The 144,179-nt window shown below is 41.1% G+C and overlaps 1 pseudogene; it reads right to left on the bottom strand.

Moving 5' to 3' along the window:
- Window positions 1–123,247: 123,247 nt before the first annotated feature.
- On the bottom strand, window positions 123,248–123,687 carry LOC134375896 (small ribosomal subunit protein eS24-like; annotated as a pseudogene).
- Window positions 123,688–144,179: the final 20,492 nt, after the last annotated feature.

Here is a 144,179-nt window from a genome sequence, read left to right as displayed (position 1 = left end):
TTCAGCAAACTGTACCCCCTGCAGTTCTATATTTCTGACCAGTCTCCACTGAGTGGTCCTGTGCTGATTGGAGGGCAGATCAGCTGTCCATGCTGTGCCCCAGTGTTTGCCCAGTGGGCCAGTTTCCTCCACCTATTGTACTCCAAATACTTCCCATGGGACAGGCCTTGTGCTGGTCCCTTGCAATGACTCACCAGCCTCTGAGTGGCTCCTTTTTTCAGTTGCCTATTGCCCCTTGCTCCTATGTGGGTCCATGAGAATGCTGTTAGTAGTCTTGCTGGCCTGAGCGCCATGAAGGCCCTCTTTTCCCCTGCAGCCTCCAAGCAACTTCATACGAAGGTCACAGCAGCAGGCTTTGCCAGATCTTGCTCTGTGTGCTCACCAGAGCCAGGCTTGAAGTGGTCAGGGCTTGAAATGGTCAGAGCAGTACTGTCTTTCTCTCATTGTGGCTTCTCCTGCCTTCAAGCACTCTGTAGGTCTCTTCTCTTCCCCTGAGCTCTAGTGACCCCAGCTTGGCAGTTCTTGCTTTTTCATAGTTGTAAACTGGTTGATTGTGCGAGAGGGTGACACTGGGTACTGTCTACTCCACCATCTTGATCCCCTCTGCTTTGGGATTAAAAGAAATATCTGTAGATAAGGCAATGATCAGTTCACTTGTGCGTCTGAGCCCCTAGTCTTGGCCCAGCCCTTCCTAGGCACTCTGGAGAACATTTGTGAATATAAGCGACATGCTCAGAGGTGCTTAGTTGAGAAATGAGGCTATAGGGAGGAAATGTTCTAAATGTCAAAAGAGTTTTCAGTAACAGCAACCCTGATTTTTAACCATATTTCAAATAATTGACAGAAAAGTATTACAGAAGTAGGGGGTTGGAGGCCCATATTCATTTAGTGCAAAAACTTAGCTGAGGTGAAGGGGAGGGTGGGGGAAGGAAGAGGAGGAATATTCAGGAAAGACAAGGTACATCCAAAGCATGACTGGATGCCGCAATTCTCCAACTCAAGGATACGGATTTATTTCATTTCTTAGAGAAATCATTTACTATATAAAATTCTAAAAATAAATGGGCAATTTGATTTTTTCTAAATAACCACTTAAGTAAGTTCCCTGCTAACTAGTTTTCCTTCAGTGGAGAAGCAGAAAAAAGAGCACAGGCCTCAATAGGCCAGACCGACATGAACGGAATCCAGCTTCCCACACAGACTATTTTGCCTCTCTGAGCCTTAGTTTTCACCTGCAAAAGCAGAATTATAATACCTACATCATAAAGTTGATATGGGAATCAAATACTTTTAAAACATTTGGGCCGAGCCCGTGGCGCACTCGGTAGAGTGCTGCGCTGGGAGCGCGGCGATGCTCCCGCCGCGGGTTCGGATCCTATATAGGAATGACCGGTGCACTCACTGGCTGAGTGCCGGTCACGAAAAAACGACAAAAAACAAAACAAAACAAAAAAAAACATAATGTCCACATATATAATTAATATGCACACAGAAAATTACACCAACCAGAAACACGACACAAGTATAAACTACAGGATTGCTGAGGAAAATTAGGCAAACTTCCAATATTATTTTAAAAATTGAACTATGAGAAAAAAGAGACAATGGTATCTTAGTGTAGAGGGGATAAGAAATGGTGGAACTTGGGGAAATATTTTGAAGTTAGAGCCAACAGGACTTGCTTATAGATTGAATTGGGAGGAGATAATAAGGGAAGAAAAAAGAGGATCTATGATAACCCCTACTTTTTAGCCTGTGCAACTAGGTGAATGGTGCAGGTATTTGCTGAGATGAAAAAGACTGAGAGAAGTAGAGGGGTAGGGGGATGGGGTGGGGTGGGGTGTAGAGGGCACAACGTAGGACTGAGATGAGATATGAACTCAATAGTTTGATTTTGCACATGTTAAGTTTGAAATGCCCATTCAAATGGAGATTAAAAAAAGACAGTCTGGATCTCAGTAGAGAGTTTAGGGAGGAAATGAAAGACTTGTGGGTCATCAGTGTGTAGAGGGCATTTACAGCTATGAGATGAGGTGAGGAGGAGACAACAGGACAAGAAGCCCAAGGATGGAGCAAGTCACGTATGTAACAGCCTCAGGTTTGGGGCGCTAAACAGAAAATTTAAAACCTGAAACTCAAGCTGCCAGGCATTATTCTTATTAACAGTGCTGTTATTATTGTTGATTGTGCACCTGCCTGCATAGAGGCTGTACCAAATAGGTGCATTTTTTTCTGTCTGGCTTTCAAACTGTAGCCTAAGTTTTGACTGAGCTGCTTGCTAAGAATTTTCAAGAATGAGTGGAGTTGATTTGTGCCTGCTAATTCTCCTCTGAGGAGCAACCGAGAAGAATAGAGGGCATTAGAATGATGGAAGTGCCCAAAAGAGAGCCCCCATCCCAACACTCCATAAAGCCAGAATGGTGGCATTGAGTGGGGAGATTCGGGATAGGAAACAGAATGGTAAACAGAATGGCAAATAGTGAGAGTAAATAATAACTTGATAATTTAAAAAAAATACAAAAATATATTGTGGCTCAAATTATGCGCCATTATATTTGTGATACTAGCATTTTGGCTATTACATCAATTTAGAAATTATGGAGATCTAGGTGCTTCAGTGGCACCCAAGCAGAGAGTCCTTATGAGAGTGCCTTTGGACGTGCATTCTAAATCTCTATTTAGGAGAGAAGATTTTCTGGGATGGGGAGGGTGGTGTGGAGGTGCTACAGGAATCTCACTTAGAGCATGAGCATGCATCCACAGGAAATTTCTAAGGCTTAGAGAAAAGGCTGTGTTCTTTTCCAATTTTGGATGTTCATCATTTTGGCACATGTTTAAGTCTTTGAAATTATAAGAATTGTTTTTTCCTTGATTATGTTTATGTCTTCTGAATGTACTAACGCCTTCCTTCTCCTTCCACACCCACCTCTGAATGCTGCCAAGAGTTCCAGTGCTGTCTTGTTTAGGTGCTGCTTGTTCCCTTGTCTCACCTGACTGAGCTTTTTACCTCTCATCTGCTGCCCACCGGTGCACTTTAATGATCAAAAACAACCTCAGCTGAGGGCCCCGAGAAGATGATGTTCTATTTCTCTAACCCCATCCGTTGGATCCTGGGCTGTTCCTGGCACAATGGTCCCAGGCTTATCAAGATTGCACGCTACTGTACTACTGTCTCCACAACCCACCTCCCACCCTGCCTGGTGCTTCTTGAAACTCCCAGAAATGCCCCCTGCATTCTTGCCCTTCCTGGAGAACAGGGATTCAATCTGACTTCCCTGGCACTTTAGGTAGTAATCAGGGGCCACATTTCTCTCTGGACCTCTTCTTCTTGGCTTTAGTAAAATAACATTTCCTTCTACAGTTTCATCGTTTTCTTCCTTCCTCTGAACCTTTTCCCAAGTTGAAGTACTTAAAAAGTTTCTCTTTCTTGCTCTCAGAGCCTTCTTCCTTCATTCCTCCGAGTAGCTCCAGCACCTCGCTTCTCCTTCCTGCACTCAGAGGAGCAGAGGCAAAGAGTTCTTCTTAGCCTTTTGCCCTGCCCAAACCCAGTGCTCACAGGATGCTTACATACTGCACAAAGAATGGGCTCAAGGGAGCAACACAGAGGCCATAAAAAAGCAGCAAAGGTGGGGATGAACAGGAGAGTGATAGTAGTGACGTGATGAGGCAAACTAATCAATGGCAAGCATAAGTAAGGACAGGATAATGATTAGAACTAAATTAGAACTAAATATATATATATATGTCTATATGTGTGTGTGTATATATGTGTATATAATTAAATAATAAAACAATAGGAAGTATCAATAAAATTAAAAGTTGGTTCTTGGAATATATCAACAAAACTGACAAACTTTTAGCTAGGCTAACTCACAAAAAGAGAGATAGAAAAATGTAAAATTAATGAAAAATTAGAAATGAAATAGAGTATATTACTACTGGTCTTACAAAAATAGAAAGAACCATGGGGGAATATTAGAAATAAATGCACGCAAACCAATTAGATAACCTAGGTGAAATGGACATGTTCCTAGAAAGACAAAAACTACCTGACTCACTCAAGAAGAAACAGAAAATCTGAGTAGACCTATAACAAGTAAAGACTGAATTAGTAATCAAAAAACTTCCTCAGGTAAAAGTCCAAGCGCAGATGGCTTCATTGCTGAATTTTACCAAACAACTAAAGAAAAATAATCACCAATATTTCAAAAATGTTTTCAAAAACTAGAAGAGGAAAAAACACTTCTCAGCTCATTCTAGGAAGATAGTATTACCCTGATACTAAAACTAGAAAAAAATTCAGAAGGAAACTACAAATCTGTATCATTAATAAATACTGACATAAAAATCATCAACAAAATACTAACAGGTCCAGATTTAGTAAAATACATTAAAAATGGATTATACAACATGACCAAAGAGTATTGATCATAAGAAGTTTAATTTAACATACAAAATTAATAAACATTAATAGATATAATAATAGAATAGTACATGAATAAAATATGTGAATAGAATAATAATATTGGAGACTTGAATATCTCAATACTTAAAGTATTTGAGAAAATTCAGCACCCTTTCATAATAAAAACATTTAACAAACTAGTAATATAAAAAAAGTTTTTCAATCTGATATCTAAGAAAACCCACATTGTAAATAAAGGGAAAGATTGAAAGCTGTTCTCCTAAGATCTGGAACAAGATATGGATGTTCACTCTTTCCATTTTTATCCAGTATTATACTGGAGGTTCTGGCCAGGGCAATTAGGCAAGAAAAAGAAATAAAAGGTATCCAAATTAAAAAGGGAAACGTAAAACTACCTGTATTTGGAAACAGAATAATCTTTTGCATAGGAAATCCTCAACTGTTGCACATTGAGTGCCAGCTCTTTATTTTTCATGCCTCCAATTTGTCCCAGCTGTGGACTGAATGTGTAGTTTCCAGTTCCATTCTTATCAGACATACTGAGACTCTGAGGTGAGCTAGTCCTCACCTTCACCTGAACGGTCTCCTCCTTCATCAGCCCAATGCTAGATGACATGGCTGAATCAGAAAATCCAAAATCAATACACAAAAACTAGTAGCATTTTTATACACCACCAACAAATTAGCAGAAAAACAAATTGAGAAAGCAAGTCTATTGACAAGCTACCCAAAGAATAAAATACCTAGGAATAAATTTAACAAAGGACATGAAAGTTCCCTACAATGACAAGTACAAAACACTGCTGAAAGAAATTAAAGAGGACACAAAAAGATGGAAAGGCATTCCATGTTCATGGACTGGAAGAATTAACATTGTGCAAATGTCCATACTACCCAAGGCAATCTACAGGTTCCATGCAATCCCCATCAAATGACGTTGACAAAAATGTCAATGACAGAAATTTTAAATTTTTTTCACAGAAATTTAAAAAACAAACAAAAAATAATTTTAACATCCATATAGAACAACAAAACATCCTGAATATCCTAAGCAATCCTGAGCAAAAAAAGTAAAGCTAGAGGCATTACACCACCTAACTTTAAGTTATACTACAAAGCTATAGTAACCAAAACAGCATGGTCCTGACATAAAAACAGACATATGGACCAATGTGAGAATAGAGAACCAGAAATCAATCCACATACTTACAGCCAACTGATCTTTGACAAAGGAACCAAGAACATACATTGGGGAAAGGACAGCTTCTTCAATAAAAGATGCTGGGAAAAGTGAATATCCTTGTGTAGAAAATGAAGCAAGGCCCTCACTTCTCACCATATACCAAATCAACTAAAAATGGATTAAAGATGTAAATATAAGACCTGAAACTATAAAACTCCTAGAAGGAAACACAGGGGAAACACTTCAGGATGTAGCACTGGGCAAAGACTTTATGAATAAGACCTTGAAATTACAGGCAAAAAAGAAAAAACAAACAAATGGGAATATACAAAATGAAAAAGTTTCTGCACAGCAAAGGAAACAACAGAGTGCAAAGACAACCTACAGAGTGGGAGAAAATATTTGCAAACTATACATCTGACAAGGGATTAATATCCAGAATATACAAGGACCCCAAACAACTTAACAGTTAAATAAACAAACAAACGAATAAAATAATTCAATTAAAAATGGGCAAAGAAGCTGAATGGATATTTCTCAAAAGAAGACATATACACGGCCAACAAATATATTTTTAAAATGCTCAATATCACCAATCACCAGGGAAATGCAAATGAAAAACAAATTGAGATACCATCTCATCCCAGCTAGAATGGCTATTATCAAAAAGACAGAGAGTAACAAATGCTTGTGCGGATGTGGAGAAAGAGGACCCCCCTTACACTGCTGGTGGGACTGTAAATTAGTGCAGCCATTATGGAAAACAGTATGGAGGTTTCTCAGATAACTACAGATAGAACTACCATATGATTCAGCAATCCCACTACTGAGTACATACCCAAAGAAATGGAAATTATCATGTCGAAGGGATGCCTATACTCCTATATTTATCACAGTTCAATGTACAATAGCCAAGATGTGGAACCAACCTAAACATCCATCAATGGATGACTAGATAAGGAAAATGTGGTATCTATGCACAATGGAATACTACTCTGCCATAAAAAAGGATGCAATTCTGCTATTGGTGGCAACATGGATGAGCTAGGAGAAAATTATGTTGAGTGAAATAAGCCAGACACAGAAAGATAAATACTGCATGGCTCACTCATAAGTGGGAGCTAAAAAATAGATAGATAAATAAAGAAAGAGAAAGAAAAAAGAAAACAACAATGACTATAATATGTAGAACTTCCAGAAGGAGAGAACAGAACTGGGGTTATGAGAAGTGGGTAAAGCGGTGGGGTAGTGGGAGGGGGGTCAACAAGAAATTGGTTAATGGACACAAGGAATGATTATGTATTGAAATGATGAATAAGCTAGTTATCCTGATTTGACCATCACATGTTACATACAAGTATTGATAGTCAACTCTATACCTCCCAAATATGTATAATCAATTATGTTTCAATAAAAAACAGAAAGAAAAGAAAATCCAACAGAACACATAAGTGTGCCATGCACTTAAATGCCTGTGAGGTAAAGCTGTCTTGTCTTCCCTTGATACTGGGCTTTCCTCTTTCCTATAAAAATTCCTTGACTGAGTCTGCGGATTGGCTGTGGAATAGGGAGAGGAAGCGGAACACCCACTCTCCTAGAGTCAGGACGTCCTGACACAAGTAAATGAACTGCTGCTTTTATAGCCCAGGACATAAATCACAGGGCAGAAGACTAGGGAGGAAACCTCAGCTTCATCTCCATCCCACATCCTTTCTGGTGCACCATTACCGGGCCCTTCCTGGAACTGGACTGCCCGCCTCATCATTCTTTCCCTCTACTGCTTTCCACAGGGTGTATGGACTGGCTCCTGTTCCTCCTCCTCCCAGGGGCCCTCCTAGTTTTGTGCTTGTCTGCCACAGAGGGTGAGTCTCACGGCAGGGAGGCAAAGGGAGCAGGGTGATGGGGTCAGGGAGTAGTGTCCTGAAAGTCCCGATCGGGAGGAGCAGGAGATACAGGGACGGTGCTTGTTGGGACCAGGTCCCTGAGCCTCTGGCTGTTGCAAATTCCCTGTTCCACCTGGGAGCGCTTCCTGGGGACTCCGTTGTTGCTGCTGTCCAGTAGTTTCTCCACACTCTAACTCCAGGAAAGGTGTAAGGAGCACAGCTTGAGGGGAAGGGGTGATAAAGAATTGTTGAGGGTCAAGAGATGGACAAAGTAGAGAGCAATAGTGCTGTTTCTCTTAACTAAGTCCCAGGTCTTGTGAGTAATTCAGAAGAGAGATCCTCCTTCTTCTTTTTCCCCACTGGAAAAGGGTCTTCTCTCTCAACCAACCTTGTCCAGTGCTACCAGCAATGAGATTCCATCTCAGTGTCCCCATGAGAAACCACAGCTGCAGGCTGAGCCAGAAAGGAGGGAGGGGAAGGGTTTCCTGGTAGACCCATGACTCCTCAACCTAGACTCCCTGATAGACCTGGGCTCTGTAGAGAAAGATGCACTTAGAAGGCAGGGTTCCCAGAGGTCCCCCAAAGTCTGGCTAGGAAAACTTGCAAAGTCCAGTGTCTCCGCCTCAAGTCAGTCACCTGCATCAGAGGTCCTCTTCTCTTCCTCCCATTTCACATCTTCTGGTCTCACCCTATGGTTTTGACATAATATCCAGGTCCTATAAGAAGATCTATAACTTGTACTTCCTGCGATGAATTTGATGGCAATACATGCAGAAAGAATTCAGGTTTCTGTCAATCCAAATATCCTGACTTTGCATGCCAGACCAAAGAAGTCTATACTCAATATTATACCGGAGGTAAGCTGGGGGCCAGAGAAAGGAGAGGGATAGGAGATTGACTTTTATGACTTGGCCTGGAAAAAAAGAGCACTAGATCTGGAGTCAGAATTCTCTAGTCCCACTAAGTCTGGCATTAACTCAGCTCATGGTCTTCAACATGTCACTTTCCTTCTCTGAATTCAAATTTCTCAGCCATACAATGATTGGGTTTTAATAGATGACCTCCAAATTCCCATCCATCTTCTCTATACAGTGAATTAATCTGTAATAGAGTGTGCTTTTTACAGCTCCTTTGCTGTAAGTGTATGTGTGGGTTGGGGGCAGGGGTGAATTGTCCTGAGAGGAATCTGTTCCCTTTGTGAATAGTCTTGAAGTCTCAGGCTCTACCTGAGGGGATGGGAGGGAAAGGAGGAACTACTTACTCAGCCAGATTCCCTGTCACTTCCCAGGTCTAACCTGGGCCTCTGTTATTTTTCTATCCTCTTCAGAATACCTGTACCAGTATTCCATCCTGGGTTGCCCAAAAAGATGTGTGGAGTATGTACGCATCACCAAATGGGAGAAAAATGTATTGTCCTGTTGTAATAAAAGCTACTGCAACAGCTCGTAAGGTAAAAGACAAAGTTGCATTCAATTCCATCCCAACGTAGAATGTTGCCCGAGATTCTGAATTGATGTAAAGGGACCTCCTCCCAGCAGCCTCCTGCACATTCCTTCCTGAAGAAACGTCAAGATCTGGAGATGCCTTCACTTCCAGTCCCCACCCCTGCTGCCTTCTGAGAGCCAAGAGGCCCAAGAGAAATGAGCTGTGGATAAAGAAGGAAGGTGGGGGAACTTTGAAATGCTATCTGGGCCTGCATTACAGCCACCAGGCCTAGCATCTGGTTCTGCTGTTCTGGCTGGAGGCCAAACACCAACCCCTGGTGGGGGTGGAAAAGGAGATCAGGCTGTGCAGGGACATCTGTAACACCCCAAATGAGTTACAATAACAATTCTAATGAATAACATAACCACATTCAGCAGAGAATGGTCTGGCAAAGGTCCCAAGTTATTTCATCCCTCAATTGTCTAGGATCCTAAGTCCTTGATCAGGCCCTTGACACTCTCTGTCTGGGGTGAGGGGAGGTCTCAGACACAGGATGTGAGGAAAAGAGAAGCACAGGTAAGGAATTACATAAATCAATGACAGAGGGAAAAGGTCTGGCTGTCCCATTGGTCAGGTGCCTTGTCCCTCAACTTATGCCACTTTTACACATTCATCTGATTCACTCTTCTGACTCTCTCTGATCAGAAACTCTGTGCCTACACTTTTTATTTTTATTACTAAAAAATTAAACCGAGCACTAGGTTTGAAGACACCACCGGACCAATTTATAAAATGAAGAAAAAAGTTTATATGTAGGCCCCATGATCATGAATGTCTAATATTTGGGGAAACCACTTAACAAAATGGGAAGCCCCTTGACAAGGCCCTGACTCTGCAAGAGAGATACAGGGGCCAGCTTAAAGGAGGAGAGAGAGCCGGGGTGAAACCACCTTTTTGCTGTCATTATTGCTGGGAAATATTGTTGCAGAAATAGAAAACACAGCAGATAGCCATATTCTATGTCCAAATAGCATCACACAATCTGTAGTATTTTAGCGCTGGCTTTCAAATTCTCCAGTTAGTCACTGGAGAGGAAGGAATGGGGTTTTAATGGAGTGAATAAGAGAAAGAGACAGAGAAAAAAAGAGAGAGAGGGAGGGAGGGAGAGAGAGAGAGAGAGATGAGATGAGATCACTGAAGTATGAGAGAGAGAAAGATGAGACCAAGGCCAAAAACCAGTTTTGGGTTGAGCCCTATACGACCTCCCAGGAGCTTTGGAGGATAAAAAATACTTCTGGGGGAGCTGACAGCCCCCTAAATGCAACCCCACTTTTGACCCATGGGAGGCCACATCCTACATGATTTCTTCTTCCAGAATGTTTTCCTACAAGAAAAGCCAGTCCTGTGGAGCAATGAGTTAGTAGGATGCAGTGGGCCTGGGAAAAGTATCTAATAACACAAAAGAAGTGATAGGCAATTAGAATACAGTGTGATGAATGTTGAGAAAGCAAATTTACAGGGTGCTGTGGGAACATAGAACAGAGCGAATGCAGAAAGGTTGAAAGGTCAAAGAAGGCTTCCAGGGGAAGTGACATTTAAGGTGAGATGTGCAGAATGAGTCAGCATTAGTCAGGTAAAGGAAAGAAAGGCTGCAAGAAAGTATTAGGCAGAGGAACCAAGAAATGGAAAGGTCTAAGGCAAAAGAACCCACAGCCCTCTCTCTGTTGGGGCTTTCAGGAGAAACAGGGAGGGATTAAACCTAAGATGGATATATTAGTTTCCTGCAGCTGTTGTAACAAATTACTACAAACATGGTAGCTTAAATCAACACTTTCTTTCCCCTCATGGTTCTGTTGGACAGAAGCCGAAAAACAGTCTCACTGAATGTTTATTTGAGTTTTACTTATGAGTACCCTATACCAGAAGCACCCAAAATGTCTTTCAGTAGGCGAAGGAAGAAGCAAATGGCACATTTATATGATGGAATCTTATTCACTGATGAAAAGGAATTAGCTATTAATTTATATAACACATGGATGAAAAATGCACTTTGCTAAGAAAGAAAGCCAAAACAAAATAACTATGTATTTTATGATTCCATTCATATGACATTCTGGAAAAGGCAAAATGATAAGGATGAAAAGTAGGTCTTTGGTTGCCAGGGGTGGGGATAGGGGGAATAATTTAGTACAAAGGCAGTACATGGAGGAAACTTGAAGGGAATCAAACTGTTCTGTATGGCAGTGGATGCGTGAATCTATGCATTTTTCGAATCACATAAAACTTTACATTACAAAGAGTGACGTTTTAATATACACAAATTTTAAGAATAAAAATATGATCGGTTGTCAGGGGATTCCAAAATGTAATGCAGACAGTGAATGAACCTAACTTTGTTGCAAATGCATGAGCAAACTTCATTGAAGGGCAGAAAGAAAGTATATAGCCTAAGTAACTTTGGTAAGTGGTGTTTTGACTAGAAAGTATAAAACTAAAGACAAAAAGAACTATACATAAATGCTGTACTGAAGTTGCTAAATTTGTTTCTCATGGGATATAGGTTGACAATTATGAAAGTACTTTCCATGTATACTAAGGATGAACAACACTGCAAGAAAAAGGAATTACCCTTGCAAATAAGCTAGGGAAAGGCCAGAACAGATATTTGTGCATATTTAGGTTGTATACTTTTCACTATATATCTTACATCTGTGCATTGTGAGGGCACAGAAGCCATGACATCCCAGTAGTAATGAGCACATCTAATGACCAGATCAAGGTTTTTAAATAACTTTTCCAACCACAACAACAACCAAAAACATGTTTCCATGGGGTAACTGTTTGAGTCTAGGGCTGGGACAGGAAAAATACAAAGCTGTGGCAGCACAGAGTGGTAGAAAGTAAGGAAGTGAACAGAAAGCAAAGAATGGGGGCTGTTCCAGGGTGACAGGAAACAATGGCCACGGGTGGAACACTTTGATAAAAATAAATACATATGTGATGTGGTATTAGAGTATAATCCAAAGTACAAAATAAATATACACGTGTTTATATTGATATATAAATAATACCACAAATAAATTAATGACTGCGGAGAAGGCCCACGTCTTTCTTACAGGTGAGTTCCAAGTGACATGTGCATGTACACCCCTCTTCCGGAGGTGAACATTAGTCCCATCCCCCTTCACCTTGGGAGTGAGCTGGATTTAGAGACTCATTTCCAAAGAACAGACTATCAGCAGAGGGAAAACACTAACTTTACAGTGGAGAAACACGGCAAACACTACCTTAACTGAGTGATCAAGGTTCGCTTTACCAGTGATAGGTCATGTCGGTAGCACATTCCCACTAATATGAAGAGGTGAGAAGGTCACTTTCCCATGTGCTATTCTTTCCCAGACTCTGTAAGCCAAGTCTAATCATGGGAAAAACGTGAGACAAACTCAAAGTGAAGGATTCTACAAAATAATCTAACCCCTAAACTGTCAAGGTCATGAAAAACAAGAAAAGACACAAGAAACTGTCACAGACCAGAGAAAACTAAGGAGGCATAATAACCAAATACAGTTTGCTACTCTGGATTGGACCTTGAAACAGAAAAGAAAATTAGTGGAAAATCTGGTGAAATCAGAATAAAGTCTGGAGTATATGTTATTCTTATTGTACCAATGTTCACTTCTTAGTTTTGACAAATGTACCATAATTATATAATACATTAACATTAGGGGAAACTGGGTAAAGGGTACACAGAGCTCTCTTTAGTATCTTTGCAACTTTTCTGTACAACTAAAATTATTCTATAATAAATAGCTTATTGTTAAAAATTGCAGAACATAATATCAAAAGAAAAGTAAAAAGACAAAGGGCAAAATTGAAAACAGTCTTTTCTCTGGATCTGAGTACTCCATGTCTCTTCCACGTGTAAAACACATTCGCTGCTCTTTAAGGCTTCTCAATCCCATCCCATTACAGCACCAAATTAAAGTCCAGAATCCCATGATCTAAATCGGGTTCTGTTGTGAATGAGGCTTCTCAACTGAGGTTCCTTGGGACTTATGAACTAAAGAGACAACCTATCTGCTCTCCACACACATAACATAAAATAGAAGGAAAGAAATAGAATAACTGCAACAAGTACTTCCATTCAAAAGGAGAGAATGCAAGGCACATAACAGTAACCAGTCCATAAGAATTTTGAAGTCTGGCCTTTCACATATTGTCAGTCCTGCTCCTTGGGAATGATTCTCTGTGGATCTTTGCTCTGCCTTCTGGGCTCTTGTTTTTGCCCTCTTCTGAATCACCCTTTTTTCTCCACAAGAAATGGTCCATGTTCCCGCCTCCACCTGCTTCCTGCCCATGGAAGATTGAAGGTTGAAAGGACGCTTCAGTTTTACTTTCTCTGTGCCTTTTAGCCTATCGTGATATATTTCTTTAAAACCTCTGGTGGAGTGATCTAGGTGAATGCTCTCAATAGCAGCCATCTGAGACCTCCTCATAGTCTCTCTTCATTCAATGTCCAGCAGCTGCAGAGGGTTCTTACCCCATGAAAGGGTTAATTTTTTAGAACTGTTTTTCAGGTGAAGGAAAACCAGTGCTCTCAGGACATCAGGTGTGGGCAGCATGTTCCAGTGTAGTCTGTCCAGTTTCTCTTACATGAGTGATCAGCACACAATGTACCAGAAGAGCTGAAGGAAAAAAAGGACTGTCTGCATACCTCAGAGAAGCTTCTGGGAACGTTCTGGAACAAAACTGCTGTGCAAAATCTTTTACATTTGCCTCGTACACCTTTGAAATCACTCAATCATCGTTCTTTCAGCAGAATAAGATAGGATTGGGATAGAGATATGTCCCTATGTCCCACAGTGGATCTGAGAGTAGAAATAAACTGATCTGATTCCAGAAGCTCCTGGATATAAGATGCACACTTTTCCAGGAGGCTTCAAGGTACACCCCAGCTGGCATCATCTCCAGGCCTCTGCAGTCTCTGGGGGAGTCAGTCCTCCAATGGAATATTCTTTCCATCTGCTCTTTTCAATGCTCTGCTCACTCCCAGCTCACTAAGATCCCACTCTTTGTTTGTTCTGGGAGATCTCAGACTGTGCAGAGCTCTGATTGTTTTCTCTATGATGATTTTCCTTCTGGCTAAGGGGAGAGATGCATTTGTATAGAGATTTCTAACCTCTCTCTCAGTGCCCAACTCAACCCTTTTCCAGTGACCTAGGCACAAAATCTCTCAATAGCAAATTAACTGATGAAGAGATTACTGTTGGAACAATCTGCAACAATCTAGGCTAGATATGGGAGAGGACGGGAATGATCATGAAGAAGGAAGCTGGAAACGTTAGCAACCAGGGTCAGACCAAGACAATGTCTTCTCAGATGGTGATTGGCCCAGAAATTAGACTGCTCCCGGAGTAGTAAAAGAAATTGCTCCAGGGTTTCTCTGAGTCGAAGAAGAGAGGGGATTGAAGATGAAATTTGAGACTATCAGCCCATCTCAGGGAACAGTCTTGGAATTTCCCATTTGAGCATGTCCTCTGCCTTCTCCTGTCACCAGTGGCCAGTGTTATTGGCTGAGATCACCCTAAAGGGGCTGAGAGGTTGGAATGGATGATGTTCCAGCATCAGCTACCTCAGATGACACCTGGACTGTAACCAGCCTAGGAAAAATGGAAAAGCTGCTGCTGCTGAGCCTTCTTCTCTGATCTGTACTAAGGGTGGTGAATCCTGGAAGCAGTGTGAGGATGCTGCCTTTCCCTCATCCCATTTTTTACCCTGGGCTACCTTTAGCACAAGGACGCACCTGTTTCCTGTTTTTCTGGGCCACAGCAGTGATGACTGAGACCTTCTGAGGAAAGAATCAGAGTTTTCCCAAACGGAAGCTTCACTGGCCACATTGCCTCTTCTAGCCTTGGGACCTTCCCTAAACTTGACCTTCTTTTGGCACTGAGTTTACCACCTTGGCTCCTACAACCGTGCTGCAGAGTGAAACAGCACAGCCACCCAGTTGGATTGAGGGGCAGTCAGTTTTCTTCATGGGGCTATAGGCATGACCTTGGACAAAAACACTTTCTGCTGCCCTGAGTGATGGGACTTCCCACTAGTATGTAGGTCATATTCATGGCTGTGTAGACATAGCAGGACGAATGTTATTGACAGTGTGGACCCCCTGGAGAGTAGGTCAGACATGGGACAATTTTTCGGCCCACCCTTCACGTTTTCCTTTTATGTAGAAGAAAGTCAGATTATCTCAAAATGTCCCTCCAGCTTATTATGTGGTTCTAAAGCTTGTCCAATTTTTAAATCAGGTCCCAAGGACAGAAAAGCAGCTAGACAGAGTTCTTTGTATCTCTGGAGTTAAGCTACCTTTATCCTTAGTGCAAGAGGAGATAGTCTTTCTTCCTCAGCTTTTGGCGTTCTGTGCAAACAGTATTTCTTCTATGTAAACTGGAAATGTGAAAATGAGCTGCAGACCTGTGGTCCTACAATAGTGGTTCCTGTTTGATTTGCATGATTTATTCTTCAGATCATCTTATATAGGGTACAGGATCTTCAGTTGTAGAGATGGAAGAATTCAACTTTCCCACCCGTGTTGAAGTCAGTTTCTTATAAGGCATGATGTTTGAACACCCTGAGAACTTTTCGAGAAGGGGAAGCAAGGATTTAAGCCCTGGGGAAGGGATGATCTTGATCCAGCACCTAATATTGAAGGGTCAGTGGGGATAGAAGTGAGATCTGCAGCTGTCCTCCCATCATGGGTCTCCTGAAAGCCCAAGACCACCAGCAGTCCTCCTAATTTTCTTATTATTAATCACATGGTATTCTAATAGCCTGAAATTTCACCCAGTAGATTTAAAGATCCTGAAGATTAAGGGATTCACTCTTCATCCGGTGCTCAGCACAAAACGTAGAACCCAGCAGGATTCCAGAAAGTGCTTGTTATATGAATGGTTTTGAGGGAGAAGCTAATCTAGTCCACTGACATTTTGCTACCACTGTTTGAAAGCAAGGATGAGTCTTTCTTCCCAGAGAACATCCTGGATGTTATGTCTTTCACATGGAGTGAATTCCTAGATGTAGAGCAGGACTTGCTTTATGGTGCATGTAGCCTCGATAGAATATTTCCTCCTTAAATGCAAATGTAAAGAGGAGTGAATGGCCCATGTTACAATTGGCTGAGGGCCTGCCTTTCATTGTGACACCTTGTATCTGCTTTTCTCTTTCAAAGTGGATGAGCCAAACTCCATGAAGATCAGCTGTGAGAGAAACTATTCCAATCATGAGGAAAATTCTGGGTTTTGCAGTGTGCTGAGCACATGCTGTAAGCACCTTGATTTCTGCAATAACCTCCGAGTCATTTAGGATGCCCTAAGATGAGGCTAGAATCATGTTTCCCTAAAACCAAACTGCCTTCTCATTTGGGTTTATCCCTGTGCACTCCCAGAATTATCATTTCCCCTGGAGGAAGAGTTTCCCCTTAAAATATGTCCACTGCTTGTTCAAAATATGCCCCCTGCTTATTCAGTCCACGTCTTTATTTCTGGTGTTTTTTCCTATTAAACATAGACAGAGATGCCTCTGGCTGTTAGTTCATATCCTTATGTCTCAGAAGAGAGATGGTGGCACAAGTGGAACAGGCAAACACATCACAGATGGAGGACGGGAGGAGGGAAACTGACCATGACTATGGTCACATTGTTTTGCACTGATTGACATTTCTTTTTTTCCTTTGTTTCTTCTCACTTTCTTCCTTCTTTTATCTCTCTCACTCTTCTTCATCCTCTCTATCACCATTACAAGTTTTGAATATTTATTTTAATTTAGAATTGGGGCAATTGAAAGTCAGGGGTGTTGGAAATTTTGGAAGACAGTCATACAGAAAAAGAATGTGTGTTAACATCCATTTAATGCATAATTTGAGGTATGTTCATGGGGAATGTGCAGTAACAGGTGATATAGCAGGACATAGATTTGGATTTACCATAGTGTAGAGTTTAAAAGCCTAGGCTCTGTCCTCACATAGCCTTGACTTAAATCCTCAGTGAAATTTGTGGTAATGGGCATGCTGCCAGTACGAATCTGGCCATCACATCTTGGGCATGAGTGGTGACAATCAGCTTGTACCCCATGAATATTCATAGCCAATAAAAAAAATAAATAAAACAGCACCCAAATAAATAAGTAAGTAAATAAATAAATCCTCAGTGTAGCATTTATTTTAAATTCACTCACGTGCCTTGGGTCCAGACCTTCTTGCCCTCGATCTTCGCACCTTACTCCTGCTAGTCCCTTGGCCTACCAGTTGAGTGTCTCACCACTTCCCATTATACTCTGTTTATCTTTCCTTTAGGACACTTCTTTCTCCATACAAAGTGTCCCAGTTTGCTGTGGTGGAATAAGCCCACTGCAATCTTATCTCTCCAACTGAATGCAAGTGAAAACTCTGGGCAAAATGCAAAACGCAGCTCTGACAGGTGAATCTAAGCAGCTGGCTATGGAGGCTTATGGCATATTAGAGGAGATCAGGACTTAGGGGAGGTCCCAAAAAGAATAAGGACTTGACAGAAGCAAGATAACAAGTACTGCAGCCTCTGTGTAGGAATATTGTGTTCATTTTTCAGGGGACTTAGGCATTGTTCATGCAAGCAAGGGGAATGAAGAAAGAGAGCCTCTGCTGAAGGGTGACTAAGATATGATATGAGAAGAAGATGAGTGGGTCATGATTTGCTAACTTTATTCCAAGACTCGTAACTCCTCATGCAGAGGAGAGAAAGGCTCAGTGGCCATAGACGTCTGTTGTGTCTCAGCTTATTCTGGGAGGTGAGGCAGATGAAATCAGGTAGCTCCTGGACAAACTGGTGCCTGGGCATTAAACCTCACACAACCCTCAGCCCTACAACGGCCAGAAAGAACACTTCTAGGTACAGTAAATATATGGATAAACACGAAAGATTATTAACATTTTAAAACAAAAATAAGAACAATAACTCTTCAGATTTACAGTACATGTAATAGTTTCCAATTTCAAAATCTGCTCTAAGCCAACAGTCATCAAAACAGCGCGGTACTAGCATAATGATAGATACATAAATCCATGGAATAAAACTGAATTCAAAGGTAAATATCTGTGGTCATCTGACTTTCTACAAAGATGTGACGGTCATTCAATAGTGAAAGATCTCCTCAACAAGTGGTACAGAAACTACTGGATAACCATATGCAAAGAAATGAATTACCTCACTCCCTTTACGAAAACTACCTACAAATGGATCAATAACCTAAACATATATGCTAACATTATAAAACTATTAGAAGAAATATGACCTTGAATTTGGCAATAGATTCTTAGATTTGGTACCTAAAGCATTAGCAACAACAATAACAAAAAGATAAGTTAGACTTCTCGAGTCAGTTTTGGTTGTTTGTGAGTTTCTGGGACTTTGCCCATTTAACCTAGGTTATCTAATTTGTTGGTATGGTGTTATTCAGAGTATTTTCTTATAAGCATTTTTATCTCTGTAAGGTTGGTAATAGGTCCCCTATTTCATTCCTGGTTTTACTAATTAGGGTCTTCTCCCTTTTTATTTGTCAGTCTAACAAGTTTGTCAATTTTGTTAATCTTTTCAAAATACCTACTTTTGGTTTCATTGATTTTCTTATTTTTCTATTCTCTATTTCATTTATCTCAACCCTAATCTTTATTATTTCCTCCCTTCTGCTGACTTTGATTTAGTTTGCTCTTCTTTTTCTACTTCCTTAAGGTGAGAGAATAGGTTATTAATTTATTTCTCTTTTTAAAGCAAGTGTTTATAGCTATAAATTTCTTTCTGGGCAGTACTTTCACTGCGCCCCTAGGTTTTTAATATATTTTTGTCATGATTTATCTCAAAGTATTTTCTAATTTCCCCTATGATTTCTCCTTTGTCACTTTGGTTGTTTAAGAGTATGTTATTTAATTTACTCATTTGTGAATTTTCCAGATTTCCTTCTGTTATTGATTTCTAATTTGATTTCATTGTGATCAGATAAGATACTAGTATGATTTCGGTCTTTCTAAACTTATTGAGAATTGTTTTGTATTCAACATACAATCTATTGTGGGGAATGGTCATGTGCACTTGAGAAGAATCCACATTCTGCTGTCATTAGGTGATGTGTTTCATATATGTCTATTAGGTCTAGTTACTTTATAGTGTTGCTAATGTTTTATTTTTCCCTTGCATATCTTTTGTCCAGTTTTTCTATACATACTTAAGGGTGGTGTATGGAAGTTTTCAACTCTTATTTTGCACTTCAATTCTGTCACTTTTGCTTCATGTATTTTGGGGTTCTATTGTTACATTCATATATGTTGATAATTGTTATACATTCTCAAGGAGTTGAAAGTTTTATCAATGTGCTTTTTTAACTCTTGTAACAATTATTGTCACGAAATCTATTTCGTCTCATCTTAGCATAGTCTCTCCAGCTCTGTTTGCATAAAATGTATTTTTCCATCCTTTTACTTTCACCCCATTTGTCACTTTGGATCTAAAGTAAGTTTCTGGCACTTTTAGGTTCTTGCAAAATTCTAACACTAGTAATCAATTGGTATACTAAGGTCATTGCAGTCATGGCACTCAGTCCCCTTTAGGTACAGTTATTGATCCAGTATCCAGCATCCAGCATAAAAATACTATTTTAATTTTTTTTCTTTCAAAATTTTTAATTTTGATGTAGCATAAATAAAGAACACAAATATTTATTGTAAACTCAAAAGAATATTGTACATACATACAGTCTACTATCCTGTCCAGTATATACAGATGATTACCCAAACCCCAGATAACTCCTCCTCCCCATTTTCCAGTCAATACCCCTCCAGATGTTACCACGATTCTGACTTCTATTACCAGAGCTTAGTTTGCCAGGTTTTGAATAATATTAATAGTATATACTATTTTGTGCCAGGCTTGTTTCACTCAATATTATGTTGGTCAGATGCAATTGTGTTGTTGTGTTATAGTAGTTCTTTTCTTCAATTTCCATTCATTGTATCATTATAGTACAATTTATTTATAAATTGTAAATTGCATTTCAATTGGCATGTATGTTGTTGCCAGTCATGGCTTTCATGAGGAAGGCTCCTGTGAACACACTTGTGTATGTTTGGTGCACAAATGCACTCTTTCTTCTCGTTATATACCTAGGAGTAAAATTTCTGGGTCATAAGGTATTTTGACGTAGGGAAATGACCATTATCTTTTCAATTGCTGTATTGGTTTTATAAATTTCTAAGTCACGCTTTAATTTCCACTAATATTTTGAGATCTGATAATTTCTAAAGAATACTCATAACTTTAAAAAATGATATTCTTCTATACCCTTCGTTAGTTCTCTCTCCTTAATATTCACCTATGTTACTTATGAAGTTGGTTCCTCTTCCTCCAAGATCTTCTGTCTCCTTAAAAGTCCTTGGTCTTTTCCGGTCAGCTCATGGCAATGCGTGTAGCATCCTTTATGAACTAAGGTCAGCTGCTGAGGTCTCTAAGTCAATGGAGGTTTGACAAACAGTGAAGGTAGGGTAGACAAAACTTTTCTAGGAATCTAGCTACAATTAGATGGGTAGCTTATGTGGAGGAGTCCTCATCATGTGATGAAAGGTCACTCTAGTCTCAGATGTAAGTAGGACTCAGGTATTTAATTTCCCTCTGGAACTGTTCTTATCAGGCCATGGTTGCTAAACTTGCCATTTAGTTAAAACTGGACATAGGAGTACCAAGAGGCACTGTAGTGTATCTCCTAATGTCAAAATTTTTTCCTTGCCCATGTTACGTAGCAGCAGTCCTAACTTCTCATTATTATCAGGGTTAACTTGCACTGTTAGGATGCTAACCCCTTTCTTTTGGGCTACTCTATCGGCACAAGGAAAACAAAATGACCAGGTAGCAGATGGACCTTTACATTTCATGGGATTTTCTTGCATTCCCTAGTGGAAGTATTCCTCTTTGGAGAACTAGTTTTTCCAATCCTGAAAATCCCAGACCTGCAGTTCAAATTCCCCATGTGGGTCACTGAAAGTCAGGTGAGAAATGTCATTTCAGCTTCCACTTCTTGACTCCAATAACCACGCATTCTACCTACTGGAGACATAACATCATATAAAGGCCATGAAAGCAACTCTCCACCTGGCCAGAAAGAAAAATGATCATCGAAAAAATGGTAAGAGGTCAATGAAGTGTCAAGCCATGGAACCCAGTGACTCCCAGCACAAACAGGGAGGGCTCTCTTGGTGAATTGGAACTGGGTCTTGTAAAAAGGAGAAGGGAGAGGAGTGGAAGAGAATATTTCATCTGGGTATATTATGGTAGAGGTAACAGAAGGCTAGAAATTCTGCTCACTGGGCCACAAAATGAAACATGACATGTCTGCAGAGTGCCGTCTTGTTGAGGAACATGAGGCAACTACACAGCCTAAACCAACACCATCACCCACCCTCAGGCCCTTGTGGTATCCCTGACCTTTCCATGATTTTTCTCTGCTAAGTTAACATAGTGCAGTTAACTTGAAATGATAAACTTGTCATATGTGGAGCACATCAATTCACACAGCGTGGAAGGGCACAATGAATCTGATACTCAAAGTAATAAGGACCTAGGTTTCAATCCTTGCTTGTCCATCATCAGAGTGTCCATCCAATATACTTTTATTGAAAAATACCCTTGTATTTGCAAAAGACTATATATGCATTTTCAAAATATAGAATATTCAAAAAAGTGGTATTAAAATGTTATAATTCAACCACTAAGAGAATAAATACCATTGCAAAATTCTTCTTACGTAAATGGAGAGATAGATACAGAGATGTTAGTGGAAATGAACTAAATAAGATCATTCTATATATGTTCTGTTGTAAAATATATTTTTAAGTTAAAATTTTTACATTCTTCTATATCAAATTTTCATCCATCAAAACTCTTGGCTTATATTCAAATTTCCTCAATTATTCAAAATTATTCTTAGAGCTGGTTTGTCCAAATCATGAACTAATAACATTCTTGATCCCTGAACATGGTTGTAATGCTCTTTTTATTTATTTATTTATTGAATCATAATTGATATACATATTTTTGGGATTCAATGCAGACATACATTGATCAAATCAATATTACTAGTATGTATATTGTTACAAATTGTACTTATTCTTTGTGCCCCTTGTCCAATCTCTCTCCATCCCCCTCAGCCTCCCCCGCTCCCACCACTGATAACCCTAGATTTCTTCTCTCCTTCTGAAAGAGCAATGGTTACTCTGTTGATTTGTTGCCTAGATGATCTGTCCAATGCTGAGAGGTGTGTTCAGGTTCCCCAATATTATCATAAGTCAGATACTTCTTCTGTCGCTCTGGAATGGGCTTTGTGAAGAGAGACATCCTCTTCTTTTCTTTGGTCTCTGTTGGTGACTCTCCTTGTGTCAATGTACTCCAGTAGCTGGTAGACCATCTTTGTGGTGGTTGTGACATCTAGCCACTTTCACAGCAGCCTTGGTTACTGTGGTGTCTGTGGTGGGCTGCCCACGTGGAGGTGATATTTTTGGCATGTTCCTTGGTGCTGGTGGTGTGCCTGGTTGGGGAGCGGGATCTGGTCCCAGGGTGTAATGTTCTTTAACTATCTTTAATTTAGCAAAATTCTGTTTTCTCCTTGACACCGTCTTGTCGACAGTGTCCATGACATTATATTCTTGAGCTGTTTAGATGCTTGCTGATGGTGTTCTTCTGACCTTGTTCTTCTAATCATACTCTTTAGCTAACTGGAAGATAGTTCTAAAGCCTTAGCTAATTCAAGTTAAATAACTGCCCTAGTTGATTTATGCTGCTATCTTTAAAAGAAATACAACAGATTGGGAAATTTATAAACAATAAAAATTTATTTCTCATAGTTCTGGAGGCTGGGAAGTCCAGAATCACAGCACCAACAGGATTGTTGTTTTGTGATGGTTGCTCTCTGCTTCCAAGATAATGCCTTTTTAGCTGTATCCTCCAGAGGGGAGGAATGCTCCGTCCTCACACAGCAGAAGGGACAGAAGGGCAAGCAGACCTAAGCTACTTCCCTTCAGCTCCTTTATAAGGCATATAAAAGGCAGAGCCCTCATGACTTAATTACTTCCCCAAAGGACCCCCCTCTCAAAAGCACTACAATGGGGATTAAGTTTCAACAAGAATTTTAGAAGGGACTCATTCAAACCATAGTAGGAATCTTGGCTGAAGCTGATGATGTATGTTTTATACTGCATTAAAGTATGATAGTCTGAATCCTCATGGTTGGAAATGATCATTAAAGTCATATATTAGCATATATGAATGCCCAATTTTTTTTTATCAATCACTTATCTCAAGATTTTTATACCAACTAAGAACACTGCTCTTACTTTAATTTCCTTAGATACTGAGAACTAATTATTTCTATTTTTCTTTATATATATATATTGAAGATACAATCTAAAAATTAAAATTAAAATATAGATTTTAGGATTGTCATAATATATATTTTACTACTTTTTTGGCTTAAATTTAAAATTTATTAGATCAAAAATGTTTTCAAGAGGTTATTTCAGGCCCTATCCCCATGCCCTGAATTGGCAGTGCACAGGTGAGCCCGCAAGTACCAGCCAGCAGAACCACATGGCTCCACATTGCCCCCTCACCCCGCTGCCTTGGACCCAGGCGGGGGGGGAGCTCCAGGCCCTGCCCCCATGCCCTGAACCAGCATTGTACGGGTAGGCACGCTGGTGCCAGCCAGCAGAACTGTAGCTCCATGTGGCTCTTTCACCCGCCGCCTTGGACCCAGGCAGGTGGGGAGCTCCAGACCTCACCCCACTCCCTGAACCAACACTGCACAGGTGAGCCCACTGGTACCAGCCAGCAGAACTGCACGGCTCCACATGGCCCCCTCACCCTGCCGCCTTGGACCGAGGCAGGCTGGAACTCCAGACCCTACTGCATGCCCTGAACCAGCACCACACAGGTGATCCCACTGGGGACAGCTGGAAGCAACACCAGCCAGCAGAACCATGCAGCTCCACATAGCCCCTCATCCTACCTCAGACCTAGGGGGGAGCACTAGCCTATGGTTCGATCCACTGAGTTTGGCCCAGCACAACTCCATGTGCTAGGGGCTCATTCTATGACCACAGAGACTAGAATAGGAACCAAGATGTTTTAACATAACTACCACCACACCTACTGTCAAGCAAGGACAATTCACCCCGCATGGTAGCAACCAAAGCCACTCTACAGCTGACTTCAGTATAATAGAAGAAGCAAACCCCCTACCAAATGACCAAGCATCAGCAAAAAAACACTAGAAGCACAAACAATCAAGAAGAAATGACACCACCAAAAGGATATAGTAATGCCCCAAAGTCAGACTCCATGAAACAGGGAATCCTTGAAATGTCTGAAAAAGAATTTCAAGCAATGATCTTAAGAAAACATGAAGAAATAAAGGAACACTCTATTAGAGAACACAATGAAACAAGAAAGAACATCCAGAATATGAATGAGGAAATCTACAAAGAGATTAATACCATAAAAAGAGTGTAGCAGAACTTCTAGCAATGAAAGTCTCACTCAATGAAATAAAAAATGTGACTGAGAGCTTGAGCAGCAAGATAGAGCAAGCAGAAGAAAGAATTTCAGAGCTTGAAGATGGTTTTTTGAAATAAGTCAGGCAGACAAAAAAAAGGAAAAAGGAACTAAAAATAATGAGGAAAACCTACGAGAGGTATCAGGCAACCTCAAGCACTCTAACATCTGAATTGTGGGTATTCCTGAAGGGCAGGAGAAAGGAAAAGGTATTGAAAACCTACTCAAGAAAATAGTAACAGAAAGCTTCCCAGATGTAGAGTGAGATACAGACCTTCAGATCCAGGAAGCGCAAAGGTCCCCAAACAGATTCAACCCAAAAAGATCCTCCCCAAGACACATTATAGATAAATTTGCAAAGCTCAAAGACAAAGAGAGAATTCTACAAAGAGCAAGAGAAAAGCATCACGTCACTTGTAGGGGAAAACCCATCAAACTAACAGCAGACTTCTCAACCAAAACCCTACAGGCCAGAAGAAAGTAGAATGATAAATTCAAAATACTAAAAGAAAAAAAAACTGCCAGCAAGGCTCTCCTTCAGAAATGAGAGAGAAATAGTGTATTTTCCAGATAAACAAAAGTTATGGGAGTTCACCACCACATGACCAGCCCTGCAAGAAATTCTCAAGGGAGTTATTCATCTGGAATCTGAATAATGGTGACCATCATCACGAATACACAAGAAAGAGCAAAACCCACATTTAAAACAAAAATGCCAGCAATAAAGAGAAAGAAGTGAAATTATTCCACCTTAAATTCCAACTCATATTGAAGAAGAGAAGTAAAAGGGGAAATAATGATCAAAAGATATTTAAACCACCTAAACAAGTAGCAATTAAATGACAGGAATTAAACAACACTTGTCAATAACTACTCTGAATGTGAATGGACTAAACTCCCCATTCAAAAGACACAGACTAACTGATGGGATTAAAAAGCTAGACCCAAGTATATGCTGTCTTCAAGAGACCCACCTCACCTGTAAAGACACTCATAGACTAAAAGTGAAGGGATGGAAAAAGATATACCATGCAAATGGAAACTAAAAACGAGCAGGAGTAGCTATTTTTATATTAGACAAAATAGACTTTAAACCAAAAAACCTTAAAAAATACAAAGAAGGCATTATATAATGATAAAGGGAATTATCCAGCTATAAGACATAGCAATCATAAACATGTATGCACCCAATACCAGAACACCCAGATATATTAAGCAAATACTCTTAGACATAAAGAAAGAGATAGGACCAAATACATTAATAGTGGGTGATCTGAACACCCGCTCTCAGTATGGGACAGGACTTCCAGGCAACAAGTCAACAAAGAGACACAAAATTTAATCTACACCCTAGACCAACTGGATTTGGCAGATATATACAGAACATTTCACCCAACAGATAAAGAATATACTTTCTTCTCATCAGCTCACAGTACATTCTCCAGGAGAGACCACATATTAGTTCACAAATCTAGTCTCAGGGAATTTTTAAAAATTGAAATCATTCCAACAATCTTTTCAGACCACAATGGACTAAAACTGGAGATAAACAATAAGCAAAATTCTGGAAGCTATACAAATACATGGAAAATAAATAATAGGCTCCTGAATGACCTATGGGTCTGTTTTAGTCCATTTTGTGTTGCTATAACAGAAATACCTGAGACTGGGTTATTTATAAAGAGAAGGGGTTTATTTGGCTTAGGACTCTGAGACAGCTGCATCTGGCATGGGCCTCATGCTGATTTTACTCATGGTGGAAAATTTCAGGCAGCTGGTGGGTACAAGCAGATCACATGGCAAGAGGAAGCAAGAGAGAGAGAGCAGGTGCCAGGGTCCTATAAACAGCAAGCTCTCATGGGAACTAACAGAGCGAGAGCTCACTCATTACTCCCCCCTCCCCCAGGGAGAGCATTAATCCATTCATAAGGGATCCACCCCCATGACTCAATCAGTTTCCAACACTGCCATGTTGGAGATCAAATATCCACATGAGTTTTGGAGGGGCAACACATCCAAACTCCATCAGGGTCCAAGAAGAAATTAAACAGGAAAACAAAAATTTTCTAGAAACTAATGAAAATAAAGATACATCATACAAAAACTTGTGGGATACAGCAAAAGCAGTAGTAAGAGGAAAATTTATTGCAGTAAATGCTTATATCAAAAAAATGAAAATACTCCAAAAAATGACCTAATGCTACACCTCAAAGAACTTGAAAAACAACAATCCAAACCTAAAGTCAGTAGACAGAAATAAATAATTAAGATCAGAGAAGAACTAAATGAGAGACCCAAAAAACAATTGAAAAGATCAAGAAAGCTACAAGTTGGTTTTTCAAGAAGGTAAACAAAATAGACACACCATTAGATAGATTAACAAAAAAAGGAGAAAGAAGACCCAAATAACAAAAATCAGAAATGAAAAGGGAGACATTACAACTGACACCACAGAAATACAAAGAATCATTAGAGACTATTATAAACAACTGTATGACAACAAATTTGAAAATCTGTAAGATATGGGTAAGTTTCTAGACACATATAAATTACCAAGACTGAACCAAGAAGAGATAGAAAACCTGAACAGAACAATAACAAGCAAGGAGATTGAAGGGGTAATTAGCAATCTTCCAACAAAATAGTCCGGGTCTGGATGGATTTATAGCTGAATTCTATCAAGCTTTTAAAGAGGAGTTAATACCAATTCTCATGAAACTCTTCCAGACAATTGAAACAGAAGCTACTCTCCCAAAATCATTCTGTGAGGCCAACATAACTCTGATACCAAAACCAGATAAAGACACAACCAGACAAGAAAATTAGAGGCCAATATCCTTAATGAACCTAGATGCTAAAGTTCTCAACAAAATATTAGTTATTAGAGTACAGCAACATATTAAAAAATTATACACTAAGATCAAGCAGGATTCATCCCAGGGATGCAAGGATGGTTCAACATAGGAAAGTCAATAAATGTGATACATCACATCAACAAGGTCAAGGACAAAGACCATATGATCATCTCAATAGATGCTGAAAAAGCACTTGACAAAATTCAACATTCCTTCATGATAAAGACTCTCAACAAATTAGGTATAGAAGGAAAATACCTTAACAAAATAAAAGCCATTTATGACAAGCCCACCACCAGTATTACTCTGAATGGGGAAAAATTGAAGGCCTTCCCCTTAAGGACAGGAACAAGACAAGGATGTCCACTCTTCCACTTCTATTCAACATAGTACTGGATGTACTATCTAGAACAATCAGGCAAGGGAAAGAAATAAAGGGAATCCAGATTGGAAAAGATGAAGTCAAACTTTCCCTATTTGTAGATGACATGATACTATATATAGAAAAACCTAAAGATTCTATCACAAAACTCCTAGATCTGGTTAATAATTTCAGTAAAGTTGCAGGATACAAAATAAATGCCCCCAAATCGGTAGCATTTATATACTCAAATAATGAATTAACAGAAAGGGAAATAAAGAAAGTAAGCCCATTTACAATTGTCACCAAAAAAATACGACACCTAGGGATCAATTGAACCAAGAAGGTGAAAGACCTCTACAATGAGAATTACAAACCACTTTTGAAAGAAATTAAGGAAGATGCAAAAAGATGGAAAGATATTCCATGCTCTTGGATTGGAAGATTTAACATTGTAAAAATGTCTGTACTACCCAAAGCGATCTACAGATTCAATGCAATCCCCATCAAAATACCAATGACATTCTTCAGAGAAATGGAAAAAACAATCTTACCTTTCATATGGAAAAATAAAAGACCCTGAATAGCCAAAGCAATCCTGAGCAAAAAGTAAATAAATAAATAAATAAAAAACAAAGCTGGAGGCATAACTCTGCCTGACTTTAAATTACACTACAAAGCTGTTGTAACCAAAACAACATGGTACTGGTATAAAAATAGATATTCAGACCACTGGAGTGGAATAGAGAACCCAGAAATCACTCCTCAGGCTTATAGCCATCTGATATTAGACAAAGGCAACAAAAATCTACATTGGGGAAAAGATTGCCTCTTCAACAAGTGGTGCTGGGAAAACTGGATGTCCATATGCAGAAGAATGAAACTAGGTATGCATCTCTCACCATACACTAAAATCAACACAAAATGGATTAAAGACCTTGGTATAAGACCCAAAACTGTAAAATTACTAAGGGAAAATATAGGTGAAACACTTCATTATTTTGGGCTGGGCACAGGCTTCATGAACATGAGCCCAAAAGAACAAGCAGCAAAAAAAAAAAATAAACAAACGGGACTATATCAAACTAAAAAGTTTCTGCACAGCAAAAGAAACAATCAACAGATTAAAAAGACAACCTATAGAGTGGGAGAAAATTTTTTTGAACTATGCATCTGACAAGGGACTAATATCCAGAATATACATAGAACTCAAGCAATTATACAGTAAAAAAATAAATGACCCAATTAAAAAATGGATAAAGGATCTGAGTAGACATTTTTCAAAGGAAGACATACAAATGGCCAACAGATACATGAAAAAATGCTTAGCATCAATACTCATCAGGGAAATGCAAATTAAAACCACATTGAGATACCACCTCACTCCAGTTAGACTGACTATAATCAAAAGGACAGTGAATAACAAATGCTGGCAAGGGTGTGGAGAGAAGGGAACACTACTGCACTGTTGGTGGGACTGTAAATTAGTACAACCACTTTGGAAAACATTTTGGGGGTTTCTCAAACAACTACAGATAGATCTTCCATATGATCCAGCAATCCCTCTTCTGGGTATATATCCAGAGGAAAGGAAATCATCATGTCGAAGAGATACCTGCACTCCCATGTTTATTTCAGCTCTGTTTACAATAGCCAAGATATGGAACTCACCTAAGTGTCCATCAATAGATGATTGGATAAGGAAACTGTGGTATATATACAGCATGGAATACTACTCTGCCATAAAAAAGAATGAAATACTCCCATTTGTGACAACATGGATGAAACTGGAGAAACTTACATTGAGTGAAACAAGCAAAGCACAGAGGGATAAATACTGCATGTGCTCACTCATATGTGGGAGCTAAGAGAGAAAGAAGGCAGGAAAGAAAGACCACAGTAGTGCCATGATCCAACAGAGGGAGGGACTATTCCTAGGGCTACAAATTGGAGTTGAGGGGAGAGGGGGAAGGGGAGAGAAGTTGGGGGACAATTGGGAGGGGACAAAGGTACAAAAGTAATTTCTGGTGATGGATATTCCCCCATTATGAATCTGGCCCCCACATCATGGGCAGGAGGGGGGACAACCTGCTTTTTATCTCATGAATATTTGTAGTAAATAAATAAATAAATAAGACAAGTTATTTCAAAATTGTATCTATAAAATTTGATTTAAAGAAGATATTCACAGTATGATCTTTATTTTTCTTTGTCATTTGCTTTCAAAAACAGGAAAACTTCTTTCTTATTTTTATTGGGGTAAAATAGAAATACATAAAATTTACCATTTTATTCATTTTTAGGTGTAGAGTTTAGTGGGACCAAGAACACTGACACTGTTGTACAACCATTACTACCATCCATCCCCAGATCTTTCCATCTTCCCAAAATGAAATTTTGTAAATGTTAAACAATAACTCCTGTAACATAATAAACACGTATTTGCTCTCTGCCCGTTTCCTAACACAGAGCTCCTAAAACCCTCACCATTTCCTGAGTGATATGGGTGACAGAAGCATCTTTTGTTGTAATATTTGGTCTTAGTCCCAGGTTCTGGACACAAGAACTTCTAAGGCCCTCAGAATCTCATCTTTTTGTATGTTAAGGAGACTACTAACAGCTAAAAGTCCCTAAATATCTTCAAGTTGGGGACTGGTTGCCAGAGAAAACAAACACATGATTACAGTATTAGAACTTGGGTTGGACCTTTCAGCCCTCTGCACCCCCCAATCTTCAAGGAGGGGAGATGGGCTGGAGATTAAGTTCAATCACCCATGATTAGTAATTTAATCAATCATGTCTACGTAATGAAACCTCCCCCAAACTCTTAAACAGCAGAGTTCGGAGATTTTCCTGTTGGTGAACTCATCCATGTGCCAGGAGGGTGGTGCAACCCAACACCAGGGGGACAGGAGCTCCTGTGGTCAGGACCTTTTGGACTTCACCTTATGTACCTCTTCATCTGGCTATTCATTTGCATCCTTTGTAATACATTTCAGTAAATAAGTTAAACATAAATAAAGTGTTTCCCTGAGTTCTGTGAGCTATTCTAGCAAATTATCAAACCTGAGGAGGAAGACATGGGAACCTTCAATTTATAGCTATGCAGATGGAAACCTGGGATTTATGGTTGGCATATGAAGTGGGGGCAGTGTTATTGGAATGAGACTTTTAACTGGTGGGATTTGACACTAACTCCAGGTAGATAGTGTCAGAATTTATTTGAATTGTAGGACACCTGATTGGTATCCACAGTGAATGTGAGAATTGCTGGGTGTGAAAAAGATCCACACATTTGGTGTCAGAAGTTTTGTGTGAGAAGTGAAAACATTTTTCATTTACTTTTTATCACCCTTCCTTCTATCCCCTAAAATCACTTTATTCTCTCTTTTAAAATTTGACTACTCATATAAGTGGAATTACACAATATTTGTTCTTTTTTTTTTGGTCTGGTTTATTTCATTCAGCATAATGTTTCCAATGTTCATCCATATTGGAGAATATCTCAGAAATTTATTGCTTTTTAAGGCTAAATAATATTTATTGTGTGTATACACCACATTTTATTTAATCATTCATTGATTGATAGTGAACATTCTGGTTGTTTCCACCTTTTGGCTATCATGACTAATACTACTGTAAACAGACCTGGGTGTAAAAATATTTGTTAAAATACCTGCTTTAAAGTTTTTGAATGTATACTCAGAAGTAGGAATGCTGTATGATGTAGTACTTCTATGTTTAATTTTTTGATAAAACAAAACAAAACAATATTTTTGCCCAAGCAATACACAAGGGTTCCAATTTTGCCACATTCTTGCTTATTGTTTTCTGTTTTTTGGTTTTTTTGTTTATTTGTTTTTGGTAATAACCATTCTAAAGGGTATGAAGTGGTTTCTCATGGTTATTTTTTTGTTTTATTTTTTTCTATTGAGTTAAATGCATGTAACGTAAAATCTATCACTTTAACTTAATTTTTAAATACAAGAACCTTATCTTGAGTTCCTAACATAGGCAAATCAATCATCACTCCATCATTGTCCCAAGTGACTTTTAATTTAGTAAAGAAGAAAGTCATGCTTTCAAAAATAGCCAGTGCTTACTGTGTGCCAAAAACTTGGTTAGATTTCTTATTTGTATTCCTTTAATCCTTAAGATGCTGGAAAAGTCTGTGCACTCTCACCACAGAAAAATGTAAATATACATCATTTTTACATATGATTCTAGGAAACCCATGAAACAAATTTAAAAATACTCTTCAAGATGATGGAAAGACAAGAGTGTATTTTAAACTTTTAATTGTGGCTTAAAAACATAGGATTGATCATTTTGACCATGTTGAAGTATATAGTTCAAAGTATTGTTACCTATATTCAGATTGTTTTGCAGCAGATCTGTAGAACTTTTTCATTTTGCAAAAACTGAAACTCTATAACCATTGAACAAAAACTCTCTGTTTCTCCCTAACTCAGATGCTGGCAAGTCTCATTTTACTTTCTTTTCCTATGAATTTGGCTGTGTAAGATACTTCGTATAAGTGGAATCATACAGTATTTGTGTGTGTGTGTGTGTGTGTGTGTGTGTGAATGACTTATTTAACATAGCATAATGACCTCTAGGTTTATCCATGCTGTACCATATGGTAGGATTTCCTTCTTTAAAAACTGAATAACATTGTGTTGTAAGTATATACTACATTTTATTTACCTATTCATATGTCAATGAACATTTGAATTCTTTACACTTCTTAACTATTGTGAGTAATGCTACAATGAGCATATCATTTTCCATAGTGACTATTCCTTTTGCATTCCCACCAATGGTGTAACAAAGAACTAGTGTTCAAAGACTGGGAAAGGCAGCTGCTTTTTCAAATGTCCAATTTTCAACAAAAAGTCACAGGGCATACAAACAAACAGAAAACATGGCCTATTCAATGGAAGAAAAGAAAGTGGCAGAAATCATCCCTGAAGAAACACATGCATTGGGTGTATTAGACAAAGACTTTAAATCAATCGTCTTAAATATTCCCAAAAAGCTAAAGGAAAACTTGGACAAATAACTAGAGGAACTCAGGAAAACAATATATGAACAAAATGAGACTATCAACAAAGAGATAAAATTTATAAACAGGAACTATGCAGGGATTCTGGAGCTGACAAATACAATATCTGAATTAAAAATTCACCTAAAGGGTTCAAGAGCAGACTTGAACATATAGAAGAAAGAATCAATGAATGTAAAGACAAGTCCTTTGAAATTATTGAGTCTGAGGATCAAAAAGCAAAAATAACAAAGAAAAGTGGGCAGACTCTAAGAGACTTATGGAAATCATCAAGCCAAGCAACATATTCATTATGAGATTCCCAAAAAAAGAGGAGAGAGAAAAAGGATCAGAAAGATTATTTGAAGAAGTAATGGCTGAAAACTTCCCAAATTGGAATAAGTGGATCTAGAAATCAAGAAGCTCAAGGAACTCCAAGTAGGATAAACCCACACTAAGATACATTATAATAAAACTGTCAAAAGACAAAGACAAAAGAAATTTGAAACAGCAAAAGAAAAACAACTCATTATGTACAAGAGATCTTCAATAAGTTCATCAGTGGATTTCTTGGCATAAACCTTGCGAACCAGAAGGCACTAAGATGATATATTAAAGTGCTGAAAGGAAACAAACAAACAAACAAACAAACCCCCCAATCTATTGAAAATCTTATGTCTGGCAAAACTGCCTTTCAAAAATGAGGGACAGGGGCTGGCCAGATAGCTCAGTTGGTTAGAGCACAGCCTTATAACACCAAGGTCATGGGTTCTGATCCCATTACCAGCCAGCTACAAAAACAAGAAAAAAAGAGAGAGAGAAGTTAAGACATTTCAAGATAAACAGAAACTGAGGAGCAAGCATCAGAGTTCTAAAAAATACAAAGAAATTATTGACAGATTTAATAATATACCACCTTCAATACTAGATGTAACAGATGGAAAAACAAGTAAATAGTGGACTTGAACAGCATTGTAGACCAATTGGACCTAACACATGATATATACTGAACACTCCAACCAGCATGCGTGGAATAGATATTTTTCTCAAGTGCACATTGAACATTCTTCAGGATTGACCATATTTAAGGCTACAGAATTAGACTTAATAAGTTTGAGAAGATTGAAATTAGGCCAAATATCTTTTCTGATCATAAAGGGTGAAACTAGAAATCAATAGCAGAAAGAAAACTGACAAAATTCATAAATATATGAAAATTAAACAGCACACTCTTAAACAACCAACAGGTCAAATGAAAAATCACCAGGAAAATTAGAAAATAACTTGAGAAAAATGAAAATAAAAGCATGCACAACACAGCAAATTTTATGGGATGCAACAAGATCCATGCAAAGTGCAAAATTTATAGGTATAAATGCTTACATTAAAATGGAAGAAAAGACTTAATTCAACAATATATCTTTATGCCTTCAGGAACTATGTTTTTCACTTATATGAGGCACCTATTATAGTCAAATTCATAGTGACAGAAAGTGTAATAGTGGTTGGCAAGGGCTGGGGGAAGGAAAGAGAGGGAGTTACTGTTTAATGGGTGTGGATTTCAATTTGGGAAGATAAAACAGTTCTGTAGATGGATGGATGTAGTTGCAGAACAGTGTGAATTTTCTTAATTCTACTGAACTGTACACCTAAAAATAGTTAAACTGGTAAATTTCATGTTGTGTATTCCTTACCAAAATTTTATGAAGCACATGAAAATGTGTTCAGCAACATTAATATTTATGAAAATTAGATACAACTTCAACGGCCACTAAAATGGCTATAATTTTAAACTGGGAAAAACAAAACATTGGGAACATAGACCAAATGGTACATTTAAAAATTGCTGATGGAAGTCTAAAATGCTACAGCCATTAGGAAAATTAGTCTATAGTTTTGCATAAGCAACAACAACCCAATGGTCAAATAATTTTAGTCCTGGGTGTTTACCCAAGAAACCAAAAGCATGTGTTTATAAAAAGACAATTACAAAACTTTTCATAGCAGCTTTATTCATAATATTCAAAATGAAAACATTCTAAATTTCAGTCAACAGGAGAATGAATAAACAAAATACAGTATATTCAGTCAAAGAAATACTACTCAAAAATAAACACATTACTGACGTCAACTACTATATGGATCACCTCAAAACTATATATCAATCAAATAAGCCCAATGAAAAAGAAGGCATATTGAAAATTTCCTATAAGGTGACATTCAAGAACAGGCAACGGTAATTTACATTTTTGTAACAAGAACACACATTGTCTACTAAGATAGGTTTAAAGAGAGGTTTATTGACTAGAAAGGAAGTATAAGGAAACGTTCTGTGGTGATAACCTGATCCTATTACCTGATTCATTTGTGGGCTACAGAAGTGTATACACTTCTCAAAACACAACAAACTCTACATTTAATATTATTAAGATTTTACTGCATTTAAATAAAACCTCAGTAGTAAGAATTTAAAAGAATAGTCAAATGAAATTAATTATTTTTATGAATGTCACTACTAATAGTTTGATAGAGTTGAATTTTTCTCAAAGCTATGACTGTTTAGTGTCCTTTTTTTTAAAAGGGGGTGCGGTAATTTATTTATTTTTTAGTACAGATCAAAAATCCATAGAGAATAACACAATTAAGAATAAAACCTATGGATACTATGAATTTTTTGTGACAATACATTGAGGGCATAACATTAGGTCTGTGGTATTCTTGCCCCCAAATTGCTTAATTTCATTGTAATGATGAGAAAACTTTAGACAACCCAACTGTCAAGTTTATGAAAAACAAGGAGAGATTGAGGAACTGTAACAGACTGAGACAATACAGAAATGACCAGTAAATGCAATGTGGGTGCCTGGTAGAATCATAGGACAGAAAAAGCAGTTAATGGAAATATGGATGAAATTAGAATAACATTCGAAGATAGGTTAATTTGTTGGTTTTGAAAATTGTAACATGGCAGATCCTAAGATGGCGGTGGCTGCGGCGGTTGGCACGGAGTAGCTGAGGTGGAAAAGGCGGCCACTGGGCCTCAGGCAGCCGGGAAACTTGTGGACCTTCCTCTCGCCGACTCTTAAGGGAGGACCGCTGCTGGTGGGCGGTCGTGGGGGCTGACCGCCACTTTGCCCCTGGCAGGAGAGGCTGCCTCATTTACAGGCAACAGCTTTGAAGTGTGGAGCAGGAAAAGAACTGTTTCTTAGCTGAAAAGCGAGTCTCTAAACAGGGAACACGGCACCGGGGCTGCTGTTGACGCTGCAAGGATCCCAGAGGCCGGGACCGCACTGAAGGTGGCCAGCTGCCCTATTCAGGATTCGAGGTTTCAGGCCAGCATAAAAGAAGATTCCTGGGAGAGCCCAAGCTGCGCCGCGGGACCAAGTGAGCAGCCTGAGGCCGCAGCGGCCGAGAACGGGGACGGTGACGACACAGAGGCAGAGAGGGAGCTGCCTGACCCGGCACAACCCCATGAGTGACTCCCGGCCAGGCCCTGCTCGGGGGGCAGATGCCTGCCTGGCTTCCACCTGCCCCACCAGGCCACTCACCGGCCCTGGGGCTGCCTCCATTTTCTCAGGTGGTGGCGGCTCCAGCCTGGTTCGGCCAAGCCTGTCCTCCTCGCCCGGCTCGGCTCCTAACTGAGCCTTCCCACTTGCTTGCCAAGGCGTGGGGCCAGCGGGCCGTCCTCCCCTCCCACTCCCTCCATGGTTCTCTGGCGGGGCTGGTGGCATGGGGCGTCCTCGGCCAGCGTCAGGAGGGCAAGGAAGTACGGGCTGGGCCGACTGTGACTCCACCGCACCCTGGGCTCCGGCCCCCGGTAAACTTCCTGTTACCAGGAGGCAGATACCATCTCTGCAGCCACCAGTTCGGAAAAATGCCTAACTGATTTCTGGTTAGGAATAGTGTGGTCAGAGAGTTCCCAAGTTCACTTGAACCTGGCGGAGAGCTGACTGCGGATGGGTACCGGAGTCAGTCCACGCCGGGGGGATTCAAAGGTGAACCGTGTGCTGCAGGCTCCTCCCCCGAGGAGCTCACGCTCTGGTGTGGGAGATAAGACAAGTACACAAATAACTGCAATACCAGGAGGAAGGTGATAAGTCCTGAGAAAGATCTACACAGTGCTACAAAGGCACCCAGAGCGACTGGTCGTCTGCGCCTAGCAGAAATCTGGTAGACTTCCTGGGTGAGGTGGTGCCGAGCAGGGTCTTGAAGGCCCAGCTGAGAGATGAGGGCTGCAGAAGACACGTCCCAGCCCAGCCCAGTGCGCACAGAGTGGGGAGACATCCAGCTAGGGAGGCGGAGACTCGACAGAAACCACAAACCCTGTAGGGCTGCCACTGCATGATCCAATAGCCCGGGCCAGAGCGCACAGAACGGGGAGAAGTCCAACACGGGAAGTGGAAGCTCAGCAGAGACCACACACCCTGCGGTACTGCCCGATGATCCAGCAGCCCAGCAGAGTCCAAGCTGACCAGAGAGGTGGCTCCCCGGAGAGGCCCAAGACCTGAGGCAACCACACACACAAGGCACTAGAGGCCAACTGAGCAGTCATAGAGGTAGCCATACCAAATTGGCAACCACAGCAACATCTTAGTTAGTCAATAGTCTCAAACAGGTGGACTGTGAAACCCCCTGCCACAATGAATAAACATCAAAGAAAAGATACCAGAAATACAAAAAATCAAGAAAGTACACCACCAAAAGTTAATAAATCTCAAACTCTAGATCCTATAGAACAAGAAGCCCTTGAAATGACTGACAAGGAATTTCAAGTGATAATTCTAAGGAAACTGAATGAGATACAAGAAAACTCAGCTAGACATCATGAGAAAACGAGGAAAAGTATACAGGACCTGAAAGAGGAAATGTACAAGGAAATCAGTGTCCTGAAAAAAAATGTACCAGAACTTGCTGAACTGAAGAAGTTATTCAGCGAAAAAAAAAAACACAACGGAGAGTTTAACCAGCAGGCTTGTCGAAGTTGAAGAGAGAACCTCTGAACTTAAAGATGGGCTGTTTGAAATAACAGAAGCAGACAAAAAGAAAGAAAAAAGAATCAAAGACACTGAAGATAATCTGAGACAGATATCAGACACCCTTAAGGGCTCAAATATCCGAGTCATGGGTATTCCAGAAGGGGAGGAAAATGGAGATTCCATTGAAAACATATTCAACAAAATAGTGGCAGAAAACTTCCCAGGTATAGAAAAATCACAGATCTTCAGATCCAGGAAGCTCAACGATCTCCAAACGTATTCAACCCAAGAAGGCCTTCTCCAAGACATGTCATAGTCAAATTGACAAAACTCAGAGACAAGCAGAGAATCTTAAAAGCTGCAGGAGAGAAGCGTCAAATCACCTATAAGGGAGCCCCAATCAGGCTAACATCAGACTTTTCATCACAAACCCTAAAAGCTAGAAAGGAATGGGATGATATTTTCAAAATACTAAAAGACAAAGATTGCCAGCCAAGAATACTCTACCCTGCAAGGCTATCCTTCCAAAATGAAGGGCAAATAGTATATTTCTCAGACAAACAAAAACTGCGGGAGTTCACTACCACACGACCACCCTTACAAGAAATCCTCAAGGGAGTACTGGGTTTGGTTCCTGAAAAATAACTACCACTGCCATAAAAACCCAAGAAAAATCAAAACCCACTAGTATAATAAAAATGGCATTCATGAAGAGAAAACAAGCAAACAAAAACGCTATCTACAACCTAAGGAACCAACAAACACAGAAACCAAACAGTAAATCAGAAAGCAAGGAACAAAAGACACCTAAGACAACCAAACAACCAATAAAATGCTAGGAATAAATCAACACCTTTCAATAACAACTCTTAATGTAAAAGGCTTAAATTCCCCAATCAAAAGACACAGACTGGCTGACTGGATCAAAAAGGAGGACCCAACTATATGCTGCCTACAAGAGACCCACCTCAGCCATAAAGATTCACACAGACTAAGAGTGAAAGGATGGAAAAAGATTTACCATGTAAACAGAAAAGAAAAACAAGCTGGAGTAGCTATTCTTATATCTGACAAAATAGACTTTAAACTAAAAACCATAAAAAGAGACAATGAGGGACACTACTTAATGATAAAAGGACTGATCCATCAAGAAGACATAACAATCATAAATATGTATGCACCCAATGTTGGAGCAGCCAGATTTATAAAACAAACTCTATTAGACCTAAAGAAGGAAATAGACACTAATACCGTAATAGCAGGGGACCTGAACACCCCACTGTCAATATTAGACAGATCATCTAGGCAAAGAATCAGTAAAGAAACACAAGATCTAAACAATACTCTAGACCAATTGGAATTGGCAGATATCTACAGAACATTCCATCCAACGACCTCAGAATATTCATTCTTCTCATCAGCACATGGATCATTATCCAGGATAGATCACATATTAGGTCACAAATCAAGTCTCAATAAATTCAAAAAAATTGGAATTATCCCATGTATCTTCTCAGAACACAATGGATTAAAACTAGAAATGAACAACAAACAAAACTCTGGAAACTATACAAACACATGGAAATTAAACAGCATTCTACTTAATGACATATGGGTCCAAGAAGAAATCAAGCAGGAAATAAAAAAATTTATTGAAACTAATGAAAACAATGATACATCATACCAAAACCTGTGGGATACTGCAAAAGCAGTATTAAGGGGAAAATTTATCGCGTTAAACGCTCACTTCAGAAGAATGGAAAGATGGCAAGTGAACAACCTAACACTTCACCTTAAAGAACTAGAAAAACAAGAACAATCCAAACCTAAAGTTAGCAGACGGAAAGAAATCATTAAGATCAGAGCAGAACTGAATGAAATTGAAAACCAAAAAACAATTCAAAAGATCAACAAATCAAAAAGTTGGTTTTTTGAAAAGATAAATAAAATTGACAAACCATTAGCATGGCTAACACAAAAAAGAAGACAGAAGACTCAAATAACAAAAATTAGAAATGAAAAAGGCAATATTACAACTGATTCATCTGAAATACAAGGAATCATTCGAGACTATTATAAACAACTATAAGCCAACAAATTTGAAAATCTGGAGGAAATGGATAAATTTCTGGATACACACAAACTCCCAAAACTGAACCATGAAGATGTAGAAAATTTGAACAGGCCAATAACAATAAAGGAGATTGAAGCTGTTATCAGAAGGCTCCCAACAAAGAAAAGCCCAGGACCAGATGGATTCACAGCAGAATTTTACCAAACATTCAAAGAGGAATTGACACCGATTCTTTACAAACTATTCCAAAAGATTGAAACGGACGCAAATCTCCCAAACTCATTCTATGAAGCAAACATCATCCTCATACCAAAACCAGGTAAAGATATAACCAAAAAAGAAAACTACAGGCCAATATCCTTGATGAATATAGATGCAAAAATCCTCACTAAAATACTAGCAAACAGAGTACAGCAACATATACGTAAAATTATTCATCACGATCAAGTGGGATTCATCCCAGGCATGCAAGGTTGGTTCAACATACGCAAATCAATAAATGTGATACACCTTATTAATAAACTCAAACACAAGGACCATATGATCATCTCTATAGATGCTGAAAAAGCATTTGATAAAGTTCAGCACTCATTCATGACAAAGACCCTCTATAAGTTAGGTATAGAGGGAAAATATCTCAACCTAATTAAAGCCATATATGCCAAACCCACTGCCAATATCATCCTGAATGGGGAAAAGCTGAAAGCTTTTCCTTTAAGAACAGGAACTAGACAAGGATGCCCACTCTCACCACTCCTATTCAACATAGTGTTGGAAGTACTAGCCAGAGCAATCAGAGAAGAGAAGGCAATAAAGGGCATCCAGATTGGAAAAGATGAAGTCAAACTGTCCCTGTTTGCAGATGACATGATCCTACATATCGAACAGCCTAAAACCTCTACAAAAAAACTCTTGGATTTGATAAATGATTTCAGCACAGTAGCAGGATACAAAATCAACACACAAAAATCAGTAGCATTTCTTTTCTCCAATAGTGAACATGCAGAACGAGAAATCAAGAAAGCCTCCCCATTTACAATATCCACCAAAAAAATAAAATACCTAGGAATTGAGTTAACCAGGATGTGAAAAATCTCTATAATGAGAACTACAAACCACTGCTGAGAGAAATTAGAGAGGATACAAGAAGATGGAAAGATATCCCATGCTCTTGGATTGGAAGAATCAACATAGTGAAAATGTCCATACTACCCAAAGTGATATACAAATTCAATGCAATCCCCATCAAAACTCCAAAGACATTTTTCTCAGAAATGGAAGAAACTATCCAGACATTTATATGGAACAATAAAAGACCACGCATAGCCAAAGCAATGCTGAGCAAAAAAAATAAAGCTGGAGGCATAAAACTACCTGACTTTAAACTATACTACAAAGCTATAATAACCAAAACAGTATGGTACTGGCATAAAAACAGACACACTGACCAATGGAATAGAATAGAGAATCCAGAAATCAACCCACACACTTACTGCCATCTGATCTTTGACAAAGGCACCAAGCCTATTCACTGGCGAAGGGACTGCCTCTTCAGCAAATGGTGCTGGGACAACTGGATATCCATATGCAGGAGAATGAAACTAGATCCATACCTCTCACCGTATACTAAAATCAACTCAAAACGGATTAAGGATTTAAATATACACCCTGAAACAATAAAACTTCTTAAAGAAAACATAGGGGAAACACTTCAGGAAATAGGACTGGGCACAGACTTCATGAATACAACCCCAAAAGCACGGGCAACCAAAGGAAAGATAAACAAATGGGATTATATCAAACTAAAAAGCTTCTGCACAGCAAAAGAAACAATTAACAGAGTTAAAAGACAACCAACAAAGTGGGAGAAAATATTTGCAAAATATACATCTGACAAAGGATTAATATCCAGAATATATTAGGAACTCAACTTTACTAGAAGAAAACAAGCAACCCAATTAAAAAATGGGCAAAAGAGCTAAGTAGGCATTTCTCTAAGGAAGATATACAAATGGTCAACAGACATATGAAAAAATGCTCAACATCACTCAGCATCCGGGAAATGCAAATCAAAACCACACTGAGAAACCATCTAACCCCAGTTAGGATGGCTAAAATCCAAAAGACTCTGAACGATAAATGCTGGCGAGGTTGCGGAGAAAAAGGAACTCTCGTACATTGTTGGTGGGACTGCAAAATGGTGTAGCCTCTATGGAAAATGGTATGGAGGTTCCTCAGACAATTGCAGATAGATCTACCATACGACCCAGCTATCCCACTGTTGGGAATATACCCAGAGGATTGGAAATCATCAAGTTGAAGGTGTACCTGTTCCCCAATGTTCATCGCAGCACTCTTTACAATAGCCAAGAGTTGGAACCAGCCCAAATGTCCATCATCAGATGAGTGGATACAGAAAATGTGGTACATCTACACAATGGAATACTACTCAGGTATAAAAACGAATGAAATACTGCCATTTGCAACAACATGGATGGACCTTGAGAGAATTATATTAAGTGAAACAAGTCAGGCACAGAAAGAGAAATACCACATGTTCTCACTTATTGGTGGGAGCTAAAAATTAATATATAAATTCACACAAACACACACACACACATACACACACACACACACACACACACACACACACACACACACAAAACCGGGGGGTGGGAAGAAGTTATAACAACCACAATTACTTGAAGTTGATACGACAAGCAAACAGAAAGGACATTGTTGGGGGGGAGGGGGGAGGGAGATGGGAGGGAGGTTTTAGTGATGGGGAGCAATAATCAGCCACAATGTATATCGACAAAATAAAATTTAAAAAAAAAAAAAAAGAAATGCGACTGATTTTTGTATGTTGGTTTTGTATTCTGCAATTTTACTGAATTTGTTTATTTTACTAGTTTTGGGGGGTGGAGTCTTTAGGGTTTTCTATATATCAGATTATGTCATCAGGAAACAGAGACAATTTAACTTTTTCCTTTTTAATTTGGGTGCCTTTTATTTCTTTCTCTTGCCTAATTGCTCTAGTTAGGACTTGCAGTACTATGTTTAATAGAAGTGGCAAGAGTGAGCATTATTGTCTTGTTCCTGATATTACAGGAAAAGTTTTCAATTTTCTCCTTTGAGCATGGATTAGCTGTGGGCTTGCCATATAGAGGCTTTATTATGTTGAGGTACATTCCTTCTACACCTAATTTGTTGAGAGTTTTAATTATGAAAAAATATTAAATTTTGTCAAATACTTTTTCTGCATCTGTTGAGATGATCAAGTGGCTTTTGTTCTTCATTCTGTTAATGTAATATATCTCATTTACTGACTTGCGTATGTTGAAACATCCTTGCACTCCAAGAATAAAACCCACTTGATTATGGTGAATGATCCTTCTAATGTGCTGTTAAATTTGGTTTGCTACTATTTTGTCGGGGATTTTTCCATATAAGTTCATCAGGTATATTGGCCTATAGTTTTCTTTTCTTCTAGTGTGCCATTGTCTGGCTCTGGTATCAGGGTAATGCTTGCCTCATAAAATTAGTTTTTAAGTGTTCCCTCCTCTGCAGGTTTTGGAGTAGTTAGAGAAGAATTTACATTCATTCTTTTTTAAATGTTTGGTAGATTTCACTAGAAAATCCATCAGGTTTTGGACTTTTCTTTGATGAAAGACTTTTTTATTATTGATCTAATCTCCTTATTACTGGTCTGTTAAAATTTTCTATGTCTTCATGATTCAGTTTTGGTAGGTTTTATGTTTCTAGGAATTTATTCATTTTTTTCTGTAGTATAATATGTGGTGCCTCTATCATTTTTTATTTTATTTACTTGTCTTCTCTTTTTTTCTCTTTTGTTTAGCTAAAGGTTTGTGAATTCATTTATCTCTTCAAAAAACTAACTCTTATTTTATTGATCTTTTTCTAGTATTTATTTTATATTTTTCTTCTCTGATCTTTATTATTTCTTTCTTCTACTAACTTCGGGCTTAGTGTGTTCTTTTTTTCTAGGTCCTTGAGGTTTAATGTTAGATTACAAAGGTTTGGTAGAATTCAGCAGTAAAGCCGTCCGGTCCTGGACTTTTCTTTGTTGTGAGACTGCTGATTACTGCTTCAATCTCATTGCTTGCTATTGGTCTGTTCAGGTTTTCCATTTCTTCTTGGTTCAGTCTATCAAGCTTGTCCACTTCCTCCAGCTTTTCAAATTTGTTGACATATAGTTGCTTACAATAATCTATTGTTCTTTGTATTTCTATGGTATCAGTTGTAATGTTTCCCTTTTCATTTCTGATTTTTGTTATTTTGGTCTTTTCTTTTTAGTTAGTATAGCTAATGGTTGTTTTGTTGTTGTTGTTTTTGTTTTTTTGTCTTCTCGAGAAACCGACTTTTTGTTTCATTGATCTTTTGTGTCATTTGGGGGTTTCTATTTTATTTAGTTCTCTTCTGATCTTACTTATTTCTTTCCATCTACTCATTTCGGGATTGGATTGTTCTTGTTTTTCTAGCTCTTTGAGGTGTGACATTAAATTATTTGTTTGAAATCTTTGTATTCTTTTGATATAAGCATTTATTGTGATAAACCTCTCTCTTAGTACAACCTTTGCAGCACCCCACACGTTTTGGTATGAAGTGTCTTTATTTTTGTTAGTTTTGAGAAATTTTTTGATTTTCTGCTAATTTATTCTTGGGCCCATAGGTTATTCAGGACTCTGTTCTTTAGTTTCCATGTATTTACTTAGTTTCAAGAGTTTTGCTTGATGTTGATTTCCAGTTTTAATCTGTTGTGATCTGAAAAGATACTTGAAATGATTTCATTTTGTGCTTTTTGGGTTTTTTTTTACATTTTCTGAGACTTGATTTGTGACCTAACATGGTCTATCCTGGAGAATTTTCCATGTGCTGATGAGAACAATGTATATTCTGTAGTTGTTGGGTGAAATATTCTGTAGATATCTTCTGGGTCCAATTTGTCTAAGGGGCAGTTAAAATCTTATTTTCCTCTATGTATTTGTTGCCTAGATGATCTGTCCAATGCTGAGAGAGGGGTGTTTAAGTCTCCACTATTTTGTATTGGGGTCTATCTTTTCTTCAGGTCTAATAGTGTTTGATTTATATATCTGGGTACATACATGTTTATGATTGTTATGTCTTCTTGCTAGATCAATCCTTTATCATTATATAGTGGCCTTCTTTTCTCTTTTTGTGGTTTTTGGTTTAAACTTTATTTTATCTGATATATGAATAGCTATTTCTGCTCCTTTTTGCTTTCTGTTTGTATGGTATACCTTTTCCATCCTTTCACTTTTAGTCTGTATGTGTCTCTACAGATGAGGTGACTCTTGAAGACAGCATTTAACTGGGTTTAATTTTTAATCCAGTCATTCTGTGTCTTTTGAATGGAAAATTTAATACATTTATAATTCAGGTTGTTATTGAAAGGTATTGTCTTACTCCTGGAATTTTATCACTTTTTGTTTGGATGTTTTAAATATCTTTTTTTCCTTTCTTCCACTTTTATTATTTATCTTCAATGTCTGTTGTGTTTTTTTTAAAGGCAGTAACATTTAGTTTCTCTTTTCTCATTTGCATTGTGTTTTACCAGTTTTTTTCTTTCTTGTGTATTCACGGTAGAGTCTATGTTGAGAAGTCTCCTTTAGTCTGATGCCGGCTCCCTTATAAGTGACTTTACCCCTTTCTCTTGATGCTTTAAGGATTCTCAGTTAGTCTGTGAGCTTTGCCAGTGTGACTATAATGTGTCTTGGACAAGATCTTTTTGAATTGGATCTCTGGGGATCTTTGAGTTTCCTGGATCTGAAAGTCTGCACTGTGGTCATGGCTGCTGCTGTGGTGGCAAGCCATCATTGTGGAGTTAGAAACTGTGGAGATTGCTGTATGAACCACCTCCACAGAAGCAGTTTGGGGACTTCCTGTCCCTGAGGCAGAGCTCCTCCTGCCTCCTGTGTAGTTGGGGAGTGAGTTGGGGCTACCCAGGGCGCTTTCCTGCCTTGGGCCTCCCTGTCACTGTGGCAGTGCTCTTCCTACTTCCTATGCAGGTGAGAGGGAGGTGGGTTGGGGCCAGGTGGGGTAGTTCCCTGCCTTGGCCCTCCCTGTTAAAGTGGCAGTGGCAGTGGTGACCATATTTAAGCTTTGGCTAAATAACTTTTTCATTACTATTGGAACTTGACAGAAAAAAGAAAGGAGTCTTTCCTAGTTATTGGATAAGAATTCTAAAATGATTGGTTGTGTTTTGTGGGATTTGTTTTGCTTTATTTTGTTTTCTTTTGTTCTACTACAAGCATTGAAAAAAATTCTAACAAATTTGAGCAGAAACAAAATTTATTGAGAGAAATGATAAAAAAAAAAAAGTCCAAAGTAAATCTACAATTCAACCTGAGTTGTCAGGTAGTTGGCCTAGGATCCACACCACGGAAAAAGCTGCTTCCAAAATCACCTTCCAATGGGACCACAGACCTCTTAACCAAGCATCGTAGCTCTATGGCTCTTAAAGTGCCTAAGTGCTGACCAGCTGGCTTTCCCAGAAAAATGCTGGAAATGGATGAAAGCGCATATTCAGACAGCAAGGATACTGTGTGTTTTCCCACTAAAAGCGTGACTTCTAATATTTTTTCTACTTAAATGAATACCCACACGGAGAAAGGATTTTTCCACTGCAACATGCACCACACTGTGACCCAGAAGAGCCCTGACTTTGGCATCTCTTTATGGGGTAATGGGAAAGCCAAGGAAATATATATATTCTCTTTTATTGCTGAACTGGCCTCGCAAGACTCCTCTTCCAACATAAAACCTAATCCTTAACCCATGATTAGAAATGCTCAGGAATGTGTTGTAAATCATAGTGCAGGATGACAATTTACATGGAACCCTTTCTGCATAAGCTCAGCAACAGTGAAGAAATTGTCTTGCATTACAGGGAGCACATGTAAATGGTACCTAATTGGCATGACAGAGTGAATTACGTAAGATTGCCAATATAAAATGTGGTGGAACAATATTGCAAACAAAGTTTCTGACGATCTGCCTGTGAGGAGGTCAAGTCTACTTCCCTTCCTTTTGTCTGTTGAATGGCACTGTGACTGACTTTGACCATAACCACTGAAGTTTACATTATATAAATCCAGAGACTTCGTAGGTCTGCAGGTTCTGCTTCTGCTTGCTTGAAATGTTGTTCTTTAGGAGCAGACTGTCATGCCATGAGAATGCCAACCAATGTAGAGAAGACATCTAGAGGAAAATGGAGGCACTGCAGTTGACCTCCTCAGCTGACCTACCAGAAGACAGCAAAAATAGCCATGTGAGTGAAGCATTGTGGAGGTTACAGACCAGTCAAGGCTCTAGGTGACCAAAGTCACATCATGCCACAAAAAAAGCGTGAAATTGAACTCATTTGACACACAGTAGTGTGGGAAATTAAAAGAAAGAGAGAGATGTTTTTAGTTTACAGTAACTTGCTATACAATTATAGATAACTAATATGCCATGTTGTGTTGTCAGTGCCCTGGATTTTTATCTTTGCCCCCGGATTTGAATATATTGAGGGAATATCTTACTTACTGAATAGATTTTATTATTTTCTCTATATGTACTTTAATTTTTGCTTATAAACTAAATTCCCCTCTTGGTTAATCTCATATTTCTGTATTTTATTTTTGGGTAGCGTGTTACACAGCAATAGACAAACATTAAGTGACATGAGAAGTGGGGAACCAATTTTAAAAAGAAGTAAAATATATAGATAGCATTGGCCTACATTCAGGTGGTGGACACTAGCTTGAAGGCTTAGTGGGCAGAATCTTAAAGGGTGGAGACTGGAAAACAGTGAGATAATTGCTATTGGGTATTGAAGAAAAAAGTGTCCAAATACATATCAGTAGAACAATTAGTAAAATTGTCGTGCATGGTTACATGGAAGAAAAAAGAAATCTACCTAGTAAAGTTGTGAGTGTAGCTAAGGATAGTTCTATGGAAAATGCTGAATGTGACAAAGGTTTTTATTTTGCTGATTATAATATTCCCTGAACAAATTCCACTTGATAATGATGTACCATCAGACATGGTAGATATACAGATGGATTTGGATTCAATTTGCTAATATCTTATTAAGGGTTTTTGTTTGTCTTTGTCTCCTTATGATCATAAAGAAAATGTTTCTGTTTTTCTCTTTGTTTATAATGTATTTGTCTGGTTTTGGTGTCAGGGCTTTGCTGCCCTCATAAAATTAGTTGAAAAGCTCTTCCCATGTCTTTTATATTTTGGGAGAATTTACATAGAATTAGTATTATGTCTTCATTAATTGGTAAAGATCATCAGTTAAGCCATTTGGCCTGAAGTTTTCTTCATTGAAAAGGCTTTAAGCACACATCACCTTTCTTTTATATATGTAGAACACTTTCGGTTATCTAATTGATAAAATTTAGTAGTTTTTATCTATCAAACAATTTTTCCATGTGTTCTACATTGTCAAATTTGGTGGCACAAAATTATTTATAACGTTCTCTTGTTACGTTTTTAATATCTGTAATATTTGTAATAATGTCCTTTCTTCTATCTCTACTATTAGAAATTTTTATTTCCTTTCTTATTTTCTTTTGCAGTCTGCCTAGATTATAGATTTTGTTTATCTTTTCAAAGAAACAGGCTTTTGTTTGTTTTATTTATTTTTTGAGTTATTGTTTGTTTTCAGTTTCATCAACCTCTGGGTCTTTTTTTCTCTATTATTTATTTTATTTCACTTTTATTTTAATTTGTTGTTCATTTTTCTAGTTTCTAAAGTTCAAAGTGTGCTCACTGTCTTGAGACATTTCATTCATTTCATTATAAGCATTTAATGGTATAAATTTACTTCAAGCCTGGCTTTAGATTAATCTCACAAATTTTGATGTGTATGAAAACACACACATGTTCATTAAATTCAAAATATTTTTTGATTGTTCTTTTGAATTTTTCTTGATCTAAGTAGTTTTAGAAATGTGTTGTTTGTTTAATTTTGAAATAAAGGTCAATATTTATCAATCAACACGAAAAATCCTCAACAAAATGCAACCAAACTGACAATAGTAATGTATAAAAAGGATTATATACCATGGCCAAGTGAGATTTGTTCCTGGAATACAAGATTGGGTTAACATTCAAAAAGCAATTACTTTAATACATTATATTAGTAGAAAAAAGGAAAAATCTACATTGATATTTCAATAGATGCAGAAAGAACATTTGACAAAATCTGGCACCCTTTCATGAAAAAAAAAAAAAAAACACTCAACAAACTAGGTCTAAAAGGGATCTCGGCCAGTTAAGAAGCATTTCTGAAACGCCCCCATCTAACGTAACACTTAATGTTAATATACTGAATTCCTTATCACTACAATCAAGAGCAAGACAAAGATGTCTCTTGCTTTTTTTATTCACTATTGTACTGGGAGTTCTAGACAGGGCTACTGTGAAAAAAGAGAGAGAGAGAGAGAATTCTGAAAGAAAAGGAAGAAATAGAACTAATTCTTTGTAGATAGCATTATCTTGTATAAATAAGCCGTAAGGAAAGCACTAAAAAAGGATTAGTACTAAACACAAGGTAAGCAGTATTGCAGAATACAAGATGGATATTCAAAGACTAACTTTATTTCTATACACTCGCAGTGAACAATCTGGAAATAAAAATAAGAAAATAATTCCATTTACAATAGCATCAAAAAATAAAGAAATTATGCATACATTTAATTAAAGAAGTGCAAAACTTATACTCTGAAAAACTTCAAACATTGTTGAAGGAAATTACATAAGGCCTAAATAAAAGGAAAGACGCCCATGCTCATGAATCAAAGAACTTAATATAGTTAAGATATCAGTATTTCCCAAATTGATCTGCAAATTGAAAGTATTACCTGTCAAAATCTTCTTTGTCAAAATTATAAGAAAAAGCTACAAAAAAATTCCTTGTCAAGGTAGATGCTAAATTTCAGAACAAATATTAGCAAATCAAATCAGCAAAATATAAAAAATGATAATACATTATTTTCATGTGGGGCTTATCAAGGGAATACAAGATGAGTTTTACAATAAAAAATGAAGAGTTATACTATGTGTCTTTGTCCTGCTTCCCATTAGAATGGGAGTGTTGATGACTGACCTTGGGCTTGGCAAAGTGACCTGACAAGAAGCAATGAAAGAGAAGGCGAAAGTGGCAGTGTGCAGTGAGATGGCACTTTAAGTGGAAGGTGCATTTCCACCAGCTCTCTTGAGCTTCTGCCTTTCTCCATGAGCCCAGTAAGCCCACAAAGCCCTTGTTTCTTTATCCTTGGGCCTTGGTTAAAAATAAATGGTAAAAGCTGTATATTACCTTAATCTGAACTGCAGCCTGGAGTCTACCCTGGCCTGTAATATGATTCCAACCTAGATCAACCAACTTGCAGCAGTTTTCAATTTGCTGACCCATGAGCTTGAAAAAAATTTGTTTTTGCAGACCATTTTATTTGGATATTGATTGGTATGCCACTTATATGACATCACACTGTCCTGGCTGGAGCTTCCAGAAAGTATGAGTAAGAACTGTTCAGGATCTTCTCTTTAGTGACCATGTTAGTGATGCACTTTCAGAAATCTTTTTCCTATGAAGTTCATCAGGGACAGGATTAAATTATTTCAAGTGAAATTTTACAAAGAAACAACAACAATAAAAAAGCAAAACAAACAAATGAAAAAAAGAGTGCCCAGTTAATTCATTTCTATTGTGTATGGGGTACAGGTGTCCTTGCTTAAATCAATACTTTTCTCTCGCTACTCTTCTTAATGGTAAGATGGTTTCATCAGATTCCTTCCTAAAACTCCAATTATATTCAGTAAGAGCTTTTTAAATATCTACAGTATGCAAGTCTGGATATAATTGTGGTGGAAGGGAAGAGGGCAGGAAGAAGGAAAGATGGGTAAGTTATGTCCATTACTTCTCAAATGAATTTTATCTATTTACATTCTTAGATTACATTCTTATCCATGCATCTAAACATTTTGAATTGTTCCACTGTTGTCACAATTGTACAATACGCCATGTGCAAAATATAGTGACTTACACTAACAAGCATTTATTTTTCTTACTCATAGGTTTACTGGTTAGCTGAGGTGGCTCTACTTCAAACTGCAGGTTAGTTTAGCTTGGCTCAAGATTCCTGGTTGAGTTCACGTATATTCCGTATGTCTGCCTTTTATTGTAGATGTTATTGTTATAAATTGTTTGTCCCACTTATAAGTAAGGATAAAGGTTCAACTGTTGTTTGGTCAGAGCAGGGTGCTGATAACACCAAGGTCCAGGGTTTAATCCCTGTACGAGGCACAGCCAGCTGCCCCCTCAACTCCACAAAAAGTTCAACTGTTGCAAGATAGAAACTCAAAATAACAGTGACATTTAACAGATAGAAAATCATTTATCTTTCACATAAAGGTCAACCTGGTAAGGGCAACTAAGATTCTGCTAAGGTTTCAGAATAAGACAGTTCTGCTACCTATGATAATAAGCCAATGTCCTGGATTCTTTTTGTCTTGTTGATCTAAGAATCTGAGGTACATCTTGTGGACCAAGATGGCTGCAATAGCTCCCACCATCATATCTGCATTTCTTCCAGCAATAAAAAAGAAAAGACAAAGTGGGGGGGAAGTTCTTTCCCTTCGAGAACTTGGCCAAGAAATGATGTACATAACTTACACTCATATCCCATTAGTCAGACCTTCATTGAACGACTGTACCTGGGTATCAAACTAGCTCTCCTATCACAAACAACTAGAAAACTGGACAACATGTACAAAATAATTGTTTTCAAGTACAGAACAACAGGCAGAACAGAACTGTATTCCATGAGAGAAAGACAACAAATAATATAAGTTCTCTGATCATCCTTGATTTCTTCTCAGAAGCTCTTTTCAGTCAGAGGTGCAGAGAAGAGGAACCCAAGCAGAGCACAGAGACTTTCTGAGGTGAGGAAACAGAGAGGAGAGTTTGGGAAGGCTGCAGTGCTAGAAATTATGGGGCAGACTACTGAAAAGGAGGAAGGTGTGCAAAGAAAAATTTTAAGAAATCTACATACATAGTGGATATTTGGCTAAATAGTAACGGTGCGTACATAGCATGAGGCTGAGCAAAGACCTGCTAGTGAAAGATCAACTACCAGAGAACTATAAACTGGAAATCTACAACAGCTTTTACAGGGATAGGATATATGCAAGTTCTAGCCAGCCAGAATGAAGAGGAGGGGGAGAAAAAGAGTTACGAAAGTGGGGAGGATTTTGTTGTTGTTGAGGTAAAAATGTCCAAAAATTTCAGATTTTATTTAAAGTATCAACAGGTATTTTTTATGTGGATACCAATGAATACAAATTCAAGAAGCTCAACTAACTCTTAAACAAGTTAAACATAAAAGGTTACATACACATCACTACAATATAGGCTAAGAGATGTTTTTCTTGCCCTTCTAACCATATTCTCCCTCCCCCATAAGCAACTGTATTACTGTGTTTAATGTTTATGTTTTTATTCTAATGCGGTCTTGTGAAAGTGTATTGTTATTTTGTATGTCTATTTTACTTTTCATAAATAGCATTAAATAATGTATCTCATTTTACTTTCTACTCGAAAAGAGTGTAAAGCTAAGTGTTTTCGAGATCTATTCATGTTGCTATGAGTATATATAAACCCCTTTTTCTACCTGCTACACAATACTCCATAGTGTTCCCCTATCAAATTATATTTAAGCACTCTTAAAGTTGTAATCATCCTCACGCATATCATCTTGTGGATGTGTAGGAGAATTGGCTTGACTACACACACTGGAATGTGCGCACACACACACAGAAGATGGGAATTCCTGGTATACAGATTATATATGTATAGTTCGTTTGACTACATGAACTATAGTCTACATCCCCACTAAAGTCACATCATGATTCCTATGATTGCCACATTTTTTCCAACACTTAGAATTGTCCAGCTTTCTAATTCTTAACACAATAAAGTAATATTTCTTTATTGACCTTTTAAACGGATTTCAGTACAGTGATTTTTAGATTCTTTTTTGAAGCTTATTAGCTTTTTGGGTTTCTTCCATAAATTGCCTGTTCATAACAACTTTTCATTTTTCTGTTGGGATTATGGTCTTTTTCTTATGTATTTTTCAAGGATGTCTTAAATACTCAATAGTTTTACATTTTTTCTTTGGTTAGTCTTAATGTTGTCTTCCCACTAAAGAGAATGGGCTGTTTCCTCATTTATTCAGATATTTGATTACTTATCATGTGCACTATATTTATTAGACTCACATGGCCCACCAAGAATAACTTACCTACATAATTGCATCAATTTTATACCCTTTCCTAGAGTTTCATATTTTTCTTCATACAGTTTTTACACATACTGGTTAATTTTCGTTATGTATGATTTTTGTTGTTGCTAATGTAAATGGTATATTTTATTATATTTTCTAGACCTTCATTCTGATGAAGAGAAATGCTGTTGATTTTGTAGGATGATCATGTATTCAACAACCACACTGAACTCTCTTAATATTTCTAATAGTTTATCTGTTCATGCTTTTGATTTTCACACAGAGAGGATTATATCATCTGTTATGGTATAAACGTTTGTGTCCCTCCAAAATTCATATTTGATTCAAAGTAGAAGCCCTGACCCCCAGTGTAGCTGTATTTGCAGATAAGACCTCTAAGGAAGTAATTAAGGTTAAATGAGGTCATAAGGGTGGGGTCCTTATCTGATAGGATTAGTGTTCTTATAAGAAGAGACATGAGAGCAACCTCTCAATCTCTCTTTCTCTCTTTCCTTCTCTCTCTCTTTCTCTCTGTAAGCACATAGTGAGGTGGCCATATGCAAACCAGGAAGAAAGTCCTCACCAGGAACTGAATTGTCAGAACCTTGATCTTGGACAACTCATCCTCCAGAACTGTGAGAAATACATTTATTTTGTTCAAGCTACCTAGTCTATGATATTTTGTTATGGCAGCTAGAGTTAAGACAACATCTGTGAACAATAACAATTTTATCCCCTTTCTTTCAGTGCTATGCCAGTCTTTTTCCTTACAGTTTTGACCAGAACATCTAATAAAAGAAAAAGTTAACAAATAAATTGTGGGTCCTTTAATCAGTCTGAATAGTTAACCCTTAGCCAAACTTCTTGTCAAGATCATTCCTGAAAACAGAAGAAGGTCTTATAATACCTACAGTCCTGCATTACTGATCTAAGAATGGTTCTTGGTCTGCTATACTTGCCTGTCTGGATTGTTCTTGCAAAACTTGTAATAAATAAACTGCAACTACACTGAAAAGTGGAAGCTAGTCACTTATCCTTATAGAGGCTACATGGCTTGCAGGGTAGTCCAGCTGAGGGACACGAGACCTGGAAACATCTCTGTGCAGATGTAACTCTGATGTGTGTCAAATTCTTATCCATATCATCACCAAATTGTATACAATGTATTGTGACCAGGAATATTTAAAGCTGAGGCTGAGTTTCTGAGTCTCTGTACTGCTGCTGTTATACTGTTCTGTATTTTATCTAGGTAAATTGGTGCTAGAAAAGCCTTGTATTAGTCCATTTTATGTTGCTTTTAACAGAATACCTGAAACTGGGTAATTTATAAGAAAATAAAATTTATTTCTTACAGTCCAACTCCAGTGGGCACATTTGGTGACGACCTTCTTCTTGGTGGTGACTTCCTATAGATTTCCATGGTGGTACAAAATATCACATGGTGAGAATGGGGAACAGTGCTGCAATGTGCTCATCTGATCTCCTTGTAAGGCATCAGTCTACTCCCTGATAACCCATGAAACCATTAACCAATTATTCCATGAATGGATTAATCCATTCATGAGGTCATAGTCCTTATGATATAATCACCTCTTAAAGAGCCTACCTTTCAAATATCATAATCATATTTCCCACCCTCAACACTGTTACAATGGGGATCAAGTTTCAAACACATGAACTTTTGAGGGACATATTCAACCCATAGCAAGCCTAATTGTGTATTGTGATTTCAATGACACCTTAATCTGAAATTCACTCCAATGACCTTTCAGAAAGGTATTAGAAGAGGGATTATCTTTCAGACACTTGGCCCAATATGGCAGAGAAACTTTTGGGAAACAAAAAAAATGGAAAGAGAAGATCTGATGAGTCTTTGGTGCCAGGATTGAACCCAATTTATTCTGATTTGAGGTAGCAAAACTTTATTGCAAAGTACAAGAAGCAGATATAATCAGTGGAATTTAGATGACATAGCTTTGTCCCCTAATTAGCAAAATGCATTGATAAAGGGAGGCAAATGGGGAAATGGCTAGAAATACAATTCTTTGGTTGCTAATATTCAGCAAAACTTAATCCAATAGAGGAACAAAAATCAAACGAACAGACTAATTTAATACATCAGAGATAAATATGTAAAATGTAAGATGGAAACAACTACTTGTTGTTGTAAACAACTACTTGTTGTTTACTGTGGACCTGAGCAGAAATAATGCTTACCCAGAAGATTAACTACCCCTGAGATCATTGGTAACAATATGAACCATCCATTTGCCTGGTAGACAGGATCAGGTTGCCATGAAAACAAGAAGGTACAGTGTTAGGAATCCAAATCACTAGGTCAACAAATATCAGCAGTAATTTGATGAATTCTTGCCAGCTTGGATTCTCAGAAGAAAAAATCAAGACAATAATTAAAGTTAAATGTAACTGAATGGAAGAGGTTATTTGGTCTGGATACTAATCCACAGTTCCGCACCTCAAAAATAACTCATCCTTCGGCCGGCCTTGTGGCTCACTTGGGAGAGTGCGGTGCTGGGAGAGCCAAGGCTGTGGGTTCAGATCCAATATCAAGATGGCCAGTGGGCTCACTGGCTGAGCGTGGTGCTGACAACATCGTGCCAAGGGTTGAGATCCCCTTACCAGTCAGAAAAAAAATAAAAATAAAAAAATAAAATAAAGTAAAATAACTCATCCTGTTTGCACTAGGAAAGGAAGGGGTCAAACAAAAGTATTCCATAAATGGTAATTGCCTGACTCTTGTGCATAAGGATAAATAGGACACTCCCAAGAAGCTGCTGAAATATTACAAACACAAGGAATGGCAATCTTACATTGGTTATATTAAAACTTGAGAATTATCCCAGTGAAATTCTTTTAACATAAAATCTGAAAGCTACATTGAAAAGGGGGTCTTCTCAAACTGGAGCTTCCTAAAAAATCCTCCTTCAAGACAGAAAAGACAAATTTTCTGGAATCGGTGACAGGCTTGCTAATGGAGTTGCCATGCGAGGGTCTTAAGGATGGGAGAAACATGCATGCCATTTAAAAGAAAGGAAAAGGTCAAGGAAAAAAGAAAACAATAAGGGGATGGAAATAAAAGACTCTTCCATATGGAACTATTTAGGTATGTAATAAAAAATGTGAAATAAAAAGGGGGAAATTGACAGTTTCTAACCAAGAACTGGTGGTGCACTGCTGCTAGCTGAGAATTGAAAAGCCTAAGCTCAAGCAGCTGTGCCTACCAAACTGAAAGTGCTCTGTCAAGTTTGTGCTATTTGCCTCAGCTTGCCTTTCAGTCCAATGTGCTGAAAAAGATTCAGAAAATAAAACGTTGGACCTACATATGGCTTACTGTGTTTTTTAAGACAATATAACAAAACCAGATTGACTTAAATGTTATGATATATTCACCTGACCCATGGAAGGAGATCCAACATGATAGCTATGCTTGAGGTTGAACGACCTGAAGTGATGAAGAGAGCTCTCCAGGATTACTAGGTACTGGTGTGGAATGTGCAACAACATCTGCAGAAACAGAGAGGACAATGTTACAGCTCCAGTGGTATAGCTCTGAGGAGACAGTGATCATGTTTTAGGAGACTTAAGGGTTATGGTTACGTACATATTGCAAAATGTGAAATTAAAACACATCCTGGGGAGCACAAAGTTACCCTGAGGTAAACACCTCCACCTGAATGTACAATTGGAATGGATATTGTGTGTAAATGAATAATTTTTGCCTCTATTAATTTCTAATCAGATGTCAGTCAACTACCCTTCACCCAGTTTTATTTGGACATGCATCATGGGAAATTCTAGAATTTCTAAGCCATTTCTATGTAGTTTACAGTAAGCAATACCTAATGCCCACAGGGTGATTTCTGTTTTGATTGAAAAGATGATAAGAGAAAGAGTATCAAACATCATTGATAATGATCAAACATCACATGATAATTGTGACTGACTTGTATGAAAAGTAGATCATAGCAGCAACAAACAATCAGAAAATAAAATTAAAAACAATAATATTTACATTATCACCAAAAAGTTCCATATTTAGGTATAAATCTACTAAAACATATACAATTCCTATGTGAGAAAACTCGGATGAAAGGAATCAAAGAACTAAACACATGAAGAGATAGTCCATGTATGTGGCTCGGAAGATTCAATATTGTGAAGATGTAAGTTCTTTCCAACCTGATTTCTAGATTCAAAACAAGCCCAATTTAAATTCCAAGAAGTCCTTTTGTTGATACCAGCAAACTGATCCTAAAGTTTATATGGAAATGCAAACACACAGAATAGCCAACAAAATATTGAAGAACGAAAATGGAGAACTGACACCACCTGAAATGAAGACTTCCTATATGGTTACAGTCATTGAAACAGTGTGGTATTGTGAAAAAATAGACAAGTGGATCAATGTGACCAATAGAGAGCCCAGAAATAGACCCACACAAATATAGTCCACTGATCTTTGACAACGGAGCAAAGGCAATCCAATGGAGAAAGGGTAGTCTTTCCAACAAATATTGCAGGAACAACTGGGCATCCATGTGAAAAAAGAAATCTAAATCCAAACACAGCCCTCACACCCTTAACAAAATGGATCATGGACATAAATATAAAGTGCAAAATTACGAAACTCCTAGAAGATAATACATAAGAAAATATAAGTGACTTTTTATATACAACACCAAAAGCATGATCCATGGAAGAAAAAATGGATAAGTTGGGGTTCTTTAAAATTAAAAAATTCTGCTTTGTGATATACACTGTTAAGGGAATGAAAAGACAAGCTGCAGACTGAGGGAAAATCTTTGCCAAACACATATCTGATAAAGGAGTGGTATCTGAAATACACAAAGAACTCCTAGAAATTAACAATAAGAAAACAACCCAATTAAAAAATGGGTAAAAGGTCTGAACAGATACCTCATCAAAGATTATATGCAGATAGCAAATAAGCATATGAAAAGATTTTCATCATATGTCATTAGGAAATGGTAACTTAAAACAAGAACATACCATTACACATCAAATTCCAAAACACTGACAACATCAAATGCTGGCATGGTTGTGGAACAACAGAAACTCATTCATTCCTGGTGGGAATGCAAAATAGTACAGCCACTTTGGAAGACAGTTTGGTAGATTTTTATTAAACTATACATACTCTTACCATATGTTACATCAATCACACTCTTTGGTATTCACCCAAATGAGCTGAAAATTTATATCCTCACAATAGCCTGCAAACAAATGGTTATAGCAGCTTTATTCATAATTACCAAAACCTGAAAGCAACCAAGATGTCCTTCAATAGGTGAATGGATAAACAAACTATGCTACCTCCAGGCAATGGAATATTATTCAGCGCTAAGAAAAATGATCTCTCAGGCCATGAAAAGACATGGGAAAATCTTAAATGTACATCACTAAGTGCAAGAATCCAGGGGAGGGAGCTGAGCGAGATGGCTGACTGGAAGGCTACATGGCTTGACTCTCCCACAAAGACAGAGCACACATCAAATACACAGCTACACTTGGGTGAAAAAGGTGAAGGGAGAGAGCTGGAACACATAAAAGGAGCAGCAGAGATGCTGGTGTGTGCAGAAACTCAGGATAGCCAAATAGAGAATGGAAGAAAATTTCCGGCCACCATCACTCCATCCCCAGTCCGAGAGCACCAAGGACCTAGGGAGGGATTTCCGCCTTCACGAAAGAGGTGAGTGAGCAAAACCCCACAGTCCAGTGGCTCAACCCACAGGGGAATTTGCAATGCCTCTGTGGCCAAGCACACGGAGAACTACTTGGAGCCCACATAACTGGATTGACCCTGGGAGGGACAATGGCCGAGCCACCCCCACCATTTGGTTCCCAGGCTGTTGCAGCAATGGCAGCTTGGGATCAGTCCCAACCCCCGAGGGCATTTTGGTTCAGCCCCCTGCAGTGGTCCACACCCCTGAGGCCACATCATTGCACCCGGTTGCCTACACCACATGGTGTCCCGCACCCTGGGAACAGGCAGTCCAATACAGTGAAGGTGCCACCCCCAGGACGGAGGGGTCAGCACGTACACTTCACAGAGACAAACAGCCTGCTAATCTGGGCCTCTGGACATGTCAGCAACCCGCCTTCTTTATCACTGATGACAATAACCTTGGTCACCTGTACTGTTCTTGTAAAGTTACTTTTTTCCCCCTTTTTAATAACATTCATTGGAGCAAGTCATTAAGTGCAGCATCTTTACGAGAGTTTTTAACTTTTCTGTTAACACATTTATATTTTCCAAATGTCATACAGTGACCAGAAATTTAATTGGTCATGAGTGGAAAGGGGATAATAAAAGACAAGGGTTTTTTATGCTCGATTTTTGCTTCTGTTTTTTGTTTATTGAGAAGAATAGAAATGTGTCTTTTGACTGGTGATCAGTCAGAATAAAGAAATGGATGACAGAAGGAGTTAAATATAAAGGAAAAAAGAAAGAAAAAGAGGATGAAAGAGCAGGAAAAATGGGTATAGAGGGGAGGTAAGAGATTTTAAAATATATATTGAGAGAGAATGTAAGCTGGTGGCAGAGATTCCTACAGTCACAATAGGAGAAGCATTTAATGCTAAAGAGAAGACATAAACCTTTCTTTGCCTGAAAACACATTATACTCACTCTTCTTTTTAAAAAAATGCCTTCCCTCTCTCAAATCCCCCCAAACATGTTGGAAGAGTTGTCCACACTCACTGTCTCTTCCTGTCACCGTCCATTCATTTCTCAACCCACTGTGCTGTGACTTCTACCCATTACGCCACTGGACCTGATCTACCAATAACCTCCCAAGTTACCAAAGAAAACAGTGACACAGCTCGAGCTGGTTCCCCTCTGATCTCTCTGGTCATCACCCATCAACCTTTTGGAGCGTGACCTTTATCACTCTTTATTTTGTATGATTCATCTGTTCTGTTCTCACTCAACTCATTGAATCACCTCCTTACATCTCATCATGTGAACTATCAGTATGTTCTGGGTATGTAGGTAGCATCTAAAGCCGATGATCCCAACTTGTCTGAGGAGGCCTTGATATCTTCCTGGACTTTAAGACCTCTCTGTCCATCTGCCAATTGCACAGGTTTTCCCCAGTCTTCCAAGGACCCTTCTGACTACTGATTTGTGAAATGGAACCTCTCTGGGCACTCTACAGTCACTTCTAAGTTGGAGGGATGAAAAGCCAGGCCATGAGTCATCCAGAGCAATATAGTTACTGCAAAGGATGAAGAAATGCAGGGCAAGGAGGGCTGATGGTGATTTTCAGATGTGAATAAAAGAGCAAACAAGGGTGAACTGAGAGTGCTTGGTGTCAGGAAGGAGCCAGTGGCCAGGACAGAAGTGAAGATGCGTGGAGGTGATGCGAGGATGCTGCATGCTCAACAGGAGCACACGTGGAGGGAGCCTGTGCAGAGAGAGGCAGGGACATGAAACGGGTGAAGGGACAAACACCACTGCCGAGGGAACTAGCACTTAGTGTGCATACTACTTCACTATTTTTCCTTGATCTCTATTACAGAAATCTTGGCCTTTACAGCAGTAGGTAGATATCTTCAGGGACAGATAATACATATGTGTAGCCGTACAATAATGTGAACAGTCCAACTCGGTGTGATTGTACGACCAGCCATCTGGAAGAGAAGAGCATTCATACTCGATGTCAGAAACAACACTTGGAGTTCAAATTGAGATGACCTTCCCCACCCACTCCAAGTCTGGTCTCCAGAGCAGGAACACATGCATCTCCCAGGAAGGGCCCCTCAGGCTGGCCCAACAGCATTACCTCTCTCAGTGAAAATGAAGAAATTCCTGGTTCTGCATCCAGGTCCCTGCTTCATAGTGCAGTTACCCTTGCCTGTTAAACAATAGCCTCTCTTAAAAAGGTTGCAGACCATGCACACCGTGGCTTGAGCTGGGGAAAAAAGACATAAAAGTTGAACCCAGGTTTGAATGGGCTGGGAGGAAGGTGGGTTAGGACACCATTAGGGACCAGGAGTTCAAGGGCGAAGAAAGACTCTAAGTACACCTCCCAACATAATAATAGGAGCTAGAAATGTTACCATCAGGTTGTATCCATTGATTCCTTAAGCACATGGGATTTAAGGCAGGTGTTTTCATTCCATTGTAAATAAAATGAAAGATACACTTCAGCTATGGTGCCACTCCCAGAACACAATCAGACCATCTACATACGGCCACCCTGAGCGCAGTACTCTCTTGGAAAGTGTGAGAGGCATAAAGACTGTGCTGGCTCCCAGGTGAGGAAGCAGTCTCACAAGACTTCCAACCACACACACACCTCCAAAAGGCCCCTTATGTGAAAACAATCTAAGTGAAAACCCTGTACTTGCTGTGGAATGTTGATTCAAGATATCCCTTCAGCGCCTCTTCCGGCTAGATTACCGTATAGCCACCAAACATTGGCTCTGTCACTTAGGGCCAACCAGACTGCCTCAAAGCCCTGAATTGAAAGACCACCCCAGTTCCACTCTTCCTTAACAGAGTGACAGACACCATTCTGAAGAGACCCAAACTCTTGCCCTGGTAGGACTCCCAGTGGGGACAGCAGAGAGCGACCTCCAATTCTCACTGGTTACATCATCTCAGAATCGTGACCTGGTCCTCATCACCTCCCCGTACACTGACTGCCCAGGCTGCTCACATCATCATCCTGGGTCTGCTCCCCAGATACCTCTGCCCTTCATCTGCAACCAATGCCCTGGCCATCCCAGGACCTCACCCACACCTCGGAAGATCACAAGAGGGAAAACCCCCAGCAGCAGGAGCAACAGCAGGAACTTGTCCATCTCATCCAGGATGGCAGGAAGATGCAGCAGGGAGGCTGGAACCAGCAGCAAAGTACCCAGGAAGGGCGAGGGCGGGCTGCTCTAGTGTGCTGATGAGAGCAGGCTGGAGAGTCTAGTCATAGCTGCTCCCAGGCGGTGGGCAGTGGCTTCCTTTTACACACTTGCCAGCAGGTGACTCACCTCCGCCCAGGCTCAGGAAAGGCTCCCACGAGCCAGCCTCTTTGGAGCTTCCAAAGACAAAGGATGTCCCTGGTGCCTCCTCCCATTCTCTTCTAGATGAAGCCCATGACTTTCACTTCCCCTTTCCTCCCTCCTGGCTGAGAGCTCATAGTAAGAAAACAGACATCCTAGTACTGACTTGGTGTTGGCAAGAGTGGCAGTAGTCATACTAGCAAAACTTATTCAGTATTTCTATAAACCAGGATATATGTCTGCTGCTACCATGCAATACCTCATTTAACATCTCAGCTGATCCAAAACACATCAAATATGTGCACTACAAATACTATGCAAACAGCCAAAGTGACAGAGGCCTTGCAGTTGTCTAAGTTTTTATGCAAAGTATAAAACAATTCCTGCTACATTCAACTCTATTATTTCAAGAGGCACCCAAAGATGCAGAATAATTTTTCTGGATAATTTTTAAATTTCTACTTTTCCTTCAGAGGAATTTTCCCTACCACAATTAGTCTGGCAATACAATCCTACGGTGTCCTGAGCTCATTCATCATATTTAATAAAAATAACCAAGCTCCCAGACACTCAGCATGCTTGGAGATCCAGACAAAGAGAGGGAATAGATCATGGAGCTAGATCACGACAGGGCAGGCTGATGCTAGAAAATATTCCAGGTCACAAAGGCAGCCTCGTTTTCCCTCTCTCCTCCTCTATCCTGAAACCCCAACATGGCAGAGATCATGACAGTCAGGTTCAGTGGTGATCCAGAGCCCTCCGCACAATGCACTATATCTCTGACTCAACAAAGAAGGATACAACACATGAAAGAATGCATGTCATTGTGCTGGGCCAGAAAGCAACTACTGGAGAAGAAGGACCTAGAACTCCCCTGCACCCACAGACTGAGAGCCTGGCTGCATTCCATACCTTGAGAGCAGGAACATAATGCACGGCAGTTCCACTTCTCTGCTTTCAAAAGACAAAGACCATGCACAGCAGACACTGCAGGAGTGTGGGGTGCATAAAAATAGGATTCCGTGTTGTTCCCTGACCCAGACCAACTCATGAGTGTCCCTCTTGTACAGTGGCAGCGGAATTCCAGGGATGCTCACAGTTTCTGGTGCTATGTCACCGGGAAAGGGGCTGTGGACGAAATAGAAAATAAAGGAAATGGAATAAAATCAAATTGTTGAATCTTCCCAAGAACAAAATTGTTCTTTTGTAGCATCATTTTACTGAAAATGCCCTGTTCACTGCAAAGTAGAATAATCTAACAATAATAATAATAATATATTGGAAGGAGAAGTGTTACCAACTGTGGAACCTGGGAAATGAAAACTTAAAAAACAAAGAAGAGAACGACCTACTTAAATTTTCTTGTAGAAATTTATGCTCATTGAACACCCTGAGGATGTTGCCTAAGGAAAAGATAGCAGTGAGTCCATTACCTTGGAAAACTTTTAGAATGATATATATGTTCTGTCCAGGTTGCTTACAATAAACAAACCTTATTTCAAGAAATTGTGAGACATGGTCCCACTAGAAAATATCTGGGACAGCTGTCTAACTAGAGCAACAAAACACGGAGATGTAATAGCACTGAAAAAGCTCCACTTGTGTTTCTCCTAATGTGCATGAATAATTTAGAAACTTCCTAAGTTAAATCTTTGCCAGCAAAGGCCATGAGTAAGTCACAGCCGAATATACTGCCCCAGCTTCCTGGCTGGCCTTCCTTCATGCATCCTTCTCCATAAGGCTTCCTGAACATGTCTCCACATCGGGTTGTACAAAAGAATGATGAACATTTTAAAAGGCGGAGTTGTACTGGATGGTACATGGCCGCAAATGAGATGGAGGTTTTGTGGCTATTCAGAAGTAGAGGAGAGCTGGGGGGTCTCTGAGGATTTGGGAGTTTCATGGATGCCATATGTTAAATTTATCCTGAGCCCATGAAGGCCCCCTTCCCGGTGCCTACATTTGAAAGAGTCTAAGAGTTATTCCTAATTCATGCCTCTAGTCCAGACTTAGTCACTAAAGTATTTCTTTTATTCCCCAAAGTATCTCAGTCCACAGGACGCATCATAGGAGCAGCCCACTCAGAGGTCATCAGGCACATTCTCTCCCTACTGGAGAAACCTCCTCCTGCAGACACCCCAGACAGTGGGTGTCCAGAGCCACCGCAAGCTTCCAGGCCCACGCCAATCCCCATTGGATCTTCCAGTGATGTGTCCATGCTGAGATCCAATGAGGGAAAGTGCGCTGGCTAGACCACAGACAATCAAATAAAAAACTCATGGGTGTGTAGCCTGGTTCCTGCACTGACTGGTTAGGAGACCCGGCACTTAATATGTATCACTCAATTTCCTCATCAATGAAACAGGGAATATAATAGCTCTGAAGTCATTAGTTTACTGGTGCAATTCTTTGATTTTCTGTTCAATCATTAACCAGGAAATTCAGTTTAGAAAAGTTGGATTCAAAATGTGGACTGAATGCTGGCAAGGTTAACTCAGTTGGTTAGAGCATGGTGCTGATAACCAAGGTCCAGGGTTGAAGCCCTGTGGCCAGCCAAAAAAAATATATTATTTTAAATTTTAAAATAAAATAAACAAAAATAACTAAAAATGACTAAATAAATGTAGTGTGTACTAGAAAGTACCACAGTTTATATTTAGTGGCATAAAATCTCCGCCTGTGCAATTTGGCCCAACCAGCAGTCCTGACCTTACCTCAACACACACATGACAAATACTTCCTTCCACAGAGGCATCTGTTCCCCTCCCCCAACACCACACAAGGAGCATTGCTACCTTTGTCTAAAGGAATGCCAAGTCCCAGAACTGCCATCTCCCTCCACCTACTCTTCTCTGTCACTCATTTCTACCTTGGAATCTGCTGTCACCATACAGGCCAAGGATAAATTATATCACCTGAAAAAAAAAATTCAACTCTACGAGGGGATGAACAGCCTTCCCCCTTCACTGACCCTTCTCCAGTTTGAAAACTGCTCCAGTGTATATGCATCCTCTACAATATGTTCTCACGTGTATTTTGCATAATTTCATTAATTATGCACATAGTATATTCTAATGGAACAGCTGCTCATTCTGGAACTCTGAATATGAAACCCACAGGTGCAGACCACCTGGGCCACATGACTCTCAGCCTGGTACTCTCTGCCCACCCCACCAGCACAGGCCACCTCCCACTACCACCACCACTGCCTCGGCCCCACCCACACTGACCACCACTGTCACACGCTACACATTTTTCACCTGTGTCCTTTCATCTGTCACTGCTCAGAAGTGGGATGTGGGTTTGGGGCAAGAATGAATGATGTATCTAGGTGGAAGGATGTGAATCGAGGGCAGAAAGTACTGGAGAAATCAACTCTGAGTCTTTGTGTCAGTTTCTCAGATGACATCAGTGTAGGATTTGTTCCCGATGTGTCAGGGCCCAGCACAGAGTCCTGCAGAGCATCCCTTTTCTTCACCATCTCTTTGGCTTCAATCTCCACATAACATCACCACCCCACGGACAGGAAGGAAGGACCTCAGTGAGGACACACTTAAGGGCCCAGTTGAGAAGAGCAGTTGCCACACAGCCCCACACCCTCCCGGAGGCAGAGTCAGTGTCCGAGGGTTCTCACTTATCCCAGAACTGGGAGTTGAGCTGCTCTGCCAGCTCTTGGTCACTTCGCCCACGAGTGAGGGATGAAGCCAAAGTCAGAGGAACGCGGGGCCATGGAGCTGTGTCGTGCTGGGAGGACCTCCCTTCCTGAGGGTGACGCTCCTGTTGCTGGTGCTGCGGGCTCCGCTGTGGACGGTGAGTGCCTGGGGTAACTAGGCGATGTCTTACTGTCTGTGAGAAGCAGACTCAGTGTGGTCTCACGATCTTCATTCACCACCTGGTGTTACTCCATGATTACTTTAAGTAACACGGCAAAGGGGATTTTGCTAATGTGATGGAGGTCCTACTCACTGAACTGTAAATTCTGGAAACTACCTTGATGGACTTCACTTATTCGTGTGAGCCTTTTATACAGAGAGAGTTTCCTGTAGCTGGTCAGAGGACAGAAATGCAGAGTGTGAGGAGGATTCCACATGACAGTGGTATTTTGTTGCTGTCTTTAAGCATGGAAGGGGCCACCGGAAAGGACCTGAGAGCCAACTTCAAGTGCAAGCAGTGACCCATGGACCCATGGACAGCCAGCATTAAAATACGACCTCAATCCTACATTCAAAACTAAGTGAATTCCCTCTTCTCAGTCAAGTCCTGCTTGTCCTTACAGTCATGTTATATTTATGAAGAAACTATCTGGCACAGATAAGTAGAATATATAGCAAGGAAATGTCCACAAGGGTCCAGTGTCAGAGTGGAAGGCAAAGCTTCATAGATGGACTGTAAATCCCTCCTGTGACCTAAAAGAACTGACCCTGAGTCAAAGTTCTTGCAGCATCAATCCTGAAGATAGGGAAGGGTCTTGTGGGGCCTACCATGCACTGATTACTGATCCAAGGATGTTTCAGAGTCCACTGTCCTTGACTGTCATGATGGTTCCTGTGAAACTTGTAATTTATGGAAAGCAACTACACTAAAAGACACAAGATAGACACTCTCTCTCACAGGGACTGTAATCCCTGGTAGCAGGGATTTGAGCTGTGGGATCCCAGGCAAGTTGACTTCCCTGCACTATCAGGCCCCATGCTCATGTCACTGTTACATTATCTTCAGGACCTAATTGCGATTCTGTGTGGTGACGGGCGTCATGAGATGCTGTGCCTGAGTTTCAGGGCTGCTGTGAAGTGGCTGGTGGGCATGCTGCCATGCTCTGGTCTGTATGGTTTCTAACTAATTATTGCTCGAATAGCCAATTGTGTTTTGTGAGTTTGATTGACAACCCAAGCCTGAAATGCATTCTGGTAGTTTTTCATTAGGATTCTCTTTTTGTTTCTTGACTTTAATGAAATAGATTAAAATTTCCTGTGTTAAATCCAAAGTTTGCTGTAGAAATTGGTTTTGGGCTACAGGTCCTGGGGGATCTTTACCAATAAGAGAAATTTCTTTTCATTTATTCCTTTCCAAGAGGCTTTTCTTGCTATTTTGTGATCACTGATGATGTTCACCTCGACCACCTGGTTGGGGTACTGTTTTCAGGTTACTGTAGAGGTCCATTTTTTTCCTTGCTTTTATACTGTACTCTTTGGAAACAAGTCACTAAGTGTAGCCCAGTGTATCTGATTTCAATATTTCTATTAACTCGTTTGCGTTTCTCAAATATTTTACAATGCCCAGAATTTACAGTGGTCATGAGGGTGTGGGCTGGTAATAATAAAGTACACATTGTGCACATGTATTGAAATATCGGACCGGATCCCATAATATGTACAATTACTATGGGTTAATTAAAAACTTTAAAAAATACTAGAAAAAATAAAAATAATAAAGAGCTGTCTCACTGGTCCTGCCTTCATCACTGTGACCCGTCTCTGGTTCTTTTTGGTGGGAGCAGACATGAGCACACCCAGATCAATTAGGCTGAAGTATTTGGGTTTGGCTTATCATCACTGATGTTATCGCTGTTGCTGATTTTTTAGCCTTTAATAACAAAGCTCTATGGCAGGCTAAACTCCACAAAGATTAATTCAATGAGCCTTCACTTTCATCTCCTATCTCCAGCTCAACTTTAGAAGAAAAACTTTATGAAAAATACTTAAATTTGACATTCTGAAATAGAAAAGTAGATGTTTAGATGATTTCTTATGAGGCCAAAAAAAATTAAGCTGAATAAAAGTGATACAAAAATGAATTTATTTTTGTCAGTGTTTACAAGAGAAATATAAAATATTCCTATTACTTATGAGAAATTTATAATTCCTAATGAGAAATGTAAAATTATGTTCAACAAGTAATATTGCATGCTAATAATATTCTCCGTGTTTGCATCACCACTGGTGAGTAAAAGAGAAGGAAGAAAGGGATGAGGACAGAGGGAGTTAAATATAAAGGAAAAAAAAAAGAAAAAGAGGATGAAAGAACAGGAAAAAATGCATATAGAGGGGAGATAAGAGATTTTAAAATATATATTGAGAGAGAATGTAAGCTGGTGGCAGAGATTCCTATAGTCACAATAGGAGAAGCATTTTACACAAAAGCTAAAACATAAACCTTTCTGCCTGAAAACATATTATACTCACTCTTCTTTTAAAACCATGCCTTCCCTCTTTCAAATCCCCCCAAACATCTTGGAAGAGTTGTCCACACTCACTATCTCTTCCTGTCACCGTGCATTCATTTCTCAACCCACTGTGCTGTGACTTCTACCCACTACCCCACTGAACCTGCTCTGTCAATAACCTCCAAGTTATCAAAGAAAACAGTGACGCAGCTCGAGTCTGGTTCCCCTCTGACCTCTCTGGTCATCACGCATCAACCTTTTGGAGAGTGACCTTCATTCACTCTTTATTCTGCATGATTCACCTGCCCCATTCTCACTCAACTTATTGAACAACCTCCTTACATCTCATCACGTGAACTATCAGTAGGTTCTGGCTACGTAGGTAGCATCTAAAGCTGACGATCCCAACTTGTCTGAGGAGGCCTTGATATCTTCCTGGACTTTAAGACCTCTCTGTCCATCTGCCCATTGGATAGCTTATCTCCAGTCTTCCACAGACCCTTCCAACTCCTGATTTGTGAAATGGAACCTCTCTGGGCACTCTACAGTCACTTCTAAGTTGGAGGGATGAAAAGCCAGGCCGTGAGTCATCTGGAGCAATACAGTGACTGCAAGGGATGAAGAAATGCAGGGCAAGGAGGGCTGATGGTGATTTTCAGACACGAATAAAGAAGAGAGAGCAAACAAAGGTGAACTGAGAGTGCTTGGTGTCAGGGAGGAAGGAGCCAGTGTCCAGGACAGTAGTGAAGATGCGTGGAGGTGATGTGAGGATGCTGCATGCTCAACAGGAGCACACGTGGAGGGAGCCCGTGCAGAGATGTAGGGACATGAAACAGGTGAAGGGACAAACACCACTGCCGAGGGAACTAGCACTTAGTGTGCATACTTGTTCACTATTTTTCCTTGATACCTATTACAGAAATCTTGGCCTTCACAGCAATAGCTAGAAACCTTCAGTATCCCACGAAACAACTTCCAAGCCTTACACGAATCAGAGCAGTCCAATATGGTGTGGTTGTAGACCCAGTCATCTGGAAGAAAAAGGCATTTATACTTAGTTTCAGAGAATAATATACACAGCTCAAAAAAGGGGGACTTCACCCACCCAAACCTAGCCTGTCTCTGAAGCAGGAACACATCTACCTCCTGCCAAGAGCTTCCTTGGACTCCCCAACAGCATTACCTCTTGTACTGAAATAATATATATCCCTGGTTCTGCATCCACGGCCTTGCTCCACGGTGCAGTTGCCATTGCCTTCCACACAACGGCCCTTCATAAACTTGTCGCAGACCATACACAACGTGGCTTCAGCTGGGAAAATAGACATGAAAGCTGATCCCAGGGCTCAATAGGCTGAGGCCAATGTGGCCTAGGACACCACTGGGTCCCAGGAACTCAGAAACAAAGCATGACTCTATGTACTCAAGCACATAACTTAGAGCTGGAAACATCTCTTTACATTGTTTCCATTGGACCTTTAAAGATATAAGTGTCTACAATGTGGGGATATCAAATTCCATAAAGAATAAATAAATTTGAGTACACTTTCAATGGGTAGATTTTGTGGTATGTGAATTATTTATCATTAAAGCTATTTATTTACAAAAGAATAAATAAGCTTGAATAAGAAGGTGAAGTGTTACTTGCCAGCTGATATGGGAAATACTGAAAGGTAAGACATAAGGAATAATGGTTTGGGTTTTGACAAAGCAAGTCCAGGTTCAGATCTTGCGTTTGAACAAAGCTGAGAGATTATACGTCCTTAAATTTCATTTCCTAGAGCCTGGTTAAACACCCTAGCCCAGTACCAGCTCTGTGCTTATACTTTCATAAAGTTTAGGAGAGGTTTACAACATGAAAGATATCCCCTTGCTATGGTGCCATTGTGCAGAGCAGAATCTGAGTATCTACGTACAGCCGCCCTGAGGCCAGGGTCCTTGGAGAACAAATAAGGCATAAAGACTGTGTGGGCTTCAATATCGGAGGCAGACACTTTAGTGATCAAAAATCTCCTAGCACAACATCCAGAGAACACACATATCTAAGGAAACCAGAGGTGTGAATAGTTGGTTCAAAACAAGACCTTCAGTGACCTCTTCCTGCTGGATCACTGCCCCTAGGCTGCTTCTATAGACAAAGTCTTGAGCAACCATTGGCTCTGCCATCAGACAGTCCGAAAGCCCTAAATTGAGAAAAGCACCCCAGCTCCAACAGGAGTGATGTCAGTCTTCCCCAACAGAGTGATGACACCACTCTAAAAAGACCCTAATTCTTGCCCTGTTAGGAATCCCAGTGGGGACAGCAGAGAGCGACCTCCAATTCTCACTGGTTACATCATCTCAGAATCGTGACCTGGTCCTCATCACCTCCCCCTGCACTGACTGCCCAGGCTGCTCAGATCTTCATCCCGGGTCTGCTCCCCAGATACCTCAGCCCCTCTTCTGCACCCCCTGCCTTTGCCATCCCAGGACCTCACCCTCACCTCGGAAGATCACAAGAGGGAAAACCCCCAGCAGCAGGAGCAACAGCAGGAACTTTTCCATCTCGTCCAGGATGGCAGGAAGATGCAGCAGGGAGGCTGGAACTGGCACAAATTGCCCAGGAAGGGTGAAGATGGGATGTTTTGGTGTATGGATGAGAGCAGGCTGGAGAATCTGGTCAGAGCTGCTCCCAGTCGGTGGGCAGTGGCTTCCTTTACACACTTGCCAGCAGGTGACTCACCTCCGCCCAGGCTCAGGAAAGGCTCCCACGAGCCAGCCTCTTTGGAGCTTCCAAAGACAAAGGATGTCCCTGGTGCCTCCTCCCGTTCTCTTCCAGATGAAGCCCATGACTTTCACTTCCCCTTTCCTCCCTCCTGGCTGAGAGCTCATAGTAAGAAAACAGACATCCTAGTACTGACTTGGTGTTGGCAAGACTGGCAGTAGTCATACTAGCAAAACTTATTCAGTATTTCTATAAACCAGGATATATGTCTGCTGCTACCATGCAATACCTCATTTAACATCTCAGCTGATCCAAAACACATCAAATATGTGCACCACAAATACTATGCAAACAGCCAAAGTGACAGAGGCCTTGCAGTTGTCTAGGTTTTTATGCAAAGTATGAAACAATTCCTGCTACATTCAACTCTATTATTTCAAGAGGCACCCAAAGATGCAGAATAATTTTTCTGGATACTTTTTAAATTTCTTATTTTTCCCTACCACAATTAGTCTGACACTACAATCCTATGGTGTCCTGAGCTCATTCATCATGTTTAATAAAAATAACCAAGCCCTCAGACACTCAGCATGCTTGGAGATCCAGACAAAGAGAGGGAATAGATCATGGAGCAAGATCACGACAGGGCAGGCTGATGCTAGCAAACATTCCAGGTCACAAAGGCAGCCTCGTTTTCCCTCTCTCCTCCTCTAGCTAGAAACCCCAACATGGCAGAGATCATGACAGGTTCAATGGTGATCCAGAGCCCTTTGCATAACTCATGCTGAGTGGACACAGCAGGCACTCAGGAAATATTTCTGACTCAACAAAGAAGGATACAACACATGAAAGAATGCATGACAGTGTGCTGGGCCAGAAAGCAACTACTGGAAAATAAGGATCTAGAACTCCTCTGCACCCACAGACTGAGAGCATGGCTGCATTCCACACCTTGAGAGCAGGACCATAATGCATGGCAGTTCCTCATCCCTGCTTTCAAAAGACAAAGACCATGCACGGCAGACACTGCAGGAGTGTGGGGTGCATAAAAACATGATTCTGTGTTGTTCCCTGACCTAAACCAACTCACGAGTGTGCCTCTTGAATAGTGGCAGTGGAATTCCAGGGATGCTCACAGTTTCCAATATTATATCACCAAGAAAGGGGCTGTGGAAGAAACAGAAAATAAAGGAAATGGAATAAAATCAAGTTGTCGAAACTTCCAAAGGACAAAGTCGTTCTTTTGTAGCATTGTTTTTACAGAAAATATCCTGTTCTCTGCAAATTAGAAGAATGCAACAATAATAATAATAATATATTGGAAGGAGAAATGTTACCAACTGTGGAAACTGGGAAATCAAAATTAGAAAAAAAAAAAAAAAGGAGCGAATGACCTACTCAAATTTTCTTGCTTTCTTGCAGAAAATTGCGCTCATTGAACACCCTGAGGATGTTGCCTAAGGAAAAGATAGCAGTGAGTCCATTACCTCGGAGAACTTTTAGAATAATATATATGTTCTGTCCAGGTTGCTTACGATAAACAAACCTTATTTCAAGAAATTGTGACATGGTCCCACTAGAAAATATCTGGGACAGCTGTCTAACTAGAGCAACAAAACACAGAGATGTAATAGCACTGAAAAAGCTCCACTTGTGTTTCTCCTAATGTGCATGAATAATTTAGAAACTTCCTAAGTTAAATCTTTGCCAGCAAAGGCCATGAGTAAGTCACAGCTGAATATACTGCCCCAGCTTCCTGGCTGGCCTTCCTTCATGCATCCTTCTCCATAAGGCTTCCTGAACATGTCTCCACATCAGCTTATACAGGAGAATAATGATCATTTATTTATTTGTTTGTTTATTTTAACTTTAACTTCTCAATATAAATTGCAGTTGATTTTCATGACCCTTTACCCCTTCGAATAATGGTCATATTAATAGGTGAAGCTGTGCTCGGTGGTATGTGGCCCCAAATGAGATGGGGGTTTGGTGGGGTATTCAGAAGTAGAAGAGGCCTGGGGGGTCTCTGAGGATTTGGGAGCTTCATGGATGCCATATGCTAAATTTATCCTGAGCCCATGAAGGCACCCCTCCAGGTGCCTACATCTGAAGGAGTCTAAGAGTTATTCCTAACTCATGCCTCTAGGCCAGACTTAATTACTGAATTTTTTCTTTTATTCCCCAAAGTATCTCCGTCCTCAGGATGTATCATAGGACCAGCCCACTCAGAGGTCATCAGGGACAATCTCTCTCCCATGGAGAAACCTCCTCCTGCAGACACCCCAGACAGTGGGTGTCCAGAGCCACCGCAAGCTTCCAGGCCCACGCCAATCCCCATTGGATCTTCCAATGATGTGTCCAGGCTGAGACCCAATGAGGGAAGTGCCCTGGCCAGACCACAGACTGCAAAATCAGAAACACGTGGGTGTGGAGCCTGGTTCCTGCACTTACTGGTTAGGAGACCCGGCACTTAATATGTATCACTCAATTTCCTCATCAATAAAACAGAGAATATAATAGCACTGAAGTCATTATTTTACCGGTGTGATTCTTTGATTTTCTGTTCAATTTTTAACTAGGAAATTCAGTTTAGAAAAGTTGGATTTAAAATGTGGACTGGAGGCTGGCAGGTTAACTCAGTTGCTTAGAGCATGGTGCTGATAGCCAAGGTCCAGGGTTGAAGCCCTGTGGCCAGCCATAAAAACATGTTTTTTAAACATTTCAAAATAAAATAAGTAAAAATAACTAAAAATGACTAAATAAATGAAATGTGGACTTGATAGGACCACAGTTTATATTTAGTGGCATCAATTTTCCACCTGTTCAATTAGGTCAAGCCATCAGTCCTGACTTCACCCCAACACACACATGACAAATACTTCCTTCCACAGAGGCATCTGTTCCCCTCCCCCCAACACCATACAAAGAGCATTGTTACCTTTGTCTAAAGGAATGCCAAGTCCCAGAACTGCCATCTCCCTCCACCTACTCTCCTCTCACTCATTTCTACCTTGGATCCTGCTGCCACTGTCCAGACCAAGGACAAATTGCATCAATTGGTTAAAAAAATGCAAATCTACAAGGGGATGAGCAGCCTTCCCCCTCCACTGACCTTTCTCCAATTCCAAAACTGCTCCAGTGATTATGCATCCTCTAGAATATGTTCTCACGTGTATTTTGCATAATTTTCATTAATTATGCACACAGTATATTCTGATGGAACAGCTTCTCATTCTGGAACTCTGAATATGAAACCCACAGGTGAAGACCAACTGGACCCCATGACTCTCAGTCTGGTGCACCTGCCCACCCCACCAGCACAGGCCACTTCCCACTACCACCACCACTGCCTCAGCCCCAGCCACACTGACCACCACTGTCACACACTACACATTTTTCACCTGTGTCCTTTCATCTGTCACTGCTCAGAAGTGGGATGTGGATTTGGGGCAAGAATGAATGTTGTATCTAGGTGGAAGGATGTGAGTCGAGGGCAGAAAGCACTAGAGAAATCAGCTCTGAGTCTTTGTGTTAGTTTCTCAGATGACATCAGTGTAGGATTTGTTCCCAGGGCCCAGCACAGAGTATTGCAGAACATCCCTTTTCTTCACCATCTCTTTGGCTTCAATCTCCACATAACATCACCACCCCGCCGACAGGAAGGAAGGACCTCACTGAGGACACACTTAAGGGCCCAGTTGAGAAGAGCAGTTGCCACACAGCCCCACACCCTCCCGGAGGCAGAGTCAGTGTCCGAGGGTTCTCATCTTATCCCAGAACTGGGAGTTGAGCTGCTCTGCCAGCTCTTGGTCACTTCGCCCCAGAGTGAGGGATGATGCTAAAGCCAGAGGAACGCGGGGCCATGGAGCTGTGTCGTGCTGGGAGGACCTCCCTTCCTGAGGGTGACGCTCCTGTTGCTGGTGCTGCGGGCTCCGCTGTGGACGGTGAGTGCCTGGGGTAACTAGGCGATGTCTTACTGTCCAACGCATCCACCCCCAGAGGTAATGAACTACTGTGATCTATAAGAGTTTGATGGCAGCCAAAGGGATAGTCTTATTGGTTTTATTGTCTTAACTCCTCAGAAATCTAAGATAAATTAAAGATCTGCATTTCCACATGTGCCCTGTCTCCTGGATGCCCAAGCAAGTGCTGCTACTGAGAGAAACCCACTCCATGTAATTACAGATGTGCAAAATACGTTCTAAAAATTATACCCACACGTGAGTGTGTCTGTGTGTATATGAGAAAGTTTGTGGAAAAATAGAATTCAAAGATACCAGAAATCTTTCCATGAGTTTCCTGAAGTACCCTCATATGCAGAAAGGAGTATGACAATTATCCAAGGATAGAAAAGATACATACTCCTTATCAGAAATTCTCAAGTTATACAACAAAAACAATACTCTTGATAAGTTTTTACAACAAAATAAAAACTTTAATTCTCAATTTTCAAGATTCATCCACACATATGAAGTTACTTAAAATATGTACATATATATAATAATATATTATATGTATATATAATATATATATATAGACATAGAGAGAGGATTAAGCATGTTTGCCTAAAATAAGACCAAAACACAAACCACAAGAAAATAAATTGAAAGTGATCAAAATTTAAAAACTTTATGCTTCAAAAGCACCATAAAGAAATAAAAGGACAACGCACAGAATGGAGAAAAATTATACTTCTGATAATGTACTTGTATCTAAAATACATCATAAAGAATTCTTATAATTAAATTATTAAAAACACAATCCCATTAAAAATGGGCAAAGGGTCTGAATAGACAGTTCTCTAGAGAATATATGCAAATGGCCAGTAAGCACATAGATTCTCTACATCTTTAGCCATCAGGGAAAGCAAATCAAAACTACAATGAGATAGCACTTTACACCACTAGTATGGCTATTATCAAAAATACATACGATAACAAGTATTTGTAATGATGTAGAGAAACAAGAACCTTCATACAATGCTGGTGGAAATGTACAATATTGCAGCCTCTTTAAAAAGGAGTCTGGAAGTTCCTCAAAAGTTTAAGCTAAGAGTTACCAAATGACCCAGGAATTCTACTTCTAGGTATACATGCAAGACAGAGAAAAACTTATATCCACACAAAAATTTGTTCAGAAATATTTATAGCACCATTATTCATAACAGCCAAAAAGTGGAAACAACCCAAATGTCTGCCAACGGATGAGCAGATAAGATAAATAAAAGGTGGTATATACATAGAATGGAATAGCATTCAGCAGTAAAAAGAAATGAAATACTGATACATGCTACAACATGGATGAATCTTCAAAACATGCTAAGTGAAAAAAATCTCCCCATAAGGACTACATATTATATGATTCTACTTATCTGAAATATACAGATTAGGCAAATCTATATAAAGAAACTACATTAGTAGTAGCCTAGGGCTGAAGGTGGGGAGAAGTTGTGTTAAGGGGAGACAGTCAATGAGTGCAGAGCTTCCTTTCAGAGTGACAAAAATACTCTAAAATTCATTATGGTGATGGTTGCACAATTTTGAATGTAGTAAAAACCATTGAATTGTACACATTAAATTGAAGAAAGATCTAACAAAAATTGTTGGAGGAATGCTTAGAGAACAGTGCCTGGCACATTATGACACTCAAAAAATGCAAACTAAGATCTTTATTACTTCCTCATTTTTTTTCCCATTTCATTTTGTTCTGCACATAAAAAGCTAGAACATCTTTTCTCCTTCCTTTCTTTCCTCCCCTACATCACTTTAGTCACAGCATCCTGTACACACAGTTCATGTTTTGAATAGTAGTGTGCAGCCATAAAAAATGGCCACGTAAGCTGAAACCAGGCAAAGCAATGTTAATAGTCAATAGAAATATTGCTATTTTTTCATGACTTTAAGGATTTTTGTCAAAACATTAAAAACTCTCTTACTGGCTATTATAAATATTTAGGGAAATAAGAGTAACAATAAAACTAATATTTATTTAATACACTATATTTTAAAACATTAGAAACATTGAGAGTTAAAGTTTTTATTTCTTTGTAAAAATTTATCAAGAGCAGTGCCTGCTGTCTTTTTGTTGTATAACTTACAAACTTACGATAAGGAGCAAGCATCTTTTCTATCCTTGGTGAATTATCATCCCCCTTTCTAAGTTTAGATTGGCTCCCAACAGTTTATCCTTTGCACTCTTTGTATCACAAAATCTACCCAAGCATTTCAGAATCATGTGGGTTTGTTCCCAGGAGACAAGGAAGCAACACACCTACTTGCTTTGCTGTCTGTGCATGAACTGATTAACAGCTGCACTGTGACCCATCACTGGCAGACTTTGAAAGAAGTGAGATGATTGGTCACTGATCATGATAAGCAACAATTATTTACATGGTGGTTTATACATTGAAAAGTTAGTAGCAAAGTTCATCTTTATGCAACTACTCAGTTACTATGGTAACAAAAATTTGAACAGTGTGCTGAGGGGCTGGTGTCATTTAATCCATGGTAACTGAAATTCATGTCCACTGAACCCATCCAAAGTGAGGACGACCCATATGTATTTTCTTCATCATTCCCTTTATTTCATGCTCATTCTTTTATACCTGTACCCACAACTACCTTTCCCAGATAGGTCATCATCACCTCCATACCTAGAATAGTGCCCAAGATTCCTGAGTGGTCTCACTTCCTCCCCTCTTGGCCACCCTCCAGAGCTCCTGAGCACCATCATCCCCTTCCTCTGCCTCAGTCTGTGGTGGGAGATACCATAGATTGGACTGGATCCAGTTGTCTAGTAGACTGGATGATGCTGGGCCTTGAATGCCAAGCCGTGGAGCTTCCAGACTACTCCAGAAAAGAGAGGGCTTGGGAGGTCCATGACATTGTGAGACCCTTGAAAAATGCCATTCATAGAGATGATTATGCTGGCCTGAGAGATCTTAGGTTTATTCTTAGTTTATGCTTCTTGTCCAAGCTTAATGATTAGTAAAGTCCCTTTTACTCCCCATTGTGTCCCAGTCCTCAGGGTATATCACCTGGCTAGCCTACTCAGAGGTCATCATGCACAATCTCTCTCCCATGGAGGAGCCTCCTCCTCCTATAATCCTAAACAGTAGGCATCCAGAACCACCACAAGCTTCCAGGCCATGGCAATTTCCATCCAATTTTCAGTGATGTGTCTAGGCTGAGACCCAGCTAGGGAAGTGCCCTGGCCAGAGCACAAACTCTGGAATCTGACACATCGAGGTTTGAAGCCTGTTTTTCAGCATTTGCAAGCCGAGGAGAGAGACTCGGAAGAAACCAAACATGCCAATATCTTGAACTTAAACTTCTAGCCTCCAGAACACTGAGAAAATAAATTTCCATTGTTTAATCCACATAGTGTGGTATTTAGTTATAACAGCCCTAGAAAACAAATACAGGTATCATATCATACTCACCGTTCTGTATCTTGGGGTTTTTTTTTACTTAAAATATGTCTTAGAGAGAGTTCTGCATTAACACATAAATATATGCCATATTCTTTTTGATGACTGCATAATATTCCATGTGTAATATTCCATAAGTTATTTTACCAGCTAAATATTTCTTTTGAAAAGCAAAGCTCCAATTAATATCCATGTACATAATTCTTTGTGTACATGTACAATTATAACTGTAGGATAAATTCTTAAAAATAAAATCACTGGGTCAAAAATATGTACATTTAAAACTCTTGTAGACTTTGTCAAATTGTTGTCCAAAAAATATTGTATTCTACCAACAATCTATGAGAGTGCCTATTTACCTTCATTTTTGCCTATATGCTGTGTTATCAAACTTTTTAAATTTTACCAATCTAATGGTGAAAAAAGTTATCTCTATGTGGTTTTTATATTTCACAGAATTACTAAGATATTTAGTTAAATATTTTGCAAAAGTATTACTAACATAGAAGAAAATAACTTTCATCAAGGAACAAAGGCAAAAATGGGATTTATTAAGAAAAAGGGGGATAAGGAGAGAGGGAAAAAGAGTGAATCCTTGAACACACAAGCAAAAGGTGTCAAAGAAAATGGTTTTAATTCAGTTTAGTTATGGATTATTCAAAAACCCTTGCAAATCTAGCATATAAAGCATACCTGACAGGCCGCCTCTGCTGGATGTGTCAGTGGCTTTTTTTTAAACCACCACTACCTTAATTAGACCAAGATCACAGTTTCCCCCTTTGAAATTTTTCCACATTTTGTATTTTCTGTTCTGTGCACTCCTTGTTTCTGTACATAACACAGCCCTCTGAGGCTTGGAAATGGACTGCGCATCCCTATCATGTGGGCATATGTCTCATTAGTTCTGGAAGTCAACACAACTATCCTTCTATTCCCAGGATCCCTCTCAAATGTTACACATGCTAATGAGCCAAATAATAATCAAGGTCATTAGATCTAAATGTATTTTCAGGAACTAAAGATGAAAAGAGGTATAATGGATCAGGGTCCAACTAGGAAAACAGAAAACAACTGGAGTATTTAAACACAGAGGAAATTGAATTTAGAATATAGGTTTTACATAAAGTAGAAGAGGCAGAGAAGCCAAGATGTTAAGCAACCCATACATTAGCAATGCTATACGATTTTCTAGAAAACAGATTGCCAAGGTTTCAGAGGAGGGAAGAAGGAAAGGAGGAATGAACAGGGGGAGCACAGAGGATTTTTAGGGCAGCAAAACTATTCTGTATGATTCTGTAATGGTGAATACACGACATCATGCATTTGTCAAAACCCATACAACTGCACAACACAAAGAGGGAACCCTAGCGTAACACGGAGTTAATAATAGTAGATCAATATTGGATCACAAGTGTAACAAATGTACCACACTAATGTAACACGTGAATAACAGGAGAAGCTGTGTGGGGGAGCAGAGGTGCTACAGAAACTATCTGTGCTTTCCACTCAATATCTCTGTGAACCTAAAATGAAAAAAAAAAAATTAAAGACAAATGATCAATAACCATCAAGAGCCAGGATTAGAGCCGGATGATGTGACCAACCATCCTAGCAGACAGAATCCCACCACTGTCCATGCTCCTACCTTAAAAGGCCAATGTTATGGGGAAAAACAATGCATTTATCTAGGGTTTCTCAACCTTGGCACCATTGACATTTGCACCAGGTGTTTGTATGAGGTGGGAGCTGTGCTGTGCACTGCAGGAGGTTTAGCAGCATCTGCAGCCTCTACCCACTAGATGCCAATAGCGCACACTCTCCCCTCCCCCTTTTGTCACAACCAAAACTAGCCCCATGTTGCCAAAGTTCCCTGCAGGGCACGAGTGCCCCAGACTGAAGACCACAGAATTCACTCAACTGTATCACCAAGCTTCTGCTTCGGTCGCCTCACGATTCCCTTCAAATCTGCAGCATATTCTTTGGAATATCCTCAGCACTAGAACATTCTCGTTTATTTGAGGGTGAATTTTATTTGAAGAAACTACTCAAATAGCACATAATAGTCCCTCAAATGTAATTATTGAAAGGATTCAGCAGCCAAGTGTGCTAAGTTAGGTGAGAGTAACATTTTGGGGCCAAATTGGTATGGTTGCAAAAATAATGAGAGTTCATTTTCTTATGGGATACATAAAGACAATTCCAAATAAAGAGTTTCAGAAATATTACCTAGTAAAATGACTATTATTCAGACTTTGATTTCATTCTTTTCAGTTCCAGTCAATTTCAAGACAAAGAATATTTTACATCTTTACCTAGATTGCATCAATCCCTCACACTTTTCTGGGTGAGGGTGAAGAACTTCCTGGTAGGCTAATGCACCATTGCTTTAATTCAAGGACACACTGGCCTTACCCTTTTTATGCATCCTTCTCCTGCTCTCCAGGATACGACTTCACACTGCATCAATATCTTCAGAGAACAGGCCTGAAGTAAACACCAGATTACCATCCTGAATCTTAATATAAGCTATTTGAGTCAGTTCCCTAAGTTTATCACGTTGTCTTAGCCCTTTTTGCTAACCACAATAATCTTCAACAGATGGGACTTTTAGCACCTGTGAAGGTTAATTCTAGGTGTCAATTTGATTAGATTAAGGAAGGCTGAGAAACCTGGTAAAACTATCCCTTTGGGTGTGTCCATGTGGGTGTTTCCAGAAGAGATTAGCATGACAACCTGAGTGGACTGGGTGGGAAAGATCCACTCTCAATATGGCCGGGAACCATCCAATCTGCTCGGGGTCCAAAGAACAAAAAATGGAGATAAAAGGTGAATCTCTCTACCCGCTGGAGCTGGGACACACTCCTCTCTTCTGTCCGTGGACATCAGCGCTTGAGACTCTTCAGCTTTGGGGTTCTAGAACTTACACATAGGACACCATTGGCTTCCTTCATTTTGAGGCCTTCAGACTTGGAATGAGCCACGCTACCAGCATCCACTTTGTAGATGGTCTGTTGTGGGACTTCACAATCACATGAGCTCATTTCCCTAATAAATCCCCTCTCATCTATTTATAGCGTATCCTATTGATCCTGTCTCTCTGGGGAACCCTGAGTCCTATGGCACCCTAAAGCATTCATCTTCATGTGTACATGAGGTTGTAATCTCTCTTCAGAAACTCAGTGAAAAGAGTAACACATCCCAACATGAGGGTCTGACAGTGGACAGTTCTCCACTGCCTAAGCCCAAGGACCCCTCGTCATCAGCCACTCGTACAGCTGCTAGCTCCACACATTCTCACTGAGACTCAGGTAGGGGGAGATTAGGTCTAAGCCTATGAACAGGTGAGGACCCTCCTGCAGTCCATGTATGTTTAGGTGTTTAGCTTGATCTGACAAATAATAGAGACCAATTCTGATCATTGATTCTCTGCTTTCCAACCCCTTTTACCTCTTGCTCCCTGTGCCTAGCACATATTTACTTCCTACTGTTTCCTCTCTGTCGCAAATATCAGTGTGATTTTTATGGAAGGACGAGATCATGATCTTAGTACAGGGCAACTGATGGAAAGGCCAACTGGGTTGGGGGCCAGAAGGGTACAAAAGAATGGGAAATGGCAGTAGAGGGCAATATGTGGTAGAAAGGGGCAGGACAGTTCTTAATCCCTTGACAGTCCAAAAAGCAGGCTCTAGTCAGCTGTGTAGGTCCCACAGTTGCCAGATAAATTGTCCTGTTCCTGCCATGATTCTCTTGTCCCCAGTGCCCTGCTGGCCACTCACCCACTCAGAAGTGTGAGACAAGGAGAAGATGACCGAGATGACGGAGGCCATGGGAGCAGGTAAGCCATTTTCTCGGCAGAAAGGAGAAGAAGCGATGGAGGGATTTGCCTCAGAACTACATGCAACGCTGCCATTTTACCCTCCAACAGAAGAAAAACTCAGCGTATGGGTGGCCAAAGGGAGAAGACTCATTTCTGCACCTCGCCCCTTGTACTGGCTTCCTTCTACTTTTCTTAGGCTCTAGTGATGTGAAGAGATACATAATAGAATAGAAAATTCTTGGGGTCTGTCTCAGTACCAAAACTCATCACTTCCGTGCTATCAGGAAAGATATTTTACCTTTCGAGCCATGGTTTCCGTTCCTGCCTCATAGGCAGGGGGAATTGACCTTGATCAAGGATGTAAGGAGTCTAGCAAGAGCCCAGCAGTCAGTACATGCTTAGTAAATATTAGTAGTCTCCCCACCCTGTGCTTTGGTAATTCAAAGCTCAGCAAAACCTTCCCTGGCCACCTTTATCCCTATCAAAGTCCTTTCCTACTGTGGGCACAATGCACACCTTATGATCTGCTGTCCTCTCTCAACCCTTGTTCTCTAACAGTGCACCTACCATTCCCAGCTGTACGGTATGCCCTCGAGGGCAAGAATCTTTCCTCAAATGATCACAGAATTAAAAGGGTATAAAGTGGCAGTGACATAAAATGAATAAGTCCAAAAATCTAATGTATAATAATTGGGGAACTACTGTTAATAATATCGTATTGTATAGTGGTAATTTGCCAGTAGAGTAGATTTCAGGTACTCTTAGCATAAAGAGAGAGAGAGAGAGAGAAGAAAAAAAGAAAGGTGACTATATGAGATGATGTGTAGGTTAACTTGCTTGACTGTAATAATCACCTCATATGTGTATGTATATCAAGATAAGTATAACAAAACATCATGTTTTACACCTTAAACATATTCAAATTTTTAAAAAACAACAGCAACAAAAAGGCTGAGGGGCTGAATAGCACTTGGTTGGAGATGCACTGGTGGAAATAACCCTTTCTGGGCTCCAAACAGGTCCCTAGCCCTCCCTGTAGAATCTCCCACCCCACAGGTTAGGACTGACCAACTCCTGGAAGAAAGGGCACAGAATTGAATTTGCCCCAGAAAATTCTGTAAAGTTACCACAAAGACTGATTCAATCCTCAAAAACATGCATCTTTAGGGTTTTCTCAATGTCACAAAGTTTTAAAGGAGAAAGTCTAGGTTCCCTGCAGGGGAAATAGTTAGAGAGTCCCTGGATCAGGGTGCCTAGGAAGTCAAACACTAGCTCTCCTAGAAGATCAGAGACTCAGATAAACCCACAATTGTCCGGGAGACCAAAGGGCACATCCTCTGTTTTACAGGAATGCCTCATGGCAAAGAATCATTGGAGAAATGCTGAGAAAGTCAAGGGTCAAATGCCTTCAGGGTGTATTTTAAGGACAGGATAGAGCTGTACCTTCTAGCTGGGATATGAGGTTTGTTGGCAGGTAGGTAGAAGGTACATAGTTCAGAAGGAACTGTCTGGTCACCCTAAAATGAATGAGCAGCACAGTCATTCACTGCACCTGAATGATTCAAGAAAAGTTAGCCAAAAAAAGGGAATTTCCTCAACCTGATGTAGGGCATCTATGAAAAACCTGCAACTAACATCCCATTTAATGCTGAAAGGCTGAAGCTGTTTACCCTGAGATCAGGAATAAGGAAAGGATGCTCACTCTCACTACTACTCAACACTGCACTGGAGTTTCTAGCCAGGAAAACAGGCAAAAAAAGAAATAAAGGCATCTAGATTGGAAAGGAAGAAGTGAAACTACCTCGATTTGCGGTTGACTAGATCTTGTATGTAGAAAATCCTAAGGAACTCTCCCAAATGTGTAAGAGCTAACAAATAAGTTCAACAAGTTTGCAGAATATAAGACCAATGTGACAACATTAATTGTATTTCTATTCACTAAAAATAACAACCCAAAATGAAATGAAGTAAACAATTCATTTTTACATGAGAATCGAAAGAAAATTGGAACAGTGTGGACAGTGAAAACAGTATGCTAACTAAAAGAAGCCAGATGCAAACGGCCACACATTGTGTCATTTAATTTATATGAAACTATCCACGTGTGATCTAACAGTGTAATGCGCTCCACACCGAGAAGGTATCCTGAGACCAAAGAACAAAGCAGACAACCCGTATGGTTTACAAGAAGATGTTGATGCTTGTGATTATTATTATTGATGGTGGTTACTTACAGGGATTGGGCAGAATATTGATCCGAGTGCTGTGCAGTTGCTTTCTCCAGAAACGAGGGGGAGTGGGGTGGGGCAGTTAGGGGGAGAGTGGAGTTCAAGTCCCTTTGGGACTTAGGGACCAAAGTGGAGCCATGCCAAAGAGAGAAAGGCTGGGGACGTGGAAAATTCCCAGGCACTTTGCAGCCTCCTGGTGCTTATCCTTCCAGTTGCTGGCATCAACCACCCCCCCATCTTACACAAGCCTCCCTTCCTCAGTTGCTAAGCAACGTGTGCAGAGGAAAGATTGTAACTATGGAAGCCAGAGCTCTGAAGGTCACAAGGATGCAGCAAGTTCTGACCAGCATTCTTACAGAAATGCTCATAATAGGCAAACCTTTAGAAAAACAAAGTAGATTAGCAGATGCCAAGGACAGGGAGGAGGCTGATATGGGGAGTGACTGCTAACAGATAACAGGATTTCTTTTTGTGGTTATTAATAATGTTTTGGAATTAGAGAGTGGTGATGATTGTACAACATTGTGGAATTATAGCCACTTTAAAAGGGTCAGTTTGGGGGAAGAAGACACAACAACCACAATTCCTTGAATTTCTTAAGACAAGTGAACAGACATGATGTTGATGGAGGGGAGGGGCAAGAGGGAGGGGGTAAAGAGGGACTGGTAAAGGGACACAAAAATCGACTACATTGTATATTGATAAATTAAAATTAAAAAAATAAAGTAAAAAAAAAAAGATGGCAAGTAACAAATGCTGGTGAGGGTGCAGAGAAACAGGAACCCTACTGCACTGTTGGTGGGACTGTAAATTAGTGCAGCCACTATGGAAAACAGTATGGAGGTTTCTCAAACAGCTATAGGTAGGAATGCCAAAAAGAAAAAAAAAAGGTAACTTTTATGGTATGTGATGCATATCAATTTTAAAAATTAAAAAATAAAGTATGTTGCTGGTTGCCAGGGACTGGGGTAGTAGGGAAAGGGTGCATTTCTTTAGTGGGTGATGAAAATATCCCGCAATTTGTGGTGATGGTTGCCCAACTTTGTGAACACACGAAAACCACTGAAATGTAGACTATGGGTATAAAAGGGTAAAGTTTGTGGTATGTCAGTTATGGCTCAATTTAAAAAGAAGGCAAAAGGGAGGGAGCAAGGGAGAGAGAGAAAGATGGGAGGGCAGGGCAGAGAGAAAAGCAAGCCCAAGGTTTAACTCGCATCAGAGGAATGGAGAGAGGAAAGAGATGATTGAGGGAAAGGGAAGGATGTTCTTCATTTCAGGAGAGGCCCGTCTCCCTCCTTCCCAAAGGCTCGGGAAGGGGGTGGGGGTGATGGCCACACGAGCACGCGCCAAGGGATACGGTCCTGACCCCCTTCGAGAAACAGCCTCTCACTGACACTCAGGAGCACTGGTGGGAAAGCAGATGCAGGCTCACAGCTTCACTCCTGTGCGGCTGAGTCGGAGTAGCTCTTGTCAGGTCTGAACAGCCGTCTCTGGGACTCAAAGGTCCTTCACCTGTGCTCCCCAATGTGACTCCCCACAGCAGACCATAGAGTAAGAAAGGTTTTTATATCTGCTTCACCAGTGAAGAGTTTGTGGCTTAAAAAGTGAACTGATTTGTCCTTTATCACACTGCCTATCAGAGACAAAATTAAGACTCACACAGGACTGCTTCTCAATCCAAGTCCTCAAGTAACAGCAGGGAGGCAGAGAGCCAGGTCAACATTGCAGGAACCCAGGAGGAGAATCTTTCAGTTGTCTGTCCTCTATTCCACACACCCTAGACACCCCATCCCACACATCCCAGCAAATGCAGCCAAGTTCAAACCTCACCCTACCCCTCAGCTGCCCTCTGCCCACATCCAACACTGTTCAGGGCTTCTAACGTAGAACAGATACAGAAACACCTCATGTCCTGTAGATCACATGAAGAAAATACACTCATGACAAAGTAAAACAACTATTACAGCTGAAGTATGTCCCCTAAAGTCCCTGTGTTGATGCTCTAACGCCCAGTACATCAGAATGTGACCGTTTTGGAGATAGGGCCTCTAGAAGGTGATTAAGTTAAAATGGGGCCATTACTGTGAGTCCTTCTAAGTAGAGGGAAAAGTGGCCACAAACAGGCATCTGCTTGTGTGCGCACAAAGACAGCAGCATGTGAGGACTAAGGCAGAGGGCGGCCACCTGCGAGCCAAGGGGAGAGACCTCAGGAGAAGCCAAACCTGCCTGTACCCTGATCATGGCCACCTGGCCTCCACGCTGTGAGAAAATAAATATCGGAGGTTTAAGCCACTCAGTCTGTGCTATTCACTTATGGCAGCCCTAGCAAGACTCATACAACATTCAAACATGTATTAAATAAGGCTTCAAACAAATATGCCACATACCTGTCTTGTCCCTGGCTCTGTCCTACCTACTACGAGGGCTTCCCTGCGATGCCTTCACACACGCAAGGACTTCCTTTCTCTATTCCAGGCCAGAGAAATCCAGTGCTCCCATTGAGACCCAGCTCAAATGTCACTAATTTTCATGGACAGTATCAGCATCTTTGTCCCCATGACACTTTATTCTGACATGTCGTCGTATGTACCCACACTGCAGTATAACGTATCTGCTCATATGACGTCACTCAGTCCCTTGTGCCCTCACGGACAGTGCCAAGCCCTGACCTGCTGTTGCACCAGCCCCCAGCCAGTGTCTGGCACACATCAGGTCTCAGGAAATGCTGACTGCTGCCTGGGGCCATGGAGCTCTGGGTCACAGTTACAAAGGAATGCACGTGAATTGGTTAAAGAGTTTTCCTGGGCAGAACACAGTGTGAACAACACGAATGTCCCAGGCCTTAGCAGTTCCATGGGGGTCCCATCTCCCTTGGTGGCAGGTGAGTGCTCCTCCACCCAGGCAGCCCTAACCAAGGTGATGTCACAGAGGACTGAACCACGCATGACATGCATTTCATTCCAAATCATTCCTGGAGATGTCAGAAGCCACTACGTACAGACGTCTGTCCTTCATCCAGACGGGAAGGATCCCGCTGCAAGTGCTCAATTAAACCCGTATCCGTGGTGTTTCTGAAGTGGAATCCGTGTGAGGCGGGTGGCTGCTGCCCCATTTTCGTTTCACAGCAAGCGTCGTGTCCCCCCAAATCTGGCGACTCTCAGGGGAACTTACGTGCTTCGCCCTTTTGTGTCTTTCACAGCACGTTTAGCTCAGCAGCCCCTTCTAGTCGTGGGTCTCATCTTCCCACCTAAAGACTCATCAGAGAAGCAGGACGGTGCGGCCGTCAGGTCTGCGGTTCTGGAAGGGGACGGCCCAGGGCTAAGTCCTGTTGCTGCCCCTCATTAGTGTGTGACTTTAGACAAATTCCTCAACGTCTCTGCCTCAAGTGGAGCGTGGGCGTAATAAAACCTACGGGGTGGCATCGTCATGAGTATAACGTGAAACGTAAGTGCTCGACGGAAGTCAGTGGCTACTACTGGTGTTGTGTGGAATGGCTGCGAAAGCAAAGGGCAATCTCTTGCAAGCCTTGGCCTTTGGCAGCTCTAAATACATATATGCGTACATACGTACATAAACACACACACCTAAAAAGAAATGGAGAAAAATCTTTCCAATGTTAGTCGTGTTTTCATCTAGATGGCTCTTCTTCCCTAAGAAAAAGGGGGGAAGGAAAATACAGAAAATTGGTGCTTGGTTGCCACTGGCCAGTTTGTGCCCGGCTGACCCCCACCTGTATCAAACTGGGGAGCTATTCAGAAGCCTGTCCTGGGGTCTCTTCCAGGGAGCCCTCAGGAGAGGCGGGAGTGGCCCACCCTCACTCCCAGGGGCCTTAAGTGTCAAATCGGCCTCCCCATGTTTGAGCTGTGAGGATTTCTTTCTATGCTATATCCTGATGGCAGCAGGTGAGGCCTTTTTTGTATCTCCTACTCCTCCAAAATCGACCTCAGTGACCTGAGAACCAGGTGGTGTCTGGTGGAGGAGTCCTGCCTCTCATGCAGCAGAACAACTGAGGCAAGACTGCACCCTGCATGCAGCCTCTGCAGCCAATGGCACAGAGGCTGATCACAGCACCCTCTGATCACAGCACCTTGCCGCACTCTGTGCTCACATGTGTGTCTGGTCACCTCACGTTTCCAGGCTCTTCCTCTTTCCTGTGGGTGCAGAGTGGACGTTTTGACAGAGAAGGGCCAGCTGCCGCACTCTGTGCTCACATGTGTGTCTGGTCACCTCACGTTTCCAGGCTCTTCCTCTTTCCTGTGGGCGCAGAGTGGACGTTTTGACAGAGAAGGGCCAGCTGCCGCACTCTGTGCTCACATGTGTGTCTGGTCACCTCACATTTCCAGGCTCTTCCTCTTTCCTGTGGGTGCAGAGTGGACATTTTGACAGAGAAGGGCCAGCTGCTCTCAGGTAGCCTGAGAGACTTCCTCTCGGCCTCCCTCACCTCTGCTTCAGACACCTGCCAGTTCAGCGAGGTCTTTGTCGAGTGGTGCACACCATTCAAACCTTTCTCTCCAGTTCCTCCCTCTAGATTTCCTAAGGAAACCACCATTTCTGTGACATCTGTCCTCTGGCATGGAAGACCTGCATGGGAGACCTGAGTTTGAGGGATTCTGTCTTCAGAGCAAATGGGAACCATTGTCTCATTCAAGTCCTTCTGCCCCAGACCTGCTCCTTCCTAACCAGGAAAGCCTCCTGTTTCTGCAGAGATCTCACATCTGTGCATTGGGTGTGTGCATCACTTCACGTTCTTTCTCATGTTCTCTCTTGGCTCCGAGTTCTACGTCTCGCTGGACTCTTGCTGTCACTGGCATTTCACCTGCTATAGCCTCCCTCATGCCTGTGCTCAGCACCAACATGCACAAGGAACTTCACCCCTTTCTGCACTCACCTGTGTCTCCAAATAACAAATGGCTATCATATGAAAAAGTAGTTTTGAATGTCAGAGGGTTCAGCAAGGGTTTTTATACCACCATGTGGCTTGACCACCTCTCCCCTCCACACTGCTCTCCTATATCCCCTCCTGTCTCTTTTCCTTCGAGTCCTAGTAACCACAGATGTTCCAGAATCATCCTTATTATATTAGGCAGAACGGTTTTCTTCTCCTTCCCCTATCTTGGTCCTAGCCGTACCTTTGCAGATCCACAGACTCAATCATTTCTCTACAAAATGAAGGCCTCAGTGGCTAGCTAGTTAGCTCAGTTGGTTAGAGCATTGTGTTATAACACCAAGATACAGAGTTCAGATCTGCATATCAGTCAACTGCCAATAAAAAAATAAAGAAAGAAAAAAAAGTGACAGTCCCAGATTCTAGCAATGGAAAAGACTGGGTTTTCTTCTTCCTTCTCCCTCATCAATACACAGCTATATCCATCTAAATTAAGGCCCACTTACTTAGAAATCAGAGTTTTCAATGATTATATTTTCTCTATTACTTGAATAATATCTTCATTTAACTATAATTAATTAGTACAAATTTCTGTTGTGGTCTAATAGATTTATCTAAAGGCTTTTTATCAGGCATTTAGAAAACAATTTTGAACCTCTCCTATGTAGCATGCCTTCTGCAAATCTGAGGTAAAACGTGTGCAACGAATTACTGGGCACATATTGACTGTTTACTCCATGGGAACAGCTCAGGAGTCCAGTTCTGATGGTCATTTCTTATATTAACCTCGATTCCTCTGCTGACAAAGGAATGTTTCTAGCTATCAAAAGGGGGCGCCACAGACCAGCTCCATCGTGCTCATTTGGGCAGCACAGTCTCAGCAGTTGTAAGATTATTTGAAAATTATTCCGTTTTGCTTGTATTTATTACAAAGTTAGTGGAAAACTTAAAAATAAAAATGAGGATGCCAGAAATAGAAACTGTAGATTTCATAAACTTAGTGCTTGATCTAAACATGAAAAGCAAATAATTAAGTGCCCCAAAAGCAGGATCTGGAACTTCAATGGGATTCTCATTGGACTTCATACAGATTCCTTCAGGAAGTTGTGGAAATAATTAGACATCAATAAGTTTGAAATGCTGAAAATAAATCTGCTCATATTACAGACTGAGTCTAGTGATAAAAGTATAATTAGGGGTCTGATTGTATCTTTAGTTTTCTCAGTATGGAAACCCAGTTATACTACAGAAGCTAATACTCACATTTGTACTTTATGTATTTTCAGGATGAGGAAGATAGAAGCGTAGATGAGTACCTATATGATAACATTTGCACTTTTCACTTATCAGATAAGATCCTAAAGAAACAACCCAACAAATTAGACAAAGTAAAATTTCTCTCCGCGTTTTAGAGATGTAACCGGCTTGTTCAGTTTCACTCCTTCATTCTCCCCACCCTGTTTTGAGAGTGCAGCATCCTTGATGTACCCCGCTATTGAACCGTCGCTCTCAGAGCCTCTTCTCAGAAGATCCTCCCCTCTCTCCTCTCTCTGCCACTCCCAGCTCCCAGGAGTCGCCCTCCAGACCTCTATTCTGCCCTTGGAAGCAGCTCTGGCTCTGCTCAGGGAGCTGATGTCATCTCCCGAGGAGCCCGTGATGGCCCTGCAAGGCAAGGCCTGCACATCAGGCTGTGTCCTATGGGGCAAGAGCCTTTCTGAAAGCTCAGGCTGGTCTGTTCCTTCTTTTATTTATTTGTTTACTTATTTATTCATATACATCAATAAATATTTATTTATTTTAATTTTTCATTGAAGCGTGTTGATTATACATGTTGATGGGGTACAGAGTTATATCTCAATACATGTATGCGATGTGTGATGATCTGTTCAGGGCAGTCAGCATACTCATCCTTGCAAAACCCAAACATTTCTTTGTGATGTGCACATTTAATCTCCTCTCTTCTAGTCATTTAGTAACATGCGGTCTGTCGCTGTTAAGTATGGGTTCCTGGGTTAACTGTACACCAATAGGACTTATTTTTCCTGTCGGGCTGTAATTTTGTGTCCATTAACCAGCCTCTCACCATCGTCCTTCCCCTCCCATTCCTGCCTCTAATAACCACAGTTCTTCCCTCTCCATTTCACAGCTCAGTTTATATTATTCGATCGTTGTTTGTTTTGTTTTGTTTCATTCTCTTTTTTAGCTCCCACATATTAGTGACAACATGTGGCATTTCTCTTTCTGTGCCTGGCTTGTTTCACTTAACATAATTTTCTCCAAGCTCATCCATGTTGCTGTGAATGGCAGAATTTCCTTCTTTCTTATGACAGAGTAGTATTCCATTGTGTATATATACCGCATTTTCCTTATACAGTCATCCATGGACATTTAGGTTGGTTCCAACTCTTGGCTATTGTCTATAGAGCTGCGATAAACATGAGAGTGCAGGTATCCCTTTGACCTGATGATTTCCATTCCTTTGGGTACACACGCAGTGATGGGATTGCTGGATCATATGGCAGTTCTATCTGTAGTTGTTTAAGAAACCTCCATACTGTTCTCCATAATGACTATACTAATTTACAGTCCCACCAACAGTATAGAAGGGTTCTCTTTTCTCAACATCCTCACCAGCATTTGTTATTCTCTGTCTTTTTGATAATAGCCAGTGGGGTGAGATGATATCTCAAAGTGGTTTTTTGTTGTTGTTGTTTTTTTTTTGACCAGTAAGGGAGGGGATCGCAACCCTCGGCATAGTGTGGTTCGCACCACGCTCAAACATTGAGCACACCAGCCATCCCTATATAGGATCTGAACCTGTGGCCTTGGTGCTACCAGCGCCACACTCTCCCGAGTGAGCCACGGGGCTGGCCCTCAAAGTGGTTTTGATTTTCATTTCCCTGATGATTAGTGATGGTCAAACACTATTCTGAGTGTGACTCTGAGGGTGTCTTTTTATGAGATTAACATTTGAATCAGTAGAATGAGTGAAGAAAATTCGCCTTCCCAGTGTGCGTGGGCCTCATCCAATCCATTGAAGGCCTGAATGGAACAAAAAGGGTAATTCTCCCATGAGTAAGAGGGAATTCCTCCTGTCTGACTGCCTTTAAGTTGAAACATTGGATTTTTTTTTTTCCTGACTTTGGACTTGAACTGAAACATCAGCTTTTTCCTGGTCTTGAGACTGCCAGCCTTCAGATGGGAACTTATATCATTGGCTCTCCTGGGTCTCTAGCTTGCCAAGTGCAAGTCTTGGGACTTGTGCATCTCCATAATTCCATGAACCAATTCCTATAATCTCTAATTTATTCCTATAATAAATCTCTTACACACAGCAAACCCTAGAACAACATGGGTTTGAACTGCGTGGGCCCACTTATGCAGAAATTGTTTTCAATAAATATACCGGAAAAATTTTGGTGCGGTATGTCATGAATGCTAACTAATACGTTCTCCCTCAGCCGTTGCTTTGAAACTCTCTGAACACAGTAAGCTGGGGCCATTGAAGGAACCCCCTCATTTGTTTTCCTGCCTTTGGGGATCACCACTCTACGTTCCCTGGTGCCCACTGCCTTCACAACTGTTGTTTCCTATATTTTGTCTGTCTCTGTAATTATTTCAGGCAGGAAAACATTGTTCCAGACAGTTTCGGTTATACCATCTTGAGGTGAAAGACCAAATTCTACTTGCCTGAACACCTCTTTTCTTACTCAAATTGTCTTTTTTTTTTTTTTTTTTTGCCAAAACTATATAGACATTTCTTCCATCCTCTTCCCTGTGGCTGTAGGGTAGCTGCTCATCCTACCCATTCTGCCAGGTAAGATGCAATGTCAGTGCTGCCCCCTCACCTGAGAAGAACCAGATGGTGTGTTCTGAACTTCCCTCCATCCACTGTAGCAGGAGGTGTTTTTAGTCACCCACTCAAACTTTCCTAAAGAATTTTGGAAAACTTGCCTTTTCCTATAGAGGGCTTGTGAGCATTACAGCCACCAAAAAGAGAGGATTGTGGTCTGAGTTGGTCTCAATGCACGGTTTGTCCCTTTCAAGAAGAAGAAAGGAAAAAGAGGAGAAAGAAAGAAGAAAAGTGGCAGCCAAATCTGTGTGCCAGCCCTGCTTCTGCAGCAGAAGACCCCAGGAACTGTCTGCACAGAGAAGTCATTGTCTGGATTTTTCAGAGTTTTTACTGGAAAATTGAGAATTGGGATTTTTCAGAGGGAACTAACTAAAAGATGGTAGAATTCATGAAGATGACAGGAGGAGAGGAATCAGGAGAGTCTCCAAAAAGACTGTTCTCTCCTCCCCAACATCTGCAATGAGTCCAATGTACAAATCCAGTGGCAGGAGAAGGTGCTCACTAGTCAGGTGCCCTCAGCAACACTGCAGAGAGGAAGGAGGCATCCAACATGTATGTACAGGAGAAGGGACAGGGCCCACCTACATCCATGCCGATCAGTTTGTTCTTTCATGAACCTCCCTCCATATCACCATGGCCCTATACTCCTCCCTCAAGCCCAGGTGTTTAACAGGGCCCTGGTCCAGCCTCCTCCTCTCTCCCTGCTGCTCAGATCTTCTCTGGAGCTAGGGCCTTTCCAGAACCTACTCAATGAAGAAATTCAGCCTGTTGCCCATGGCTGCCCTACTTTATATTTTGGGAGGTGAGTTCCAGTGCTTGGGCGGGAAGATCTGGAGTAAAGTTTTGGGGCAAGCAGCCTATCACCCAGCTGGGAACCCCACTGTCCGCAGAGGAAGGGGTTGCTGCATAATCAAGGTTTTTCTCTTTCCCCACGTCATGGTTGTGGCTCCTTTGAAGCAGACCCTGAGGCAGGAATTCTAGTGTGGTAGCTTATTTGGGTGCTGATTTCAGGACACATTGGGAGGAAGGTGGAAAGTGAGACAGTGAAGGAAAGGAGGCAAATCAAGGGTGAGACAACCAGCTACCCCTGAGGTTCAGTCTTACTGAAGAACTCAGGGAGACAAGGGAGTCCATTATCTCCGAGAATCCCAGCCAAGAGGCAAGGAAGCGAAGGCATGTATCCACTAACTGTCCTGTTGTCACTGGATGAGCATTGCTTCTAGGCACATGAACTCTTTGGCACTGCTGGCTTGCCCTGCACATGGGATGAGTGTGCTCCAATAGCCAGAAAAGAGACATGAGGCACAGAGCTGCCTGCAGGTGTCAGCCATGAGCAGCCTTGGAGATGGGAAGTTAGTGCTCAGAGGAGGACAGGAACAGGGCGCCCACCATGGCTGCTGTACCCATGGTCTCTCATGCAGCCACCTCTCTTCTCCCAAGGCTACTGGCATCAGTCTTCCCAGGTCTGCCTTTTCCTGAAGATCAAATACGCTACTCTTATTTCATCTTACCTTTCTTTCTGAAGTGGGCTGGAAAAGCACTGGCTTGAGAGTTGATAGGAAAATATGGAGTGAAGAGAGTACTGCAGCTGAATTATCTTTAGGAACAAGTTGAATGCACATGTAATCTAATTCCGGCACATTGACTATCCATTTTTCATCCATCTACGCTTGATTGATGCCTGAATATTTCACAAAGGTCTTCATTTCATTAGCAAAAATGTTGACCTCATTAAAATGCATCCAGTTCTTGTGATTGTGTCTGCTCTCAGCATATCAAAAGCCATACATAAAAAAGTGCTTTGCATGCATTATATCTTTTTACTCTCACAACTCTGTGAGGGAGGAACTATTATTATTCCCATTTTATAGATAAGGGAAGTAAAGCTTACAGAGGCAAATAGGTTCCCAAGATGATGGAAGCAGTTTCCCATCCAGGAAATGGCTCCAAAGTACACAATACTGCCTTCCAATACAAAAGTTATTTCTTGGAGTACAGATAGGCAAATTTGTTTCTGTAAAGGGCCAGAGAGTAAATATTTTAGGCTTGGTGGGCCATACAGTTTCTGTTCTAACTATTTGGTTCTGCCATTTGTATCACAAAGGCAACCACATACAATATGTAAATAACTTAGTGTGGCTGTGTTCTAATAAAACTTTATTTGTGGGCACTAAGACTTGAATTTCATGTAGTTTTCCCATCACAAAATATTATTCTTTGAATTTTTTGAGCTTTTCAAATATGTGACAACATCTTTAGCTTGTGGGCTATCCAAAAGCAGGCAATGTGATGGATTTTGCCAACAGGCCACAGGATGTTGATCTAACAATTTGAATAAATATCTCATTGGCATATTTTTGCAGAAATCAAAAAAATCATCCTAAAATTCAAATAGATTCTCAAGGGACCCCAAATAGTCAAACTAATTTTGAAAAAGAAGAAAGTTGCAGGATTCATACTTCCTAATTTTAAATCATATGACAAAGCCATCATAATCAAAACAGTGTGGTGCTGGTATAAAGACAGAACAAGTAGACTAATTGAATAGAATAGAGAGTACAGAAATACACCCTCACCTATGTGGTCAAGTGATCTTTGACAAAGTTGTTGAGGCTACTCAATAGGAAAAGGACAGTCTTTTCAACAAGTGGTGTTGGGAAAACATGCAAAAGTATGAAGTTGGACTCTTAGACCATATAAAAATGTAACTCAAAATGGGTTAAAGACCTAAATGTAATATACAAAACTATAAAACTTCCAGAAGAAAATATAGGGGAAAATCTTCATGACATTGGACTTAGCAATGCTTTCTTGGGTATGACATTATATATCCACGTACAGGCAATAAAAACAAAAATAGATAAATGGGACTACATCCAGCTTAAAAACTATTGTTTCAACTCAGTGAAAGGCAGTCTACAGAGTGAGAGAAAATATTTGCTAATATCCAGAATATATTTTTTAAAAACTGCTACAAAGATACCTGCACTGCTATGTTTATTGCAGTCCTATTTACAATAGCCAAGAAATGGAACAAACCTAAATGACCATCAATGAACAACTGGATAAGGAAAATGTGCTATATATACACCATGGAATACTAGTTACCCATAAAAAAGAATGAAATTCTGCCATTTGCAGCAACATGAATTTGTTTGGAGAAAATTATATTAAGTGAAATAAGCCAGGCACAGAAAGAGAAATACCGCATGTCCTCGCTCATAAGTGGGAGCTAAAAAATGGAAAAAAGGAAGAAAGGAAGGATGGAAGTGAGGAAGTTGAAAGGAAGGAAGAAAGACAATTGTAAAAATAAACTGATCTCTCAGAAGGAAAGAACAGTACTGTGGCTACTAGAGATAGAAAGGGGGAGGGGAGGAGGGTCAGCAAGAAAATGGCTAATGGACACAAAGAATGATTGCATTTTGTAATGATGATAATCCTAATTACCTTGATTTGATCATCACATATTGTACACAAGTATTGATAGTCAACTCTGTACCCCACAAATATGTATAATCAATTATGTTTCAATAAAAAATAAAGATAAGAATAAACATAAATTTCCTTAGGCTAAGACTTGATTTGAAAGTCAGAATGCTTGTTCCGTAACTGAATGCCTTATGGCTTAAGATAACATCTGTAACGCCAATCTCAAGATATTTCTGCAGATCACCTGCAACTACAAATCACCTGCAACTACAATCACCTGCTTTGAAGTGCATACACCCTGGGCCCTAAGGCACCATGAAAAATATCAGTCAAAATGCCCTGAACTAATCAGCTTCCCACTAGACTCCTAGGACCCACACTCAAGACTCTGCTCTATAATTGCTGGTGAGTCCAGGATCTTAAAGCTCCTTTATATACCACGGGCTGCTTTGAAAAATAAACAAATGCTAATCTTTAACACTGCAAAAATAAATAAATAAATAAAATTAAAAACTTTTACAGTTCAACAACATGGGCAAAAATCTTGAACAGACATTTCCCCAAGAATGATATACGCATGGCCATTAAAGCATATGAAACTCAAGATAACTAATCATTAGAAAAATGCAAATCAAAACCACAAGTAGATATCACCTCAAAACTACTGGAATGGCTATGACTTTTAAAAACACAAAAGTGTGGTGAGAATGTGGAAAATCGGAACCCTTGCGCACTACTTACAAGAATGTAAAATGATGCAGTCACTGTGGAAAACAGTATGACAGTTCCTCTCATAAAATTAAAAATAGCATTACTATATGACCCAGCAATCCTAATTCTGGGTATAGTCTTGAAAGAATTAAAGTCAATATGTCAAGGAGATATTTGCATACTCATGTTTATTGCAGCACTATTCAAAATGGCCAAAAGGTGTAAGCAACCCCAAAGTCCATCACCGGATAAATGGATAAACCAAAATATAGTATATACATACAATGGAATATTACTCAGCCTTAAAAAGAAGGAAAATCCTGTCAAGCGCTACAACCTGGAAGAAACTTAAGACATTTTGCTGAGTGGAATAAGCTAGTCACAAAAAAGACTATGATTCCACTTATATGAGGTATTTAAAGTAGTCAAATTTGTGGAGGTAGAAGAATGGTGATTACCAGAGGTTAGGGTTGGAGGCAGAGATGAAGTTGTTTAATGAATTTCAGAACTGTCAGATTAAAAAGTTCAGGAGATCTGTTTTACGACAATATGAATACACTTATTACTGAATGGTACAGTTTTAAATAGTTAAGATGAAAAACTTATGTTATGGGTTTTTTTTTATCACAATAAAAAATTTTTTTAAGGTTGGCAAAATACTTTAAAACTTTCCAAGGCTTAAACCTTTGAATAAATTGCTTGATATAAAAACTACAGCCCCTTCTCAAGTGTTGAGTAAGTATCACCTACTGTTTAATTGATATTTTAACAGGAATTTCTTTTATAGTTGTCCTCATGGAAGGCTATACAGTGTCCCTCAATGTATATATAAAATATGTGTATATAAATATGTATATGTAAATAATACGTTTGTGTTATTTTCTAGATCTTTAAGATAACATCTCAGGAGTACTGGTGAGATGCATGCCCACAAGAGCCAACATCTCTTCTGAGAACCCAGGAGTAGAACTTACCTTCTATGGCCCTCACAAAGGGCATGCCAGGTGCAGAGGCAACTTACCAAACAGGAGTCATTTTTGAAACACAGGCAGAGGTTACTAGTAATGCAGCGGACATGTCCCCTTACCAGGTTGCCAGAGCATATACAATGTCCATTAAGACAGTAGAAATAACTTCTTATTAGGTTACAGGAAAACTGAGCTAGGAAGTTAACCCAAAGTCAAATTCATTCACAAGGGAGAAAAACTACCACCTTGACATTTGGTTAGCATTTTTTTAACCTAGGGGGAAAAATAAGTTAATATAAACATCATCACAGAACTCATATTGCTTCTTAAGACCCCTTAACCAAACAGGTAATTAGGCTGGCCAAAAATTACTTTACAAAGCCCACTATCTTTCCTAATATGTAACTGTCTACCAAATGACAGTGCATGGCAGTATCGAACACACCAAATATCCTCATGGGACAAGGATATTTAATATGGGACATATTAAATCATGCTATAAAATCATCTGAAAAATCCTCCTGAGGAAAACTGCATCATTTCAGGCATCCTGTGCTAATGTGGCAGCCAGGCTCTGTGATGGCCCCTTTATATGAAGAATCTAGGAGAGGCTGTGGTATTGGGGTTCAGGTGGAAGTGTGCCCTTACTGCCACACCCAGCAGCCACATGGAAACTGAGGGGATTTCCAGGGTCCTTGTGTTGAGGAGGACGTGGGGTCTCTGAGGCCCCCTGAAGAGGTTGACAGGGAGAGGAAGACTGGGAGGTGGGTCAGAGAAAGCCCGGGGAGGTTCTCAGTGGTTAGGGAGACACAGACTCCGTCAAGAGTTTCAAAATTGTGACGACAGGCTACCCTGACTTCAATGATTTGAATGAATGAAGTTAGTAAAAATTTCTCAGAAGAGGAAGGAATGAGGGGATTGTTCAGGAGGGACAGTGCTCCTTGACAGGAACCAAAGTATTTAAAAGCCTCCCTTTAATATGCAGGAAAAGCCTTCCTATACTGTAATTCTCTTGTGAATTGGCCTGAGCTTTCAGGAAGGCACTTGCCATAGGACACAGCCTGGTGTGCAGGCCTTGCCTTGCGGGGCCATCACGGGCTCACTGAGCAGAGCCCGAGCATGTTCAAGTGTGAAACAGAGGTCTAGAGGGAGATCCATGGGAGCTGGGAGCAGCAGAGAGAGGAGAGGACCCTCTGGGAGGAGGCTCTGAGAGAGACAGTGCGACAGCTTCTAGGATGCTGCCCCAGCCCCCTTCCAGTACCTGCTCTTTCTTCTCTCCTTCCACCCAATCCCAGTCTCCTCTTCTTTCTGTTTTTCAAAACCCAGTGCAAAGTCGATTCTTGCCATGATTCTCATGCTCCCAGTCCCTGCTGGGCACTCAGAAGCATGAGACAGAGAGTACAGTGGAATATAGGCAGAAATTATGTTTATAATTATCAAGTTACGGTCATAAACCCTCTGGAGAGTTCCCATGCTTTTTTTCCCCTTCTGTGGAGACATTGGAAACTGTCTTAAAAAGAGCAGCATAAAAATTTGGAAGGAGCTGGGGTGAAATGAGCTAGTAATCATTTTTTAGTTGTTTGAGCCACTGATGTTTACAGATTTTTGTTACACAAGCTGGCCTTCTCCAACTAACATATCATCTACAGCCCGTTTCACTCTCCACACCCTTTCCAGCTTCCGAAGACTTCCGCTTCCTTCAGGTTCCTGCCTCCAGAACACCCGGCATCAGAACCTCACGGTCCCTACCAGATGCTGCCTTTTGAAGTGGCGGCCAGTGTGACTCCTGATTGGGGTCTGAAAATAGAGAAAGTATACTTGGAGCTAGATATGGTCACCACTCTTCACCCCAGTTTAATTTTGAAGACTATCCCACTGGCATCTGGCAATTACAAAGGAAAAGGAAATGGGGACTGAAGCATAAGTAGACTGAGACTTCTCCTTATAGGGGACCCCTGTGCAGGTCACAGTGGTCTTGAAGACTGTGAGAGTTGAGAGGTGCTGGATCAGCTGCACCCAGCAGCTGCCTGTGCAGAGCCAGTGCGGTGCACACACAGGATGCCCGTCATCTCCTGGGCTGCCAGAGGCCTTGCAGACTCCATAGCTCCTGCTTGAGTGCTTCTGACTCACATGACCGCAACACCGACTCCACCCTCTAATATACGTGCGAAAAGTATATTCATTCTACCCATGCACAGTTATCTTACATATCTGTGAGCGGGAGGACTGACAGGGAGAGCCCTGTTCCCTAGACAGCAGGACTCTGGCTACCCAAAGAACTCAGAGACCACTCTGATGCCCACAAACATTTAGGGCGGCCTGCCACCACTTTGCACTGAGGCTTTGTTTAGTTATTCTTCCAGTCTCCTTTTATCAATCCAGGCATCTGTTGCTTTCAAATCAATCACGTTTTGTCTGTGCAGCTTTCTCTTCTCTCTGCTAGTCACAAAGTTTTGACCCTCCACATTGTAACACTTTTTGCTTGTCCTGCTGTCAAAGTAGCAGTAATTGGAGAAAAAACGGAGAACCTAATATTCCTGTGAATGACTATACCACCATTAATCCAGTCACCCCAAGTCAAAATTTTGCCACCACAAACACATCCAACACAAATATCCAATATTTACTAATTCTTACAGATGCTACCCACTAAAATCATCCCACGCTAACCTCTCATTCACCATCTTAACATCAAGCCCTTGTCATTTCTCACTCAAGTAAATGCAACAACATTCTTACACCTGCCTCACACCTGCCTTCCCCACGCCACAGATTTTTTGCCTTGCTAACTACCAACACTGTTAAAACACTCCCGTGCAAAAAATCCATGAGTGACTCCTCACTACCTCAGAATCAGTCCTAAGCTCCTAGATGTGGAATCGAGGTCGTTTATAACGCACTCCCTTTCTCTTCGTCTTGATGTCCCACGCACGCCCTCCACTGAGCTTCAGAACTCCAGCCGCTGACAGTGCATTCAGCAGCCCCTGCTCTCAGCTCCGTTCCTGTGCATGTTCCTTTCCTACCTTATCCACGGGGTTAACGCCTGTGGTTTTTTTAATCAGTCAAATTCAATCTCCTCCATACAGCCTTACTTTAAGGCTCTGGCCTAGGGCAGTAGTTCCAACTATGGACTGTCCTGTGCATTCTATTATGTGCTCATTATGTTGTACTATAACTACCTATTTTACTGCTTTGACCTTCCACTGACCCAGTAAGTCCCTTGAAGAGAGAGAGTCTCTTACTTATTTCTTCCCAGTGGCCTAGCACACTGCCTGGCACACAGTCGGTACTCAGTAAATGCTAACAGAAGGAAGGAAGGAAAGAAAGGGGAGAGTAAGGGAGGGTGAAGGAAAAAAGAAAGGGAGGAAGGGACAGAAGGAAAATGGAAGGAAGAAAGGGAGAGAGACAGGGTGCCACGAGGCTCAGAACAGAGGCCCAAGTCCTAGGAGTTAAGAGAAGGCTAGAAGTTCTGCAGACCAGAGCAAGTGTTGATGCACGTTTGTAGAGATTTCTGCAAATTTAAGCAACATGGGTCCAAGGACTGAACAGGAAACCTAGAGACAATGTTATGTATTGAAATAAAGTGGGGAATCTACCCTGAAGAAATAATTCTACGTAGACATAAACGCTATACAAAACACAAAAACATTTTCAAATCTTTTATTGCAATAAATAAAAATTGTATACATTAGCATTAATCAGATCAGGGTAATGGCTGGTTCCTGTCTTTAGAATTTGTTGCACAGAGGTGAGTTATCGCAGCATTTGAATTCCACAGCAACTTTGCTATTCAGGAGCATCATAGGAATACACACGCTGCTACAACCTTGGTATCCGTAGGAAATTTTGTCACCTGGAGAAAGGCAGAGAAGAGGGCAAGTGAGGAGACCCCCAGAAGCGCAGGTTGCAGACACACGGGTGTGGGGCTCAGCATAACCTGGACCAGTGCTCAGCACATGCTGCTGAGTGAGTCAGTGGGTCAGTGCATTGACAAATTAATCAAGGAATATGGAGAACATGGCACAGTCCACCAGGACTCAGGCTCCCTGGTAGGGATGAGTATCTGCCTCCCTGTGTTGAGATGCCTGGGGTAGGGCCCCCTGGTGGCTCTCCTAGGACAGCTCTGGGTTTCTGTGCGTTAGGGTTCAATCCACCTCCCACACCAGAGAGGGATCACTAGACATTGCACTATCCACCCTCCCACTTCCTCTCTCCTCACCCCTGTCCCCAGTTCCCAAAGAGGCCACCACACTCAGGCCCTACTCACTGGAATTTGAGGAGCCCAATTCCAGTCTCCCTCAGACACAAACAGAAGATCCCTGCTTCTCTCACAGGTCACTAGCCCAATTACCGGCCAGTGGCAGCCCAGTAACAGAACCAGAGGACACTGCTTCAGTCATCGAAGGCAAAAACAAAGAAAGCCTCCCACCTATGCTGCTCCTACTCCCAGGGTTCCTGAGGAGCCACCTCCCTGGATCCTACTGCCACCCTGCATGGTCACTGGGGCCCAGGTTCCCATGTGGGTCGCATGGGTGGTTCATCCCTCCCCACCCTGAACACCCACCCCAGCCCCAGCCTTTGGCAGGGGTCACCCCAGGAGACTTGTCAGCCCCGCCTACCTTCATAGACCTTCCTCAGCGAGCACTGCTGCCCGTCCTTGGTCTCGCAGAAGCTTTCCTCAGTCTCGCAAACCCCACTAGCATTGACTCGATTACACTGGTGACATCTGAGAGCTGGAAAGTCAGAACCAGCCTCATGAGGCTCTTTCCGGGCCCAGCCCCGCCTCGGTCAGGAGGGGGCGCTCGGCCTCTGGCCCGGACGCAGCCTGAGCTCGGCCCGTCCCGCCACGTGCTCGGTGAGCGGAGCGGAGCGGAGCGCAGTGCCCGGCACACAGCGTGTCCCCGCAGCCCGGGAACGCGCCGCGCTGCGGGGGAGGACGGCGAAGGGCTCGGCACCACGCCCGGGACGCTCCTCTCTGTCTTCTGGGCAGCGGCCCTCGTCGCTTGTCCTCACTGTCTGCAAAGAACCGTCCTCGCCTCCTCTCTACTCAAATGCAGGCGCCTCAAAGGAAAATCTGAGAACGTGAAAGCGGCAGCGCGGCGGCCCGAAGTGACAGCAGGAGGCGGAGGAAGAAAGGGAGGGGACAGAGTGTGGCCAAAGTGTGGGACGCAAAGAAGACAGGGAGGCCAGGGAAGGAGGAGACAGGGAGGCCAGGGAAGGAAAAGAGGAGAGTGGGACAGGTGGGCTGTGGCCGTCACCTCTAAAGCGAAGCTGAGGTCCCTGCCTCTGGCTCCTCACCTCCCCATGGCCCAGGAATCCACAGCCTCCTGGGTGGGTCTGCTCACCTAGACCAGTCCCCACTTTCCCCAGGGGCTTACCTTGCAGGAAGCCCATCAGCAAGGAGAGGCCCAGCAGCAGCAGCAGCAAGTGCTTCCCCATCTCGTGAGACCCCAGGACCAGGGAGCAGCGGGAGGCAGGACAGAGCTGCAGGCAGCCAGCCCTGGAAATCCAGGCTTTATAACCCCAGGCTGGGAGGAGCAGCCAATGGGAGCCCAGGGCAAGGACTGTGCTTCTGCAGGAGGCAGTGAGCAGAGGGCCTGGGGGAGCCCTGGAGGTCCTACCTGGGTCACTGGCTCTGCTCCCCTCCACTGGCCCTAGTGAGCAAACCACAAGCTTTCATGGCATCTTTCCGTCTCATTGTTCCTAGCTTTTAAATGGGGGAATCATGTCTGCATTACTCAGCCAAAGAGTTGGTGAGACCAGGTGAGCTGATGAACCTGGAGAGGGGAGACAACTATGCCATGATCTTCATACTCAAGGAGACTACAGCCCTGATCATGGTGTGAGTCCAGACATTTAAATCTCCTGATTCCATGGGAATGGATATGTGCCTAGATTGTTGCTAAATAAAGCACTTAACCCAAAGTAGCAGACTTGGGTCTATCTTCCAGGCTGGCTGAGGTCCACACTGGACAGAGATTCCTATTTGTTTATACACTTGAAGAATAGGATTTTAAAATTCTGATCTCAAGAAAAAGTTTGGTAGCTGTGGCTTCAGGCTCCTCTGCAGCCCTAGGCACACCCCCGAACCTGGGTCCACTCTTGCTCAAACCCAGAACTTCAGGAATCCATAGACTCCCTCCCCTTCTGCACCTTCTCACTGAGCTTAAGAACTGGAAACCCACAGAAATGGAGACTTACTCTGCAGGGTATAATTATTCCCCAGCCCAGCTCTTAAATCAGGCAGCTGTGTCACCTACCCCACAAAAAAAATGTGGTATTGACTGAGAGCTTGCTGTAGGCAAAGCACTTGACCGGTATTATTCCATTTGATTCTCACACAGCAGCCTCTGCGGTAGTTGTCATTATCGCCATTTTATTGGTGAGAAAACAGTCTGGCTAAAGTGACAGAGGTGACTGGTGGATTCACACCCAGCTCTGCAGACTGCACTGACTCTGTCTCTCTGACAGTAGAACCCAAGTCTTGATGGGTCCTAACAGCTTCCAAATTAGTGACAAAAGACCAGAGGATAAGATACTTGCTACCAAAGATGTCACCTGTGCCTCCCTCAGACACAGAAGGTCCCTTCCACCAGCCCCACATCATGAACAAGAATGGAAACAACTCAGCAGAAATAGTTTTCTAAAATCACTATTTTACTAAATGGTTGCAATGAGACTCCAATTTACCTCTAATCCTGGAATGCTCTGGATTGGGAGAGAGGAGTGAGCACTGCTACTTAGCCCAGCTGTCGAGCATTCTCTGCTCTCCACTCCCCGGACCTTCTCTCGGATCCCCCTTGCAGAGGGCCCAGTTGTTTGAGCTTCCCAAGGCCAGAGATTGACCTCAGCTCCTGTTCACTGTCCTTCCTGCAGTGGAAAAGACAGACAAGACCCATTTTAGCCTGTAGGGGTGCTGATGGGCTCAACACTGTGTATTGTGCATGAGTTGGGGGTGGGGGCAGACATCAGAATCTTGCGGTGGGGAAGCACATATCATTTTAATAAATACATTAGTGTAGTTAATACACTTGACAAAAAAAGATAAAAACTAATTGCTTTCTTAGCACAAACTGGACAGAGTAAAGCTTGACAAAATCATCTCAGCATGGAGACCTCAGAGAGTAATCAGCCCCTTGTCAACCACATCAGGGAGGTTTATAGAGGGTGTAGTAAGAGTTTACATGTTTGCTAAAAAGTGGTGTGCATTTTTGTAAGGATTAAGGAAGAGCTGATGGGAATGAGGAGGCGGCAGTAATTCAGTTCTTCCCAGGCGGATGCAGTCTCAGCCCACATACCCCATGAGACTCGTTAAGGAATGAGCTCCTCATTCAGCTATGATCCCAGCAACAGTGTCTCTCCAGATCTGCTCCATATGGCCCACGGTCCTCACTGCAACTCCCACATCCCTGACCCAGCCAGGACGCCTTGCTGATGTCTTGAAATCTCCCCCTCACACCTTCCCCCATTCCTGAGTATAGGCAACCAAATGACTTGGGAATCCTCCCAGTCAGCCCTGTGTGGCTCCATAAAACTCCTCTACAATCCTCTTCTCTGTTGTATGGAGTAAAGAACAGTTATGTACTGTGGGAACTTCCTGAGACATTAGTTTGTGTGCTGTTTGCTAATTGTCCTCCCTACCTTCAACTGCAAGGTGGCCTGACTCCCTGGCAGACTCCCAGGAGAGTGGGAGCAGGATTGGCTGTGGATGCACCCAGTGATGGCACAGCCCTGGACATCCATCTCAGGAAGCATTTCGTGGCAAGAGCTACACTGGGCACAAAGGTGGCAGAACTGCAGGGCTTCCAGGGGCTGCAGATGCTCACATAAAGGTAACTGATAACCTTTATCAGTAACCAGTGAGGACAGAAGACTGTGAACATTGGTGCCAACTATTAGAGCAAATTATCGTTCCTTCTCTGGCTTTCTCCACAGAAGAATTCCCAGTATTAGTTTTAAAAACATGTATCAGTTATCTTGTCAGACAGGAGCTCCTGCGCTGAAGGGGTTTGGAAGGCTTAAGTGTCCTGAGATGAGGGTGGATGTCAACTTTTCCCAGGTTACAAGTACATGGGTTTAACCCAGATGTGTGCTGGTGAATGTTTAACAACTGGCTTGTGGGGTGAGGGAGGGTGGGGAGAGTCCTGATTTGTAGCATTTGCAGATTTCCATGGGTGGATGGCAACTCCAAGCTGCCACCCTGCCATGACTGAACAGGGGCGTTGAGAAGAGCAGCAGCACAGGCTTCTGTAGAACTTCCAGCCACAGATGCAGTGGAACTAAGGAAGCTCGAGAGCCCAGACGGTAGGAAAACGTAGTGAAATCATTAATAAGGGATGGGGTTTTGAGTATTGATTATCCTTGTTCCTGACATAATTTGTCAGTTTCTGTAAGTTCACTTTTAATAATTGTGGTGTTCAACAAGCAGCTCATGAACTTCCTGAACCCCCAATAGCTGGCTCTCCTACGCCAGCACGAGCCCAGCACCCACTGGTGGAGCCACGGTTGTGCTCAGCTGGTCACGTGAAAGGTAGAAATTGCTCTGTCCCTTTACTCACACAATTCCCAGTGATAGTATCACTCATCCTATCTCTGACATCATTGATCACAGAGACAATCTATGTGGATGGCCAAGCAGAAGATTTTCCCTCCTTTGAGTAGACCTTTCCTTTTCAAGGTTTACGAAATATGACAATGGAGAATGTGTTGTCTCAAAAGCACCGTGCAGGAGTGTCTAACTAGCTGTTTGCATGCTGTGCTACTGGCACATGTGAATGTCAGAACACCCCAAGTAAGTTTTACCCTGAGCCCCACAGCAGTGCTAATGCAAATTTACAGCTGGTCCTCTACTCTTTGAAACATTGTTTCTGAATCCTCTATTCCATACCCATTCCTTCCCTCTCTTGAGATTATGTGGTAATCTATAATGAAATAAAAATTATAGGCAATAAAAATATAGTGCAAGTTTCGTGATTGTTTACTTTGGAGGGGAGTCTTAAAAAAACCTTCAGCAAATTTGCTTCAAAATTATCTAAGGGGGAGATTACAGCAGTGAAAGAGGAGAGAGATAAAATTGGTCATGTTTGCATAATTGTGGAAGCTCTTTGGTAGGTACATGAGGGTTCTCTCTGCTTTTGTGTGTGTTTGAAATTTTCCATTTTAAAACATTGGGGGTGTGGGGGGATCCCTATTTAGAAAGTCTACATGATCAATGCCTTATTTAAAATGGCTTCAGGAATGGTGGAGAAGTCTTCTTTCTACTCTGTGGATACATTAAGGCATATTTAGTAGCATAATTGCTCCCTAATTTTACAGTCTCCTACACCCAGGACTGGCTTCATGAGCATCGCACAGGGCCCCACACCCAAAAGGGCTCTTGGTTTCATGCTCTGCTCTTGATGTCTTGAAAGTCTTAATAATTTTTAACAAAGGCCCCACAACTTCGCTTTGCACCAGATCCCACAAATGATGTCTCCAGCCCTGCCTAGACATCATTTTTCAGTCCCCTTAGGAGCATCACCATCTTAAATATTAAAAGATATTAAAGAGCTTGGGCCTCTAAAAGCAAGTTTGAGAACGGTCCCTTTCGGGAAGAGCTGGGGCATCCCTCAGTCCAGGCTGCTGGCTCCAAACAGACAGTTCCTTCCATTCTTACACTCTTTCCTACGTGGTGAATATATTAACAAAGAACGTTCTTTCTCCTCTTATTCTTAGCACATGTGACGGTAAGAGTGACACACTACAGTATTTGGCCCTGGAGCACAGGCAGCCCCTTCATTTGATTACAGCTGCAGAGTCAGGACACTGGCATCTGACAGTGACCCCCTGAGGTGTGTTCACAACAAGGCAACTTCTGCATGACTGGCATGTAGATCTGGTCACTGTGAGAGGCCATACCATGGTGTCCCTGCCTGGCTTCCCATAAGAGGAATCACAATATTGAGTTTATCATGTGTTGAAGCAACCACTACTTTGTAGAATGACTGTCTTGGAAAGAATTGGAAAGCAAGCAAAAACACCCGTCCCATTCACATTCCTGACATGCTAACTGTGTTTGTCTCAACAATGTTTGCTAGATACTGAAGGCATCGTGGGGAGGAGAAAGGTAGGCAATAATGCCTGTTACCGTGTCTATAGGGTCTGAACTTGACTGTGAGCACTCTTCTGAGATGTCCCTCTGCTTTCTGACCACTGCTGCCTTTTGAAGTAATCTTGTGACGCTGGCACTAACAGTGCCTGTGTTCGAGGACTTCAGTTCTGGCTCCTCCTGATCTCTCTGAAGCTTCTTCTATGAAATTCTGCCTTGTCCATTTCTTGGTCTCTGTATTCTTGGATGTGATCACAGCTGCTTTACTCTCTCAGCTCCTATCCAGCTCTTGTGCCTGCTGGATTTAGCTTCCTGGAGGACAGTTACAACCACTTTACCCTCCTGCCCCAAACTCTTCACCGTTTGCACCTGCTAGATACCAGCTCTGCAGCCTGGCATTCAAGACTCTTCCTGAGAGATTGGTTAATGGACACAAAAGTATAGCAAGATAGGAAAAATAAGTTCTAGCAGTGTATACTAGTGCTAGGCATCTATAATTAATAATAATTTATTGTTTGTTCTCAAATGGCTAGAAGAGACAAGAGCAAATATTCTCATCACATGGAATGCAGGCCAAGTTGAGAGGCTCTGTGTGTGTAAAATACACAGAAGATTTCAAATCTTGGTTTAAAAAATGTATATGTCTCATTAATAAATTTCATACTGATTACATGTTGGAATGATATTTTGGGTATACGGGGTTGCATAAAATATATTATTAAAATTTTTGAAAATTTGCTTTTAAATAGATGAGTTATCTGATAAATTTATTTATGTGGGAATCCTCATACCCAAATGAGGTTTAATTAGCTGTTACTGTGTCCCTGTTAAACGCAACTCTATCAGGTTAGCAACATTCTCAAGAACCTCCTTCTTAGTACATGCTGCTTCTCTCTACTTGTGCAGCAGTGCTCGAAATTATATCACCTGGATATAATCTCGATCTGATTCCAGTCGAGATTCGAATAAAACACTTGTTCTTTATCCCAGCAGCTTGTTTCCCAGATTCAGAGAGTGACAGGAAACACAAACCTAACAAGAGATTTCTAATGTGTTGATGCTCTGGGCCAGGGGCACTTTTGTCAGTATTCAGTACCTTCTGTGAGTGAGAACTCCTCCTCCTAGCTACCTGGTATGGATGGTTGACTAATTAGATGAAAAACAGCCTGGTTAGAATCCTTTCAGTTTCCTGATCATGTGTACCACATAGTTGTACCCTCACTATGCTTGCAACAGTGGCTGACACACAGTAAGTGCTCAGTAAGTAGCTGCACTGATGAATTATGAACATTGTTATTCTTTAGGAAAGCTGAAGTCCAGTCACTGAAAGAGGCATGGAGGCTAATGTTTTCTTTCTCTCTCTCTTTTTATTTTTATTGAGATCTACTGATGATACTTATTTGTGGGGTACAGAATTGAATAACAATACATGTATGTAATGTATGATGTTCAAATCAGGGTTATTAGCATTTTCATCATTAGAAAACTTGATCATTTCTTTGTGATTAGAACATTCAATCTCCTTTCTTGTAGCCACTTGATAACATGCAGTAAATTATTGTTTATTATAGATGCCTAGCTTGACTGTACACCCACAGAACTTATTTTTCCTGTCGAGCTGCATTCTGTCCATTAACCAACTTTGCACTATTCCTTTCCCCCTCCTCCTTTCCCACCTCTAGTAACCACAGTTCTGCTCTCTCCTTCTGAAAGTTCAATTTATTACTATTGTTGCTTCTTTCTTGCTCCTTTCTTTCTTTCCTTTTTTCTTTATTTCTCTCTTTCTTTATTTTTAGCTTCCACTTATGAGTGAGAACATGTCTTTTTCTGTGACTGGCTTATTTCACTAAACATAATTTTCTCCAAGCTCATCCATTTGCTGTGAATGGCAGGATTTCATTCATTCTTTTTTTTATGGCTGAGTAATATTCCATGTACATATATGCCAAATTTTCTTTATCCAGTGGATATTTAGGTGTATTTTGCCCTCAAGATCGCAGCTCCTTAGGGGTAACGCAGACATCTGTTTAACACTGTAATTTCCACAGTGCCCTCCTTAAAAGAGCTGCTTAACCATATGATAAAATCCAACACCCTTTCATGATAAAAACACTCAACAAATTAGGTAGGAAGGAATGTATCACAACACCATAAAGGCCACATATGACAAACTCACAGCTAATATAATACTGAATAGAGAAAAATTGGGGGATTTTCCTCTAAGAACTGAAATAAGACAAGTATGCTCACTTTCTCTGCTCTTATTCAACATAGTACTAGAAGTTCTAGCCAGCACAATAAGGCAAGTGAAAGCTGTAAAAGGCATTCAAATTAGAAAGGAGGAAGTCAAACTATCCCTATTTACAGATGAAATAATCTTATACATAGAAAACCCTAGAGACTCCACCAAAAAATTGCTAGAACTAATACATGAATTCAGTATAGTGGCAGGAAACAAAATCAACACACAAAAATCAAAAGCCTTCCTACACACTAATAATGAAATAGCAGAAGAGAAAATCAAGCAAGTCATCCCATTCACAATAGCTACCAAAAAAAAGTGAAATATCTAGGAGTAAATTTAATCAAGGAGGTAAAAGACCTCTACAATAAAAACTATAAAACATTGTTGAAAAAAACTGAAGAGGACACAAATAAATGGAAAGATATCCCACGTTCATGCATTGGAAGAAGTAACATCGTCCAAATGTCCATGTGAACCAAAGCAATCTACACATTCAACCCAATCCCTATCAAAATATTGATGATACTCTTCACAGAAATAGAAAAAACAATCTTAAAATGTGTATGGAACTTCAAAAGACCCTGTATAGCTAAAACAATCTTGAACAACAAAAAAAAAGTTGGAGGCATCACACTTACTGACTTCAAAATATACTATAAAGCTATAGTAACTGTATTAGTCTGTTTCTGTTGCTTATAACAGAAATATCTGGAACTGAGTGATTTGTAAGAAAACAAAATTTATTGCTTACATTTTCAGAGGCTGGGAAGTCCAAAGTCCAGGGAACACATCTGGTGGAGGACGTGGTGGTGACAGTGACACAAGTGTTTCACATGGCAGAATGGTGGAGCACTGGGAGAGAGAGAGAGAGACACTCCAATGTGCTCTCCTTCTAAAGCACTCAGATCTACATACATGAATTAGGTTATGGTCCTTACAATCTAATCACCTCTTCAAGGTCTCACCTTTAGTATGATTGTTTTTCCTTAGGGAAGGTCATTTAGATAACCTGTAAATCAAACTTAATGAAAAGGTATTTTGAATTTAATTAGACACAGGATGCAAGTGCCCAGGGTTATGAGAGTAACAATTCAAACATACAGAGAAAAAGTCAAGAATACAGAATCAAATTATATTGGAGGAAAAACATCACTCCTTTTAACAACACATCTTACTTTTGTACACTTCACATACAGAATTGTTTCCCTATTTTTAGTAGTTTTAATTACATATGTTAATTAGAATTTTTAGCTTTCAGTAACAATAAATGTTAAAACTTAAGTAATCCATTTTAAATTGTCTCATGTCAATATTTTTTGAATCCATATTTCATAGTTTCTAGAAACATGTTGTAGTGGATTGAATTATGTCTCCCCCAAATTCACTGAGGCTTGAATTGTCTCCCAAGTTTTTTATGTTAGAAACTTAGTCCCCACTGTGACTGTTAAAAGGGTGGGAAATCCTATTATGGTAATTGAAAGGTGGAGACTTGAAGAAGTGATTGGATTGTAGGACCATGCAATAGTGAATGGATTAAAAATGGTGGTCATGGGCATGGTTCTGAGGGCTTTAAAAGAAGAGGAGAGTCTGTCTCTCTCTCTCTCTGCTCTCTCTGCTTCCACCATCTTGCAATGTGAGACCCCTGGGTCCCTGTCGCCTCTACCAGATAGTCTTTGGACCTCCCAGACTCAGAAACTATAAGCAATAAATTTCATTTTCTTTATAAATTACCCAGTTCCAGGTATTCTGTTAGAGCAACACAAAACAGATTAATAAACATGTACTTCTCATAGAACAATTTTTTTTTTTTTTTTTTTTTTTGCTTACTAACCACCCCGATATATATAGATTTCTATACTATATAAAAACAAGATGCCCATGTTTATGAACTTTAAACTTAGGCTTAATAATTAATGTTTTAGTATTTTAAATGACCCAAACATTTAATGCATATCTCTTAATTTCACCGTAAAGTTTTAAGTTACCAAAAAGACTTTTTAAAACTATGAAGAGTTCACTTATAAAAATTTATGCCTTATTTACTTATTTTTTTTACAACTAGGCTTGAACTGCCTATGAAAATTCTATGAGATATTCAGCAAAATTAACCATCATCTCAAGTTATTTTCCTGTTAACCATTTCTGTAGCATGTTAAACAGTCACCACCTAAGCATGAATTTAAATTTAAATACATAGTGTTTTGCTGACTAGAAGATACAGCTGTTTTCATTAACCCAACAATTTTAAACTAGTCTTATTTACCTAAGATTTACCTAAATTACATGAACTAAAAGGCATTTGCGTTAGGTTCTTTCTTTTTTAATAAAACATTTGGTTAAAGTGCTTACTTTTTTTTAAAGCTACTTGATTAGAGTTCTTTTATATATTTTGGTAGAGAAATATCACATGCACATAACACATATAGACACACAGACATATGGACACACAGACAGAAGCAAATCTTACAGCTTTCATTAAGATTCTACATCTGCTAATTTTTAAGTAGTTTTTCTCCCCGCTTAGACTATCAATCCTTTAGTTACCCATTCCATTGCCTCAAACAGTTATTAGTTGGGCACCCCAAAATTTTGGACTTCCAAATGAATGACTCCCAGATGAAACGAGATAGACAATTTGCACAAACAAAGGCATATGTAAAGGCCCAGTTAAGACAATTTACAGAAAAGACAACTTAAACAAAGGTAACATTTGTTATATAAACTTGAAATCAATTTCTTTCTTACTGCAAATTTTCTAGGGCAGAGCAGAAGATGGCTTTATAAATAAAGATTTCCTTTACAGATGTAAATTTCTTTTACAAAGAGTTTTTAAATAACCAACTAGATGTCCTGGATTATAAATGTTAGTAGTATAAACTGTTTTGAAAAATTGCCAGTTTTTTCTAGGGTAAGGAAAATCCTTTACTAAGCTTAAAAGTTCAAAGATATTTACAAAACAAAACATAAAGCTTGCAGGAGTGACAGAAGAAAAGTCAGAAGAGAAAAGGTTTGATTGGAGGAGTCCCTCACTTTTTTAACCTGCATAGAGGAATCCCTCCCTTTATTCATTAACAAAACTTTAATAGATCCTTATGAGAAATTTCTCCCTTAAGCATCTAGACCTCTATCAATATGGGAGGTCAGGGTTGTGAGAGGACCTTACTGTATCACCTCTAGAAGGTTGAGAGCCCACCAAGTTGGCAAAAAGCTCTTGAATGGAGCACAATTGAGAGACTGGAGACAATCCAGAAGCGATAGGTTGTCACTTCACCACCTTTTAGTTGCCAAACCGTCCAAGCAAAACACTTTGGTCTGTAAGGAAATTTAAATGAGGCTTTTATTCAGGTTTGCAAACCTGGGAAGACCACCTCTCACTATGAGAAGTCTGTCCAACAAGTGATGTTTATAGTGTAAGTTCAGAAAATTCTAAAACAAATTCCAAACATAGTGTGAAGATGGAGTGGATAACTGACTATGACAGGTTGAACAAGTGGTTTCTCAGGCCCTTGACAATATTTATGGCTGCTCTAATCCAAGCTATTCGATTGGTAATTTCAATATGTTTAACAGGTTCATACATCCTGCCTTCCTAGGATTTTTCTAAACACTGTTACCTGTGCTTATCTGCAGAATGGGTTTCTTGGTGATAACACACTTCCCAGAAGAGTCTGTTTGTCAAGCAGTAAATTCTAATGAAGGGTCAGCTGCTTCTTGTTAGAAGAAAGCAAGCCAATTAAGTTCTAAAAAATAGAGTCACTGTGATTCTTTTTATTCTCTTTTCTGGGCCTCTTTTCTTCTACATCACATGTTAACTCACTCAGAGAGTTCTTCTTAATAACACCAAGGTCAAGGGTTCAGATCCCCATACCAGCCAGCCGCCAAAATAAATAAATAAGCAATAAAAAAAAAGAAAGAAAGAAAGAAAAGATAAAAGAAAAAAAGAATGCTTTGAATAAGAAAAAACATTAACACCATTACAAATAAATGATCTTAAATGACTCGGACTCATCTATGAATTTTTAGGAAGACACAAGGACAATGTTTAATGGAGTCAAAGCACCTCTTCTACTATGTTGTTAATGTAACATTTTTTAATTAGCAGAATTTAAGAGCAAAGACAATTCTGCCATAAATGGCTTCTTTGGCTTTGAAGCTGGTTTTGTTACCAGATGATAGATCCAGATTCTTGGTCAAGCCATGAAGAAGAACCTTTAATGAGACTGAGTGGAGCAACGTCACAGTGAGCACAGGCTCAGTGAAAGAAAAAGGAAGAGGGCCAGACAGAAGGAACATTCAAACGATAAGACTTTATTGTAAAGCGAAAGAATGTGCAGCATGGTGTGTGGGCACCTCGGCAAGAGAGAAATGCAACGTGGATTCCTAAGGGGATGGTTTATATGCTGTTCTGGGACAGAGGTGTTTCTCTATCCTGACCACGGAGAGCAATATTCACCTGTGAGGAAGGATCTAGAGTAATTAAGCTTTGTGTCATGCATCCCTGAGTTTCTGAAGTTTCTGGTCATATGCAGTGAAGTCACTTTCCACTTAACTTTGTCCCTTTCTGGTTTAGAGTCAGGGGTGGAAGGTCACATGGTGGTTGTCTGCACTCTGTTCCTACTAGTGCACAGGTGCCGTAGTTTTTGTAATCTGCAAAGTTCCAGGTAGAGCATGCTGATTGGTAGGGTGGTTCAGCTGTTTATTAACTCATTATGGGTTCATTAACTGCTAGTGCTGATCCAGTCTGAATATTTCTGAGCAGCCTCCCTGGGGCATGTCTTTATTCCGTCCTGCCTCAATTTCCTGGCCCTTTCAATTACAGAGTCCCCAAGTCCAAGCTTTGCTTAATCTTGGAAAATGGTAGACATACACATAAGGAACTTTTAAATTAAGGATTTGAATATTTCTGTACATTAAACATTGTGGTTTCTGGGGGCCAGTGAAAACATGAGTTATTTCTGTTTTAATTCTCAGATGACAGTGTAGGGACAAATACAAATTAAAAATAAGAGGCTTAATTCTCTCCATTGAAAATAAGTGAAGAGATTTCCCTCCTTTCCTTTTTCTCTGAGCATTTAAATAAATACCTTAAAAAAAAAAAAAGACTCTCCCCCAAATAGCCTTCACCTTCTACCCAGTACTTCCAGCCTCATGCTCCAGTAGCGCCATCATTCCAAACTTGTGACAACCAAATATATCTCCAGATATTGCCAAATGTCCCCTGGAGTGGAAAATCACCCCCAGTTGAGAAGCCCTATTATTGTTCCACCCCACATGATATCTTGATAAAAGTTTTTCTAATATTCTTTTATCTGCTTCTTGCCCTCAATATTTCCTGTTTTTGTTTTAATGTCCCTTATAACCCTGAACCATATTCTGCCTTACTATTGTCATTATTTGTAAACAGGTATTCTCTTTTGTTTCCTTTTACAATGTCTTTGTGTCATTGGAAGACCACAGGGTGTACTTTAAAGAGAAATAAAAATAAGAAAATACCTTAGGCTCTGAAGTCAGCTGTCTGACTTTTCTTTAGAGTCGACAACGTGATGCTGGAGAAGATATTTAATCTCTCTTATCTTTTCTTCATTTGTGAAAGGAGATAAAATGTTAAGGTGAAGATGAAAAAATTAGGTAAACAGTGTTAGAACAGTTCCTGGCTGAAGTTGGTGCCTGAAAAGGGTTTGAATAGCAGAGGTCTCCCTATGCTCTGGGAAGATGTCACTCATCCCTGTGCCTCCGAGATCACAGCTTGTGTGCGTGGACAGGTCACGCTGGGGGAGTGGTGGGTAGAGGGCTGCAGTCAGGAGCTGGCCTGAGCACGTGAGGAGGAGTTCCTCAGAGCTCACAGGCTGCTCTTCCCTCCCGGCCACCTTCCAGGCATCTCCCTGGAGCTATGGCTGCAACTTGTCCAGTATACATCATCACCAGTTGCAGAGCACTGTGGGGTCATCTGAATTACGGGATATGAAGTCCAGATAAACTGGATTGACGATGTGTATAATTTCTTAGAACCTCCTTTTCTCTGTGAACTAATGATAATATATGCCTCACATTGTTGCTGTAAACGGGTAAACTGTAAAGTGCATGTAACAAGCAATAGATTAAATACTTATTGTAGTACCAGTGAAACTTAAGCCCTGAAGAAAAAACTTAACATTTAACAACTGCTCTTTATAAGTGTCTGCCATGTGCCAGGCATTGTGCTCAGTAGGAACTGATATTACACCCATTTAACAAACGAGGCCACTAGGCTCAGAGAGGATGAATGTCTTTCTGAGGTCATACAGCCAGAAACCAGCAGAGCAGTGTTCAGATTCAAATCTGGGTGGTACCCCTTTCTTTGTGACACAGTGCCAGGAAAAGCCACAAGTCAGTGGGGGCTGGGACCAGAAAACGTGGAGGAATGCACACTAGGAACAATTCTTCTCTGGTCAGGCTGCAAGTCAGCACCAACTATGAGTGACTTCCTGGTGACTGCTGGGGCTTCCTGGACCTCCAGGAAAGGATTCTGCATGCAGAATGGTCCAGTGGTCTCAGCCTGTACCCCTAGGGGCCAGGAAGGGATTCCTGTTGAACAAGCCTGAGAGGCAAGTGAAATGGGAGCTCCTCTGCTGAGCTTGTCCAGATTTCTCTGAGTTTCGGGTGACTAGGTGATTTCTACATGTGCATGTGCTTATGAAGGAGATCAGCAGTCCTCCCCCAACTCCCCCCACTAAACCCAACACCCCCACCCATGCTACCCAGCCACTCTCAGCTTGTTCTTCTGGAAATTACTTCTGTTTAAAGTATTAGTCTGTTTCTGTTGCTTATAACAAAATGCCTGAAACTGGGTAATTTATAAAGAAATAGAATATTTATTGCTTACAGTTTAGGAGTCTGGGAAGTCTAAAGTCCAGGAAATACATCTGGTGAGGGTCTTCGTTGGTGGTGACTTCAGCAATGCAGGGTATCACATTGTGAGATGGCAGAAGCAGAGAGAGGGTTAACTGCTCACTCCTCCTTTTAAAGCCCTCAGAACCACATTCACGACCATCATTAAACCATCAAATGGATTAATCCAATTACTGGGGCATGGTCCTCACAATCTAATCACCTCTTCAAGGCCCCACCTTTCAATGACCTCAATAGCATTTTCTACCCTCAACAGTTACAGTGGGGATTAAGTTTTGAGGGGACATTCAATTCGCAGCATGTAATAATAAATTTATGTCACTATTTCTGATTCATATCTGAGACATTATCTATTGACTTATTGTGATATATGAGGATTTACTTCTCTTACACTTTCCCCTTATCCTCTCTCCATGCTGTCAATATAGCTAGTTCACAATGCAGGATAGATCAATAGTTATTCATTCCTTCAGATATTTACTGAATACCTAATATATGCCAGGCCCTGGAGATAAAGAAGTAAAACACAGAAAAAACTTGAACAGATGATAAGCAATCAGACTGAAATACAATATAAAGTCAGGTAGTGATAAAAACAATGAAGAAAAGTGATGGGAGGTGTGACAATAGATGTGATAGGGAGTGCTTTTGTAGGGAGTCTCTCTGTGAAGTGATATTTGAGTTATTTGAGTAGAGAATTGAGTGAATTTTTAGTGGTATTTTAAAAACTCTGCATAACGTTATTAAGTATCAAATGATAAATGTATAAAAATCACTGCCTCTTGGTTTTTGCTGAACAAGTTATTGATACTTTACATTCACTAATGGAAAAAATCTTGAAATTTTTTTCTGCTTAGAATAGTATACAGCACTGTGTCCAATACAGGAGGCTATGAGATTGTCACACTGCCATCATGGAGTTCTTAATAGAGGTGACAAAGATTTGAGTGGAGTGGTGTCTGATCTCCTGCCTGCATGGGAGATGGGGGAGAAGATGGCTGGGTAACCACATTCGGGGAGCAGATGGGGGGACGGGGCTCAGATCTCACCATTTACCATTCAGAATTTCACTTAATCCCCGTTCCCAGCCTAGCATTTCACAGCTGTCTCCAGCTTGGAGTCCAGACGCTGGAGCTCTCTGAATAAATCTCTCAGCTCTGGGGAGGTTGGAGTCAGTAGTGGTCCTTCAGTGTGGGGTGGGGAATGGGACTCTAATGGCTTCTTACCTACTTCCTTCCTGCTTTTTCACCCAAGCCTTTCTCCACCCCTGCAGTCCTGGTGGCTCTAGTCAGGATCCTGTCTGGATCCACTGGGTCCCTCAGAGTCTACCTGTCCACCCTCCCCAGGCCCTGAGGTTTCACACTCCCCTGCTCTGTCGTCCATCCATCACTCCTGACTTGCTTTTCCATCTCCATGCCTATAGTTTGGTGTTGCAGGTACTTCCTTGTTTCTTCCAAGGTAATGTGCGCACTTTTTCTCTCATTCTGCTTGTTGTGCTCAGGTGATTTCTGAGAGGAGAGGAGACAAATACCTTTCCTCTGTCACCTTAAGCTCTGGGAGACCCCTGAGACTTGTAAGGGCATCACTCCATTGCCTTCTAGTATCCACTGCTGCTACTAAGATGATCAAAGCCAGTTTTATTTCATAGTAGCTGATCTGCTCTTTTTCTCTATAAAGGGTGGTATCTGTATACTTGACCTACTGAAATTCCAGTTATGTGTCTTGCTGGGTCTTTTTTTTTTTTTTTTTAATTTATCCTCCTTGACTAGCCTCTTTCTATTAGGAGCCTTATATCTCACTTCTGGTGAAGAAAAGTTCCTTATATGATTTCTTTGATAAACTTTTTAGAATTCGTCTTTTTCTGGAATTCCTGTTGATTAGAGCTTAAGTCTGGCTTGGTCCTCCATATCTTTAATAATTTTTCATGAATTTAGAATTTTTGCCTTTTTCTCTGTTCTATCTTCTAGGGAACAGAGAGACATGATGGGAGACAGTGAATTATATCCTGGACAGAGATGCACTGAAATGTTGGGTCCCACTGTCCTGAGCTAACCACCTTCTGTGGGCCACAGTTAAGTGCAGGGCCAGGCCCAGCCTCTGAGAGGTCAGGCAGCCTTTACAGGGTTTCATTGTTAAAGATCTCTGTGCTGTAAAAAAAAAAAAAAAAAAAAAAAAATGCTTTAAAAGCTGGTGTTGTGCACTTACTTATACCATACAAAATGCAAGACCCCAAATGATAAATCCCTGCAGTCAAGATTTGATCTCTCCCTCCTCAGCCTAAGCCAACAACCCAGAGACTTCCCCAGGAGTCTCCTTAGGTCCTCTCTGACACAGAATTATGGTTCAGTCAAGGTAAATTTACACTCTTGTGGCTCTTTGTCCCTGGGACATTCCCCCCTCTCTGGATGAGGTTGGCTCTGTGGAGTAAGGATCCACATTGGACATTAAGTTGGCTGTGACTCTGTCATCAAGTCCTCATGACCAGCCCATCAGGGCATTCTGTCACTCCTCTTCAGCATTTGGGGTGCTTTCTTCTTTAAGCAGGTACACATTAAAGCCAACATTGTTGCCTGTCTGCTGCCCTCATCTGGGAGATGCTCAGAGACACCAGTACATTCTTCTGGCTACTTCTCTGGGCTCCAGGTAGACCAACACCAGAGAGCAACAGGAGCTTCTGAAAGCAGGTGGCTTGGGTGGCATTTCTTTAGTGGATTCTCTGGTGAAAAGCCTCCCCAGCAGCCTGCACTGGACATGAGTCCAGGCCTGGTCTCTCTGTGTGGTGGCAGCAGGGTCACTAGACAGGCTCTGAGGGAGGATGATGGCTGCACTGGCTCCTCCAAGACCCTGAGGTCACACAAGTGATCCAGGCAGAAAATGAGTACTTCTCACACCAAGAACACCTTCCTTCTACCCCAGGTTTGGAATTTGAATGCACAGGGGGTCAGGAAAGTTTCCATTCTGCCTTCCTTTCCCACTCATAATATTGCCCTGTTTAGCACAGAAGACTTTTCATGTCTAGTGTGAAGATGGGATCAGGGAAGGCATGGGTCAGTGTGAGGGTCTTATTTCCCAACCACTCAAGAGAGGCATGAAGCAGCCAAGAGGGACTCACACCCCCTGAAGTTGAGTCTAATTTCACTAATAACTGAGTTTTGTGGGCTGTCTGAAAACTTGCCTGGAGTAGTAAGTATAAGTGATGTAGACATGAATTTGTCATTACTATTTTCTGCTGCCCAAGAAATACCACATTTTCTCATTCTCTTAAAATCAACTGTAATCTATCCACCAACAACCACGTACCTCTTTGGAAGAAAATTCCACTTTTGTCATTTTTGCAGCTTCTTGTCACCTCTTATTTCCTTTGGGATGAGTGTCTTAAGAAGCCAACACACTGGAAGTTTGTCAGCTCTTTCCAAACTTAGAGCAGAAATGCCCATGCTCGAGTTCCTTGGACTCTTCAACTCCTGTGGCTCTTCTGTTTTGGTTTCATGCTTGTAGTCTGCTCTGCATTCCTGCCAAGTCTGAAATCAATGGAGATAAGGGCCACCTTTCTGAGTGTACCACCAGCTATACTTTCTGGGGTCACTTTGGGCACTTCCAGGAATCAATGGGGGGAAAGTGGTGACATTCTTACACAGCAGTTCTCAAAGGCATTCTCTTCCCTCTCCTTTCTAGGCAATCCTCTCAATAACTTCAGGCTTGTGCGTAAAAAGCCAAAGAGGGATATTGTCTTCCAAGAACATCTGTTTGTGCTTTCCATGACATTCTTCCCAAGGAAAGGCAGTCCAAAAGTTCTGAATACTTCTTAGAAGAGAGTTAGGTCTATTTTGAGAAGGAGCAAGAGGAAAAAATAAAGAGTTTAGTATGTCAGTAAGTTATCCTGCCATATATTTATATGTATGTGTGCATGTTTGTGTATTGTTCTTTACTTAAATTTTCTGTAATAGAAAAGTAGTTTGTATGGGAGCATTATAAAGCAACAGCAGCTGGCTGGCAGAATTCCCTTATTTGTCTTCCATACCAAATAAAGGTAAGAGCCTGGAGGCACAGCCCCCAGGGCAGGGCAGAGTTTCCTGATATAATGAGAGATAATGGGACCATTGCTCAGAGATCTTTGGGATACTCTTGTCTATTTGTGTGGGAACTGAATGTACAGGTTGCTGTCCACTTGCCTGGGTGGTGTTTGGATTGACCAGAGGTGCCCCTTGGTCACGGGACACTTAGCTGCTGGCTGGTACAATGTTTGAGATGACCACAGGTCCCTCGTAGGCTGGGCTCTTCGCCTCTGGCCCTGGGCAGCTGTGGGTCTGACCTGATGTACCCAGCATGCTGGGCTCTTAGCCCTTTGGCCAGTTGGTGTTCAGGTTTACCAAGGGTTCCTGTGGACCCACATTCCTCTACTGTCCATCAAGTAACTGGTTTAGGTGCACAAGCATATGGCTATGTTTGTTTTAACTAAATGACCAGTTCTGTGTGTTCATCAATAGCAAATGGAAATGGGATAGAGGGAAACACCAGTTCTGCGACAACACTCTTTCTCCAACAGTGGCAAATGCTCACTCAGCTCTTCTCTTTACATTCTAGTACTTTATTTTGCTCTCCTTGTTTAACAACATCTACAACAACAACAGCGTAATAATTCTCTTATACACTGTTTGATGGGAGAATTCTAACAGTTTTCATATATCATTATAAAACCAAAGACAATTTCATCACATTTTTATGTAGCTTTACCTGTACGGCATATCTGCACTTACATGGAGATAGATGACTCTTAAAAGAAAAGGAAAAAAAAAAAAAAAATTGAATCCCAGGTACTTCCCCATTCAGGGCCAAGGTCTACTTGTTTAAAAACACATCTTGTGTAAAATAAAAAAAAAATTTTTTTTGAAAAGAAAATGTTGCTGTCTACCAGCTTTGTTTGCAACTTTAGGTTACCACCACCCCACGAGCCAGAAAGAAAGGTCAGCCTCATCCCTGTGCACCTCCTCTTCACCCCCAGCAACCTGCAGTTCCTACCAGAGATAGCAATAGGCCTTACACCAGGTCTTCTCAATCTTTTAGGATATTTCCACCCATTTTGCTAAACATAAATATTTCACATGCAGACCCCTCCTCCCAACTGCTACCAGGATAACAAGGTGCCTGGGGGAGTGTGGTTTCCACTTCCCTTTCCAGGATCCTCATTGAGAATCTGTGGCCTTCTTCTTTTTCTGCATCCCACAGCCATTTGGAATTATTCAAATAGCCAGTTACATCCCTCCAGAAGAACCAGGAGTCACCCCACCTTGTTAATATTGCAGGGCCTGCATGCACAGCACCTGGTGGTTCTCTCTGTTCCCCAGTGCAAGAGAAATCTGAACCCTTGACCTTGGTGTTATAACACGTGCTCTACCCAGCTGAGCTAACCAGCCAGCCCCCTGCATTATGACACTCGTGGCCCTCAGAGACCGTCACCTTTTTTGATCTCTTCCTCCACAAAAATTATAAAAATTGTATTTTATGACTACGTTGGCCTAAAGATGAATGTATATATATAGTATATCAAAATGTTTTCTTTGATTTAAAACGTTAGTCATTTTCTCTTGATTTTTAAAAATTTCTTCTTGAAGTATTTTTTTGTAATTTATTAATCCTCTTGTGAAAAATTACAACAATCACTGCAGATAAAGTCATTGCAGAATCTTTTCTCCTGCTTTTTGCCAGCACCAGAATTGGCCTTTGCAGTCCCCTGACTTTCTTTATTCTGTTCTTGTGTTTCTTTTGCTGTTTTCTTGAGGTCTTTTTCTTCTCATAGAGGCCATGTCTTGCAAGTCTATGTTTGGGTTCGGTTTTCTCTGCATAATCCAAGGAGTCGAAAATCATGACAGAGCCAGTTGTCTTGCCACCACCAAAATGGGTTCTGAACCCAAATACAAAGATGAAATCCAGTGTGGCCTTGTACATTTTGGCTAGTTTTTCCCGTATTTCTGTTTTAGGTACCATTGCCTTCCCAGCATGAAGAACATCAATGACAATTTATTTCCTCTGAAGTAGTCGGTTGCTCATGAACTTCCTGGTCCGGGTAGTTACTGTCATTCATGATGGTGGCTGATCCTCAGGAAACCAGGGAGGAAAAGCCTCTCTTAATTTTGAAAGAATTTAGAATTTTTTTCTGGATCTCTGCTGTAGGCTGAATGGTTATATCCCCCCAAATTCATATGTTCAAACATAATCTCTAATGTGATGGTGTTTGTAGGTGGGTCCCTTGGAGATGATTAGGTCATGAGGACAGAGCCTTCATGAATAGGATTGGTATTTCATAAAAAGGATGCCAGACGATGTTGCAGAGAAAAAGGAACCCTCCTACACTGTTGGTGGGACTGCAAAATGGTGCAGCCTTTGTGGAAAACGGTTTGGAGTTCCTCAAACAATTGCAGATAGATCTACCATATGACAGAGCTATCCCACTGCTGGGAATATACCTAGAGGAATGGAAATCATCATGTTGAAGGAATACCTGTACTCCAATGTTCATTGCAGCACTCTTTACAATAGCCAAGAGTTGGAACCAGCCCTAATGTTCATCGTCAGATGAGTGGATAGGGAAAATGTGGTACATCTACACAATGGAATACTACTCTGCTACAAAAAAGAATGAAATACCACCATTCACAGCAACATGGATGGACTTAGAAAAAATTACATTAAATGATATGTCAGGTACAGAAAGAGAAATACCACATGTTCTCACCTATTTGTGGCAGCTAAAAATAAATAAATAAATATACATACTAATGGGGAGGGGCAGGAAGAAGACAGAACAACCACAATTCCTTGAAATTGTTAAGACAATGAACAGATATGATGTTGATGGGCAGGAGGGGGGAGAGACAGGGGGAGGGAGGATTCAGTGAAGGGACACAAAAATCAACCACATTGTATACTGATAAAATAAAATAAAATTAAAATAAATAAAAAAAAAAGGACACCAGAACTCCCCTCATCCATTCTGCCATGTGAGAACTCAGTAAATAGGTGCCATCTATGAACCCAGAAGTGCACCTTCACCAGACTCCGAATCAGCCTGCTCCTTAATCTTGGACTTTCCAGCCTCCAGAACTGTGAGAAATAAATTTCTGTTGTTTATAAGCCACCCAGTCTATGGTATTCTATTACAGCAGCCTGAATGAATAGGATAGTCCCTAACAGTATTGTGGGTCCTAAGCACTGTGCATAAGGTGCCTAATGGGTCAGCTCTAGTCTGAGGGTGGGAGAATGGACACGAGTTTCCTCTGTGCTCTATGATACTATGATTGTAACAACACTGGCTGAATGAGACACAAACACAAGTTTTCCTAGGTATGTGTCCTTGATTCTGAGGAAATATTTCTTACTTAAATTGTATGATGATTAGTTTCCATTGAAGTGAATGTCAACATTTTTTTGTTTTATTCTTTATGATACAAGGTTTTACAGTCCAGTGATAACCATTGAGCCACCCCAGGAAGCACCCCAGGTTTCCAAGCAAGCACCCCCCTGACATTTGCATTCAGCCCAGCAATGACCACTGAGCCACTGCTGGAAGTGCCCCAGACTCCTGAGCAAGGGTGGTGGGAGGCCAAGGGCTTCAGCCATGCCCCCCTGACACCCACAACCAGCCCAAAGATGACCACTGAGCAGCGACAGGAAGCATCCTGGTCTCCCCTGCAGGTATGAGGGGGGTCCATGGGCCTCAACCACACCCCCCTCCTTCCTCCTTCTGCCACCCTATTTCCTTTTCCCTCCTCCTTCCCCTCCCCCCAACTGCTCTGCAACAACATCTTAGAATGTAAAAAAATAATCATGTTAATAAATAAACAAGATATGAACTTTTAAATATTTTTCAGAATTAGTGAAATATTACTGCATATAGAATATATAACATCCTAATGAAATACACTGTATGGTGTACAGCATTTATACAACAAAACAATATTTTACTTCAAATGAAATACTTATTGGACTTTCGCCATTCATCTTTATTAATTTTACCCTGAATGTGCACATGAGGTATTCTGCATTATATTATCCTTAATTATCTCACTGTAAATAATAAATATGTGCCCCTCTTCATTTGCCCCAGTCCTTCCTCCTGGGATACGGCAATAAAAGATAGATAGAAAAATCTCCTACACAAATGTCTAGACATTTCATTGGCAAGAATTGGAGAAAATGGGGTTTTGGCCATTGGTATTCTTGAAAGAGACAGCTGTCTTCATCCCTTCTAAAAGGAGGGAGAAAAACCTTTGCTCCTTGGAGAGGGAATATAAAAATTCCTGCATTTCTCACTGCAACTCCCTGCTACATAAATACATCTTTTTCTGGGGTCACATGACCTCACGTGTCTCTGGCTTTTTCAACTTACAGGTGTTTCCAGGTCCCAGGCCTCATTTCTCCCTGAAATGTAAATACCTAGGGAGACAGTACTCCACTCTTTCTGGCATCCTGGGAGCATAAGCTAGGGGCCTAGTCCAGGCTGTAACTATTTAGACCCTTCAGAAAGGTCAGAGAAAGTTCATTATTCTTTTGGATCAGAGTAACTAAGTATTCAAAGGGCTAGAGATCAAATCCTCCTGGACTGTAAAAAGTAAGGTATTTCTAGAGGCAGTAAGGGAAACCTCAGTTTTTGCTCTTAAGGCTTTCAAGAAACTGCATGAGACACACCCACAATATAGAGGGTAATCTCCTTTACATGAAATTAACTGATTGTTCCCATCTCCAAAATGCCTTCACAGCAGCACCTAGATTAGTGTTTGATTAAATAACTCGGTTCTATAGCCTACTCAGGTTGGCACATAAAGCTAATAGTCACAGACCTAATGTTTTTCATCAAATCTGGGATATTTTCAGCTGTTGTTTCTTTGAATATTTTTTCTTCTCCCTCACTTTCTACTCTTCTTATATGTTCATTGTGCACATATTGGTGTATTTAACAATGCGCCACATTTCTGTGAGGCACTGCTCATTTTATTTCACTCTATTTTCTCTGTTCTTCATATTGCAGAATCTCCATCAACCTATTTTAAGGTTTTGATTATCTGTCTTCTGCCAGCTCAATGTACTGTTGAGCCCCTCCAGTAATTTTTTCATTTAAATCATTCTGCTTTCGATCTCTAAAATTTTTATTTAGCTCTTTTTTTTTTTTTTTTTTTTACAATTTTTGTCTCTTTATTGATATACTCTGTTTGAAGACATGTTGTCATCATACACTTATTTACTACTTTCAGCATGATTTCTTTTAGAAGTCTTGTTAAATCTGACATCAAGGTCCTCTCACAGGCAATTTCTATTGCCTGCTCTTTTTTTCTGTGTATGGATCACACTTTCTGGTTTTTTTGCGTGTCTTACAACTTTTAGTTGAAAACTAGACCATCACACTTTCTGGTTTTTTTGCGTGTCTTACAACTTTTAGTTGAAAACTAGACCATTTAGAAAAGTTATTGCAGCAAGTCTGGCTGAGGATTCCTGCTCCTACACCCCACCTCCCAGGGCTTATTGTCATTTTCTTGTTTATTTGTTTAGTGACTTCGCTGGACTATTATGGTGAAATATATTTCACCTGTATATCAAACTTCTAGTGTCACTTCTCAGGTGCCATAGCCTTGTGCATGTCCCCAGCCTTCCTAGGATGAGAGTGGTTTAAGCAGGTCTCTCATAGACGGTCTCATTCCCTGATCTCTTAGGCTTCTGCCTCTATGGGTATCAGACCCGACCATTAGGCTCCACTCATTACAGCTGATGACTCTATTGTTTTCAACAGTGCCCTGGGGCTTAAATAGCTTCACGGTCTGATGCAATTAATTTCAAACCCCTTTATAGGGGTAGTTTTTCCAGCCCATCTTTGAGGTTTGTTCTGATCCCAGAAGGGCTCTTAGCTATTTCTTTTTCTGATTCTCTCTGGTCAGCTAGCTGACCTACAGTAGTTTAGCTTGATGCTCCGGTAGAGGTGAGCCTCCTCTTAATTGCTTATCGCCAAAATCTTCATTGTTTTCAAGAGCACGCTTTGCCACATAATGGTGTACACTTAAGAGATGAAAACTAATTCTTTCCATGGATTATCTCCATTAAATATCAGGAAGCAGAGTAATTATTCTTAACTATGACATCAAAACCACAAGCAACCAAGAAAAAAATAAATAAGTTGAAACTTTTAATAAAAATTAAAACTTTTGGCCTTCCAAGAACATTATCAAGAGATTAAAAAAACAAATGACAGAATGGGAGAAAAATATTTGCAAATCATATACTGATAAGGGTATAGTATCAAGAAACTATAAAAAACTCTTTTAACTCAGCAATAAAAAGGCAACCCAATTAAAAATGGGCAAAGGGTCTGAAAAGCCAAGCAAGATATATGAAAAAGCACATCAGTAAGCATACATAGAGAGATGCTCACCATTTTTAGTCATTAGGGAAAAGCAAATCAAAACCTAAACAAGATTTCACTTCTCACTCAATTAGCATAGCTATAACCCAAATGATAATAACAAGTGTTGACAAAGACATAGAAAAACTGGAACCCACATATGCTGTTCATGGGAATGTAAAATGGTCCAGCTGCTTTGGAAAACAATCTGATAGTCCCTCAGAAGATTAACACAGTTAACATATTGTTACTGAACTCGGGTTGGGCTGACTGCTCCCTTGGGAAGGAAAGAAAAAAAGACTCAGAAGTCAAATGTTGTTTAGAAAAGCAGATGTATTCAGCTGAAGGAGATGGTAGACTATCCCATCTCAAAGACTTAGATTTACTGAGAGGTTAAAGGAGGGGTTGTGGGAATGGAATGTGGGAAGTGAAAAACAGGAGACAAAGATGTGAGCTCTGAGGGGTCTTGTGTCTATGGATCAGGTACAAGGTCTTGTATCATTTGGGTTTCTGTTCTCACCCTTGCTGTTATCTCAGGGCCCTGCAAGTTTCTGCTTTGCTCCAGAGCAGAATCTGACTTTTCTGCAAAGTCTTTTGAGTAGTATCGCTTCACAGAGCTCTGGTTGACTTGACTGGTACCTAAGGTCAGCTTCCAGTCATTTATTTGGCTTTGATCATTTCTCAAAACTCTACATGTCTCAAAGAAAGAACTGTTAGCTTTGCAAAGTACTGATTAGCTTCTCAGCCTTATTTTTCTGTTTAGCAAGCAAGGTAAGTCAGGGGGTGGGAAGAAAGAGTAGAGAGGAAAAAACCCTGACTTTAAAAAATCCCCCCCACCCCGCAGCATATGCAGTTTTACGTTCCAACATGGCTTCAGTCCTGCTCACTCCAACAATATGACCGAGAAATTCTAATTCTAGGTATGGACCCAAGAGAAATAAAAACATACATCTACACTGAAGCTTGTTCATGAAAGTTCATAGCAGCATTATTTCATAGCCAAAAAGTGAAAGAAAAAAAAAACAACTCCATACATATTTCAACTGATGTATGGATTTAAAAATAGTGGTATAGCCATATAATGTAATATTATTTTATAAAAAGGAATTAAGTACTGATACATGCTAAAACATGGATGAAACTTGACGTTATCCTAAGTGAAAGAATTCAGATACAAAAGGGCACATTGTATAATTCCATTTATGAGATGTCCAGAAGAGGCAACTCTCTAGAGATATAAAGTAGATCAGTGGTTATAAGGGGTTGGTGAAGGGTGGGGGACTTTCGGGAGTGACTGTTAATGGATATGGGGTTTCTTTTTTGTTGTGGTGAAAACGTTTTGGAATAAGATATCGTTTGTGGTTATAAAACCCGGTGAATATACTAAAACCCAACAAATTGTACATTTTAAAAGAGTTAAGTTTTTGGTATGTGAATTATATCTCAATTTAAAAAGAAATTTCCATCCAAAAAAATCTTCTTACAAGTTGTTATTTTTGAAAGTACAATTTCAGAATTCACGAAGTCCAAACTTTGGTGCAGTATCCATCCTCTCAATATTTATCTTGTTCAGGTTCACCCTTGCTTTCTATCATGCCCAGTTTTATTGAAGAATAATAGACAAAACATTTTTGTAGTGATACATTGCAATGTCTTTCTGCAATGTATCCCTACAAAGAGAAAGTTTTGCTTTCCATAATTTCAACTAGTTAAAAACTTTGGAAAGCTAATTGTTTTGGTACTGCATTTGTTGACTACTTTGATGAAGATTTCAGACTGCCAGGGTTATCCTGTAGAAACAGGTTGGGCCTTCACCCCAAATATGGTTCTGATGTGGCCACTGATGATGGCACACATGCACCTAGACGACAGGGACAGGTTTATTACTCACCAAATGAGGCTTTCTGGGGAGAGCAGGACTTGCATTCCAAGCTGCTCTAAATGGCTTAAGGGAGCAGGGAAAGGAGTCTGGCTTGGAATTTTTATGGTGGTTTGGGTGAAGGTCAGAGCAAGAGTTCCCACATGCAGGAAGGGGCTTGTAAGGTTTGAAATTCCTGCCAGCACCTCAGGAGGGAACATGTGGACTTACCAGCTTGCCCAGATGTGGGGCAGAAGGGGTGAGACAAACACTGTCATCTGTAAGACATCAACAAATGGAGTCAGACCCTTTATTACATAGACATAATGCAACCAAAATTTAGGAAACTCCGTTACAAAATACTCAATACATTCCAGGAAACATACGTTGCATCACAAAGTAGTTCTTCAAAGTCTTACCTATTTTAAAAGTCTGATATTGATGACAGTCAGCAGAGAGAAAGTTTGCTGAAGAGTATCTTCTGATTTCACATCAACTCCATCACAAAACTTTCATAGTTCAGTTACTCTACCTGTGTGTGTATATGACATATATATTAGTATATGCGTTATTATTCTAATATGCATAAAATACTAATATGTATAATACTTATATGTGATATTTATACGTAATACTAATATATATAAAATGCACAAATACATTTAATCACATTTGTTTAAACACAATTAGGAAACAAATAACAAATATGATCAATTACAACTGCATTTTTGCTCCACAAGTTTCTTAATTTAGTAAGAACTTTGTTTTGCCCCGATGTGTTGCTGTACCAGCATTTGTATTTGTAGTATCACCACAAAAATAAATGAGTTTATGTTCTGTGTGAACTTAAAAATAAATTTATTACCCCACTCAGAAAAGTTAGATGTTTTGCCTTCTACAGAATAAATTTCCATAAGCTTTTATTAGATTCCATGTATTGGCTGAGAAATAGAATGACCATTGGCATTAACTGTAATCACGTGTTGGCAACGTTCTTCTTCTACAAATGGAATTAATAGTCAATATTTTACTTTTTTGCATATGCCCAAAAAGACTCGTCATAAAAGATATGCAAAATTAATTTAGAAAAACACTCATTTGATGTAAATGAAAGTTCACACCTTGGCTTGTGTTCTCTCACAAGCAGACTCTGAGAGAAAGATATGAGTAAAAATTATTTAATTGGAGGATGATCCCAGGAAATATCAGTAGGGTAATTGGTAAGACAGGGAGGAGAAGGAAGCCTTAGGTGACTTAACAAGCTCAAGTTTGCTGGGAAATTATGGAAGACAGTGTAGAAAAGGCCTCAAGCTATCCCAATTCAAGGGTGAGAAAGTTGGGATATTTATCCACTAATTTTCCATCTGTTCTTCAGAGAGAGAATCTTCTAGGGGCATTTGCTCTTGCGTGCAAGGTAAGTGTGCCCCCATAGCCATAAGAAAACACTCAGAGTCCCAGGTGTTTCAGGAGCTGCCTTCAGCAAACGCAGGTGAAGGCTGAGCAGATAGATACTGGGTGGAAGAATATTAACTGTGTTTGCTTCAGTCTGTGATACATAAATACATCTTCAGCTGCTGCTCATGTGAAATTACCTTTGGGCAGAATTTTCTTAAAATAACTACTAACTTTTTAAACAACTGCTGAAACTGCAGATTTTTATCTACAGAATGTTTTCCTGATCAGTGATAGCACCGGCCCCGTGGGAGATGGAAAATGTTGACAAATAGTTGGTACAAGTTACACAATCATCATTAACTTCGGGGAAAGAAAAACTGAAGGTTTAAATTTTTATTGAGCATGCACTTTTTGAAGTTCATTCTGTTAAAAGGGTTTATCAGAAAATAGAAAAGTATTAGTAAATAACAAAATATGTGTAGTTTGAGATTTAAATGACTCAAACAATGATAATAGTGTCAAGAGCATTCCTACCTTCCTGTTTTCACCATTTCTTGCCTGGGCCTCTTTTCCACTTTCTGTTTTTAAAATTCATTTTCTGCACAGCTGCCAGAGTGTACGTGCAAAATATAACCGGTTAATGTCACTCTATTTAAAAGCCTCTGATGGTCTCCTCCAATTTAGAATAAAATCCCAGTCCTTATCATGACCTAGAACTGCCCTGTTCAATAAAAATATAATGCAAGCTACATATGTAATTTATAATTTTCCAGTAGACATATTTTTAAAAAAACAGTCAAAATTAATTTTAATCATATATTTTATTTAATCCAATGTATCTAAAATATCATTTCAGCATGTAATCCACACAAAACTTACAGATGATTAAAATTAAAAATTTAAAAACCTTAAATAATTAACACTCTTTTGTACTAAATGTTTGACAGCACACCAGTTTGAACTAGCCACATTTTGAGATGTGTTCAGTAGCCACATATAGCGAGCAGCTACCATACTAGACAACACAGGTCTCAGAAAGGTCTCTTATGATCTGGCCCCTACCGACTTCTTCCATCTCACTGTGTAACACTCTCAACTTTTCACTTTACTCCACCCCTGCTGTCTTTCCATTCCTCTAACTGGCCACCTTTGTTTTTTCTCAGAGTCTTTGCACTTGCCCATATATGTTCCTGGAACCAGTTTCCCAATAACTTCTCCCAATTATTGAAATAGTCGGCTTTTTCTTCTTTTATTCTACAATTTTTCAAGCTGATGGGCTCTTTTCCCTTTTAAATTCATTCAAGTTTAAGCTGAAGTAACCCCAAAGAAAGAACTTTCCTGATCACACTACCTAAAGTTAAGCCCCAGTATTCTTCATATGTCACCGGGTCCTAAAACAATCCTTGTCCTTTGTTCATTGTCATTTCCCCCATGTATTTGTTTAGTGTTTGAATACACCAATGAAGTGTAAGTTTCAAGGGAAGGTTTTATGCCCACCCCCCTCACTCTATGCCCATCCCCTGGAATAGTGCCTAGCACAAAACAGGTGCTCAACATCTGTTGAATAAATGCATGAGCAAGCTGGCTGGGGAAAAGGGAAGAGCTGCCTGCAGCTCCAGGACAAAGATTCGTAGGTGACCTCTGCAGCAGCTTCCTCCCTCTTTCCCTTTTTACTTTCCTGTCTTCCACTGGCTTGCCTCCCTCCTTCCCTTTTGATCTTTACTTTCCCTATCCTCCCTCCTCCTTTCTCTCTCCCCAACTCCCCTTCAGCTCTTCTTTTTAGGCTGATTCCTGTGGTTCTCCTATGGAGCCCTACTTCATGAGTGCCTCCTCAGCTTGCAGAGGGGCTGTATGGTCGGGGACCAACCACTTGTATGGTCAGGCGGTTGTCAGACCCCTGCTGACGTAGCCAATTGTATTGTTAAAGCATTTCATAACTATAGCCAAAATGTTTCATTACTTTAGTTATACTAAGTTTCCATTTGCATTGTCAGGGCTAGGGTCCACAGACCCTTTCAAATCCATTGCACAGACTGGGTCACAGACCCCTCATGTACCAGGCTGGGTCACCAGAACCCTCATATGCCTGGCTGGGTCACCAAATCCCTCACATGCCGGTCCACAAGCTAGGAAATCGGGAAGGATCCCAGGAGCCCTTGGCAGATGGATGACATGAGCTCAGTCCTCAGGAGCAGCAGCTTACAGTAAAAGCCTCTGGCGGCACCAGCGGCAATAGTGTCCAGCAGCCTTGGTGGTGGCTGGTAGCAACAGCCTCCAGTAGTAGCGGCCTCCCCACAGCCCCCCAGAGAGTTCTGTGGATCAAAGCCACTCTCTTTTATACTTAAGTCCATAACCCAGGACACCTGGGTGCATGTGCCTATTTACATTAAATGCTCTGCCAGATTCTGAACATCTGAGGGGCCCTGACCACTTTCCTATATTTTCCCTATAGGGACTAGGGGAGGCTTTGCCTGCTGCAGAAAGGATGGGGTGGGGGTGGGCAGTTCTGAATTCTCACACAACTCCAACAGTTCACTAGTGGTGCTCCAGCAGATGGCAGTCACATGAAATAGATTTCGAATGGCATCCCCTGGCTGGCAACAACAGCACAACCCTGTGGTGAAAGCAGAAAAACAAAACAAAACAAAAAACTAGCGAGTGGGCTCAGGCAGTGCTGCAGTCGAGGCCTTTATAGTTCTCCCCCAGCACACACTTGATGAGTTGCAGGGAGATTCTGTCTGTACTGGGCAGACGCTGCGCGCAGGTGCATGTGGCCTCCTCCCAGGTGTGAGCTCAGCTCAGCTCATTGAGCACCACCCAGGTTCAGACTGCCTCTGAGCCAGAGGCTGAGCGCCCTCTGCTGACCAGCGACCTACCTGGGCCTGGAAAGAGCCTCATTATGCGGGTTTGGGCTTCCCAGTTGTACAACCCTGGTAGCTCCATCAACGCTGATGGGGTTTACCAGTCTATATGTCATACACAACCAAAGAAAAGCTGATGAAGTGAATAGGTGGGACTTTCTTCTCTCTCTCTCCTTTGATTCTTTCCACTTACTGTGCTTATAAAATGCTAAGCTCTGCCGGTCCTTTTCAGAGTGCCCTTCTCAGGACAACCTGACAAATGCATTTCCCCAGTTGCAACTGTCATATTGGATCAATAAATCCAAATAAAAGCCTATATTTTTTTGGCTTCAGTTTCTTTTAGGTCAACAACCATGATATAAATTTGTATGAAGTAATTATAATTAAATGAAAATATTGTTCTAGTAATAGTGAAAACATAATCAATGGAAATTCTGATTTCTAAATAAATTGGCCTTGATTTAGACTGATGTATTTCTGTATTGATAGAAGGAGAAGAAAGAAAAAAATTCAAACTCTTCTATTTCTAAACGCTGGAGCCTACATTTTTGTAGAGAAATGATTGAGTCTGTAGATCTGCAAAGGTACGGCTAGGATCAAGATAGGGGAAGGAGAAGAAAACCGTTCTGCCTAATATAATAAGGATGATTCTGGAACATCTGTGGTTACTAGGACTCGAAGGAAAAGAGACAGGAGGGGATATAGGAGAGCAGCGTGGAGGGAAGAGGTGGTCAAGCCACGTGGTGGTATAAAAGCCCTTGCTGAACCCTCTGACATTCAAAACTGCTTGTTCATATGATAGCCATTTGTTATTTGGAGACACAGGTGAGTGCAGAAAGGGTTGAAGTTCCTTGGGCGTGTTAGTGCTGAGCGCAGGCATGAGGGAGGCTATGGCAGGTGAAATGCCAGTGATGGCAAGAGTCCAGGGAGACGTAGAACTTGGAATCAAGAGAGAACATGAGAAAGAACATGAAGTGATGCACACACCCAATGCACAGATGCGAGATCTCTGCAGAAACAGGAGGCTTTCCTGGTTAAGAAGGAGCAGGTCTGGGGCAGAAGGACTTGGATGAGACAATGGCTCCCATTTGCTCTGAAGACAGAATCCCTCAAACTCAGGTCTCCCGTGCAGGTCTCCCATACCAGAGGACAGATGTCACAGAAATGGTGGTTTCCTTAGGAAATCCAGAGGGAGGAACTGGAGAGAAAGGTTTGAATGGTGTGCACCACTCGACAAAGACCTCGCTGAACTGGCAGGTGTCTGAAGCAGAGGTGAGGGAGGCCGAGAGGAAGTCTCCCAGGCTACCTGAGAGCAGCTGGCCCTTCTCTGTCAAAATGTCCACTCTGCACCCACAGGAAAGAGGAAGAGCCTGGAAACGTGAGGTGACCAGACACACATGTGAGCACAGAGTGCGGCAAGGTGCTGCGATCAGAGGGGACAGGCAGGATTTGTGCCATTGGCTGCAGAGGCTGCATGCAGGGTGCAGTCTTGCCTCAGTTGTTCTGCTGCATGAGAGGCAGGACTCCTCCACCAGACACCACCTGGTTCTCAGGTCACTGAGGTTGATTTTGGAGGAGTAGGAGTTACAGACAAGACCTCACCTGCTGCCATCAGGATATAACATAGAAAGAAATCTTCACAGCTCAAACATGGGGAGGACGATTTGTGACACTTAAGGCCCCTGGGAGTGAGGGTGGGCCGCTCCCGCCTCTCCCGAGGGCTCCCTGGAAGAGGCCCCAGGACAGGCTTCTGAACAGCTCCCCAGTTTGATACAGGTGGGCGTCAGCCGGGCACAAACTGGCCAGTGGCAACCAGACACCAATTTTCTGTATTTTCCCTCCCCCCTTTTTCTTAGGGAAGAAGAACCATCTAGATGAAAACACCACTAACATTGGAAAGATTTTTCTCCATTTCTTTTTAGGTGTGTGTGTGTGTGTGTACGTATGTATGCATATATGTATTTAGAGCTGCCAAAGGCCAAGAATTGCAGGAGATTGCCCTTTGCTTTCGCAGCCATTCCACACAACACCAGTAGTAGCCACTGACTTCCGTCGAGCACTTATGTTTCACGTTATACTCATAACGATGCCACCCCGTAGGTTTTATTACGCCCACACTCCACTTGAGGCAGAGACGTTGAGGAATTTGTCTAAAGTCACACACTAATGAGGGGCAGCAACAGGACTTAGCCCTGGGCCGTCTCCTTCCAGAACCTCAGACCTGACGGCCGCACCGTCCTGCTTCTCTGATGAGTCTTTAGGTAGGAAGATGAGACCCACGACTAGAAGGGGCTGCTGAGCTAAACGTGCTGTGAAAGACACAAAAGGGCGAAGCACGTAAGTTCCCTTGAGAGTCGCCAGATTTGGGGGGACACGACGCTTGCTGTGAAACGAAAATGGGGCAGCAGCCGCCCGCCTCACACGGATTCCACTTCAGAAACACCACGGATACGGCTTTAATTGAGCACTTGCAGCGGGATCCTTCCCGTCTGGATGAAGGACAGACGTCTGTACGTAGTGGCTTCTGACATCTCCATGAATGATTTGGAATGAAATGCACGTCACGGGTGGTTCAGTCCTCTGTGACGTCACCTTGGTTAGGGCTGCCTGGGTGGAGGAGAGCTCACCTGACACCAAGGGAGATGGGACCCCCATGGAACTGCTAAGGCCTGGGACATTCGTGTTGTTCACACTGTGTTCTGCCCAGAAAAACTCTGTAACCAATTCACGTCCTTTCCTTTATAACTGTGACCCAGAGCTCCATTGCCCCAGGCAGTAGTCAGCAGAGACCTGATGTGTGCCAGACACTGGCTGGGGGCTGGTGCAACAGCAGGTCAGGGCGTGGCACAGTCCGTGAGGGCTCAAGGGACTGAGTGACGTCATATGAGCAGATACGTTATACTGCAGTGTGGGTACATACGACGACATGTCAGAATAAAGTGTCATGGGGACAAAGATGCTCATACTGTCCATGAAAATTAGTGACATTTGAGCTGGGTCTCAATGGGAGCACTGGATTTCTCTGGCCTGGAATAGAGAAAGGAAGTCCTTGCGTGTGTGAAGGCATCGCAGGGAAGCCCTCGTAGTAGGTAGGACAGAGCCGGGGACAAGACAGGTATGTGGCATAGTTGTTTGAAGCCTTATTTAATACATGTTTGAATGTTGTATGAGTCTTGCTAGGGCTGCTATAAGTGAATAGCACAGACTGAGTGGCTTAAACCTCAGATATTTTCTCACAGCGTGGAGGCCAGGTGGCCATGATCAGGGTACAGGCAGGTTTGGCTTCTCCTGAGGTCTCTCCCCTTGGCTCGCAGGTGGCCGCCCTCTGGCTTAGTCCTCACATGCTGCTGTCTTTGTGCGCACACAAGCAGATGCCGGTTTGTGGCCACATTTCCCTCTTCTTGGAAGGACTCACAGTAATGGCCTCATTTTAACCTAATTACCTTCTAAAGGCCCTATCTCCAAACACAGTCACATTCTGATGTACTGGGCATTAGAGCATCAACACAGGGACTTTAGGGGACATACTTCAGCTGTAATAGCTGTTTTACTTTGTCATGAGTGTATTTTCTTCATGTGATGTACAGGACATGAGGCGTTTCTGTATCTGTTCTACGTTAGAAGCCCTGAACAGTGTTGGATGTAGGCAGAGGGCAGCTGAGGGGTAGGGTGAGGTTTGAACTTGGCTGCATTTGCTGGGATGTGTGGGATGGGGTGTCTAGGGTGTGTGGAATAGAGGACAGACAACTGAAAGATTCTCCTCCTGGGTTCCTGCAATGTTGACCTGGCTCTCTGCCTCCCTGCTGTTACTTGAGGACTTGGATTGAGAAGCAGTCCTGTGTTTGAGTCTTAATTTTGTCTCTGATAGGCAGTGTGACAAAGGACAAATCAGTTCACTTTTTAAGCCACAAAGTCTTCACTGGTGAAGCAGATATAAAAACTTTTCTTATTCCATGGTCTGCTGTGGGGAGTCATATTGGGGAGCACAGGTGAAGGACCTTTGAGTCCCAGAGACGGCTGTTCAGACCTGACAAGAGCTTCTCCGACTCAGCCGCACAGGAGTGAAGCTGTGAGCCTGCATCTGCTTTCCCACCAATGCTCTTGAGTGTCAGTGAGAGGCTGTTTCTCGAAGGGGGTCAGGACCGTATCCCTTGGCAGCGTGCTCGTGTGGCCATCACCCCCACCCTCTTCCCGAGCCTTTGGGAAGGAGGGAGACGGGCCTCTCCTGAAATGAAGAACATCCTTCCCTTTCCCTCAATCATCTCTTTCCTCTCTCCATTCCTCTGATGCGAGTTAAACCTTGGGCTTGCTTTTCTCTCTGCCCTGCCCTCCCATCTTTCTCTCTCTCCCTTGCTCCCTCCCTTTTGCCTTCTTTTTAAATTGAGCCATAACTGACATACCACAAACTTTACCCTTTTATACCCATAGTCTGCATTTCAGTGGTTTTCGTGCATTTACAAAGTTGGGCAACCATCACCACAAATTGCAGGATATTTTCATCACCCACTAAAGAAATGCACCCTTTCCCTACTACCCCAGTCCCTGGCAACCAGCAACATACTTTATTTTTTAATTTTTAAAATTGATATGCGTCACATACCATAAAACTTACCTTTTTCTTTTTTTGTGTGTGTGGCATTCCTACCTATAGCTGTTTGAGAAACCTCCATACTGTTTTCCATAGTGGCTGCACTAATTTACAGTCCCACCAACAGTGCAGGAGGGTTCCTCTTTCTCTGCACCCTCACCAGCATTTGTTACTTGCCATCTTTTTTTTTTTACTTTATTTTTTAAATTTTAATTTATCAATATACAATGTAGTTGATTTTTGAGTCCCTTTACCAGTCCCTCTTTACCCCTTCCCTGTTCCCCCTCCCCTCCATCAACATCATGTCTGTTCACTTGTCTTAAGAAATTCAAGGAATTGTGATTATTGTGTCTTCTTCCCCCAAACTGACCCTTTTAAAGTGTATAATTCCACAGTGTTGTACAATCATCACCACTCTCTAATTCCAAAACATTATTAATAACCACAAAAAGAAATCCTGTTATCTGTTAGCAGTCACTCCCCATATCAGCCTCCTCCCTGTCCTTGGCATCTGCTAATCTACTTTGTTTTTTCTAAAGGTTTGCCTATTATGAGCATTTCTGTAAGAATGCTGGTCAGAACTTGCTGCATCCTTGTGACCTTCAGAGCTCTAGCTTCCATAGTTACAATCTTTCCTCTGCACACGTTGCTTAGCAACTGAGGAAGGGAGGCGTGTGTAAGATGGGGGGGCGGGTTAATGCCAGCAACTGGAAGGATAAGCACCAGGAGGCTGCAAAGTGCCTGGGAATTTTCCACGTACCCAGCATTTCTCTCATTGGCATGGCTCCACTTTGGTCCCTAAGTCCCAAAGGGACTTGAACTCCACTCTTCCCCTAACTGCCCCACCCCACTCCCCCTCGTTTCTGGAGAAAGCAACTGCACAGCACTCGGATCAACATTCTGCCCAATCCCTGTAAGTAACCACCATCAATAATAACAATAACAAGCATCAACATCTCCTTGTAAACCATACGGGTTCTCTGCTTTGTTCTTTGGTCTCAGGATACCTTCTCGGTGTGGAGCGCATTACACTGTTAGCTCACAATGTGGATAGTTTCATATAAATTAAATGACACAATGTGTGGCCTTTTGCATCTGGCTTCTTTTAGTTAGCATACTGTTTTCACTGTCCACAGTGTTCCAATTTTCTTTTGATTCTCTTGTAAAAATGAATTGTTTACTTCATTTCATTTCTGGGTTGTTATCTTTAGTGAATAGAAATACAATTAATGTTGTCATATTGATCTTATATTCTGCAAACTTGTTGAACTTATTTGTTAGCTCTTACACATTTGGGGGAGTTCCTTAGGACTTTCTACATACAAGATCTAGTCAACTGCAAATCGAGGTAGTTTCACTTCTTCCTTTCCAATCTAGATGCCTTTCTTTCTTTTTTTTGCCTGTTTTCCTGGCTAGAAACTCCAGTGCAGTGTTGAGTAGTAGTGAGAGTGAGCATCCTTTCCTTATTCCTGATCTCAGGGTAAACAGCTTCAGCCTTTCTGCATTAAATGGGATGTTAGTTGCAGGTTTTTCATAGATGCCCTACATCAGGTTGAGGAAATTCCCTTTTTTTGGCTAACTTTTCTTGAATCATTCAGGTGCAGTGAATGACTGTGCTGCTCATTCATTTTAGGGTGACCAGACAGTTCCTTCTGAACTATGTACCTTCTACCTACCTGCCAACAAACCTCATATCCCAGCTAGAAGGTACAGTTCTCTCCTGTCCTTAAAATATACCCTGAAGGCATTTGACCCTTGACTTTCTCAGCATTTCTCCAATGATTCTTTGCCATGAGGCATTCCTGTAAAACAGAGGATGTGCCCTTTGGTCTCCTGGACACTTGTGGGGTTTATCTGAATCTCTGATCTTCTAGGAGAGCTAGTATTTGACTTCGTAGGCACCCTGATCCAGGGACTCTCTAACTATTTCCCCTGTAGGGAACCTAGACTTTCTCTTTTAAAGCTTTGTGACATTGAGAAAACCCTAAAGATGCATGCTTTTGAGGGTTGAATCAGTCTTTGTGGTAACTTATAGAATTTTCTGGGGCAACTTCAATTCTGTGCCCTTTCTTCCAGGAGTTGGTCAGTCCTAACCTGTGGGGTGGGAGATTCTACAGGGAGGGCTAGGGACCTGTTTGGAGCCGAGGAAGGGTTATTTCCACCACTGCATCTCCAACCAAGTGCTATTCAGCCCCTCAGCCTTTTTGTTGCTGTTGTTTTTTAAAAATTTGAATGTTTAAGGTGTAAAACATGATGTTTTGTTATACTCATCTTGATATACATACACATATGAGGTGATTACTACAGTCAAGCAAATTAACATATACATCATCTCATATAGTCACCTTTCTTTTTTTCTTCTCTCTCTCTCTCTCTCTCTCTCTCTCTCTTTATGCTAAGAGTACCTGAAATCTACTGTACTGGCAAATTACCAGTATACAATACGATATTATTAACTGTAGTTCTCCAATTATTGTACATTAGATTTTTGGACTTATTCATCTTATGTCACTGCCACTTTATACCCTTTTAATTCTGTGATCATTTGACGAAAGATTCTTGCCCTCAAGGGCATACCGTACAGCTGGGAATGGTAGGTGCACTGTTAGAGAACAAGGGTTGAGAGAGGACAGCAGATCATAAGGTGTGCATCGTGCCCACAGCAAGAAAGGATTTTGATAGGGATAAAGGTGGCCAGGGAAGGTTTTGCTGAGCTTTGAATTACCAAAGCACAGGGTGGGGAGACTACTAATATTTACTAAGCATGTACTGACGGCTGGGCTCTTGCTAGGCTCCTTACATCCTTGATCAAGGTCAATTCCCCCTGCCTATGAGGCAGGAACAGAAACCATGGCTTGAAAGGTAAAATATCTTTCCTGATAGCACGGAAGTGATGAGTTTTGGTACTGAGACAGACCCCAAGAATTTTCTATTCTATTATGTATCTCTTCACATCACTAGAGCCTAAGAAAAGTAGAAGGAAGCCAGTACGAGGGGCGAGGTGCAGAAATGAGTCTTCTCCCTTTGGCCACCCATACGCTGAGTTTTTCTTCTGTTGGAGGGTAAAATGGCAGCGTTGCATGTAGTTCTGAGGCAAATCCCTCCATCGCTTCTTCTCCTTTCTGCCAAGAAAATGGCTTACCTGCTCCCATGGCCTCCGTCATCTCGGTCATCTTCTCCTTGTCTCACACTTCTGAGTGGGTGAGTGGCCAGCAGGGCACTGGGGACAAGAGAATCATGGCAGGAACAGGACAATTTATCTGGCAAGTGTGGGACCTACACAGCTGACTAGAGCCTGCTTTTTGGACTGTCAAGGGATTAAGAACTGTCCTGCCCCTTTCTACCACATATTGCCCTCTACTGTCATTTCCCATTCTTTTGTACCCTTCTGGCCCCCAACCCAGTTGGCCTTTCCATCAGTTGCCCTGTACTAAGATCATGATCTCGTCCTTCCATAAAAATCACACTGATATTTGCGACAGAGAGGAAACAGTAGGAAGTAAATATGTGCTAGGCACAGGGAGCAAGAGGTAAAAGGGGTTGGAAAGCAGAGAATCAATGATCAGAATTGGTCTCTATTATTTGTCAGATCAAGCTAAACACCTAAACATCCATGGACTGCAGGAGGATCCTCACCTGTTCATAGGCTTAGACCTAATCTCCCCCTACCCAAGTCTCACTGAGAATGTGTGGAGCTAGCAGCTGTACGAGTGGCTGATGACGAGGGGTCCTTGGGCTTAGGCAGTGGAGAACTGTCCACTGTCAGACCTTCATGCTGGGATGTGTTACTCTTTTCACTGAGTTTCTGAAGAGAGATTACAACCTCATGTACACATGAAGATGAATGTTTTAGGGTGCCATAGGAGTCAGGGTTCCCCAGAGAGACAGGATCAATAGGATACGTTATAAATAGATGAGAGGGGATTTATTAGGGAAATGAGCTCATGTGATTGTGAAGTCCCACAACAGACCGTCTACAAAGTGGATGCTGGTAGCATGGCTCAGTCCAAGTCTGAAGGCCTCAAAATGAAGGAAGCCAATGGTGTCCTATGTGTAAGTCCTGGAACCCCAAAGCTGAAGAGTCTCAAGCGCTGATGTCCACGGACAGAAGAGAGGAGTGTGTCCCAGCTCCAGCGGATAGAGAGATTCACCTTTTTTCTCCATTTTTTGTTCTCTCTGGACCCCGAGCAGATTGGCTGGTTCCTGCCGGATTGAGAATAGATCTTTCCCACCAGTCCACTCAGGTTGTCATGCTAATCTCTTCTGGAAACACCCACATGGACACACCCAAAGGGATAGTTTTACCAGGTTTCTCAGCCTTCCTTAAGCTAATCAAATTGACACCTAGAATTAACCTTTGCAGGTGCTAAAAGTCCCATCTGTTGAAGATTATTGTGGTTAGCAAAAAGGGCTAAGACAACGTGATAAACTTAGGGAACTGACTCAAATAGCTCTGTATTAAGATTCAGGATGGTAATCTGGTATTTACTTCAGGCCTATTCTCTGAAGATATTGATGCAGTGTGCAGTCGTATCCTGGAGAGCATGAGAAGGATGCATAAAAAGGGTAAGGCCAGTGTGTCCTTGAATTAAAGCAATGGTGCATTAGCCTACCAGGAAGTTCTTCACCCTCACCCAGAAAAGTGTGAGGGATTGATGCAATCTAGGTAAAGTTGTAAAATATTCTTTGTCTTGAAATTGACTGGAACTGCAAAGAATGAAATCAAAGTCTGAATAATAGTCATTTTACTAGGTAATATTTCTGAAACTCTTTATTTGGAATTGTCTTTATGTACCCCATAAGAAAATGAATTCTCATTATTTTTGCAACCATACCAATTTGGCCCCAAAATGATACTCTCACCTAACTTAGCACACTTGGTTGCTGAGTCCTTTCAGTAATTACATTTGAGGGACTATTATGTGCTATTTGACTAGTTTCTTCAAATCAAATTCACCCTCAAAAAAAAAGAGAATGTTCTAGTGCTGAGGATATTCCAAAGAATATGCTGCAGATTTGAAGGGAATCGTGAGGCGACCGAAGCAGAAGCTTGGTGATACAGTTGAGTGAATTCTGTGGTCTTCAATCTGGGCACTCGTGCCCTCCAGGGAATTTTGGCAACATCGGGCTAGTTTTGGTTGTGATAAAAGGGGGAGCGGAGAGTGTGTGCTATTGGCAGCTAGTGGGTAGAGGCTGGGGATGCTGCTAAACCTCCTGCAGTGCACAGCACAGCTCCCACCTCATACAAACACCTGGTGCAAATGTCAATGGTGCCAAGGTTGAGAAACCCTAGATAAACATGTTGTTTACCCCATAACACTGGCCTTTTAAGGTAGGAGCATGGACAGTGGTGGGATTCTGTCTGCTGGGATGGTTGGTCACATCATCCGGCTCTAATCCTGGCTCTTGATGGTTATTGATCATTTGTCTTTAATTTTTTTTTTTTACTTTAGTTTTATAGTAGCTTTAGGT

This window comes from Cynocephalus volans, chromosome 4, assembly GCF_027409185.1.
Source record: "Cynocephalus volans isolate mCynVol1 chromosome 4, mCynVol1.pri, whole genome shotgun sequence".
NCBI classification, from domain to species: Eukaryota; Metazoa; Chordata; class Mammalia; order Dermoptera; family Cynocephalidae; genus Cynocephalus; species Cynocephalus volans.
This window is presented reverse-complemented; position numbering and strand designations above follow the sequence as displayed.